This window comes from Polypterus senegalus, chromosome 8 (genome assembly GCF_016835505.1).
Source record: "Polypterus senegalus isolate Bchr_013 chromosome 8, ASM1683550v1, whole genome shotgun sequence".
NCBI lineage: Eukaryota > Metazoa > Chordata > Cladistia > Polypteriformes > Polypteridae > Polypterus > Polypterus senegalus.
In genome coordinates, this window is record NC_053161.1 from 87,428,091 (window position 1) to 87,572,269 (window position 144,179).

At 38.8% G+C, this 144,179-nt stretch overlaps 2 protein-coding genes across 3 annotated transcripts; both read left to right on the plus strand.

The window, feature by feature from the left end:
- Window positions 1-44,476: 44,476 nt before the first annotated feature.
- On the plus strand, window positions 44,477-64,583 carry cav2 (caveolin 2). Its single transcript, XM_039761383.1, has 3 exons — window positions 44,477-44,695; window positions 44,973-45,160; window positions 62,553-64,583. The coding sequence occupies exons 1-3, from the start codon at window positions 44,549-44,551 to the stop codon at window positions 62,701-62,703; spliced, it is 486 nt and encodes a 161-aa protein (XP_039617317.1). The 5' UTR covers window positions 44,477-44,548; the 3' UTR covers window positions 62,704-64,583.
- Window positions 64,584-76,821: 12,238 nt separating this feature from the next.
- cav1 (caveolin 1) lies at window positions 76,822-107,414 on the plus strand. 2 transcript variants are annotated; one of them, XM_039761384.1, is made up of 3 exons: window positions 76,822-76,953; window positions 77,798-77,965; window positions 104,748-107,414. In XM_039761384.1, the coding sequence occupies exons 1-3, from the start codon at window positions 76,921-76,923 to the stop codon at window positions 105,087-105,089; spliced, it is 543 nt and encodes a 180-aa protein (XP_039617318.1). In that variant the 5' UTR covers window positions 76,822-76,920; the 3' UTR covers window positions 105,090-107,414. The 2 variants fall into 2 exon arrangements, with proteins under 2 accessions (XP_039617318.1, XP_039617319.1); XM_039761385.1 differs by having other exon boundaries at window positions 76,875-76,978; window positions 104,748-105,686.
- The last annotated feature ends 36,765 nt before the right edge of the window (window positions 107,415-144,179 follow it).

Sequence of the window (144,179 nt, forward strand, 5' to 3'; positions counted from 1 at the left end):
GAGTGCTAACGGAACTGAACAGAGGAGAAGGAGAAAAGTGACAGTACAGGATGGCATCATTTTTGTGCTATTTACCTTTCTATGGTACTGTGTCATAATTTTCAACTAAAGTAAACTATACTACAATGATATTGTGTTCTGAGTTCACTTCACCATCCCTGGAAAACATTATGTGGAAAATCATAAAGCTTGTGAGCATAGATATAGACATCCGGAATTCTGTCAGACATCCAAGGAAGTAAAGGCGTTGGTGAGCTTTCTTGATGACAGCCAAGATGTGCTGTAACTCTAGGAAGAACAATACCAAAACACTGAGATGTCTGGAGATAGGCAGGTACCCTTCTCTTTCAGATTGTAAAACCACTTCCTAAAAGAGTCACTGCTTAAAATGCCTTTTGGCATAAGGTCACGGAAGAGCTCTGAGTTTTTGAGATGCAACAGCTGGCCATATATAAGCAAATTGCAGTAAACACAAAGAGCATTGCACATTCAACCCGAGAGCTTCGAGTCGCAAGCTGAGTTTTAGTAATGGCTCCGTGATGCAACAGTGCATGGTCAGACGTGGAAGTCAAAAGAAAGTGAGAAAAAGAGAAATGTGACTTTATATACGGGAAAGCAGAGTTCTTTAAAGCAGACAAGTCAATCTAGTGTTACAAGCAGACTGGGCAACTCCACTATTTAGAAAGAAGCCATGAAAGATTTGTTCCATGACCCTGTACAACTTACTTTACCCTTTATAAGCATATGATTTGTTTTTCCTATCTTTGCATTCTGCCTGTTCACACTTAAAAATTAAACAAATAGTGCATTGTCATGAAGCTCCCCTGTCAGCAAATATGAAATAAGGTAGAGGAGTGCTACCATAACATAGTAATGTCTGAAGGGCTCTGCACCCTAAATTAAGGGGGTATTGTTTTAATCCCCCATTCTTTGAGGTATATAAAAGCTCTCAGAATGCTACTGCTGGGAAATGCTAAACATTAGACAAATGCTATTGTCAGGAGGTTTTGGGTGGTCTGGGAGTCTGCACTTTTAACATTTAGGGAGCAGGGTGTCTAGGATTTACCTGCCAGTACTATTCTCAGGAGCTTCACCCATTTTAAACCCCACACCTAACATAATGACTTCTCTTTTGTTTCTAGAATTCAGGGGACTAGGTGAGAGGGGACAACAAATATTTGAAAAGGAAGTATTTTGTGGTCAGAGTTGAGAAGGCATTTCTGAGAAAAGGTTTAGAAGGCAATCAGCTGTTACAAGTTAAAAGTGAGGCAAATGAAGTAGCTGCCCTCACATTTATATACCTGTAGAGTAACTTTTACAAATAGACACAAGAGGTAGCTTTTCCTGGTGTTTATGATAAGCCAAAAAATTTTAGTAGTGTCCTCAACTTCGGCCCCTTTCCTATTACATGTTGAAAAGGCTTTCTCTGTAATATCAATGGCACTACATGGTGGATCAGTGGTCATCTACAACCTCAAATAAGAAAAGGCTGGAAAATGCAAATAAAAAAACAAAAACGCAGTGATTCTTAAATTTACTTTGACTTTTATGTCATTGTAGATTTTATTTCAAACTGTCTGCAATGAAGTAAAATTCAAAGTAAATTTAAAAACCAGTGTTTTTTTTATTTGCATTTTCCATACCTTTCCAACTTTTTCTGATTCTGGAGCTGTATCATAGATCCAGGAAACTGAATGTGAGTAGTGGCCTGGTTTTGGTCTATATGAAATTTGTACATTCTTCTCAAGTAGCATGGCTTTACACATCACAATGGCCTTTACTGGGGTGCATGTGGGAGAAAAGTCTATGAAAGACTGGTGCTCTGCAACTGGTTCATTTGTGCCTTGTTCCCAATCTTACTTTCATTTTATTTAGCTCTATATTAGTAACAAATGGATGGAAATTTCAAATAAAAGTTTTACAATTTATGTAACTGTATCTGTACCATGTACTTATGTTACCAGTGAAGTAAAAGTGAACAGCCAATATTCAAAATGCCAAGGATAAGCAACATTACATTGCATAATAAATACATCAAAAGAAGTAAACAAATCTGTGATCTGGAATTCATCGTTTTATCTTGGTGACTTACTTGCTGACCACATTAATGGCAACCCAATGTTGTGCTTTGGCAAACACACAAGCAAATAAAATAAGGTGATTACCAATACAGGCATCTAGTCATCAACTTCAAGAGAGACATGTGTTACAACGGGCAAGAAATCTGTGTAAACACTGAGGATTTTAAAATCTTCGGAAAGAAAATCCACGATCAGTGAGAGGAACAAATGACTAGCTGGCTTCATGAGTTACTACAGTTACTACAGTGCTAACATTGATGACCTTTTTAGGATTGCCCGGTGCCTCTATGACCTGCTATTTCCAAGCACTGATGTAAAGGAAATCCTTAAAAAAGCAAAGCAAGGCCAGCTGCTCTGTCTCTTGGCTCTAGTATGATCAGACAAGCATTGCAGCACATGAAAGAAGCAGATGACAACCCTAAGGCATCTGTGACTGCATCTGGTCTCACAGTTCAGTAAGTCTATTGTTGAAGGAGACACAAGGGAGATGACTCTAAATTCAGAAGCATTGCAGGTGATTGTCCAGTTAGCATCTCTCTCTCTCTCTGTATATATATAGTAAATGAAGGAAAACAGAAGAGAAGATTTGGGGCTCCCCACCAGGAAAAACCCTGTTTAATTGTCTTAGGCAATGAAGAGAAGACAAGAGAAGCAAATTTGGCCCTAATCTTAGGAGCTGGAATAAAAGCATTTTATCAATTAATTTAGGAAACTACTCTGAACTTCACCAAGATTTAGGAGAACTCATGAGCTGTCATAACTAACTAGGAGCGGCTAGAAGTTGGCATTCAGGCAGAGATCAGCACACACATCCTGCGAATGGTGAAATGTTTTGGAAATGTGGAACAACAGTGAACTCATTAAAAGACATCAATTTGACAGAGATTGAATAATATGCATAACAAATTGAATTGCTCCATCTACGCAAAGAAGCATGCACTATTTGACAAAATGGAAGTGTTTTTAATGTTAAGTGTAAAATGCAGCTTTACAATGGCAATGATTTGGTATATCACAACCAACCATTTCACCAAACTTTAAACTTTCTTACAATACATGAGGTAATACTCAAAATAATGCAGTGGTTCTCAACCATTAGGGGTGCGCGAAGTAACAAAAAGGGGACGAGAAGATGTGGAAAAAAGAAAACAAGAATCAAAAATATGAAAAAAACATCTGTTGAAACCAAAACAAACTTAAACTACATTCTGATACTAGAACAATAAATATAGAGTTAGATAAATGTCGATAAAAGTTAAGTAGGTATAATAAAATATGCATCTACATTTCAAAAAAATGTTAGGGGGGCGCGATTAAAACTGTTATGAAAACTCGGGTCGCAAATACTTAAAGGTTGAGAAACGCTGGATTAATGCATTTCCCCACCACTCAATTTGAGGTAATGTTAAAGCAAGCTCCATTTATACAAATCGGCACACACATGAAGATAACTGCTGCAGCTGTGGATGAGCATGCAATGTGAATCGCAAGCGATATCAAAGTATCAATACACTGGTGATCATGAATGCAAACTGTATTGTAGTAGCCAGCATATTACCTTGAAGATAGACGGAGCATAATGGGTGACTGACAGTGAAATGTCACACAAGTATTTTGAGCCTTGCATTCCACAAACACCTGAAACATTTGTGTTATACTTTACAAGCCCTGCAAGGTATGAGAAGGCAGGCACAGACTCCTGGTACATTGGATTAATAGAGCCTCACATTGCGGAGAGAGGCACAGCACACCACAGTGCGCTAGGAGAGTGAATGGTACTTATAGCTGTGGCTAGTTCCAGTGTAACTGTTACTTTACAAGGTGTTTCCTTAGGCCATAACAGGGGGGAAGGTGATTCTTCCGAATGTACGCCTGTGGATAATCCATTGTTAAGTTATCATGCCCGTTATTGGGCTTTACTCTAATTTGGTTTGTGTGTCTCAGTCTTTCCATTTTGGTGCTCATTACAGTATTACTCTTGATGTTGTTGTGAAGAGCTAACAATTACATTTAGCTTAGTACAATATTCTACCTTATTATGTTTCCCTTTATCTTCCTTTATTATTATCTTTTTGGTGAAGTTGTATCATTACTATCAGAAAATTACACAGTGTCTTCATAATTTCCAAAGAAACTACAAAACATCATCATGAGTTCCACTTTACAGTGACGTCATTCATTCTCAAACTTGGCTTCCTACTCCTGGCTGGGAGTAGGATGATCCATAACTACCTCTTATGTTCTACTCTGAGGTAGGAAAAGCTGAGATGCTTGATAAATAGTGACCCTGGTGTCTTCCTCTTTAGTTATTCAAAGAGGAAGTTAATTGAAGTGGTGCGGTTACTTCACTCATGTTTTTCCATTAAATGACATTCACTTCCATTTATCTTCTCTCCTTTTATTGTGCTACTCCAGGGTAAGTGGAGTCCAGGCTAAAGCAAAAGTAGTTCATGCTTGTTATTCAGGTGGGACTTCCACCTTTCTGGGGATGGAAGTGGAGATAAGGTTAGTGACCTTCCATCTGAGTCTGTTCAGATCATTCTCTACAAGACACTTACCAAACACACACGCTTTAAAATATATGAAATAACATTATCAAAGCTACTTTTCTACACGGGACCTATTATGAATAACTAATTTCCCAACACACCTCTTTCAGATGTAGAAGGAAGACGAGGGAACACAGAATAAAACTCAAGCCAGCACTGTGATAATGTACAATCCACACAAAAACATCAACTGGGCATGGGATACAAACCCTGGGACACTGGTGTCGTTTGGCATCAGTGCAAAGCACTAAAAAACCATGCTGCCCGTAATCTACTATATTTATATATATGTCTATATAGTATATTATGTACAATTATATATACTGTATCCATCCATCCATCCATTATCCAACCCGCTATATCCTAACTACAGGGTCACGGGGGTCTGCTAGAGCCAATCCCAGCCAACACAGGGCGCCAGGCAGGAAACAAACAGGGTGGAGTGGTGGCTCTGAGGCTAAGGATCTATGGTGGTACCCAGAAGGTTGCCAGGTCGAATCCCTGTCACTGCCAAAAGAGATCCTACTCTGCTGTGCCCTTGAACATGACCATTAACCTGTAATTGCTCTAGGGGCGCTGTACAATGGCTGACCCTGCGCTCTGACCCCAAGGGGTATGCGAAAACTAACAAATTCCTAATACAAGAAATTGTATAAGGCGAAATAAAGAGCAAAAAAAAAAAACCCTGGGCAGGGGGTCAGCCCACCGCAGCGATTATATATATATATAGTATATTATGTTGTATATTATTTATCGTTATATATAATTTGATACTATCCGTATGTATGGTGTTCACGTCAATACCCCGTATGTATGGTATTCGCGTCAATACCTCGACTCAATACAAGTTACAACCATACAATGGGACTCTGCCTCTGTAGTTAGAACATCACGTGGCAAACGCGGATGCAGTATTGCATGATTGGCTAAGAATGTTCGAATGCTTCAGTGACGCCACTGGATGGCCAAGTATAGTAAGTCAGTGTTGGTTCGAGCAGATAACAGTAAGTTTGTTTGGTTTTTGGAATGTTGGTTTGGTGGGGAGTACTTTCCAGGACTAACATCGATGACTGACTTAAACCCTTCGACACCTCCGGAACCATAAGTAATTGAGAACGTATCGCCATTAGCTTGATACATCGAAATCTGTCTTTGGGCAGTTCGATTTTGGCATCCATCCTTCTGACCGCTATTGGCAAACTGAGTAATGACGGCTGGGTATCAACAACAGTCATTGTTTAAATTTTAGCCGAACACAGGTCTAAAATTACCATGGCAACATAATTATTACTCCGACTCTGATTAGAGTCGTAAAATATGGTTTGTTTTGAAAATTTGTTTGCCGGAAAAAATCAAATGAGGTGCACTGAAGAGCTGAGTTCATGTCTTGCAGCCCCGTTTAAACAGGAAGCTCTTCATTACATCGGCCGAAAAGGTCTATTTTAAGCAGAAATCAGTGCCATGACAACAAAATCATTTCAAGGACTTAAAAAAACAAATAATTCTTTGCAGAGAAAGTATAGATTTCACAAACGTAGAGTTTGCAGCCCAATTCGATATAAATATATACAATATAAATTATATATAGTATATCAACATATGCGTCAAAATGAAGAGTAGTTTTCTAACAAAAAAAAATAAATTATGTAGAGTAACTTGTACACTTTTACATCTCTCTATATTAAATTGTGATACCCTTTGTCTATCTTTTGAGTTTTTTGGCTTTGTTTCATCCATTTTGCTTGCTAAGAACATCATTTCAATCCACAGTTTGCATCTTGTCTGTTTGCTTGTTTTGACAATCTTGCAAAAATGACTGAATTGTTTTTCACATAATTTTGTAAGTAGGTTGCTGTTGGTACAATTTAAAATATATATTCTGTACAATGTTTCAAAAAGTTATTCCAGCGAGGGAGATTATAATGGAGGGAAAACACAAAAACATTTTTCTTAAATGCTTGAGTTAATCTTAATAAAATGCTGCATATGTAAAAAAGCATAGCATTTCAGAAAACTTCAGTAGGAAGGGTGGTTGTAGTAGGGGAGGGCAAGAAGTGCTTTACTTTAAAGCAATGTTCATGAAAGTCTGTATGCATGTTACTGTCAATACAATTAAAAATCAAGGCCTTTTTAAATGTTAATTGAGAAATGAAGTGGTAATAAGGGATACAGCAAAACCAAAACCATGAAGCCAAAGTTAATCAACATAGCATACTGTTTAGGTTTGGCCCTACTTACAGTGAAGGCTACATTCCACTTCAGTGATTCATGGAAACAATGGTGGACAGGGAGGTTTATGGAATGATAGGGGACCACAACTGCTGAGTGGATGTTCACGACATTTTGCCTGTATATTACTGTGAACCCAATGTAACACAAAATTTATGGAGATTAATCATGAATAGTGGTTCAACAGAGGAAACAACACAAAAGCCAGTAATTGTGCCCAGCTTACATGCCATACCAATGATTTAATCATTCAACAAGCCATCAATGTTATTAATGTGAGACTAACATCTGTTTGTGAAACCACAGATGTTACAGAGAAGTAGCATTCATTGTTCCAGCCCAGCAAGAAGTTACCACAATTATTGTATTCAATCATACAATAAAAAAACTAATTCTTGAGTCATGAAAGCAGAGAAGATGATAAAGAAGTAGTGTAGATGACAGATGGGGCACTTGGATACCAGCCAGCAATGACAAAACAGACATTTAAAAAAACGCATAAATATTTACTTTCTTACCCTAACCTATTATAAAAACATGTGTACCCAACCAATGCCATGTAATCTGGCAAAGGGAGACATAATTATTTTCGCTGTCCAGAAACAGATAGCGGAATAAGATCATTTCATACTTGGACTTTATATTCACAGATTCTTCTGTATCCTCCATCTTTGGAAAAAAAAGAAGCATTGTTGGGCAAGTGGCACCATCATATCAGCACTTGTAAGTTGACTATTTTCCTTGAGTTTTTCTTGCATATCCAGCTGTGATCATGTTATTCTATTCCTGTATACGCAGGAAAGGAAGCTACCCTGTCTCTCTTTCTCTTTACGCTACTGTTGTATCTGTCAGCATATGTTTGTGTCCTAGAATTCATTTTGTTGATTTAGAGATTACTTTTTTCATTACAGGATTTATGCTGCCTGAAATGTTTTTGCTTTGATGCAGATTCATTGCAGGTGATTGTAGATGCTCAATCAGCATCTTCTCTGTGTTCAATGTCCAGTTATTTTTTTGCATTATCTTCTGTGTTTGCTGGCCTACTTGAGAAGAAATGTGCATCTCTCTTAACAGTTCCAGGTCTGTACTTTAAAGTTAAAATATAATGAATCAAACCTTTGACCCAAAGATGTCAAACATCATTGAGTATCACTACGTTTATCACAAAGGTCTATATATTAATGTTACTTCAGACTAGAAAAAATACTAAAATACCAAAAATGAGAAACAGATACTTCCTTAGAAGGCTGGCATCCTTCAACATCTGCAATAAGATGCTGAAGATGTTCTATCAGATGGTTATGGCGAGCACCCTCTTCTACGCGGTGGTGTGCTGGGAAGGCAGCATAAAGAAGAGGGATGCCTCATGCCTGGACAAACTGGTGAGGAAGGCAGGCTCTAATGTAGGCATGGAGCTGAACAGGTTGACATCCGTGGCAGAGCGACGGGAACTGAGGAGGCTCCTGTCAGTCATGGAGAATCCACTGCATCCACTAAACAGGATCACCTCCAGACAGAGGAGCAGCTTCAGCGATGGACTGCTGTCACTGTCCTGCTCCACTACAGACTGAGGAGATCGTTCCTCCCTCACACTATGCGACTCTATAATTCCACCCGGGGGGTAAATGTTAACATTATACAAAGTTAAGGTCTGTTTTACCTGCATTTTTATTACTCTTTAATTTAATTTTTTTTTTTATCAGTATGCTGCTGCTGGAGTATGTGAATTTCCCCTTGGGATTAATAAAGTATCTATCTATCTATCTATCTATCTATCTATCTATCTATCTATCTATCTATCTATCTAATAGACAGATAGTGCTTAGTAGTGGCCTAGCTTCAGGTCAGAAACTCCTGACTTCTTGGACACAATCTTTAATTCTTTTAAGGGGGTGTGTTTGCAACGTTTACCTTCTGAGGTGCAGCACACCACTCTGAGTTTCATATAGAACATCTCCATAAGTATGTAGTAAGTGTAGTGACCTCCTGGGGGGAACTCTTCAAGCCTTTAGAAACCATTTAAACTATTTTGACTGTATGTTAATCTTCTGTATATATATAAAATGCTAAGGGTTATCTGTCTGTCATGCAAAAACTCATGAACAACTGAGCCTTGACCCTTGGTCTTGGTCTTAATAGAGAGCTTATGACATGGCATGCATAACATGACCAGAGAATTGGACATGGAGGTTACCTAACCTACATAATTAGGATTCAGGTCCTCATGGCAAGAATGCATGTGGCTATGCACCCTAGCTGACAGGAAAAGAAAATTTGCATGGACACACAACATTACTGACAAGAAAAGCACGATGGTGACCTTTGCTTACAGTGAAGCACATTGCACAAACTGATCTTTTTCTCAACATAAATGCTAGTAGTTTGCTCCAAACAGAAAATCATACCAAACCAAACAGTTGGGCTTTGGGTCCTTCACACAGTGAGCAGCAGCACATAGTATACCTATAAGGAAAAGAGCTGGGGCGACATTGATTGTCAGTGAAGGATATTGCCGCATCCTTAGTGCATCATCTGGGGTGCTACGTTTCATAAGAAACATATTTTTGAGTGGGGCATCCTGTGACTTGTTTATTATTTTACAATAAATTGTAAGTTTTTTATCTGTTCATCTAAAATGTTTTTTTTTTTTCCTCCTTTGGTGCCTGGATCACCCTCTCAGACAGGTGAACTACCCTCTCCCTTTATTTTTCCATCTTTTACTTCCCTAAGATGGGACATAACTAGAGGGGGTGATCCTTGGACTTAGTACAAATTAAAAAATATTTAATATTTTTTAACATACTGTATATTTAAATATAACATCCTAAATTAATATATAAATCAATGTTTTTAATTGTAGCCAGCAAACGTGAAGGGGTAACCCTTTGCCCTAATATAACAAGAAACATTGGCAGGTAACAGCATATTTAGAAATTGGTTCCTCCTTTTTGATGTTGGATCATATCCTTTGAACATAATTGCAAAGCAACCACAGAAAAGTCCAAGACTCTTGTGCATCTATAAATGCTAAGCTGAATGAGGAAGAAAGAGGTGACAAATATGATGGACTTGTTTTAATGTTTTAATTTGCCTTATTTCTGTTAAACATCAGCAGGTATTTTTTTGCTCTCTTTGTAAAAAATACTAAAAGAAATATCTAAATGTTTTTGTTGTTCTGTTTGGATCATTAACTTTTAAGATATTTACAAAATACATTAAGAGCCCTTTTCCTTAAAGCCACACCTGGCACATTCCACTATGAATGTGGAAAATACAGAGCGCTTCCTTTTGTGCAGATGAGGAAACAAACACTCATTAGCCACTCTGGTTAAGATGCTATCAGTTTGTTTTCTTGGTCTAATTTCCTCTTAAATGCATTCTTTTCTTGGGGATATTAATGATTAGGAAACCTTCCATCCATGGCATTTTAATAATTATTTGTGAAGCACTGAAATTCAAATTGCATTACTCATTTCTGTGCACAAATCTGAAATCACTGACAACTACCTTGTATGAGGCGAATGACCTAAAGGCCCAGTATTTTAATTCACATATCAAGCTTGTATTACTTATGATTATGAAAGCATTTGTGCATGTTTCTTTTAATGTCAAAAATTTCAAAACTTACCTGTCTGCAACACCTTCCTCCAGCAGAACTTCATATGTGGCTGCAGTGCATTGGCTCCCTGATCTTTTAAGCGTCATCTTTAAAGGTTTTACATACTGTTGCATACACTACAAATCCACACTTTGAATTTTTAATTCTGCACTTTTACCATTAAAGCAATTGATTTCTATACTGCTAGACCTTCTTTTCTTGCTTCTGAAACTGTTACTGTTATTTTATATTACTGTGTTTTTGTGCTGTTGCCTCATAGATCTAGCATTCCAGATTTTAATCTGGAATGGTGTCCATGTGACATTTGTCCGTTTTCTTTAAGTTTGCATGAATTTTCCATTGGGTACTCATGTTTCCTTCCATCTTCCAAAAGAAGTGCATTTTAGATTGCTATAATAATTGGCGATTATGAATTGCCCCAGCGTGAGTTAGGGGGTTTGTCAGAGTGGGCCGGTGATGGATTGGTTTTTAGACCAGGGTTGTGTTTATTGCCCTGATTCTTGATATTGCCTGATTTCTGCTCCTAGAAAACTGAATTGAATTAAATAGGTTTGACAGTGTTGTCCTATTCTCTTTTGCTTACTTTAATACTTGAAAATGTGTAGTAATTAAACTATTGTCTTGTCTGTCATATGTTCTTTGCTCTAATATTTTCTTTCATAAGAAGACCTCAATAATCCTCAGCATATACTGTCCTTATGTGCTGGTGGAAGTCTAATGTCCAGGGCCTGCTTGTTTCAAAAGAATTACTAGTGCTCCTTTTAACTACATCAAAATCTGAACATTGTGCTCAACCTTATTATCTTTTCAGTAATCCCTAGTCTACACCTATAAGCTTCTAACCTAAAGTAGGGGAATAAATTTGTCTTTCAAAAATAGCATCCTGCCCTTACCAGTACTATTTATTCAGAGAAGGAGACTAACGTTCCAAATATATCTTTGGACTTTTCACTGAGTGGACATCACAAATATAAGATTTCCAGTGTCCAATGACTAGACATCCTATTATAACTGGGATCGGTTTTAAATGTGCTTTTTTGGGACTCTCCAGGCTGCACCACCTGCTCTATTTAAAACTCTACAAGGTGCTATTACTAATTGGACACCTTTAGCTTTGCAGTAAATGCCCCAAGAATGTATACATGCTTATCTGTTACTAATACCTAATGGTTATGCAACAGTCTCAGTGTCTTTGGAGTGGAAAATCTTCCACCCAGTTCTCTCTTTCTAAAGTAAACAGGGAAGTTCTTTTAGTTGTCCAAGTTTTTATGGCTCAATGAGTTCCACTTTGACTGTAGCAGCTTTAATTTTAAGGTGGTAGAGAATCAGAGAAAAATTCACAGATGGTGTCTTCTTCAAAGTAACCATCTAAAAAGTCCATAAATCAGTAAGTCACATAATTTTGTAGATTTTTTATTTTAAATTATTACATTAGTAAAAAAAAATACTCTATGCACTTATACATTGTGACAGAAAGGGGGATGTATCGCTCCCTTGAACCCCTGTCCAAGACTCCAGACACCAGATAAAAGTCCAAATGATGACTTTATTCGCCACAGTGCACAAAGCACCCTCTCCTCCACTATATTCATAAACCAGACAATAATCACTATAATAACAATCCTCCGACTCCCAGACGCGTTGCCACCCTTCCACCCAGCTCAGCTCACCGTCTGGGAGCTCCCACAGTCCTTTTATCCTTCCTGACCCAGAAGTGTTCCCAATCCCCAGTCCACTTGATTCTCTATCACTTCCGGGTCAGGTACGAGTCCTTCTTCTCACCCCGGAAGCACGTCGCTCTTCCTTTGATGCACTTTTGGGTTATAGGGCACAAATGAGTCATCGGTCCTCCTTGCAGCTCCCTCTTGCAGCCCCTGTGGTATCCAGCAGGGTCTTGTATAAAAACTACATAGTCTATGACTCCCTGCTGGTCTTCGACGCACCTCCATACTGCAAGGAGGGCTCCATCTGGTGGCCTGGGGGTATTAGTTGGGATAATAAGCCGACCAAATACCACAACATACATATTCTTTACACTTAATTTTCTGTAACTTTCTGTACAATGTGTTTGCCACAGCTTAAATGGTTATTGAAAAATAACCATTACAGTGTTATTACTTAGAAAACAATCATGGGATTAATCCCAACTGATTATATGTTTAGATAACGGCACTTGCCATTTTGGAATGAGAGATGCTTGCTTGTATTTTTGTTAGTATTGTTTGGAGGTATGAAAGCCTTTCTACTGATCATTGCTGTCATTTTAGCGGAAGCATATTTTAGTGTAAAATCTAGCAAATACTAATCATCTTTTTCAATTTACTACATTACAATAATTATGCAAATTTAAAGATACATTTATTTAATATATTCAGTATGAAGCAATCTTCTGAGTTGTGTAGTTGAAGCAGACACCTTGACAAATTTAAAGAAGTATCTGGAGGAGATATTGGGACAGCAAACAAGCCTGATGGATACTCTTTGAAATTTATGTTTAAGACTGGACCCAATTAATGCTATGCATGGGGTACCAGTTAAAGCATTTGTAATTTCATTTTTAAAATATTTTAAAATATTTTAAAATATTCTTAAAATTTATTCGTGGTGCATGACCATCATCACAAATGTAGTGTATACAGTATGTGGACCAGAATGGTAAATACATTCAGAATTTCTGTATGCAAAATGCTGAGTTATCAGGACAACATCAGTGCAATATCCATGTTTTCATTTAGTTTAGCGTTTTTTTAATTCCCCTTATCACTGTTCTGTTTGAACTCCATTTTGTCTTTGCTTTTTCTGTCCCTTAACCTCTGTTGTGTGCAGAGTTTGCAAGAGCAAGTCCTCATCCTACACAAGGAGTCTAGGAAGCTAAGGTGCTGTGGTAATAATGTCCAGAATTGCCTGCAAGAACAATATAAGATTAATGCCTGCCACAAAGCTTTATTGTGGCATTCAGTAGCTTTGGATTCTGTGCTTTTGTCCATCTCTGCTTTCAATAGTATTGTGTCAGGTTACTTCACCTTGAGTTTGTGAAGTTTGAGACTTATAGTTTATAGAGTTATTTTTAGAGACCTTTATCTATTTGTTCTCCCAATTTTTCACTCTAGTTTTGGCATTTAGCATTACTCTTTTTCTTTGCATTTGCAAGTTTAATTCACTCTTAGTCTCACAAATCCAAATGTACTGTATAATACATACAGTACGTCTGTAGAAAACCATGAGTGAATCTGCCTTAGATAGATAGATAGATAGATAGATAGATAGATAGATAGATAGATAGATAGATAGATAGATAGATAGATAGATAGATAGATAGATAGATAGATACGTTTTTAATCTCAAGAGGAAATTCACATAATCCAGCAGCAGTATACTGATAAAAAAAATATATTAAATTAAAGAGTAATAAAAATGCATGTAAAAGCAGACAATAACTTTGAATAAGGTTAGCATTTACTCCCTCGGGTGGAATTGAAGAGTCGCATAGTGTGGGGGAGGAACGATCTCCTCAGTCTGTCAGTGGAGCAGGACAGTGACAAATGTCTGTCACTGAAGCTACTCCTCTGCCTGGAGATGACACTGTTAAGTGGATGCAGTGGATTCTTCATGATTGACAGGAGCTTGCTCAGCGCCCGTTGCTCTGCCACGGATGTTAAACTGTCCAGCTTCATTCCTACAATAGAGCCTGCCTTCTTAACAAGTTTGTCCAGGCGTGAGGCGTCCTTCATCTTTATGCTGCCTCCCCAGCACACCACCGCGTAGAAGAGGGCACTTGCCACAATCATCTGGAAGAACATCTGCAGCATCTTACTGAAGGACGCCAACCTTCTAAGAAAATATAGTCGGCACTGACCTTTCTTACACAGAGCATCAGTATTGGCAGTCCGGTCCAATTTGTCATCCAGCTGCACTCCCAGGTATTTATAGGTCTGTACCCTCTGCACACAGTCTCCTCTGATGATCACGGGATCCATGAGGGGCCTGGGCCTTCTAAAATCTACCACCAGTTCCTTGGTCTTGCTGGTGTTCAGGTGTAAGTGGTTTGAGTCGCACCATTTAACAAAGTCTTTGATTAGCTTCCTGTACTCCTCCTCCTGCCCACTCCTGATGCAGCCCATGATTGCAGTGTCATCAGCGAACTTTTGCATGTGGCAGGACTCCGAGTCGTATTGGAAGTCTGATGTATATAGGCTGAACAGGACCGGAGAAAGTACAGTCCCCTGCGGCACTCCTGTGTTACTGACCACAATGTCAGACCTGCAGTTCCCAAGACGCGCATATTGAGGTCTGTCTGTAAGATAGTCTACGATCCATGCCACCAGGTGTGAATCTACTCCCATCTCTGTCAATTTGTCCCTGAGGAGCAGAGGTTAGATGGTGTTGGAGGCACTAGAGAAGTCCAAAAGCATAATTCTTACAGCACCACTGCCTCTGTCCAAGTGGGAGAGGGATCGGTGTAGCATATAAATGATGGCATCCTCCGCTCCTACCTTCTCCTGGTATGTGAACTGCAGAGGGTCGAGGGCATGGTGGACCTGTGGCCTCAGGTGGTGAAGCAGCAGCCGCTCCATGGTCTTCATCACATGTGACATCAAAGCAACAGGCCGGAAGTCATTCAGCTCACTCAAACGTGATACCTTTGGGACTGGGGTGACACAAGATGTTTTCAAAAGCCTCGGGACTCTCCCCTGTTTCAGGCTCAGGTTGAAGATGCTCTGTAGAGGACTCCCCAGTTCCAACGCACAGGCCTTCTCAGCAGAAGGATGGTTGGAGGATGCAGTACTCCGAGGTGAGAGTAGGTTAGGGTGGTCAAACCTATTAAAGAAGTTGTTCATTTGGTTTCCTCTCTCCACGTCTCTCTTGATGGTGGCACCCCGCTTCGAGCTGCAGCCAGTGATAATCTTCATCCCATCCCATACTGCCTTCATGCTGTTATTCTGCAACTTCTGCTCCAGCTTTCTTCTGTACTGCTCTTTCGCCGCCCTAAGTTGGACTCGGAGTTCCTTCTGCATGCGCTTGAGCTCATGCTGATCACTGTCTTTAAAAGCCCTTTTCTTCTGGTTCAAAAGGCCTTTGATGTCACTTGTAATCCATGGCTTGTTGTTAGCATAGCAGCGTACTGTTCTTACTGGAACTACAATGTCCATACAGAAGTTGATGTAATCAGTTGTGCAGTCAACAGCCTCTTCAATGTTCTCACTATGTGATCCAAGCAGTATATCCCAGTCTGTAGTTCCAAAGCAGTCTCTCAGAGCCTGCTCTGCCTCAGGGGACCACTTCCTGAATTAGGGCGTGGTTGTAGGTAGCGCCTTCACTCTTGGTTTGTAGTGAGGCTGAAGCAGAACCAGGTTATGATCTGCTTTCCCAAGCACAGGCAGCGGGGTGGCGCTGTATGCATCTTTAACGTTTGCATCTATCCCTTGGTTGCTGTTACAGTACTATCTATGCTATTTATATTATACTACCATCTGTCTGCCTCCTTGCAGCGGTATATCAGAATTGTTTTTGATTTCGATTTTGAGTTATTTAATCTTTGTTCTCTCTTTATTATTTATTTGAGGTATTGAGGTTTTCCCCAAATAATTATAAAAATGTAAAAAATGACCATTAGTTTTGCTATATGCATAATTACAGTATCTTTTTGAGTTTGTGAAGGTATTATAGCATTGGCAACCCTGGCTTGGGTTAAACCTGTCAAGTATTGCCTAGATTATACTCCAGCTTCTCCTTCCACATGGTACTTACTCTGACTCCATCAACCTTAGCATCATGAATCATGTGGTAGTCATGGTATGAAGTAGCAGGCAAAGTGAAAAAAAAACAACGATTTTAAGCTTGGGTTTTGCCACCTTGTCAATAACTTTTGACAAACAGATCGTACTGCTCTTCTACAAGATACATTTCTACAATATAGGAAGTGGTTAATGAAAGAAATCCCTATTCTCTAAATTTCTAGTAGAAAATTTGGAAATGCCAAAAACTAGCTAGTTTTCCTGTTTAGGGTTGGATCATACTTTGTTCCATTTGATGCTGGGATAGGCTACCAGCCCTGCAACCCTGAACTGGATTATGCAGGTTTGAGATTATCTGTATGTATCTATGTATGTTTCCCGGCTTCCTGAAATAGATTACTTTCAAAGAACCAACTAGTGGCTATGCACATAACATGGATGTGCCTTATTGGCCAGTCAACATGGGAACAAGCTATTTAGTAAAAACATTTCAGATGTTTAAGATAATTTTTAAAATGATATGTTCCTAGTGCTTGCTTCCTACTCAGGCTCATAATGATATTTTGTACTGGGCACTGTCTAGTATTTACTTTGAAAGTCACTCTTTGGTCTTGTATCTGTTTTTTTAGCATCTTAAGAATATGACATATGGTCATTTTCTGTGTTTTCAATTGCTATTCTTAGTGCTTCCTTCTGAAATTAGATTGTTGTTGGCCAGTATGAGTCCAGGCCTATTTTTTTTACAACTGTTTCCTTTATATTTTTTATCCTACTGCACAGGGCTAAATCTGATAATTGTGAATTTGAGTCAGCAACTTCTTCTAAAGAGGAATTGTACAGAATGGCATGTTCCATATAATGCGTAAGATCCAAAGGAGGCAGCATTTTGAGTTAATTAATTCATCTTTACTTAGTACTAAAATCACTGATGGCAGAAGTCAGAATATTATGAAAGAGTGAAATATGTTATAAGTTTATAGTGTAGTATTTGTCTTCAGTTATAAGAAGTTAGAGAACTCAAAGCAGAGTGAATCCGCAAAAGCTAAAACTATTAATTATTGCTACAGCGGCAAATTTTTAACAGATGTGATTGAGTCTTTAAGTAAAATAAAGTAGAATTTAATTCTAAATATGTAGATGGTTGAGAAACTATCGGGTATACTTTAAATTGTACTTACAATACAGAACAATATCTTACACAAAATGATGTGATCTCCACAGTGGATAAATAACAAGATAAGAACTAAATTCATGACAAAACAACAGTGATCTATCATGCAGAGAAAATACATTATCTGTTTTACATATCTGATCTGTGATATTTTTGCATGTAATTCTTTTTATTATTGTTATTAAAAGTTTAATATAAATTACTTAGTCTCTCAGCATTTAAAAATATTTGATTAAACACAGAGTTTTCTATTTTGGCAATGGGACATAGAAAGGAGAAACACAGGAAAAGAAAAGGGAAGAAAAGACTAGAATAAATGCCAAAATACCAAACATAGCAGCCTAAAAACAGATCATAAACAGTGCCCAGATCTTAATATAAAAAAGTAGTGCCAGAGCAAATGGTATCACAGATGACCATATAAAAGAAACATTTAAAAAGGGAATTCAAAAATGCTAAAGGGGGGATAAAGGCCGGAGGATTAGAGCAGCGAATGCATATCATTTCTGGAGACTGCAGTTACTGACCATGTTCACTTTGAAAATTTCTTGGTGTTGTTGCTTTCTTTTTTTTTTAATCAGCGTTTCTGGTTTTCCTTCCTAATTCCTAAGAAGGTCATGTTATGCAGGCTGATTAGGAAATCTTAAATAAGCCCAGTATAAGCAGTAATGCAAAACAAACTGATAGTGTTAAATTAACCATTTTAGCGTTAAAGCAACCCTTTAAAGTACATATATGGAAAGGTAGATGTACAGTCGTAATTTAACACTGCACTGGAAGCTTCTAGGATAGCTCCAGCAACTGTAAAACTGGATTAAGCTTATTCACAAAATAGATGGATGAACTAATAAAAAGTATGTAGAGTACAGACAAATGTTAATTGTATTTAAAAAAATACCTTACTTTAAAAGGTTCAGTCAGTATTTCAACATTAAAAGTAGGGTCAAGGAGGAAGTGGAATACATTAAGTATAGCAACGATGAAATAAAATACACAGAAAATAAAATTTCGAATACTGTGAATTAATATATTTCCTTAAATATTGACCTGTGAAGAGGTCAGTAACATGCTTGTATATTAGCTTAAGGATATACTCAATGTCTTTGTGGTAAAGGAGAAATACTAGGATGTTGTGTCGTGTTAGCCATTATGAATGTAGTGAAAAGTCAAGCAAAATGACACCTATTTGCCCATAATGTTCGTCTACCTAAAAGAGTACTAAAAGTATCTAGTAAATGTGTATTTAAACTCTTAATGTGCATTGTTCAGAAATTACTGCACATCAAGGAAATTCCATAAGACCAGCATCTAATGAACATTATTCCATCATATAGGACCATTATTGTATTATGTACAAACTACAGTGAAATTCCTACTTTCATGTGTTAATGAAAGTGCAATAGTTCACCACCATGATTATTGAGATATCTTCTATATTCCCAACCTGAAAAATATAATATGTATTAATTTTGCAGATTTTAGAAAATAAAAAAGACTAAATGAAAAGCAATTTAATACAACAAGAAAGAAAACAAAACTGTATTTAGTAAAATAAATCAGAAAATAACTGTTAAGGAAAAGTCAAGTGCCTGAAGATTATTGTGAGCTAGAGCTGTAAGGAGAACCAAGAAATGAAAGGATGGTATAAAACGGTAAAAAAAAAAAAAAATGGTTAAAAATACTAGAGATAAAATGAGATCAAGCAACCAGGAACAAGGAACGAAACAAAGTCACAAGTCAAAGTGAGAAACAGTCAAAACCAAAGAAGCAAACCTAGCGCTAGGACCTACTTGAAACAGAAACTAACAATCAAAAAAGAGGATGAAAGTTTTTTTTTTTTTATTCACTGAGGGTTAACCCAGTATGCAAGCGTCATCCTATTTATAGAGAACTTTCTGATCATCAGGAGCACGATGATCAAGATCACATGACTGCAGCAGACACCACTGCAAAAATATAGATCAGCGAACTGTTACTAAAAATAAACTTTTATTATTACACAAAGAAACAAATGACAGATTCAAATGCTAGATACCTCTAAATACCAAAAAATCTAAAATATATGCATATACTGTATTTGCTGGGAGGAAACCCTGTCTAAACTATAACAGAACAGTGCACCACCATCTTATACAGGTGGACAGCAATGACATAATACATTACATGACCCCAATATCACGTAACCAGCAAAAAGTAAAATATATAATGCATAATGCAAGTACATAAGAATATAAGAAATTCAGCAAACAAAAGCAAACAATTCAGCACAGTAATCTCGTTTGTTTAGCAAAATAGCTAAGCTGTCCAAATTTCTCATCCAGATACTTCTAAAGATTGTCAAGGTTTCTGCTACAACTACATGTTTCAGTGTTCTGTTCAAGATTCCCAAAACTATTTGCCGCAGCCAAGTTAAAAACACACAAATGTCAGTACCTATAATAAAAAACCTACAATCCAAGATGGCAATACAGTAATTTAATAAACAAAATGTGAAATGTAGAGATCAAAATGAATAGATTTACTAAAATTTCTACATATGAAAACAAAAACCATTACACATGACTTTGCAGGTAGATGGGCATCCTCCTGCATCATGCTCCGTGTTCAGAAAGAGAAAAAGAGTGAAGCCATGTCCCATCACACATAACAGAGTAAGCAAGCCCATAAGGGGATTCAACTCAGGACAAGCAGGTTGTAGATGAGTCATGGTAGCTGATAATAAACAAAAACATCTAACACATGAATAAATAAATCAGACAAAGCACAAGCAAAAGTATCAAAATTCACCAAAAGTAGATCAGATAAAGGCAGACAGATCAATCAATCAATCAACATTTATTTATATAGCACATATTCATACAAAAAAAATGTAGCTCAAAGTGCTTTACAAAATGAATAGAGAAATAGAAGACACAATAAAAGATAAACATAAGTCAACATTAATTAACATAGAATAAGAGTAAGGTCCGATGGCCAGGGTGGACAGAAAAAACAAAAAAAAACTCCAAAAGGCTGGAGAAAAAAATAAAATCTGTAGGGGTTCCAGACCAAGAGACCGCCCAGTCCCCTCTGGGCATTCTACCCAACATAAGTCAAACAGTCCTCTTTGTATTTAGGGTTTTCATGGAAGGACCTGATGATGATGGTCACGTAGACTTCTGGCTTTCAGTCCATCAATGTTGGTGAGAATCAAAACACAAAATGAAAACAGCATAAATACACTTCAGCTCATTTGAAACAAGGAGATGGGTCCAGCAACAGACCTCCGCAGCTCCACAATTCAGTAGATCTGCTGGACAGCCAGGTTTTTGTCACCTGGTTTACTTGACTACAGTCAGATAACCCTCGCCCAACCCTAATTTTAACCATAGCATAACCTGGTGCTATCATTGACATATAATATAAAGCGACAACCACCTCAACAGAGTACAGCTCCAGAAGTTTGCAGGTACAGTCTATTGGAAATTGGGTCATTTAAAATGACATTAAACTATATAGATAAGACGTTGCCTAGTTTCATATAAATCAGCAGACATGGGTGTGTAAAAAACAGGTTTGAACCGATAACTGGCAAATAAAATAAATATACTATTACACTTTATACATAATTATGCAATAAAGGAATTACACCTGCAGGAAAAAATGCATATAATTACGTGGTATAATAAAATCTGAAGCAAGAAATTGTTGTATAACTTAAGAAAGTGATTTGACAGTACTTCTGATTAAAGCTCACTGTGTGTAGTCTAAGTCTCAAGAAATTATTTATGAGCTGTGTGCACATTTTTCTTCTCTTTGTTACACAGAGGACATAACAGCACTAAAGAAAAAACATAAAACAGTTACTGGACATATTATAGGATTTAAGAGCATGAGCTGTGAAGAAAGATTGCAGGAGTTGCATTTAATCAATGCAGATTAATTATTTAAAATTTCCTGTTTAAAAATATGAATGTAGTTAGTACAATTGATACCATTACTACTTTAAAAGCAGTTCTTTAACAAGAACAGGAGAAATCGTGACACATTTGGGAAATAACAGATAAATAGGAACTGGCCAGCAATTTCATGTTTCAAGACTGACCTGCTCTTCTTACAGATATTTCTTATGTCATTACCAGTGGCATAGCTCAAATTCGTGCCGCCCGGGGCGGGGCGGTGCTTCAATTTGCTGCCTTCCAACATATCTGAATATGTTAACCTATTTAAATAGAAAATTAGGAGAAAAATTAAGATAATTTTTGCATAGATTTATTCATATATAGAGAAACAGCAATAATTTTTCACATTTATAAGCATCAACTAGACAAGAATATAGTATAGACGCACTGATAAGCCTTGTTCTTATTATTAGTTTAATATAATTACACTGCGAAAACCAGAACCAGTGTAGTGTACAAGCGACAGGTAGGGATGTTTTCTGCGCAGAGCAAGAACGAATTCAGATTGATAACAAAACAAAATTATAAATTGTAAAGTAGTTGCTATAGGTGTAATGTTTATGTTTATTTTTGTTATTGCCTCATAAATTTCAACTGCTGTGTCTGATGCCATCACAGAAGGACAGTCTGAAAATTATTTTTGTAGCATTTGTGGATAAAAATGAGAAAATGTAATTTTTGTCATTCATGAGTGATATTTTTTCAAACCCTGCTGCTTACACACAAATCGTACAAAGCCTTTTGGCCAATAATGCTGCCCCCAAAAATGTACTCCCCGGGGCAGACTGCCCCCTCCGTCCGCCACTAGCTACGCCACTGGTCATTACATTACTGTGGATACCACTTTTCAAGTTAGTTTAGCATTTATAAGAGTGCATGTAATGAACATTGCTAAATCTTCAGTATGTTTTTTATTTCTTTATTTGTGGATTCTGTTGCTCATTAACTTGTGTGCTAGGTTTCCTACTTGGCTTGGTCTCCATCTTGCTTAAACTACTCACATCATGGTCACATTCAAAGTGTACAAACAGATGTGTTTAAATTTAGTAAATAATTAACACTGTGCACAAGAAAGGCCTAGTGGTAACCTCACTGGAGATGTAATGGAAACTGCAGGTTATTACTAAAGGAAGGAGAATATGTCTATAAAGGTGGTAAATGAATGATCTCTCTGACACATCTCACACCCCCACAGTGTCTTTGGGCTACATGTGCCATAACCTTAAACCAAAATGAAAAAGTAGATAGATAGATAGATAGATAGATAGATAGATAGATAGATAGATAGATAGATAGATAGATAGATAGATAGATACTTTATTAATCCCAAGGGGAAATTCACATAATCCAGCAGCAGTATACTGATACAAATTAACAATATTAAATTAAATAGTAATTAAAAATGAAAAAAATAAAAATAAAATTAATTTTAGCATTTACTCCCCAAAAAGTTTCCAGGGAGCAATTCCACATAAAAGAAAGTGGTAGAAGTGATCAGTGAGATAAAGTATTCATATTTGTTAAGCCATATGAGAAAACCTTTGAAAGAAAGACTTTAAATTGTGTCATTGAGTCATTAAGCCTTTATGAGAGTTTTATTTTAATAAAATTGGTGAATTTAAAAAAGCATTATTTTTATGAAAAACTGAATAATCCTTGTTTAAGTTCAACATAGAATAAATACATTATATAAAGTACACGACCATATAAAAAGCAGCACAAAGGTCAAAATTAAAGGTTCTGCCATCTGACACACAGTAAGGCTAAAACCAACGTTATACATTATGTAAACCCAAATAAAGTAATCAGAGACATATCAATGCAAGAGGCTGTGCCAGATATTTCTAGAAGACATCTGGAATGAGGGTTTCTAAGACTGCAAGCAAGTTATGATTGCCTAAATTTGTACTGCATTACAACTTCTACTTGGGACTGTAAAAGCTTACATTGAACCACATCACAAACTTTTTGATTACCAAAAAACTTTTTTTTTTCCCGATGGCTAGAATTTCTAGGGAGATCTGTTTACAGTATGTACCACAGGGTTTCTTTACCTTTGTTTTTCTCTTTGGAACAGTTCCCAGTCTTTGGTACTATGAACACACACAAAAAGAATGAATTTATATATAACTACAGTGGTCTATGTCTTGGCAGATATCAGAATCCCACATAAAGATGGCATGACAAAAGCAAAATTGACAAAGTGATCACCACCCTTCCCTTTTTCAATTATGTCTTTACAGCAAAGAAGTAACTGCCATTAGTATGGCTCAAACTTTTTTTATTTGGGAAACCTACTTTTCTGATTACCTTTGAAGCTAAAGTAAAACAAATCAGTTTTCACTTTAAAGTGAGATTTTTCTCCTGAATGTGTCCTTGGCTTAATGCTATGTTCTTTTGAAGACTGTTGGGTTCCTAATGATCATGGAAAACTGGCTGAACTTCTGGAAAAGTCAGAAAGTGATTTATGAACACATGTTAACTGTTTGTCCTGATCACATCCCACATCTCAGTACCACCATGGGACGAGAGGGGGTGCTGTCACTAACGGCCTGTGACAGCCCAGGACACTGACTGACCCTTCCCCCATCACGCCCATAAGTCCTGCCTGTTTTGGGCTGAAGCATAAAAAAGTGCCTGACTCCAGAAGAAGGCATCTCACTCACGACCTGAACTCTCAGCAGGACGGACATCCCGATTAGACTTAGAGAAGAAGAGAAATGCTACTTAAGTGTGTAACTTATACTTTAGCGTCATTGTGCACCTACTTGCTTTTTTTTTCTTTTTGATTACAATCCAAAGTGACAATTAAACAGGGTATACCGGGTGGGACCACGACACTTTATGTGACTTTACACAAGACTCCACAATACACTGTATATACTGTACATATACTATATGCTATATGCTATATACATCTATCTGCAAAAAAATATGTAATCCACTCTCCCAATGTAAGATGTTATTGCCTCACACATGCTAAACATATGTATACTAAACTTGTGTTCTGCAGTTGCCTCAGTTGCTTCCTTTCCTGTTCAGAATCTAAACCTGAATATCTTCCAGTTGTGCTATAGCTAGTGGTATTTTAACTTTGCCAATATGATATGAAGAATAAAGCAAAAAGAAATAGCACTTCATCTACTAACCATAAAGAAAGTAGCCAAAAACAACTGAATGGAACACAGATGAATGAAATCTTCAAGCCATTGTCTATAATGATAGCATGTGGCAGTTCCAACAGCAAAAAACTAAAAATCATGATGACTGCATGGAATATGGTGCAATAGAAATTGTATTTTAATTTAACTTTTTGTAAATATGAAAGCAGAATTGTACCTTCAGCCAGAGAAAGCCTGAAGATGACACTCATACAAGAACCCCTATGTTCTAATCAATACTGGGTCATTAGGTACGTTTTTAGGATCACCTCTTCTCCATTTTTATACTTACATGGCTTTTATGTGCCAATACAACAACTATTCCAGTAGCTAGGCAGGGAAAAAAATATATAACATGATAAAGGAAGCGTAATTTTAGGGAAACTAGGAAAATATATCCAGGTCCGTGGATCCTAGAGATTACCAGCATTCAATAATATAAACTCAGTGAGTCACAGTGAGTGGACTTTTCCCGTTGCTGCTTCTTCACCTTCATATATACAGTGAAGTAGCTGAATTTGCCAGCTTCAAGCCATGTGGGAGCCTTGGAAACATCCTCACATGTAACAAATGTCTAATGATAGTCCACCCATGGTGTAAATGAAGTCAATCTAAAAAGCTATGTTGAGGAAATCAATCATGCTGGTGGAAAACATGCAGGAGATGTTGGCTGTTCAAGGAATGGCCAGAAATATAGCTAGCACTTACTAGTATATGACTCCCCTACAGATGTTCACAAATCTAAATACATGCTAAAATGCTCTAGTCCATTTAGCATTTACTACTATGTCTCTTTTGCATGTTTGAGAAAACAGTTCAGATAGCTGTAGAAAAACATGGATAAAAATGTGTGACTGGCGTGGCTAAAAAGGGGCAGGATTTTAAATATGTAAAATGCTGTGTCAGGGATGCCAGGGGCCATGACCCGGCCGGAACGACATGAAGGACCGGATGTGGGTCTGCACCCACCCTGGATCACCTGGGGGTCGCCTTCCTGGTTGCTCTGGGGGCCACGGGTACAGGGCATGGAAGCCCTACCCTGTAGGGGCCCGTGGTCACCGCCAGGAGGCGCCCCAATGCCTTGGGGACCTGTTACCCCAGCACTTCCGCCACACCAGGAAGTGCTGGGGGGAAGAGTTAGGACGGCGCCCGGAGAGCTGCCGGGAGGACAGCCGGCACTTCCACCACGCTGGGGCGTGGCCAGAGGAGGCATGCTGGGAACACCTGGAGCTCATCCGGGGACTGTTTAAAAGGGGCCGTCTCTATTCATTCGAGGCTAGAGTCGGGTGGAAGAAGGACGAGGAAAGAGAGGAGAGTGGAGGCGGCCCGAGAAGAAGGCATTTGTGGCCAGGACTGTGTTTATTGGGGTATTGTGCACTTTTGGACTGGGTCTTAGTGACCATTTATTGTAAATAGTGTATTTAATAAACGTGTGGTGGTTTGAAGACAACATGTCCGCCTGTCTGTGTCCGGGTCGGGTTCACAGCTGTTTTAGCATACTGTATATATGGCTTTACAGTAAGCTGGTATAAAAGGGCTAGGTTTCTTGGGCAACTGTGTGGTGGTAGTGATGAAGATTAAAACAGGAGTCACAGATAGTTCATCATTCTTAGGAAAAAGCACGAGAAAGTAAAGACACTTTATGAATGACATCAATGTTTGATTACAACATCAACTGGGAAACCACATAGTAACATTTTCAGATAAGTCAATGAACGCTTCTCTGCATTTGCAATGAATGTGCAAAAAGCAAAAGTAATGAAGACAAAAATTAAGATTGTTACCATTTGTTGCATCATCAAGGCCATTAAAGTACTGCATTTGTACAGTACATGACGATATTCAGCACATTTTAGAAATAGGTTTAGAACAGAAGGGAGTTCAGAGAGCATATTATACATATGTAGTGAAACACTCCAGTCAAATCTGTGATATTATAATGCAGAAACATGTAGCTTTAACACTGGCTGTGTGTTGAAAGAGGTCCAAGAAATGTAATAATGAACTCCATCTCTACAAGCACTGGGTATTTATCTGGTGATATGTTTTTGTCACTTGGTTGGAGCTCAACAAAGATTTATATGTCTCTATTTTTTATTTTTTTTGCATGAAAAGGATGTGAAGCTAAATGTAGGACTTCAATTATTTCTGTAATACCAGCCTTCAACATTTTCCAAGGTAAAGGTATCGATGTTACTTGACTACAAAACATTTGATTTTGAAAGTTAATTTATTTGGTGAACTCAATATATTCCAAATGTGAACCCAAATCACCAATGAAAGCAAAAATCAGTTTATACCTTCATTATCAATATCAGCCTCCGTTGAGTGAGTCTGGGGAAAGACCAGATGCTCAGCATCCAGTTAGTGGAGCGTGCTGCATGTTCATGAACAATTGAGAGAGTGTTGCTAAAGATAAACTTCAATTTTGACAAACCCATATCCTTGGCTGGCTCAAATGAAATAGCATTGAAGAACCCTGACATTCTTTCAGATACCACTGCGGGAACCACTAAAGTTTACAAAGAAAACTAAACGAAAGGAAAGGAAAAAGCCTTCCAAGAAGCCACAAACACGTCACTCTTATATATCTGCCAAAACAATCTGCCAAAAATCTTCCTGACAAGCAGTGGAAGTTACAGGAGAGAAGGAGAGGCATTTCTCTAAATAATGGCAACCTAAAATCAAAGGTGACTGAGACACACTTTTGCATGTGCAAGCAATATTATTTACAAATGAAGTGATGGCCTGTAATCAAAAACTTGTAATGTGCAAGATGAGGCAGAGCGAGCAAAGACTTATTTATTACACTTAATTATAAACACAGACTTTCCGTTTCTGCTCGGCCAGAAACCTTTCATCAGAAACATTTCCCTGCATGCTAATACCTTCAGCCAAGGATAAAAACAAGGCACCATCTTTAAAAAAAGCCCTTCAGTTTTAGGGTTTCTATGTCTTCCTTGACATGCTATGAACTTCAGTCAGCCTAAGCTGTTTTTAGGAATGGACTTAATGATGCCACTCTGCCGCCAGATTAAAGGTGAAGCTGTTATCCGTACTGTACTTCTAGAAGTGATTCTACACAGAATATTACTAATTCATAACATAAGATGTATGAGTGCATTTGTATACAAAGAAAAAGTGGGCTGTAATGTTGTTTATGTACGGCAGATGATGGCTGCTACTTCTGCTAACTGTTGTTAAATGAACCATTTAGTTCATATGAAAAGTTTATACAGTTGAACTTTGTTTTGCTCTCAAACCAGCAAATGTTTGCTGAAGTGTAAAAATAATACTAGACAACAAATAGCACTTTCATCTAACATGCATAATGTGCAAAATGAACTGCCAAATAGGAAAAAGGAAAAGTGCATCTCAACTGGAGACTGTCTGAGTGTTGTATGTATAGCCTCTTCTAAAGAACCTAAGCATGCAAAATATTTTCTTCTCTATGGCATGCAGGAGTAACTGCTGCAGAGTATCTTATCATTCACAAATAATAATTAACATCAAAGAGGTGATTTAATAAATTATGACAGGTGACATACAGTAGTGATCATCACTGATGTAGGGTTTCAAAGATATGAAGGAATTCTTAGGCAAAGCATATTTATATTTGTATTACATTTTTCTGATCCCTTTATCTAAGGTCAATAACAACAGGCTAAATCACTTTTTATGTACAGTACTTTTTGCAATTGGAGTACAGACCATTTTTAAGTGATTTGATGAAGATCATAGTGTAACTTGAGTACAAAGGCACAATCTTTTTATATTTATAAGATTTTAGCTTCTGATCTTTTGCATTTAGTCAATATCTTTAATTTATATGAGAATGTTAATTTTTCACTCACAAAAGGGCCATATTCTTGATTTGGTTTGCTCGCCTAATATTTCACCATTTCATTTTTCAGGTTTGGATCTCATAATATCAGTCCAAATGACATTTAATATATTTAATACATCAATTAGTTAATTAGTCAACTCTTATAAATTAACAACATATAAAAATTCCTATTCCTATTGATCCACACTTGTCTAGTGTTAACTCAATGTTTCACTATTATAACAGTGACCAAGATAAGGATGCACCTTCAACATTCTATGTTCTTTCTTTTACACATTGTGGTAGAAATCAACATCTTAATTTATCCTCTAACAGGACAAATCAGTAATCAGGTAAAACAAAAGCTGTTCATTGTATCTTTTAATTACTCCTCACCAAAATGCCTTGGAGGGAGCATTCTTGAAAAAGCAGTCTTTTACAGCATGGTCAGAATGATCAGAGAAACAAAGAATAGAGGTTCATTTTATAAACTATTGAATTTACATACAGTGTCAAGCAATGCAAACATTTTACTTTGGTTGATTTGTTGGATTACACCCAAATGACTTACTGTATATAAAATAAAAGTTTATTATATTAAATTCTGGTTCTTCTTATACCTTTGAGTTGAGCCACCACCTTTGACATTTGTGTGCAAATAACAACTGTCCATTCTGGTTGTTTACAGGACATCTGCTGACTTCTTAGTCATCTCTCAGTCATCTTTCAATACATTTTGTTGTTCACTTGACCTTTATCTGGTTTCATAATATCCCTGAAAAGGTTTCTGACGTTTATTAACCCTTCATGCTATTTATTTAAGAAAAATGCTATGTTACCCTAAACGTATTCTTCTACAACATTCAGCACCTTGGTTCACCCCTGAACTACACATTATGTAAGTATGTCAGGTCAGGTCAGGTTGGGGAGCATGCACTGGTACAGCGTGTTGCCACACCCACCACATTATGAAACAGCTCAGGATCCTGATTGGCAACCCCACAGGCAGATACATAGTCCAGTCCCACCCTCCAGAAATTACCCTCTACCTGCCTCAGCCAGATGTTACATGGGTGTCCCCTTGGCCTGGTCCAGCGACTCGGGTCCTCAACAATGAGGATCCTGCGAGTCAGATCACCCTCGGGGAATTGCACCACATGGCTGTAGTGCCATAGCTGACACTCCCTCACTTTGCAGGTAATGTGTCTCATTTGGGACTCCATGAGCAACTGCTCATTTGACACAAAGTCAAACCAACGCTACTCATGGATTTTCCGGAGAGACACAGTACCAAAGGAGTCCAGTCTTTGTCTCAGGTCTCTGGGTATCGTCCATGTCTCGCAACCATATAGCAAGACAGGAATCACCAGGACTTGGAGCTTTGTCCTTTTGCATAGATCTCAGTAGTACCACACAACCCTTTCCAGTGACCTCATGACCTCCCATGCTCTCCCAATCCGTCTACCAACTTCATATGAAGAGTCACCAGAGACATGAATGTCACTGAAAAGGTAAGTAAACCGCTCAACAAGGTCGACCCTCTCTCCGCAGAGAGACACATCGCTGATGGTTGTGCCTAAGAGGTCATTAAAGGCCTGGATCTTGTTTTTTATCCAGGACACTTGCAAGCCCAGACACTCAAACTTCTTGCTCAGTCTCTCAAGAGCCCTGATCAGAGTTTCAATTGACTCCCCGAAGATTACAGCATTGTCTGCAAAGTGAAGATCCGTGAATTTTTCTTTGGCAACAGATGCCCCACAGCCTCTGGACCCCACGACCTTGCCCAACACCAGTCCATTCAAGTATTGAACAGAGAAGGAGCAAGAACAATCCCTGATGCACAGTGAGTAACCTTACTCCAGAAAAAAATATATTATAAAAAACATAATTAACCAAATACTTCAACTAGTGAAAACACATGCAATATAGTAAATACTAAATTTTACATTGCAAACCACTATCATAGTTGGATTTTATTTAAATTTTTTGTAGCCACTTCTAGGCAAAAAACTATGAAGCCATCATTCTAGATGTTTCTAAATCCAAAGAATTTGGTGGTTTAATTTGTTTTTTGTTTTGATGCATTTTTATGAATGTTTCTTTTTGAATATTTCTCTCACAATGCCATATTTTTTCTGTATAGGTGTTGCTGTATAACGTTTGAAGGTGCAAGTCGCAAGAAGTCTCCAACAATATGGGATAAAAGTTAGCATCATGCATTTCTGAATCATCTGAGTATTCAGATTATTTCAAAGAACTTGGCATCTGAGTTATTATATTTATGTAGGTTTTGACTCATTTTGGTTTCCATCCATCCATCCATCCATTATCCAACCTGCTATATCCTAACTACACTGACTTCAATTTTTGTCTATTGTCTTGATTTTAAATACTGTAGTGCTCCCAACCACCTTGCTATGTCCTTTTTGACTCAGACTTCTGCTTTACACTTTGGGCTCTGTTTAAAACACTACATTTTTACTTATTGGCTTCGAACTTAGCTTGCTTTTCACACTTCATCTCCTGAACATTAATTCTAAACCTCTCATGACTGTTTCATCCTATGTAGTCTGTCCAACCACTCAAAAGAGTATTACAAGAGTATTATAAGTACACTATGCCAAATTTAGAAAATCCAAATTTTGTGCACCAGACGATATTTTAGCTTTCTAAGTAGCCCCCTTTGCCACTTTTAAAAGTGGTCTCGCTCTTTTCTTATGCCTCTGCTATTAAATGATTTATATTGTGTAGTTCTATTGGTCTTATAGAGCATGCTGGTCCTAACAGAGGAGTAACATTTATACCAACAACATTCATATGATTCCACATTACAGTAATTTTTACTGAGGAAATCATGGTTATATCAATTTTTTATTAAACTCAGGTCCACTCCCTAAATGGAAATACAGAGGCAACCTATATCAAAATAGTTTCTCTTTATTGCTATTATCAATAAACATAAATAATAAATACTATTTTGTTCCACAGTATATACGGTATACACACTTTAAATTCATTTATTTTTCATTTATCCATTTTCCTGATTGACTTTTGCCAATGTAGGGTCATGCGGAGGTTTATTTTTACATAATACCCACCATGGAATACAGAATCAAGATTTTCAAGCATTGTTGTAGTAACTAGCACGTCTCATTTTTGCCTCAGTTTCTTTCTAAAGTATAGTTTGGGTCTACCTGAATTGTCCTGATAAAAATGCAATTTAGCCTCACAACTGACTTATTTGCATTTTCATCCTTTTTGCCAAGCTGCTGTTCATTACATGAGTTGCAATAGGTTTTCATTAACTCATCTTCACAACCTAATTATTCCTAATTAAGCTTACATCACAGTGTGCGGTGTGACAATCATAAGACTTCATATGATTCAAAGTAATTATTAAGCGATTCTCGATGCATCTAGATTTTTAACTTACTTTTTTCCTAAATATGACCACTTCCAGTTTTATTGCAAAATTGCAATTTATTTGGAAACTAATATGCTCAATTTAATTCCATTATTTATAATTATTATAATACATTAACAAATAAAAGTGCACCCTGGCAAATTCCATCATGTGTCAGTGTATTTCACTGCATTGTGTAACGTTCTGAAGAAAAGTAAATGGTAGGATTTTTTTTTATTAAATTACCATGAATTTCAGCTTGTCCTCAATCACTACACATACTGTAAAGGTGCGTCCTTTTACTTATTTTTACGTATTTTAGTGCACTGTTCTAACGGATTTTAAACACTTTGCGAGACACGATTAATCAAAAAAAAACAAGAAGTCTTCAAACTTGAACTCTGCTTTTACACCTGTCACTATCATATGTTTTCTATCTGCATTGTTTCAAGGTAGAATTTAGTTATAATTACATGTAAACATTCAAAGGCACTTCCAGGTTCGGCATCAAGACCAGAAGGAGACTGCATTGAGATCTCCATGATGGCCTGGCCTGCGTGCCATAAGAAGAGTGGCTCTGATTATCTGTCACCTTGATAGGCTCAGTAAAGAGCACTGCTGTTTGCTTCTCTTCATCTCCCTATGTGATTTGATCAACCCAATCACAAGTGAATTTACACCTTTTTTTTAAATGTTGGCCATTGCTATTAGATTGTAGCAGGAAGAAAAGCAACTTTGAACCTGAGTGGAGTTTTCGGTTTAATCTCATTGACCTGTACTGATGCGAGCTGTAAAATTGGTTACATTCGTATGTAAGTGAGAATTTATTTAGATAGTTTACTGTGTACATGTCTGTTTTGTGTACTTTGTTACATTAACATTTTTCCAAAAATTATGTTTGTAGATTTTTTTCCTTTGTTCTTGAAGTTTCTCTGAGAAGGCACTGTATTACTTGTTTTATTTATCATTTTTCCAGTATTGTGCCATGATTGTTTCTGAAATATTTTGAGCAGTACAGTACAGGTGTTCCAGTCCATTGATAACCCCTGTCATGTATCTGCAGATCTGCACATGAGTAGTTTGAGAGGTGGCGCTGTTTCTAACATTCTCTTCTCCTTCTCTCCTGAAACCCCAACAAGTGAGGGCAAGTAGCCCCATCCCTTCTAGTTTATCCAGTATAAGAAACCCACAAGGAGGTGTAATTTATGACCAGAGCAGCTAGCCAGGTGGAGCTCCTATGAACAACCCCTAATTCTGTGATTGAGAACTGAACCTCTTTTGTTTCTACTTTGTCTAAAGACTAAAGAATCACACCGGGAGGCGTTTTCTTTGTTGGACCTTTTTTGTTCATTAAACGGGATGACCCATTTGACATCTCAGCTTTTAACTTCGTGAGACCTGTCGTTCCTACACCCGTCCACAGCCCATATAAAAAAAAGATAATGGAGTTTTGTGCATCGAGGCAGAATCGTTCAAGAGAAGAATCGGTGATCCATCTGAGAATTGGTTTTCCGCACCCCTCAAACCGAAAACTGAACAGATGGGTTAATAACATGTAATACTAGCAGACTAGTGTTGTCTTTCCCATAAATTAAGACTTTTTCATCTGAAAAGCAACATAGTGTTTTTAAAAGCACGTAACAGTAGAGTATGATGAATATATGTGGGCTGTGTGGTGTTTTTATGATACAAGTTCTCTAGCCCTAGGGCACCTCATAAATCTGGCACCTATGTGCGCATGTGTGTGTTCAGTTCTTTCTTTTCATCATCCAGCAGATGCTGTCGTGTGGCAAACTGGTTGCACTTACAAATTTCTTTGAGCCTGATTGCATATGCCTCCATGAGTGCATACATGTATTTTTAAATAAATTAATATTTTCAAATTTGGCAAATGAATAAGGCTAGTCCCATGATTAAACAGAGCAGATTTCAAAAATCCCAGATAAATTAAAAAGTCAGCAGTAATCGGAGAACATAGTTCAAGCTGTTTTAGAAGGATATGGAAATACTGAACCAAACTGAACCACAAACTGAAGACAATAGGCCTGGAGCCTGTAACAAGTCAAACACAACACATCGATTTGAAAACAAATGATGTACTGCATTCCAATGAAACTTGTAATTTTCCATCCATCCATTATCCAACCTGCAACATCCCAACTACAGGGCCATGGGGGTCTGATGGAGCCAATCCCAGCCAACACAGGGCAGGAAACAAACCCCGGGCAGGGCGCGCACACACACCCACTCAGGACAATTTAGAATCACCAATGCACCAGACCTGCATGTCTTTGGACTGTGGGAGGAAACCCACACAGACACGGGGAGAACATGCAAACTCCACACAGGGAGGACCCAGGAAGCGAACCCGGGTCTCCTAACTGTGAGGCAGCAGCGTTACTACTGCACCACCGTACCGGCCATTTGTAATTTTGAGACATGAAAATTGATTTGATTTTCCACAGATACCCAAACATAGACACTGTGTTAAAACTGACTTTCCTAAAAGTTTTGTAAATTGTACCTGTACAATCAGAATATAAACTTAACCCAACAGCAAATTTTTGTTTGAACCCATCACCAAACTTCCATTTACAGTTAGGTCCATAAATATTTGGGCAGAGACAACTTTTTTCTCATTTTTGTTTTGCACATTACCACAATGAATTTTAAATGAAACAACTCAGATGCAGTTGAAGTGCAGACTTTCAGCTTTAATTCAGTGGGTTGAGCAAAAAGATTGCATAAAAATGTGAGGCAACTAAAGCATTTTATTAACACAATCCATTCATTTCAGATTTTCCACTGTTTTTCACACTTTTGCTCTTTTACCTTTTATAAACAGAGAACTTGATTAAGCTTCAAATAATTTTCTCTTCTTCATCAGGATTTTTAGTTCATGCCTTATTGTACAATACACAGTGCAGGAAACTGAATGTCAAGAATTTGTTGTTCCATTCTTGGTACCAAGAATAACATTTCAGACTAAAAGAATCTTTTCATTTTCTTACTGATGTAAACACTTGTACTATTTTTACTGTTCATAATATTTTTTTGTTAGTCATGTCATTTCATTTTCTTACCTGCTTAATCCAGACCAGGGTTGTATGGGGCTAGAGCAAATCACAGCTAGCATAAGGGGAAAGGCAGGAACAAACCCTGGATAGGGTGCCAGTCCATCGCAGGGCAAACAGAAACACCCCCACACACTAGGGTCTGTTTAGCATTGCCAGTTCACCTAAGCTGAGAATTGTGGGAGGAAAACAGATCACCCAGAGGAAACCCACACAGACACAGGGAAAACATGCAGACTCCATGCATGGAGTACCCAGGAAGTGAACCTTGGTCTCTTTTCTGCGAGGCAGCAGTGCTACCACTGTGCCACCGTGCCGCCCTTAAAATAATTAATGAAAATGCAAACAAAAACTTACTATACTGTATTTAACAAAACATTTCAAAATGTGTGACTAGATGGATGGAAAACCACACAAATCTCAATGCTGTTGAATTGCATTGTGTTGCTGTATTTATTTTTAGCATTTTCATTCTATAATTGTTATTTGCAGTCCAAGACTGTCAAGGGCCTGGAGACTATCAAGTTAAAGGCAGAAACAAGTCTAATATGGGACTCAGTTCCATCTCAGAGCACACTCTTGCTCACAAACTCCCTTACTGATATGAGGCCAATATACAAATAAAGAGAGGAAGCCCTAGTATCTAAAGAAATCATATCAAAATTGGCCTATTATATAAACTACACAAAGACAAAGCCCAGGCTGGGATGTGAATGCAAGAGCCTGAAGACCGAGGCAGCATTGCCAACCACCATGCCAAAATATGAGGGGCATTGCAGAAGTCCTTAATCTTCAGTTATTATTGAGCTGCCACCATGTTCACATCGATTGGAGATCAAATTTATTCTTTCAAGAGTTTATAACAAAAACGTCTTTCCCACAGGAAGTCATGGAGAGTGATATGAGGAGGAATAGTCAGAAGAGTGAAGGTCGTCCCCACCTGATTCTGAACAGGTCGTTTTTCCACCATGACATTGCGCCGGGGCACACTACAAAGCTGACCATTAAAACTTTAGAGAAATATGGCATCTAACCGGTTCCACCCCCCTCCTTATTCATCCAATTTAGCACCTTGTAATTTCTGGTTCTTCTCAAAAATTACAAAACCTTTGTGTGGAAGTTTTTGAGACACATCATGAATCATTTGATGTGGTGAATGAACAACTGGAGAGCGTAACTCAAAATTTTGAGATTGTTATGACAAACAGATCCAGCACATGAAAATATGCATTGGTGATGTGTTGAAGTCTCCAATAAATGATCTTTCATTTAATGAAAGGCGATGGACTTTTATAACACCCCTCATCTCTAAATATATGTATCCATTTATCATGCAGTATGGAACATGAAATAAATTCTGGTGTGGATGCTGTCATGAACCTCATAGCTCATCCATCTGTTATGATAAATGGTTTGTTATATTTTTTACAATGTGCCACTTTGGTGACAATTTCTTGAGTACAGACAGATGGGTTCCTTGGTTGAACTGAGAGCTTTGCAGAAGCATAGGATAGTGTTACACAAACCCCTCATATGTCACTTTGAATAAGCCTGTACAAACATTCAACTCCGTAATCAAAGTATGCTGTTCCAAGGATTGTGGCATGGAGTTTCTCTGGCAGGCACAAAGGTATCAAAACTAACACAACAAAACAAAATGTACATGGTTTACTTCTGTTTAGCTTTTTCCAGAGTGCATTTGCTGCTACTAAAACCTGCATGGAGCTGCTTACCTACAATTCTGTGAGCCACCCTGTACAAGCCATGCAAATCCAGTCCTGGGACAATTTGTAATGTTAGTGCTGCTGCAGAAGACTTTAGGCTTACCTCAGAAGCATCAGAACTAAGCTAAGAACCATATTTGAAAGAAGCACTAATCCATCTTCGGATACTTACACATACTTACACTCACAATCATTCATATGGGGCTGGTTTAAAGTCACCATTTAACATATCCTACATGTTTGGGAAGTAGGAGGAAAACCAGAATACCCAGTAAAAATACAAAAGCACACAAAAACAATAAGTACTTGCAAACAAGATTCAAACCCAGGAGTATGGTGCTGTGAGGCAGTACGGCTGACTGGGGTTCTAAGGTCCACAGTCCCCTAGCTTCATTTGCTACCTCTGAATATACAGTATTACAAAAACATGGCAACTTTTATTCAAGCCAATTATTCATAAAATGACAACTTCTGTGCATAAAATCCTGCAGTGCTTAGGATACCACCCCCCCAAATAAACTGAGGCATGGTGGTGTATGAGAAGTACAGGTATAATGAAAACACAACCAAAAGCCAATTGGCTTTAATTAGTGCTAAAGCAGAAAAATACAGAAGGGCAACATGTGTTAAAAATGTTTCTCTTTTTATTTTAAATAGTTAATCTTGCTGTAGAACATTTTAACAATAATTCATAAGTGTGCTTATTTAATCTAGAAATAAATTTTACAGTATTTACAGGATAAAAGCCAACAAATTCAAAAAGATAAATATTCAAATGTCTGAAAATTCTAAATGTAAATTTGAAAAGAACAGTTCCCTTTAATTACACGCCATACGCTGACAGATGCCTCGCAGTTAGGAGACCCGGGTTCACTTCCCGGGTCCTCCCTGCGTGGAGTTTGCATGTTCTCCTCGTGTCTGCGTGGGTTTCCTCCGGGCGCTCCGGTTTCCTCCCACAATCCAAAGACATGCCGGTTAGGTGGATTGGCGATTCTAAATTGGCCCTAGTGTGTGCTTGGTGTGTGGGTGTGTTTGTGTGTGTCCTGCGGTGGGTTGGCACCCTGCCCAGGATTGGTTCCTGCCTTGTGCCCTGTGTTGGCTGGGATTGGCTCCAGCAGACCCCCGTGACCCTGTATTCGGATTCAGCGGGTTAGGAAATGGATGGATGGATGGACGCTGACAGAGATAAATTAAAGAAAATTGTAAATTTAAGAGTTCACTATTAGAATTAAAATTTGCATTAACAAGCCTTCCTAAAATAAGATAAAAGTGGATGTTATAATAATCAATGCTATGAATTTGGCCAAACAAAATTATCAGAAATCCCATCCATCCATTATCCCACCCGCAATATCCAAACTACAGGGTCACGGGGGTCTGCTGGAGCCAATCCCAGCCAACACAGGGCGCAAGGCAGGAAACAAAGCCTGGGCAAGGCGCCAGCCCACCACAGTCATCAGAAATGAGTTACACTTTTGACCATTTAAGGGGATGTCACTTTCAGTAATTTGACCACTTCTTGACTTCCACTCGATCATTCTATCATTATGTTTTCATTTTTAAACTTTTTGTTTATTTTGGGTACCAAGCTTTTTCCATCATGAAAAACAGAAATCTAACAACATTCTTAAATTTGTAAAGCAATTCCCCATATCCAAATCACAATGAGTTCTTATTTTGCAGGCATATAAAAATATCCTATTTGTGTTGAACTCAGGCCAGACTATCTGTCTTGCTGCAAATAACTCAGTGAGGTGTGTGTGCATCTGCATGTTTTGTAAGAAATCTATATGGAAAATCTCTTCCAGACTACAGCTGTAGATATACATTTTTCAAGCTTCTGGAATTCTTAAAGTAGACATTGCCTTCAAGAAATGTTTGTTGCCTTCTACACAAGTTAGATCATGCTTTAACAATTTAATGCAGCCACCATCACTTTCCGAGCTGATCACCCTGGCATGTGTATGACTTCTCTCTGTGCATGAATGATCTTGCATGACTGAACAAGTGCATGGCAGGACTTGGGAGAAGGGGTAGGTGGGGGGTCAAAGGTTGGGCTGAATAACACACAGTGATTATATGTGGAATAATCAATGGGCTGTGAATTGAAGCTACAATCGAGCAGCCATAACGGTGGGGCTATTCTGAAATGAAGCCTACCATGGCTTGCTGTCTGCCAATGTCAAAATACAAATGCCAAATTAGATCTGTAATGCAAGGATGTCTACTGAAAAAATACCTCCGTGAATTTGCTGACCTTTTGGTGTTCTTGGTAAAAAATAATATGTTGAAGACCACTACAGTGTAGAAATTTGAAGAAGAATCTGAACAGTTTGATTGTGTCAGGAGTAAGAGGTAATGGTTTATATCCTGAATTCTGAGTATAGTGCCAGGAAGAATTCTGACTGGTTTAACATTTAAAATAGCTCAGTCTTAAACATGTTCCCATTTTAAATGTTTAAATAAAAACAGCCAAATTATTCATTTGAAATCAGTTGAATGAACCAAAGCAAAACAACTGGTACAAAAGGGAATACCATGGAGAAGGTCACCAGATTTATACCGATGTTGCCTTTACTTTATTGCTACCTACAACACTGCATAATCTATCTATCTATCTATCTATCTATCTATCTATCTATCTATCTATCTATCTATCTATCTATCTTTAATCACTTGTCCCTTTTCATCTATCTTTTATTTTCTAATAGCTATAAGAATTATAATCACAATACGCTTTGCTTTAAAATATGCAATGTAAAAACTTTATGTTTTCTGTGTTTCTAAATTTAATTCAGTTTTTTTGAGTCATTGATAATTTTGAGTTTTAAATTCCGACAAAGTAGTATGGTAGTTTAGTGGTCAGTCAGTCAGTGCTTTACTTTATCTAATGTCCTGGATTTGAAACCTGTGTCCATTTGGTGTCCATGTGGCCATTCCGATCATCTGGTATTTATAAATAGAATTGAAATGGAAATTATAACATAAATGAAAATAAATGTAATGGGATAAAAGGCAAAGAGTGCAAAATCTTTGGAATCATGCCAGAATATATAGAATCAAGTTCAAGTACAGCTTATAATCATTTGACATTGACAGCTTGTCATTCACCACAGCAAGAAAAGCATGAGAACAATAAAGTAGGGGCAGTTCCAGGAATTAATTTTAGGGAGAGGGGAGGATGTACATGAATCATGATGCAATCATTTGGATCAATCATTATGATCAATCATTTGGAACTGTCGTAAAATATATTTTAGTGGGTTTCAAGTCCAAAATCTGCACCCCTCCACCCCTCCTCTATTTTTCAGCCTTGATTTGCACACTGCGATTGAAGAAGCCTCATTGACATACCTAGAGAGGTGGGAACAGACAGATCTAGGGAGATGCTTAATAAAAAAGTCACTTTCCATGTTCATCAGACTGAAGGTTAATGATGCTCTGAAGAGATTTTGCTTAAAATTGTAAAGATTGTTTGCATTTAAAGTAACACACTACTCTCAGCTGCCAGTTTATAAGGTACACATACACCCCTACCTTCACATTAATTTTATATTCCAACATTTTAGACACCACATGACAGTGATGTTTGGAATAAATCAGGGTGACCAGACTTACTAGAATCAGTTAGTGTTGAACTGAGTGTTAGAATGGGCAAAACAAATGACCCTGGTGAATTTCAACGTGGCATGACAGTTGGCATTAGGTGTGTCAGTTCTAGCATTTCCAAATAGCTGTCATCATGTGCTTTTCAAGGATTTCTTCTATTCCAAGGATTTATTGAGAATGGTGTGAAAAAACTACCAGTGACAAAAGACCCTCTGGATGAAAACAACCTGTGGATCACTGGGCTCAAATCATAATGGAGGTAATTGCATAAGCAAAGTAGATGTGCCACAATCAAACAAATTACATTGATGTGCTTAAGGTCATCTCAGAATGCATATAGCTTATTGGGCTTTGTCTCAAGTGGACAACAAAAAACAAAGACCATGTTGTCAGCTAAAAACAAGAAACCATGTCTCCAGTGTGATGATGTGGGTTTGTTGCATGCTCCCATCTTCTGACTGGGAGCCTTTGAACCCGTCACTGTCATTAATGTCACCGATGAGCTTAGCAGTGAGGCAACAACATAGAAAGGGGATGGTGAAAAAATGCAAAGTGCTTTTATTAAAACAAACAACAAAAGAAGATGTTCAAATTAATAGTGCAGTGCCTTCCAAACAGTGTTTAAATAAATAATCCAATAAAACCAAAAGTGAAAATGGGGAGGTTAAAAACAATAGAAAAAAGTCTTCTTAAAAACAATGTGGTTAAAATACAGCAGGAAGCATTCTTTTAAAAACAACAAGCCCGGTGCCTTTTTACCTGTGGCTCCCCTGTGGCTTTCCCGTCTGGGCTTCTCAATAGGGGAGTCGCTCTACCTGCAGCTGGCCTTCTCTCTACTCACAAACTGGTTGGTCGCTTTTCTGATCTCTGGCTCCGGTAACCACCACCGAACAACGACTTGAGATTCCCCAACGACCAGGACTCTCAGGCTGGGGACACCACGTCCCAAATCACGACTCTCGCTGCCTTCCGTGGCCCTGCGTGGAGAGTCATCCGCCTTCCGGTCAATCCCACTCCATGATCACTCAGCGGGAGTGACCACTACTACTATTCCCTGGGTGTCAGCCCAACACCCAGGCTCCCTGCTCAGCTGCCGTGAGCCTGCACTTACTCACTCGCTCTCCCGCACTGACGTTCTCTCTCTCCCCACTGCTTCCTGCTTTCCTCCTGCAACCTCCATTCTTTCCTTCCCTTTTTTCCCCCCATTTTAGCTGACTCACACTTCTATTTATCAAGAGGGCATGGCAGCTACGGCAAATCTGCGGCCCCAGGAACAATCACGATGCAGACGGTTTCTCACCTGTGCACTTAGGTGAGAAACGCCCACATCGTGAATCACCCCAAGAACCGCTTCAGCCACACAACCACCATGCCCCCTCACCAAGCCGTGGGTGCGGTGATTATTTATTTAAAAGTGGCCCTTTTTACATGAGCTGTGGACCCACTACACCACATCCAGTGGGCACAGAAGCATTAGGGTTTACACAGATTATACCATTTTCACAAAACTGTAAACACAAATCTAAAACTACATACTGATGTACAAGCACCCCAAACTTAAAGAACGATATCAGACACAACTTCTGTCTAAATCAAACTCAACTTGATGGCACACACCATTTACTAAATGTAAAGACACCATACAGCATAATACCTGTAACACACAGGTCAGATAAAGTCAAAACATAACTGTACTTTTCTTCTGGGTTAATAAAGTTCCTGTCTATTGTCACACACTTGCACACAGGAGGCAGCTAAATGGCTCAAAAGAAGGTAATTCCCAAACAGACCAGGGGGTTGCAGAGTGCATTAATCCTTTTTATTGTCTCCCCACAGACCAAATGCGGAAAATTCTGCCTGACACCCTGTCACTTCTGGTTCCACCTCCCAAGAAGTCACAGCCCAATGGCCTCATTTCCAGTTCTGTTCCCAAGTTCCCCCCTCTTCCTGCCATCCAACTATATATCCACCATATTTACTGACCTATGCAGTATAAAATATACAAGATGCTGCCCTAAACCTATCTATCTATCTATCTATCTATCTATCTATCTATCTCAATGCAAACAATGCCTCATCCAAAGCTAACTTTACTGTATTTTTATATTGAATCTTTGCTGAAAAACTCATCTTTAGTGTATAAGCGGTAATAAAGAAAAATTATAAATGTAGATTATTGAGGAGTGAAGAAAACTGGCTTAGTATGACAAATTAAAGTTCCTTTTGCTTCTTGTTGATGGAATGATCTTAATTGGGCATAAGCAACATAAACCCATGGAGTCAATGCTGTTTGGCATCAATAGTACATGCTGATGGTGGAAGTGTGATGGTGTGATGAATGTTTTCCAATTACTCTTTTGGACCGCTGATACCCAGTAAAGAGTATCTGAATAGCAGCATGCATCTGAACATAACTGCATCCTTTCATGGCTACAGTTCAACCACACTCAGATGAACAAATGATCATGCACTATGTCACAATCCATGTCATTTTAATTGCCTATTGTGCACATTTTACATGAACTGGAAAACACTGAATGCAGTAAGACCGTGCACCCATCCAATTTGCTGCAACTGCTCAATATCATCATTTCCACATGGTACAACATTCCCAAAATAGTACATCTAGTATACCCAAAGGAGTTCACACTGTTCTGAAGTTCAAATGAGGCACAGTGCACTATTAGATCAGTGCCTCAGGCCTCAGTCTGGACGTGGTGTGCACTTTTCCTGTGTCTTTGTGGGGTTCCCAAAAGACATACATGTTAGATTAATGAGCTATGATAAATTATGAGTGTCGAGGGGCATGGGTGGCTTTGGTTTGGTGTCCTGTAATGAGCTAGTCCTTGTTTTGTACCTGATGCTACCATGCTACTCTGTATTAGAATAAAATAGATTGGAAAATTAACTAATGAATGAGTGAATTAAGTGCACATGCAAAGGAAATCAATTAGTGTCTGTTATTGTGACCTTATGTTACAATCGTAGCAAAGGTGGAGAGCAACTCACATCCCTTGAAACAGAAACCATGTCTTACTTTCTCATTCCAACATACTGTACAAAACTGTAATGAATGACTTTTGGAAGATGAGACACAAGAGAGCAGTTAAGCTGCGTTGACAAATATGACATGGCAACAGTAATGGGGATTTTGTAGTGATGACAGCGGAGTGATGGACCCTCTCTGTACCGTTACGAGGAGCTGGGAATAATCGTAGCAGGATTTAAAGAATTGAAAAGTAACCACATAAGGCTTTGGGGTTTTCTTGTAAAACCCTAGCGACACAGATGAGTAGTCAGCCTTGAGACAGACTTGCCAAGTCACAGCTACATCAACAAGCTTTAAAACAGGTGAAAATGTCTTCTTAACATAAATAACAGGTAGGTCGCTTTATATAATCTTTTAACTTAGCCTAGAGCAAAACATTAAGTACTAGTGTGTAAAATTTATATTATCTGCACACCAATCATTTAAGTTATATAGTGTCTTTCACAGTATATCAAATCTGCTTTACCCAAGTGCCAAAGCAACTTCATGTATTTACTCAGCTGATATTTATTTACTAAGCTGGATTGGATTTTTGCATGTCAGTCAGTCCAGATGTGGTGCGCTTCTAAAAGTGAACACTGTAATGTAATAACTTAGATTAATGTGCGAGCGATGGAGCAATGGATTTAATACTCTGACAACATGGGTAGTTATTAATTAAAAGAACTTTTGGTGCCTTCGTGGTTGAACCTGTGGTCTTCCTCTTTGGCCACCCTGCAGCACCATTCAGATGTAATGGCAAAACCATCTGCCTCACTTTTCCCATCTCCATGAGCCAATCCTGCCTGAGGTTTACCGGAGACCACTTAGGCAGGCTGACAGACCTAAGTGGCCATGAACTGCTCTGTCTGGTCCTCAATCACCACATCCCCAAATCTCTTGTTCCACACTCTCCAGGTAGCCCACCTCCATTTGACAGTATTTTCTAAACACAAGCAGGGAAAGCCAACGCACTTTGGTTATTAAGTTTCTGAGGCAAAACTAATGCTGCACTTCATCAAGACGACTGAGCTTTGCAAGTCAATTAGTATAGCGCCATGCCAATGTCTGAAACACAAGTGGAGATGCAGAGGTTTCCTTTTATTTGACTCTGTTGCTGCTGTTGAACCAGTGCACCTCACTTTTTCTTAAGCAAGTGTATTGATGTACATCGATGAGATAGGGACAGTTTAAATACTCAGTGAAATAGCACAGTATCCGCAGTTCACACATTCTTTCGTGCCGCCTTGACTGTTTTGCTTTTTTTTTCACTGGAAAGTTTGTGCTGCTGTAAATGAACCTCCCGGCGGGGCGTGGACCGGGCTGCCAGACTCGCTTGCGACTGACATTCCTTTTGCTCACAACCGATAGCTGCCTTTCCTGGAAGTGTTCACAGTAATGGGTTTAGAAAAGGAGCGATCGGACACGAGGATTATTATGAACGATGACGAATTCAACAGATCGTTCGAGCCAATACTTCCGAAAAAAGAGAAGGAGGTGGCTGCTCCAGACAGAGACCCGCACGATATAAACTCGCATATAAAGGTAAAAGGTGGGCAGGCTGATGGTGGTGGTTTACTGCGTAATATGAACAGTAGCAGATGATAAAATGTAATGTCAAGTAGAGCCGCGGTGAGCGTGGAATCGGCTTGTAGTTTTGGGGAATTCGAACCGAAACTACAGCTTCAGTCAAGTGCGCTACCTGAAACCACGCCATAAATGTAACTGGCAATATATAATCCGAAAATCGTGTTTATTTATCCTGAATCTTTGTCTCTCTCTCTGTCTCTCTTTCTTTCTCCGCCTCTCTCTCTTCTTGCAGGTTAATTTTGAAGATGTGATCGCCGAACCTGCAGGTACTCACAGCTTTGACAAAGTCTGGGTCTGCAGTCACGCAGTCTTTGAGCTGGTCAAGTATTTGTTCTACGCTTTCTTGACGACGGTTTTAGCAATCCCTCTCTCTTTTGTGGCTGGGATTTATTTCGCGGTGATCAGCGCCATTCATATTTGGTAAGATGACTTGTGGTCCTGGGTCCAAAACATGCCATGTGCAGCTTTAACTGAAATATGTATCATTTGGAGAAAACTTTTCCTAATGTGCTTGGAAAATCCATTTGTGTTGGTAGTCAGGGATCCCTAAGTCAGAATTGGAATTGCAAGGAAACTTTACTTCTAAACGTCTTTCAACTGACTGAACATATCAGATAAACTATAGCATTCCCAGCCACACTTAGTACAATCCAGGAATCTTTGTAGCCAGAAGCCTACCTCAGCTGCACTAAGAGCCAGGCAGGAAAGAGCAGGAGATAGGGCTGCAGGACTCATACACACAATCATCTACACTTCTACATTTTTGCATATCAGGTTGGTACTTTGGGTTTTTGAAGAGGTTCCTAATATGTGGACAAAAAGAAATCATTGTTGTCTACACTCTTAAAAATAATGTTTCTTTACTGGCTTGTATGGTTCCTTGCAGAACTATTGGTTGACAAAACACAATTTCATTTTGGGAAGAGTTGTTTGTATATGAAGTTGGTCCTTTGTGATCAGATAAACATCCTAATATGTAGGAAAAACTGAAATCTTTCATGTATGGTAGGCTATAGCAGGACACTAACAGATTAAGAAAAAAATGAAACTAGGCCTGTGTTACTGTATGAAGCAGTGATTCTTTTAACAACATAATCCTCTGGTATTTCACAAATATGTTACTGTATAGTTATGGTTATTTACTGCATGGAGCCAGTTACAAATCTAAAGGTTCTTTCTGGAACCTTCATTTGGATAGGTCTTTTGGGAACCAAAAATCATTTCCCTATGGCATCGTTCTGACGAGCATTGTGGCACCTTTATTGTTAAGAGTGCAGTAGGCTGCCTAACAGAATTGTGATAGATCAAACAATATTCACTTCACTTCGCTTGTGTTATTGTCCTTTTCAATTGCTAGTTCACAAGCCTAAAATACCATCTCTTCGTGGTTGTTAATGGAGCCTGCTACAGATCTAAATAAAAGGTTCTTTCTAGAACTTACATGTGGATGGTTCCCCTGTGGCATCACTCTGAAGAACCACTTTGGAAACTTTGATATTCAGAGTGCAGGGTTGGTTCCTTCCAAGCACCCACTGCTGCCGAGATTAACTCATTGAAAAAAACAGTTTTTATATAATGAATGAATGGAGCAGTACTTATTAAAAGTAACAGCCTTTCTACAGTGAACACTTCACAGTTTCTTAAATAGAAACCCTGGCAAGTTAAAGGGTGTAAAACGAGTCGCAAAGTGAGGTGGTGGTGTGGATTCAATTTTATTTACTCTTCTGCAATGTTAAAAACATTCCATCTATCCATCCAACCCGCTATATCCTAATTACATGTTCACAGGAGCATGCTGGAGCCAATCCCAGCCAACACAGGGTGCAAGGCAGGAAACAAACCCCGGGCAGGGCACCAGCCCACTGCAGGGCACACACACACACACACACACACACACACACTAGGGACAATTTAGGATCGCCAATGCACCTAACCTGCATGTCTTTGGATTGTGGGAGGAATCCGGAGCACCTGGAGGAAACCCACACAGACACGGGGAGAACATGCAAACTCCACGCAGGGAGGACCTGGGAAGCAAACCTGGGTCTCCTAACTGAGCGGTAGCAGTGCTACCCACTGCTCTACTGTGCCGCCCGTTAAAAACACTGCACAGATTTTAAAATTTAGGTTAATGCTATTAATCAACATAATGCAATAACAGTTCAGACATAAAATGTAATGTTACTTATACTGTGCTTTAATAAACCAGTATCTATCTGTATATACAGTATACAGTGTTATCTGTATTTATCTTCATATTGTTCATTCCATTTTCCTTCAAAATGCTTGCAAAGAAAGAGAAGTGAATAAAAAACCTGCATTGAACTTGCAACCCTATGTTTCACAGTGTGGCTCTAACCATCAAATGCTCTTAGTGTATATCATAATTTATTATTTAAGTTTCCTGCACCTGCGGCATATCTTGGTATCACCAGATACATGGGATGGACCAATTCTAGAGGTGGTTTCTTGATAATTTCTTGACAATGCTGTAAATAAAAAGTCATGTATAACATTATTGGAGGATAGTGCAGCAGATGAGGCATCATGGATACAAATCTCTTGCCTTTTTGTTGTCTGCATGGAGTTTTTACATCCCACCCTTGTCTGCATGGTTTTCCTCCCACTTCCCCAATATGAACGTTAGGCTAATTTGTCATTTCGGAATTGGCCGTGTGTGTGTGTAATTGGGCCTGGCGATGGACTAGTGTCCTGCTCATGACTGTGTCCTACATTTTGACTGATTCTGCTTAGATGGGTTCTGGGCTCCTGTGATCCTGAATTTGAGTAAGAAAGTTTTAAGACTATTATGTTACTTTACATTATTATTATTATTTTTATAGACTTAATATTAGTCTACTAAGTGCTGTAATCCAGTGGGGTGACTCTGGCCATTCTACATTGCAAGAATTATCTGGAGCCAACATAGATTTGTTATCAGTTGAAATATTTACAAACTCACTTATCCAATATAGATGTTGGACACCAATTTCTTTCTCATCAGATGTAATGCTGGACCAAGTCTTGGAACTCACACATAGGATGTGTTAACATAAATGCTCACACTCCCTCCAGGGCAATTTAGATTGCTTAGTAAGTGAATTTATTTGAAATGTGGGAAGAAGTTGTTTTATACATGAAATAAACATACAAATAATTTTACATTCAAAGGCATCTATGCTTGGAATCAAGTTGATGCCCAGGTGCTGTATAAAAGAGCATTGCAGTCAGAAACAACACAATGCCAGATTTAACATAATATACGGGATGATATCATTTATCATCATCTAGGACTGGGTGATGCATGTACTATTTTTGTTTTCTTTTAGCACTTACACCCTAAGTGAACTGTTGAGTTTATGAATTGTACAGTAATTGGGAAAACCGCTGTCTTTTATTTTTATAAAGTCTTTAATCCACACTTACAAGACAGTGAGTGAGTCTACAGCTGGTAGAACGAGTGGCAAAGGCATGCTGAATAAGCCAGCTGGCATAGTGTACTCCATTACCAGGAGCTGTTCTTTTGCCGTATCTGTTTTCCATTATTTTGAATATAAAAGAAAATCTGTACCAACAGTGTTTTACATTGGTTTTGTCCTGTTCAGCTTGATTCTTGGAGTTTTCTTTTTCAATGTCATTAGACTCAAAGCATTATATATACAGTAGTATAAATCTCAACTCAATTATCCAAGTATTGTCAGAAGCTAGTAATTCAATATTATATGCAGTCCTACAATATTTGCCACTGTATCCTTAGTCCGAGACACAGCTTTCACTTATGGACTAAAGTAGCACTCTTGACAAGCTTCATTCAGCAATATAACAATTTGAAAAGTAAAAACGGTTTGAGGATAAAATATCTGGGTTGCAGGGTAAACGTCTAAAATGTCTTGAGATTTATCAGTAGCTATTTGCTTTAAATAGAAATCAAATGGAAAATTAGACAAGAGTTTAGATAAGTTAAGATATGATACATGATTTTGTTGCACTGTGCTTGTTACACTGTGTCTCTTTATACAAGAACTGTCCTTCTATGGAAAATCTTCCTTCACCTTAACAAAATATTAAAAAAGCCCATGTCACATTAAACGACTTTTCCAGCAATTTTCGGTCATTTACATAATCTAAGCGAGTTGGAGGCATTTAGCGGTGCGCTCCCGTGAATGTGACATACCTAACGACTGAGATCAACTAGACTGACTGGCTATGATAATATCAAACAGATTTGGTTTTCTCGTTAGTTGGAGGGGCAGGCTATATACACTGGAGAGCTGAAAACCAATAAATACTCATCCAGAAGTACAACGCATAGAATATAGTGAAGTGGAATAAGGAACTCGCATGTTCTGAACCTTACAAATAGATTAGAAGATCGTCTATCTGATGTGTTATATTTTATGTGTTAAAATAGAATGGAAAAAAGTAAAATAAAATGGCAAAGACAGTGGCTGAACGCACCACAGAAACCATCACACAGCACCAGTACAGCACCCACTGTGTTGGGCAGCATGGGGACTGTGGAACTCACAAACAGAAGAAAAGTTTGCCTTCCTGATGTCTTGAATAATGATGGAAAAAATTAATATATAGCAGATAATGGCCGCAGAACTTGCTGCACCTGTTAACCCTTCAGACAGCGCTGACTCCATCAGGCAGCGCGCTATTGGCTCTCAGAAAAAGAGGTGAGCGCAACTGCAGTAGAAGATTAGTTGCTAAATGTCACATAGGCTACGATTTTCAGTCGTGTAATTTGACATGGTACATTGGCAAAATCAGCGACTGCACTGACTGAGATGTTGTTGTGTGATATCTTATAAACATATTTGTTTGGGGAAGGTTTGATGTATTTGGATGAAATATTTATTGGGTGAATAAGTGCAGAGTTGAGATAAACATGGGTTAATTGACTGAGGGTTATCCTTGTCAGGTTGTCCAGCAGCATAAATATATTGTAGTTCTATTTTGGGAATTTTTCTATTTATTTTGCCTCAAAATTAATTTTATTAATTGTTAAAATTTCTGCTAGTTACAACCTTGATGGCATCATCCTGGTTCATGCTGTGCTTCTAATTCAAAAATACTTCCTTGTCCCGAGATTACAATTGCTGTTTAACATTTTTAAATATCTGCCAGATCCTGATATGCTCTTGCTGGTCGCTGTCTTTCTTTGTAAAAGATCTAAACTCCATACCTTTTTGGTTGCTACACAGAAATCAACAGCCACATCATTTAGTGCTTCATAAAGACATCTTGAAAAAAATCATTTATATTTTAATACTTATTTATACCTTTTCTTGTGCCCAAAGCAGCCAGAATAGCCTCAAACTCCCCACGAAAGACAGCACAATTAAAAAATGTAAGATGTGGGGGGTAGAAAATTAAAAAATTGTATGTAATTTAAATTCATTAATACCTTTACCTCACTGTGATTGTGCTCAAGACCATTCCACTTTGTAAAGAGTGCTTTGAGTACTGAGAAAAGCACTATATAAATATAAAGAATTATTATTATAAAGGAGGCTGGCAGTAGTGATCTTATCTCCCATCGCATAGAGTTTTCTGTGTCCATTCTAAACGCTGGAGTGTGTTTCATGATAGCCACATATGTGCACAGATGATTATGTTGATGTTGACAGGAAATGTTGATGCTGATGATATTGACTGGCACAAAGATTCAAGGGGCTTGACTTAACATACTAAGAAGTTCAGGTACAGGCAAATAACATGGATAGTTCAGCCTGTCACACTGTATTTTTAATAGATGGCTGACTGAAAATGCAAAGAAAAAGTGCTAAGAATGTGCTCCTGTTGAAAAGAACTTCTTAAAGTATAGTTTTTCCTTTTTTGTGTAATCTTGTCCATTTTATCACGCATACCACAGAGCACCGCTTTCCTTTAATTTTTTTTTGTTTTTTTTTATTATCTTTATTTACAATTTTCCATATCATTTTAGTCCTGCGGTGGACTGGCGCCCTGCCGGGGATTTGTTTTTACCTTGCACCCTGTGTTGGCTGGGATTGGCTCCAGCAGACCCCCGTGACCCTGTGTTAGGGTATAGTGGGTTGGACGATGACTGACTGACTGACATATCATTTTAACACAGTTTTGTTGCACCGTAATAATGTGTGCAACATTACCCTAACAATATCTGAATCAAAAACTCCTAAACAGCATGATGACCTGACCCAAACTAATATCTCTGAAAATACTTTTCCTTTTCAAATGCAAAATAATAAGTCAATCCCTACTGTCGCCATCCTAACAGCAGGCTTTCACTTTGCCTACTTTCTTGAATAGAGTCAAACTCATGCATTAAAAGGACTACCTTACTTAGATGTACTATTTTCTACCCACAATCCTCACTCAAAACTCAGGAACATTTGTGCATTATTGTGCATTATTGGCACTGACTGTGCGGCAAAGAAATGTGTTTGTTCTCCATTTTACATATTTATTATTCAACTTTAAGAGGTTATCTCTGGAACCAAGGTGATGGGTCCCAGCTACAAGAAAGATCCACAAAATGTAAGCTACGCTTCAGTCCAGTGAAAACTATACTTGTTTGATAAATAAACTAACAACAGTATTGGTGATAGTGGGTACATTATTTAGTGTTACCTCTGTGGCCAGAGTGACGTCTGCTGGTAGCTGAAGTAAGTGTAGAACCACTAAAGTGTGGGTGGATAGATTAAAACGTTTCACTGAACTGAATTTGTCCAGTACTAGCAGTTCAAAAACAAGCAAACAGACATTCAGAATAGGTTTTTGTTCTTCCTTACCCTTGGCTATACCGGGCACCACCCTTGACCTCACCTATTACATGGTACCTGTCTTTTCTGTCACATGTTTGTTAGTCACAATGGAGCTTTTGCTTATTTTCCGCTTTATTTAAACTGCCAGCTGACATTCACTCATAAGTAAACAATTGTGAATTTTCAAGTTCAAGTTTTATAAGTCTCTTTGCTTTTGCATTTCTCTGCTTCTCATGATGACATCCTTATTCTTAGTCATTTTTTTATCTGATTAGTTTAGTGATACTGCCTTGCCGAGCCATATCTGTTGATCCTGTGACTGCCAGTATGACACTTCTGGATTTGTATTTTAACTAAGTCACCACTCACTGTGATTTCTAAATTCTAATCCAAGACCTTTGTACTCATGAATAACACAACAAATGATGGATAATAGAGAATGCTAAAATTACAAATGAAATACCTTATTGAGTTAAGCCAAGAGCCAGGGCACCAAGCTAGTATATAAACAAATAGCAGCATTGAAAAGTTTTTAAGATATGCAATAGCTATGGCATATTTCCTGGGTTGCTTTACATAACCTCGGCTAAATACATTTTTTTTAGCACCAGCAGCTCATATGTCTCCACGCAGACAGAAAAGCAATAAGCAATGCCCCCAAGGGAAAGCTGATAGGGCATGAGGCAGGTGTGTTGCTTCAGGTGCGGTGGCTGTTTAGATGACATGTGTAAATCAAGCAGGAGAGACGCTACGACAAAAAATGTGCTTCCAATACCTAATAAATAACAGCAATAATAACTAACAAATAAAATTAAACTGCCTTAGATAATCCAATGTGTGTTGATACTAATCACATCTCGTACCAGGAAATGTTTGGGACAAGACATAAGCATAGTATAGATAGGTTTTAACATAATTTGTTAAATAATATAATAAAGCAACCACCAACAGTAAGAAAACATAACTTATTATTATGAATTTACAAATCATAACTTATTCCATCTAGCTTGTTACATTTTCTTACAGCTATGCTTTCCCAGCATTTCATCTGGCCATTTATTAGAAAGTTAAATAAAAATGAGAGAAGACTATTAATTCCATCAGGGTCATTTGGTTAAGAAGTAATTAACCTGTTCCAATATCTAATCAAAATACTTTTTAAAAGCTGTTAAGGTATCTGTTTCATTTTCATGACTGCATAGTTTCCAGATTCCCACAGTATTATGACTTTTAAAAGATGGCAACAGGTCACATGGCATGTAAGTCAAAGTTATGATTAGAGCCTAATTAGGAAGGGCAAAACACCTTGCCAACTCAAAACCTTCAATATTTGAAGTAATTTATTAATTTATTTTTTAAATCCAATCCAAAACTCAAAGACCCTAATAAAAAGCCAAATGTAAAAGAACACAAAAATCAATGAAAGATACAAAGACCACTGCCTTACCAAAAAGAGAAATACATAAAAAGGAGCTGCATGCCTCTGCTACTAATAGCACATGTCACAACTGTGCTGGCAGGTTTCTTTAGTGGAACTCTTGGGGGAAATGCTGATTGAATCAAGGCAAGGTGTTATGTTTTAGTAACATTTAACACGTTTTAGTCACCTCTTTTTTAACTTTTTTTTGCCATATAGATTTTGACCGATACTAAAACTGATTCTACTTTAAAAAATACACATTTAAAATGTGCTTAAAGTTCTTTGTATATTTTCAAGTCTTATTTTGAACCATTTTGTTCTATATAGCGCATCATGTTGCCATGTTGTGCATTTATTTACTATGGTTACCAACCAGAAGTGTGCAAGTTTACGCTATCTTTGGGCAAAAACTTATCACCAGCACTCTCAGATTATCCAACATTGTACAGTCACTTAAACTACGGGTGGATCACAGGTTGATACTGTTGGGTCACATTGAGTCATGACTCACTGTTTTATATAATGGGAATGAGTTGTGTACGATTTATGAACCTAATAGGTTGTTTAAACAATTAAAATTGCCCTGCTGTGACTGTCAAAAGTAATTCTTGTAGGTTGAAAGCTATGACTGTTGGCGATGATTCTCCCAATCTGACGGTCATCATGGTCTGGGTCTCGAAGACATTAAGAAGGGTAGATAAGCGTCATGAGAAAAAAACAATCAAGGAACCCTGCAATTTTGAATTGAAGTTATTTGAGTGTGTGCTGTACGTCACTTTATTTGTGACCTCCAATTTTAATAGATTTCTCACTTTGTTTTCTTCGACTTCAACTTTTGGTTTCTGATTTAGACTTTGCCAAAAGAGAGAACTGATTCTTGGCCATGAACATTCAGTCAGTTTTCTTTAGAAAAAAGAGATACATTATAAAAATAACAAAAAAGAAACAATACAAGAAAACAACCAAAATCATGACAATTGCATGTATACCAAATATACAGTATCATATCAACTAAACACATAAATGGTGGTGAACTTTGAATACAAGCACACAAAACATCACAAAATGGGGACAGAAGGATGTTACCAAAATAATGTTAAAATAAATCAACCACAAAAATAACAGTCCATTTTGTACAAAAATAATTCCAGTGAACAGTGAATGGCTAATATAAAGCCTTTCCTACATAGAAGTGCTTCCTGGTTTCCATCATTGTCCTCGAGTACATGATTTACTGTTTAACTGAAAGAATTCTGATGGACATCACATGGATGAGAACCTTGAAGACTTTGACTTTACTTCCCTTATACTCTTAAATTAAAACATGTCCTTTAGTCTAGGGATAGACTTGAAGGCTTTACTCTATGCAGCTTTTAAAGCTACCATGTCTTTTTTATAGCATGGTGTTCAGCACTGTTCATAGTACTCTAAATGAAGCTTCCCTTCTGTCTTAATGTTCTTGAGCGAATTGGTGAGAGTCAGGATCAGGAGGTATAAAGAGACCAGTCATAAAAAGCAAAAACGTGAGACAAAATGTAGTCCCAAAAAATCAAAGCTACCTAAGTATTCTTTCGCTATATAACTTATATGAACAAACATTTTAGATCTTTAAGTATTTTATTTATAAAGTTGAATTTTTTTTTTCTCTGTTTCGCCTTATACACTTTCTTGTATTAGGAATTTGTTAGTTTTTGCATACCCCTTGGGGTCAGAGCGCAGGGACAGCCATTGTACAGCACCCCTGGAGCAATTGAAGGTTAAGGGCCTTGCTCAAGGGCCCAGCAGAGTAGGACCTGTTTTGGCAGTGACGGGGATTCAAACCAGCAACCTTCGGGATACCAGCGCAGATCCTTAGCCTCAGAGCCACCACTCCACCCTAGATATATATATATATATATATATATATATATATATATATATATATATATATATATATATATATATATATATAATATAATAGAATATAAATAGTAATTCACCACAGTCTTAAATAGGGAGCACATAATGATGTAACAACACCTACCCCAGTAACATCACAGATCCATCCAACCATTATCCAGCCCACTATATCCTACCTTCAGGGTCACGGGGGTCTGCTGGAGCCAGTCCCAGCCAACACAGGGAGCAAGGCAGGAAACAAACCCTGGGCAGGGCACCAGCCCACCACAGGGCACACACACACACCAAACACACGCTAGGGACAAGTTAGGAACACCAATGCACCTAACCTGCAAGTCTTTGGACTGTGGGAGGAAACCCACGGAGACACGGGGAGAACATGCAAACTCCACACATGGAGGACCTGGGAACCGAAACTCCTAACTGTGAGGCAGCAGCACTACCCACTGCACCACTGTGCCCCCCAACATCACAGATGAAATAATAAATTAAAATAAAAAGAAATGCGAACCAAAAATAAAGAAAGCTGAATCAAAATATTAGAAAACTAAATTTTGAAGTGCTATGTATTGTATATATCATGTTGAGATCTACTGTGTTTGCTCACTTTGAGGTATTGTCCAAGTCTTTGTTTATTGCCTTCTCATACCTGTTTAATTTGGATTTTTTTTACAAAATGCACAAGTTTAGACTTGCAATTAAGTTTTGCAACACAGTTATTTCTTGCTACTAATTTATTACAGTATTGTTTGAACATATTCATATACTCCTACTTTTTTTATATCATCTCCATCAATCTCCATCAGCTTGACATGGCTGTTAGTAGCAAGAAACAATATCTCGTATATTCTTTTTGAAAACTTTAATAATACAGTTCAGTCTTTTGTTTTCCAATCTGTTGAACAAATTTGTGTTCGAATCAGATTTGTGATCAACATACTGTAGGTTTTGAGGGACTCCATTTGCTCATACTATTTAACATCCTAAGGCATCAATAATGTTTTCAAACTTCCCTAAAATAAACAGAATTTACTTGCACGTGTTTTAGCAGCAGCACTGCTACATACATTGTCATATGTACAATTTATAGTAAGAAATTCAGTAAGTGCCCCCTGTGAATGCACATTATCACATGACGCCACTATGAGGGCCAATTGCTTATGAAACAGATTTTTCTGTAGCACTGCTGTAACTCATTGTAGTTCAGTGTAGTTCACTAGCACACTGTTTCCATCTAACCACTTTTTTTTTTTTTTGCTCATGGGTGCTGTTTTTCAGTTGTCTAAGGGATTTACATTGGCACAGCACAGTATTTGTTTTAGACACAGACATTGACAGTGGGCCAGTTTAAGTCAACCAGTTAACTGACATTAACATGTTTGTAATTGGCATTTGGGAGGAACACTGGACTACCTTGACAAAACACCATTCAGACACTGAGAAAATGTGTAAACCTCACGTGGATGTTGACCAGACCAGGATTTAATCCTTGTCGTGTGGAGCTGTGAGAGAGTAATGCTAACCAACATGCCACTCCTACCTTGAAAACTATTGAATTATAACAGCTCACCTCCATGATTTACTGTTTCTGTCTAACCGTCTGGTAGAGTGAGGTTTTGAGAGCAGGAGCACAGCAGAGGGGGCAACTCCAGGTCTTACTTTACTTAGTCAGCCATGTGCAAGCAGAGTGAGCCGAAACAAACAAAATCAACACAGTGTGGGATGCATGGAGCAGGAACAACAGTTTCTATATTCAGGTCTATGATCTAAGTCTTTATGGCTGTAAGCCACAAAATGCATTTCATATAAAATAAAGTAGTGAGTTGCTTTTCAAGGTAGGCATTAAAATAATGGAGATAGAGCAGGACTGCCACCACATCCACCTGTAGCAGGTTTTCTGAAACAGCTTAATGATAAGTGAATTCTGAAAACAAAAAAGAAGTTTAAGAACACAAAAACATTCTTATTTTATTTTCAGCAAGCTTAAAACTTTAACTGTTTCTTTTTTAATTGTTGATGTTATATATTGTGGTAGTGTTGTCACAAAAGAAATGGCTGTTTTTAATTTCACTTATCATTGGACACCTGATTTAAAAAATAAATATTTTCCATATTTAGGGCATTGAAGACAATTAATGTTTTAACTTATAAGGTCAAGAGTCAGTTAAGAAGATGCTTTTTTTTCTTTTATACATGCTGCAAATGCAATACAATGATTTCCTGTCACTTAGAAATACAGGAATGAAATGTGAACAGTTTTGGTTTTGGACACAATTGTATTTAAAAACATGAAAATACACATTTAATGCACTTTTTAAGTTAACCGTTTCTGCCAGAAAATGAATAAAAAAACGTTTGGCATACCAGGGATCGTAACAGAAACTGGAAAGTAAAACCATATAATTTTAGTTTTTAAATACATACATTACCTTATAGATAATCTTTTGTGGATGACATATGATTGTGATGAATTTTTGTCTTATATACAGTGCCCTGAAAAATGATTCACATTGTATTGTCTCTGATTCTAAACTTACAATATAGTAAGGAAGGTTTTTTTCTAGCTGTTTTACAAAACAGTGTATGTTAGGCCAAATCAAATGAAACACAAAGAATAAAAAAAATCATAACTGTGAGATTTAATCCCTTTGTAAATCCAACGCTATTTTACTTAGAAATTGATGAATCATTAACACGTTCTTGATTAAATGATGTGATAAATCCCGTCTCTCACTGATTTCCAACAGTATGGTAGAGATTTTCAATGAATGAACCCAAAATGAAGACAAAAGAGCACTCAAAACAAGTGAGGAATATAATTGTAGTGAAGGGTACAAGACCATCTCAAAGGCACTGATCATACCTTGACATTCAGTGTAGTCTAAAATAATCCTGCTAAACGTAGTCCAAGAGACCAATGTCACCAATTGAAGTCAGTGACTACTAGAGCAGAGTATGTTCACATCTCCAAGGCATTCCACAAAAAGGACATTTTACAGATGAGTGACACGGAAGAAGCTCAGGTTCAAGTTCAAGTCCTTAACTGTAAAGAATTGGTAAAATGTCTCATATTGCCAAGAGGGGGTAGAAAGTTTTATGGTTTGTGAAGACTAAAGTGGAACTTTTTTGTCTTAAATGCTAAGCAGTATGTGTGGAGTAAATTTAACAATGCACATCAACCAGGTGACACCATCCTCGCTTTAAAATATAGTGATAGCCGCAGTAACAGTAATCTCAAGATCGATGAAAAGATGACTGCTGCACAATGCAGACATATAAAATGGAGGAAAACCTGCTTCTGTCTTCCAGAAAGCTTAAACTGGTGAGGAGCTTTGTCTTTCAACAAGACAATGACCCAAAGCACACTATGTGGCAACAATTGAGGAGCTTAAAATTAAGAAAATTGATGTAATTAGGCCAAATCAGAATCCTGACCTTAAACCAATTGAAAATATGTCTGCGCAACTTTTCAAGGAAGAATGGAAGAATCTTGCTCCATCACTTTTTTATGAAATTAACAGAGACTTATGGAAAAGATTATTTGCTGCAAGAGCTGTGAAAAATGTCTCAACCAAGTACTGCGTGGGGTATAGGAATGCTTACAAATTGTTGACATTTCAGCTTTCGGAACAGAATTTTTGAATGGTTTATAATTTTCTTTGCAATGGAAAATGGATGGATGGATGGATGTGAAAAAATGGGTGCTTGATTTGCAAATAAAACTTCCCAATCTAGTTGATTAAAATCCCAGTTTGTGACATACATTTATATGAATAATAGGTTGAGGACTGAATATTTTTTCATGGCAGTGTACCTTATTAATGCCTGCCATTAGTGTTTACACTGCAATCACAAGGATAAATAATTTAGCACCTTGTATGTATATATACACTCACCTAAAGGATTATTAGGAACACCATACTAATATGGTGTTTGACCCCCTTTCGCCTTCAGAACTGCCTTAATTTACGTGGCATTGATTCAACAAGGTGCTGAAAGCATTCTTTAGAAATGTTGGCCCATATTGATAGGATAGCATCTTGCAGTTGATGGAGATTTGTGGGATGCACATCCAGGGCACAAAGCTCCCGTTCCACCACATCCCAAAGATGCTCTATTGGGTTGAGATCTGGTGACTGTGGGGGCCATTTTAGTACAGTGAACTCATTGTCATGTTCTAGAAACCAACTGAAATGATTTGAGCTTTGTGACATGGTGCATTATCCTGCTGGAAGTAGCCATCAGAGGATGGGTACATGGTGGTCATGAAGGGATGGACATGGTCAGAAACAATGCTCAGGTAGCCCGTGGCATTTAAACGATGCCCGATTGGCACTAAGGGGGCTAAAGTGTACCAAGAATACATCCCCCACACCATTACACCACCACCACCAGCCTGCACAGTGGTAACAAGGCATGATGGATCCATGTTCTCATTCTGTTTACGCCAAATTCTGACTCTACCATTTGAATGTCTCAACAGAAATCGAGACTCATCAGACCAGGCAACATTTTTCTAGTCTTCAACTGTCCAATTTTGGTGAGCTCGTGCAAATTGTAGCCTCTTTTTCCTATTTGTAGTGGAGATGAGTGGTACCCAGTGGGGTCTTCTGCTGTCGTAGCCCATCCGCCTCAAGGTTGTGCGTGTTGTGGCTTCACAAATGCTTTGCTGCCTACCTCGGTTGTAACGAGTGATTATTTCAGTCAAAGTTGCTCTTCTATCAGCTTGAATCAGTCAGCCCATTCTCCTCTGACCTCTAGCATCAACAAGGCATTTTCACCCACAGGACAGCCGATTACTGGATGTTTTTCCCTTTTCACACCATTCTTTGTAAACCCTAGAAATGGTTGTGCATGAAAATCCCAGTAACTGATTGTGAAATACTCAGACCGGCCCGTCTGGCACCAACAACCATGCCACGCTCAAAATTGCATAAATCACCTTTCTTTCCTATTCTGACATTCAGTTTGGAGTTCAGGAGATTGTCTTGACCAGGACCACACCCTAAATGCATTGAAGCAACTGCCATGTGATTGGTTGATTAGATAATTGCATTAATGAGAAATTGAACAGGTGTTCCTAATAATCCTTTAGGTGAGTGTATATATATATATATATATATATATATATATATATATATATATATATATATATATAGGTATATATAGGGGCAGCACAGTGACGCAGTGGGTATTGCTGCTGCCTCGGAATTAGGAGACCTTCGTTCGCTTTCCTGGTCCTCCCTGCATGGGGTTTGCATGTTCTCCCCGTGTCTGCATGGGTTTCCTCCGGGTGCTCCGGTTTCCTCCCACAGTCCAAAGACATGCAGGTTAGGTGCATTGCCGATCCTAAATTGTCTCTACTGTGTGCTTGGTGTGTGGGTGTGTGTGTGCCCTGCAGTGGGCTGGTGCCCTGCCCGGGGTTTGTTTCCTGCCTTCCGCCCTGTGTTGACTGGGATTGGCTCCAGCAGACCCCCGTGACCCTGTACTTAGGGGTTGGATAATGGATGGACATATATATACATATATATATATATATATATATATATATATATACAGTGGAACCTCTAGATACGATCACCTCTGTAAACGAGAAATTCAAGATAAGAGAAAAGTATGAGCGAAAAATTCAGATCTAAATACGAGCATTGGCTCGCATAACGAGCCACGAGCCAGGCTGTGGTTATGCATGACGCGTTTCCCAATCTGCCTCGACTCGGGGATTCACCCAAGCTGACGCTGCCAGCCCGTCAGCTCACTCAGTGTTCCTTTTTCTCCCGTAGCGTGAGGATCTACGCGTTTGTGCGCTTGTGATTTCATTGTTTCGCTCTAGCAGTTCGCCATATAAGCGTATCCAAAAATATTCTGGACATGCAGACAGAGAATAGGAGACGATTGCCCTCAAGAGGAGTACTAGGGTGTTGTACCGTGTTAGCCATTATGAATGTAGAAAAGCCAAGCAAAATGACACCTTTTATTGGCTAACTAAAAAGATTACAATATGGAAGCTTTGACTACATCTTGCCTGAAGAAGGGGCCTGTGTTGCCTCGAAAGCTTGCATATTGTAATCTTTTTAGTTAGCCAATAAAAGGTGTCATTTTGCTTGGCTTTTCTCTACCCTCAAGAGGAGAGAGAGAGAGATGCGCGAGCGAGCGAGCAAGAGAGATAAGGAGAGGGAGACACCCACGAGAGAGAAGAACCATCAGCTCAGTTATGATCACATGACGCTCAGCAGACAAAGTGTATCCACACTTATTTATCAGTGTTATTTGTTAGGAAAATTGATTTTAATGTTGATATTTTTGGGGGTGCGGAATGGATTAACTGGATTTCCATTATTTTCAATGGGGAAATTTTGTTCTAGATACAAGAAATTTGCTATACAAGCTCAGTGCTGGAACGAATTAAACTCGTATTTAGAGGTTCCACTGTATATATATATATATATATATATATATATATATATATATATATATATATATACATATAGTACAGGCCAAAAGTTTGGACACACCTCCTCATTGAATGTGTTTTCTTTATTTTCATGACCATTTACATTGGTAGATTCTCACTGAAGGCATCAAAACTATGAATGAACACATGTGGAGTTATATACTTAACAAAAAAGGTGAAATAACTGAAAACATGTTTTATATTCTAGTTTCTTCAAAATAGCCACCCTTTGCTCTGATTACTGCTGTGCACACTCTTGGCATTCTCTCGATGAGCTTCAACAGGTAGTCACCTGAAATGGTTTTATTAAAATAAAAAAAACACATTGAATGAAGAGGTGTGTCCAAACTTTTGGCCTGTACTGTATATATATATATATATATATATACACACTGCGGTGGGCTGGCACCCTGCCCGGGGTTTGCTTCCTGCCTTGCGTCCTGTGTTGGCTGGGATTGGCTCCAGAAGACCTCTGTGACCCTGTAGTTAGTATATAGCAGGTTGGATAGTGGATGGATGGATATATATAGATATATAGGTTTGCAATTGTTCATATGGAAAACGACATGTAGGTTATTCTTGTTACCATAGTTTTATGAACTCAATAGCTTTATTAACTTAATTAACTAAAAAGAATGTAACAATGGCACAGTGCACTTGGGTTCAATCCCTTAAGTGCTCAAATTATCTAACCCACTTTTGGCCACCCGGTGTATATACATACAAATCTACTCTGATTAACACATTGTTGCCACCATTGTGGGAGATGGAAAATCTGCTGGACTCTGTTCCAGCAATGCATACACAGTAGGATCTTATGGTGCTCTGTTGCCATGTCTCAGATTGTCATGCGTCATAACCTTTAGGGAGCTTATCAGTATTTTGGCATGGTGCATTTCATAACTGGCCACCAAGGACCTGATCAGCAGTGCCTGTGTTCCTGTCTTTAAAGTGCTTTACCCATCATCTGACACTGCTAGGAAATACTCAGGTATCTGCTGAGTAATGCTGAACTTGTGTATAAATATCAGCTACCAAAGATTTTCTTCAGAAGAAGAAATTTAGCCCTAGCATACAGCCAAAAACATGTCTCCCAGCTATTGTGCCCCCAACTATTAACATACATCTTAGGTAAGTTATGTAATTTTTCATTCTGGAAACAAAAGATGTAATTGCTAGTTATGATAGCCACATTCCAGTATTGACAGATATTTCTTGCTAATTCCAGTATGTTCTTTACTTTTGGTACTAAAGCTGTATTTGATCCATTATATTTTCTTTTCACAGGATTGTGATGCCATGTGTCAAGACCTGTCTCATGGCTTTGCCACCTGTCAAAGCCATCTGGAAAACCATTGTGGACATGTTTATTTCTCCATTCTTTGAGAGCATTGGAAAGTGTTTATCTTCATTCAAAATAAATAAAATACAGGACTAATATTCAAAGGATTTTATAATTGATATAGCTTTATATTTTAAACACCAAAGAACTGAGTTTCTTTTCTCCCTTTACATATAGTAAATCTGTATCACACACTGGATAGTGTCCTGTATAATCCTGAACAAATGACATATACAGCTTGCCAAATGCAGCAAATCTGTAAAATATACTGCCTATAATGCTGAGCAGCCTTTTAAGCTCTTACTGTATAAGGCATAGGGTATAGGTAGTGTACACAGAGAGAAGATACAAGCAGCTCTAACATCATGAACATTTGACTTTGCACTACTAAATGGTGCCCTTAATGGGTTTTGATGTTTTTAATCTGCTAAAAATACTGCTGTTTAAACTATTAGAGTGCTAGGTGGCATACTAAATACTATAGTATATAATATCTGTACTATATATAATGTTTATGCTGTATGGTGCACATGTATGCACATATCCCTTGTATTTGTGTTGTTTTATTGAGGGGTTGAAGATGTATAAGGTCTGAACAGTGGTAGAATAAATACTAATTGAATGAAAGCAGAACTTAGAAATTATATTTATACACTCTGCTTTAAACAGTACATATGGAGCAGCATCTGCTGTATAAATTTGTAATGAAAGTTATTTCCATGCCAAAGACTACTAAAAAGATGTTTATTGTGACCTTTGCAAGGTGTATATAGTTACATAGACATTCCCACAATTCAGTTTTTTAACAATAAAGATATTTTATTTGAATTTTTGTTTGAGATTTCAGCAGTTGTCATAATCGCAAAATTAACATGAGAGCACTTTGTAAATCACTTTCGGTTCATCCCTATGTGAGTGCCTCTTTTGTTCCATATTGTATATAAAATGTTCATGCTCTCGATGCAGGTTTGTAAAATCACTGGATGAGTGAATATAATGTGTTCTGTTCTAATACATGATAAGTGTAGGCTACTGTCTCTGATTAATCAGGGTGCACAATACTTTTTCACTATACTTTGATTCCACTCTACAATGACTGCATTTTTGCTTCTAGTTGAAAGACAGTCAAACTTATGTTTTTCCATTGATAGTTTCCATCTGCAAACTCAGAATACACTAAGTTTTATACTGAAATTGGCATGACTTGTGATCTTGAAATAACTGAACATGGGCCATCATTCTACACAAAAAAACTGAAGAAAAATTCAGATGTAACCAGCACTGAAAACATGGTGGCATACAGCATTTGGTTTTTATTTTCTAAACTACAGTACATGATTACTTGATTAGTGCTCAAGGGTTTTACATTCAAATGTACTCCTTTCCCAGCTTATAACTGTAAACAAAGTGATTTTCTTTAAGTTTAAGATATTGTAGTTTGCTTGAAAAGAATGCATTTATTTAAATGAGACGAGAACGAGATGAATGTGTACTCCTGCTAAACAGTTTATGGTGTCGCTGCACGCTGCAGTTGGTAAAGATGGGCAACAAAAAGAGTTAACGAAAGGCTGTGTGTGTTCTACAAAAGGAAGATAATATTCATAAGTGATAAAGCTAATAACAAATTTATTAAAGTATGAGCAGAGGAAGCTAAAATCTGTGTGTTAGTGGTGAGGCATAAACAATGTCCTTTCTGCTCTCTTTCCTGTGTACTGTTTTTATTTTTAAGAAATTAAATCTTATGTGATGCTTATCTTATAAAGTGATGGTACATACAACATAAATGGTGTTAACCTGTTATTTCAAAATATTTTGTATATCTTTGCTAAGTGAGTGATATAAAAGAAAATATTTCAAAAGAGACAAATGTACCTGCATGATGTATATAATTCAGCTGTAACAGAGAAACTTATTTAATAAAAGGCAATAAATTGTTTGTAAAAATAAAAATAAATTATTAAGTTTATGGCATATGAGCATTTGTTTCTGATGTTATGTATACTCTGTTTATCTGTCTTCTACTTGTTGCAGTCTAACGCATTTCTCAAGAGCCCAACAATTACAGTGGCTGATTTTTTCTCCTTTGGACAAGGGCTGACAGTTGTCTTCTAAATTTTGTGACACACAACAGACTTGAGATTTAGTCTGGTGTATTGTCATGTGTACATGGTAGAATGAAATGTGCACTTTCATATCATCTCAGAACAAAATCAATCAATAAACAAAACATTTACTTTAGCATGGAACACATACAGGATATACAATATATAAAATATGGATTTGCAAGTGTTGGACACTAATCATACACACTGTTTACTATGTTACAATATTTATGTTATGTTACAATATTTGAATTCTCACAATTGACTGTTTGGCACCCTTACTGACTCTCTCACACATACACACACACTTACAGGGCCAGTTTATCAACACACATGAATATCCACAGGAAAAGCCACAAAAGCACAGCGAAAAAGTGTAAACACCACATAGACAGCAAATGGATGCAGTAATAGAATCTACAACATCAACTAGTACACCACAGGGTTCACCTGGGAAACCAATGAAAATGTGTATGTAAAGCAGCTGCTAAAGAATGTTACTTTGCATTGTTTCAGTCATAAGGCAGTTCATATGCATATTGTTGGTAGGTATTATCCTGGACCATGGAAAACTACTGCAACTAGGAGGGGCAATGAGGATTGGGTTTGGTGGGTGAGACTGAAGATGAATATGCAGATATTACTGCAGGATTTACTACAGGATTTCTACAGGAAACAACATTGCATGTGGTACTCTGTTATGTTATAAAGATAATTAAAACTCATTAAAAGCCAGTTTAAATTGCAATGTATCAGTACTCTGGATTGGGAACAGAGCATGAAAGCAACATTTCTCTACCAAATTATGGATTTGAGTGAATGTATACTGATAAGTAACAGTAAAAATGAATAATTACTCCTATTCACTAAAATGCGCTGTTCTCAATTGTTTTATTTCTCTCAACCATTCTTGACAAGAGACTTACAGCATGCACTATACAACAAAATTGGTAATTGGCCTGTAGTGCTTTATTCAGTTTCCTTATCATTTATATTGCTATACTGTATCTCATAATCTGGATTTTTCTTTCATTTCCTCTGTATTCTTGCTGTCATGTGTGCACACACCACCCCATAGAAAGTTTATAATGCTGAAGGAAGGGTTGATTGGTATTGTGAACTTAATGACTATATGCAGGTGGCCAAAGCTCCTGGCCCAATAAAAAAATCTGAGGTTTTGATCTAACAAAAATAATCCTTTGTAATTAGTACAGTTCAGATTTTATGTGTACCGAGCACAATTTCTTAATTGCATGCTTGACCAACATAGCATACATGCCACTTTCCGACACCACTATTCTCACTCCATAGATTACTGCTTATCCAAACCCAATTCTGCAGTTCATGTGGATTATATTTCTTTTTTTTGTATCCTTTTGATTATATTTTTAAAAAATGATGATCCTGTATTGAGTAAACATTTGCTCAATATTCACTGCTGATGTCTCTGTATGAAGATCTCACCCAAATAGCTTAAATGCATATGTGGTGTTTTGAAAATCCATTGGATACCCTTATAAGGTATATTGTTTATTACAGAAAGGAAAATAACAACACATTAGGTTACCCATAGGTATTTAAATTATAAATGTAAGCAATTATAATAACAGTTTTGTTTCAGGTGATAAGAAAATGATCCAATTGTAATCTTTGACACTGTGTAAGGTCTTCCCTTTGCCTTAACCGATAGACTCAGTATTGAAAGGCAATCCTGCAAGTAAAGTGTAAGATCAAGAAATAATACCAGAGTTTTTAAACTAAGTTATAAAAAGCAGGCAGACGTCAAACATTGTATTTATATCTGCGCTACTCATCAGGATAGCACACATATGAAGGTACAAGTGTTTGAGATAGTGTGGACCACCGGGGCATGTACAGCTGCCCTAACCCAACACAGACAGGCAGAGACACAAGTGTTGCACAGCACACATTTTTATTTCCTTGGGGAAACGCTTTTCTTTTGCTCCCCACAGTAACACAGTCCAAAGCACCAAGCACAAAACACTTTCTCTCTTTTTCTTCCTTTCTCTCCCCTCCACTCCTCCTCCAGCAAGCTTCATCCTCTTCCACCTGACTTGCTCGCTGAATGGAGTGAGGTGGCTCCTTCTCTTCTGGTCCTGGGAGTGTTCCAGGTGGAGCATTAATCAGACTTGAAATCATTCCCAGGGTTGGTGAAAGCCCAAAGTAGGGTTCTGCAGCTCTCCTTGGCAGCCTCCATGGAACCCAAAAAGGCTGTGCCAAACTCCAACTCCCAGCGTGACCTGCGGGAATCCATGTTGCCACAGTTACCCAGGATGGCTGCTCTCTAAAGTCCCTGAGGAGGTAGGGATGTAGTGCCTCGCTGGTGCACTCTCCCCTGGTCCTTCCATCCAGCTGACATCCCGGCCGGATAATGGCTGTAGCTGCCTGCAACAATTGTTTCAAATGAGGATTTTGTCTTGTTTATGATCACGATCTAATTATGGCATTAATTTAATGGTTTAAGTTAGCAATGAGAAAAACAGCAGAGCTTCTTTTCACACACAGTTTTACAAAATTGTCGCTAAAATTAGTTTCACAATTGTGAAACATGAAAATGATTAAAATGAGGTTTTGTTTTTGAAAGCAAGGATATTACTCCCTAAACGCTATTCCACAGTCAGAAGTCTGTCTCCTTCGTCAACCATTCTCCAGCGCTACCCTAATCTTCCATATCTCCTTCCAGGTAGCTACACACACTCTTATCTGCCTCATACACTGTCTGCCTATACATTTATTTCTTTCCACCTTACATGACTCATGTGGGGTCAGAGAAAACACCACGTGTGCACAGTTTCTCCAGAGCTATAAACTGATACTAGCCAGGATCCTTCCTTCTGGAGGCTTTTCTACAGTCACATATGCAGGCCAAAGGATGTTTAGCAGCAGCTAAGTGCTTCTGATGTGCTTGCAGGTTAAGTGCTTTTTAGCCACGCTCTCTTGTCCCATGCTGTACAACAGACTATATTTTACTATATTTTTGCTCATGGAGAAAAAGGTTGCAGATGAGTTGAAAATATATGTTTAAATTGTGAGATTTGTAACTTTAAAAAAAACACCACTTGTTTTACTGTAATTTTCATAGCAAATTCCATTTTGTTAGTGTGCTGGAGTGGAAAATCTTCAATTTTTGAAACTGCTTATATTAAGTTTTAATTTTTTGCTCAAAATGAATGAGGATAAACTTAATTTACAGGACTCTTGAAAGCTATTTAATTACAGAAGCAATCATTCTCCTATGCATCCTTTCTGCATTGCACCAATAATTTATAACTGTAAGGCAGCTGTTTCAATTACTTTACAACCTGAGAACAGAAACATAACCCGAAAACATAAAATAACTATGGATCAAAAGCTGTTTCAATTAGTTTATAGCCTAGGAAAGGAAAGTGACACAAAGAGTATACATTTTGAGCAGAGTCATGCATCATAAGGACAGTCAGCCAATCAAATGTGTATAATGTACAGAAACCCCACATGTGCAACGACAGAACACAGCAATGACATTGGAAGCGCCATAAGAGATCAAGACACATGTGACCATTTTATCTGGACATCAGAGAATATAACTTATGAATAACACTGACTGCTAAATGAAAATGTCAACCAGGGCAACATCCACTCCTGACATTGCTTATTTTTTACTTAACTTTTCTTATACTATATGCATCCAAACTTTTCCATCTGTTTTATTCTCCATTATATCTTCTTCAATCTTTTTTTTCATATTTCTTATACTTTAATAAATACTACATTGCATTTTCATTTCTATACTTTGTCTTTATTTCTTGAGTTAGTAAATACTAGCCGTGCCCCGCAGCTCTGCCCGAGTATTAGCAAAAAAGGACAGTGAGGAGGGCCCTGTACAGTTCCTCACTCCTGACATCATGCTTCCCCCTACCCTTGGTCCGTAGCCTCTTTCTCGGATTAGCGGAATATATCGCTCCTTCAAGCAAACTATGATTCTTAGTGCGATAAGAGAAGTCATGAAGAATGTTCAAGCAAATTACAGAAAAAAACCCAATCTAAATCCGTTAAGTAGTTCTCTCATTCACTAGCTGAGCAACGGTAAGGAACACCCTGAGGCTAGCGCATGAATGAAGAGGGCCCTCCCTCCCCTCGGCCCGCTGTGTGTCTCTCGGATTTGCTCAAATAAATTGGCACTGCAAGTGAACTATGATACATAGCGCAATGAGAGAAGTTGCAAAATCAACCTTAATATTCAAGGAAATTATAGAAAATAACTCAATCTAAATCTTTTAACTAGTTCTCTCATGAAAAGCGGACAGACAGACAGACAGACAGACAGATGTTGGGTTTTATATATATAGAGAAAGATTAGGGCACCTAGTGTGGGAAGATTGTTGCTTTCTTGCTCACAGGGTAATCAAGGTTGAGGGGTTGCTAAGAAGTATGGTAGAAATAAGACACTGTTGTTTTAGAAGTAGCCCTACAGCCAAAGTGATTGAGCTTTCGTGTGTCCCGATCATTTTCATACGTGTGTTAGTGCTGATGACAGTGAGTGAGTACTAGGAGTTAAAAATAGCTTGCCTTAATGCTTGAAGTATCAAAAATAAGGTAAGCGAGTTGGAGTTGTTTGTAGCAGAGCATAATTATGATATTATATCAATAACGGAAAACCTGGAGAAATAACAAAGATGTGGATGAGTGTAAAATAGAGGGATACACATTTTTTTAGGAAGGATAGACAGAACAGAAAAGGAGGAGGAGTTGCTGTTTATGCCAAACAGAGTTTAAATGTAAGTCCTCTTCAGTTGGATGATGAGCCCCATCTTAGTGAGAACGTGTGGCTTCGCCTGGAAAAATCTAGGGAAAGAGGTCTTGTTTTAGGACTGTATTATAGACCACCCAATTCAGACAGTAATTTCAACACACATCTTTTTAGTAATATCAAAAAGGCAAGTTTACAGGGAGATATTATACTCATGGGGAACTTTAATTATCCAAATATGAACTGGGATAACCTTGCAGATGGAGGAGCACAAGAGCAGGAGTTTTTAGAAGTAATCATGGGCTGTTTTTTAACAAAGCATGTTAAAACACCAACATGGGGTGAAGCTTGTCTGGATTTAGTATTTTGTAATAATCAAGATAGAATTGAGGGTGTAGAGGTGATTGAACCACTAAGGTCAAGTGACCATAATATAATACAATTCTCAGTATTTTGCATGAGTGCAGATGCAAAGACTAAAATTGTGAAGTTGAACTTTGGTAGGGCAAATTTTGACCAGATGCGACAAAATCTGAATAGGATACACTGGGATAAGCTTTTAAGTGTGGAGACAGTCAAGGAGCAGTGTAACGGGTTTAAAAATGTTTTACATGTAATGCAGGACAGATACATACCTAAATTTGGAATTAATAGGACGTTTTTAAAACTCCACAGTGGATTAATAAAGATTTTAAAAAGAAGCTGCAAAGGAAAAAACTGATTTATCTACTCTATATATATAAAATCCTAAGCCTAAAAGTGCAACAATTTTGTGCAACGATTTTATGTGACTTTTTATGTCACATTTTTAGATGGGTGCAGAATTGGCTCAGACACAGGAAGCGGAGGGTGATGGTTCGAGGAACCTCATCAGAATTGGCCGATGTTACGAGTGGTGTTCCATAGAGGTCAGTGCTAGGGCCGCTGCTATTTTTAATATATATAAATGATTTAGATAGGAATATAAGTAACAAGCTGGTTAAGTTTGCAGATGATACCAAGATAGGTGGATTAGCAAATAATGTGGAATCTGTTATATCATTCCAGAAGGACTTGGATAGCATACAGGATTGGGCATAGGAAGTAAAAATGTTAGGTTTGAATACACAATGGGCGGTCGGAAAATCGAGAGTACACCTTATGAGAAGGATTTAGGAGTCATAGTGGACTCTAAGCTATCAACTTCCCAACAGTGTTCAGAAGCCATTAAGAAGGCTAACAGAATGTTAGGTTATATAGCACGATCTGTGGAGTACAAGTCCAAGGAGGTTATGCTCAACCTTTATAATGCACTGGTGAGGCCTCATCTTGAGTACTGTGTGCAGTTTTGGTCTCCAGGCTACAAAAAGGATATATCAGCGCTGGAAAAGGTCCAGAGAAGAATGACTAGGCTGATTCCAGGGCTACAGGGGTTGAATTATGAAGAAAGATTAAAAGAGCTGAGCCTTTACAGTTTAAGCAAAAGAAGATTAAGAGGTGACATGATTGAATTGTTTAAAATTATGAAGGGAATTAGTACAGTGGATTGAGACTGTTATTTTAAAATGAGTTCATCAAAAACATCGGGCCACAGTTGAATACTTGTTGTGCGGAAATTTCACACAAACATTAGGAAGTTTTTCTTTACACAAAGAATGATAGACACTTGGAATAAGCTACCAAGTAGTGTGGTAGACAGTAAGACTTTGGGACTTTCAAAAATCGACTTGATGTTTATTTGGAAGAAATAAGTGGATAGGACTGGCAAGCTTTGTTGGGCTGAATGGCCTGTTCTCTTCTAGAGTGTTCTAATGTTCTAAAGAGTGACAAGCATTTGCCATCTTTCTTACATGTACTTATGTAAAGGGGTCCCTATGTGGAATATTGTGTGGTGACTGACAATTGACATCACCCAAGACTTTGTATGGATAGGATCTCTATGTGTATGTGCGTGTATCTGTGTGTATGTTAGTGTTAAAGTATGGAAGTAGACCATTCTGGTAATGTACCTGGTAAGCCTCAAAAACTGCACAATAATACATCTTATCTCTAGTTACGGTTTATTACTGCTAAAAAAAATCATTTTTAGAAACAAATTTGTCTGATGGAGCTCATTCTGAGCCTGAAAAATGTCCTTAGCACAATAAAGTCAATAAATCTCATAATATCCCTTTAAAGAGAGCAACAGATGCTTTTTGGAAACTTTATTTCATACATTATCAGTCAATTCTTTTGTTTTGGCAGTCTTCAATCAGACTGTGGTTTTCACTGCATAACCAACACTTTCAGGGGTTACATAACCTTAAAAATCAGTCATCAGTGAATTTAGTTTGATACATGAAAAGGAGACAACACTTAACTGAATCTCAACAATGCTCATTTTGGAATAAGACATTATGCAGGGATATTTTATTTTACTCTTTTAAGATATACTATTATGTTCCTTTATAAAAGCTGTATGATAAGCAAAGAATGACTGCAATGTTAGAAACATGTTCTAACTAATTTCTAATTATCTTTTAAGTGGTTGCACAATTAAGAAAAGCTATTTCTGACAAAGGAAGGTGTCTGTGTGCTTTGTTTTATTTTCAAAATGTAATTTTATTTCTAGGCCTTGCCAGCAGGTATTCTTTTGGGTTTTTTACTGGTTGTGGTGAGCCACCACCCTGCTTTTATTCTTAACATGTATGTGTCTGAGGTGTTTAACCATAGTTATTTTTGAGGGCAAACTTTACATTGTCAAGTAACCAAGATTATCATACAGAAATCTTAGATAATGTATGTGAATCTCCAAATGATGATCTTTCAGACCGAAAAGAACCTTGAATTAACAATGTTTACCCTGAAAGACAAGATAACTATGTCATTATATATCCAACCATCATTATACTACAAAGCATCTAGGATTATGGGGATAGAATGTAAGCTGTTTTTGTTCTTTCCAGTGGTTAAAATTCCAGTTTGTGTAAATTGTAAGCTGGGTTAAGTTTAACTGTTCTATAACCCCAGACTAAGATAAGCCAAATACAAAATGAATAATATTGAACAAAAATGTCCTGCACAATTTTGCTCAGTATTGCACTTATACTGCACTGCTTTATCTTCTATTTCAGTTACTCACCCATTGCATGAAGTGATTTAGGTTTATGCAGCCCTCCAAATGAAATGCTGCCATGGGTTTAGTCTACAGTCATAAATAAATGAAGGTGCCAGGGTGGCTCTTCAGAGAGTTGCCATAGGGGAACCATTATTGCCAGGGTCCAGAAAGAATCTTTATTTATTCAGATGCCTAAATCCCTAAGCTTAAGCTTTTTTTTTCTACATATCAGGACATTTTTCAAAGTACAAAAGCAAAAAACTCTTCCCAGAATGAAACAGTGCTTTGTTAAGCAATAGCTCTACAAGGAGCCCCAGAAGCTAGTAAAGAACCAGGATTTTTAAAAATGTATGTGAGAACTCACCTTTTTACTGGAAGAAGAACACGTGATAAAAATGTATTTATGCATGTGTGCGAGAGAGTTAGTCCTGGTGGCATGTCTGAGGCTGGTCCCTGCCTTATGACACTGGGAATTTTATGGTATGGTATATTCAATAAGTATACGACTATTTAAGTAGTGTATGATTTAGATTACAATAAACAGGGTGACACTTCATAATCTTTCACTAAACAGCCAATTTGCATTAATCCATTGTAAAGTGTTGAAAGCTGAAAACTGGTTGAAATGATACAAAAATGATATTGCTTTCCTCAAATAGAAACAACCTCATTTGCTATTTTTTATTTTTGCTTTGTAGTTCTTAAATAGAACCTCTTTATCTATGTATACCAGGCATGTCAAACTCACTACCATTGGTGGGCCGCTACGACTTCCATATGTGCGTCAGTGGGCCGCACTGTAACAAATACTATTATGCAAAGTTACTGTAGCTTTCTTTCCAATACTGAAAACTTTAAAAAATGTAACACTTAAAGTTTAAAGAAAAGCAATTTATTTCCATACAATCTCCGTACAACAGTGTACAATTAGAGTTTTAGCCTCTTAGATAGATCCTTATATAGGAGTCTTACAGTCTGAAACTTATTTCTTTTGTCCCGACACTTGGCATCTCTTGTTAGTAACCAGTTTGTCAATATCAGGCTTGAAATCTTGTGCAGCTGCAACTTTTATGACGGATGAAAGGTGCTCGGCAGTAAGTCTTGAGCGATGTGGGGTTTTGGTAGATTTCATTAACAGAAACAACTGCTCACAAAGGTAAGTGCTTCCAAATATAGACAGTACTGTCAATGCCAACTTACGGATCTGCACATACAAGGGTGGCAGGTAAGCATACAAGCCGGGCACACCAACTTCATTGTATTTTGCCATCAGAATAGAATCTGACTGCATTTCAGTCAATTCCATTTTGATATTCTCAGGTGCATTCTCAACGTTGTAAGAGAACGGCGCAAAGTCCTGTTCATGTGAACTGAAATCACGAAAATGCTCACTGAATTCATTACTCAGTAATTCAAGTTGGAAAGCAAATCCTCCAAAAATCTAATTTTATTTTACGAAGTTTACTTCAAAGTTTATATTGTAAAATAAGCCGATATACAAAAAGCCCCCTGACCTACACTAATTTTATAAACTCAAAATCACAAAAATTTGTTAATAAGCAACTCACCATCCACTTCAGATTTTCAGCTGTAGTCTGCACTAACTGTTCGTAACAATACTAGCACAAAATTACATAAAACTAGAGCAAAAAAATATAAAAATATCCATCCATCCATCCTCTTTCGCTTATCCGAGATTGGATTGCGGGGGCAACAACTTGAGCAGAGATGCCCAGACCTCCCTCTCCCCGGCCACTTCTACTAGCTATTCCGGGGGAATCCCGAGGCGTTCCCAGGCCAGCCGAGAGACATAGTCCCTCCAGCATGTCCTGGGTCTTCCCCTCACCAGGGGAATCAGATGCCCGAGCCACATCATCTGAATCCTCTTGATGCGGAGGAGCAGTTCCTGAATGGTTGACTGAGTTTCTTACCATATCTTTAAGGGAAAGCCCAGACACCCTGCGGACAAAACTCATTTCTGCTGCTTGTATTCGCGATCTTCTTATTTCGGTCACTTCCCACAGCTCATGACCATAGGTGAGGGTAGGAACGTAGATCGACCGGTAAATTGAGAGCTTTGCCTAATGGCTCAGCTCCATTTTCACGACGAAAGACCGATGCACAGCCCGCATCACTGCGTACGCCGCACCGATCCGCCTGACGATCTCCCACTCCATTATGTGAAAATATGCAAGCTATTACTCGTGATGGTCAGTTCTGCCCAGTTGCCAGTCTCAGCAGCCAAGTCAGTAGTGTAGCCTGTCAGGTTGCTGCAGCCTAGCACTTCAGTTGTGACGTCGCGGCTAAATTAACTTTGGTCAAGGGGGGGCAGTGTCATACCTAGGATATCAAGGAGTTGACAGCGCAGCTGCAACTATACTAGCAGATGACGTTTCCGGTACCATAATGCCATGGGAAAATGCGCTTTTGTCAGAAGGCGGAAGTAAGACAAGTCAATAAGTAACGCCGAAGATGCAGAATGATTCAATCATAAATGATAGTAATCATTTTGTACAAGTTTAGTGTTAACTAGGATCTGTCATGCGTGTTTGACATGCCTGATCTATACTGTATCTATCTATTGCAGAAAAAAGACAAAAATGAAAGGATTGGGCCTCTGTTCAGACACCTTGTTTAATGTGTCAAACTGAAAAATCAAAGAAAAATACATTTATAAAGACTACTGACATCTTCCATGTTGGTCCTCTGATCTTAAGTCTATAAGTTACCTTAGAGCTGGAGCTCCATCCTCTTCTTAAGCAAATTCAAAACAGAAAGCCAACTTCCTGTTGAGCACCGATTTAAATATCCTGGTGACCGGAAGAGGCAGGGCGAGTGATAGTGATAACCTAAACCATTGCCTGTGAGACACTCCCCAGGCTTGCAGGTCTGACACTATATGTCTACCTGAGCAACTGCAATTCTCAGTGAAAGGTGGGCAAAAATAAAAATCAAAAATAATATTTGTATGTAATAATATAGTCAACTTTTGAGTCTTGACACCTGTGCTGATATAACGATCTGTTTAACAATACTTTATTGTAGCTCATTTTTATACTAAGCAGTATATTTGTTTGTTTACATTCCTGTTCTTTAGTCATTTATAAATTTTGGTATTTTAATAAAATGCAACTGAATTGGCCAATATTTTAAAACGTAAATGTGGCTTTATATTTTCCTTAACTTATTGGTTATTTCTGCCTCCATGTGAATAAACGTATGTGTTAAATGAATAACCACAGTTATTAATAAAGTCGTTGATATTAGGGAAAAAGAAGACGAATAATTTTGACTGTCAATTTCGATTTTTTTTTTCTTTATTTTTAATTCACATGGTTTGGGACTGCATTCTCATAGCTTTGGTGTCACTGGGTAAAATGCTGGGCACGTTACTGTATTTGTGATAGCAGCGTGTTCTTTTCGTTTCTGGGGAGGTTTTTCTCTCCCGCCCCCTACTTTTAATCCCACATCCCAAATTAAGTATCGTCAATACTGTGGCCCCGTGGTGGTACCCTGTGGTACACTAGCACTCCGTCCGGAGCTGATTCCTATCCTTAAACCCGATGCTGTCTCATCCATAGTAAAACTTCATTTCTTGCACCCCTCAACGCCAAACGTCAATATGAACGAGGACATGGATCTTTGTTGCAGTGTTCCAAATATCGAGCCAAAAATAATTACTACAGTAATTTGGAAAATATACTATATAGAAAAAAGTTTCCATTATGATCTCAGACTGGCTTTTAGTTTAATTCCCCATTTCTGAAGAACTCTGTCACCTAATGTACAGTACTTTTCGTTTGTTTAGTACGCGCTATCACCTTCCGAAATGTGTAACAAATTCACATAAAGCAAATACGCGCCATCAGGAAAGTTTACCATACTAAAATCACGCCTGATAAATGCGTTTTGATCGCGTTCAAACTTTCCGTTTTTTTAAAATTGAAAATAATAAAATAATATTTACTGCTGTTTTTGTTGTGAAGATGCCTGTTAACTCCAAAGTCATCTGTTTGGACGCATGGTTATCACGAAAGTTTTCCCTTTATCACTTTTGCATCGCCATCAGTTCAGTTTAGCGCATCTCGGAGTTGTAACCACGCAGTAGTCACTCTCTCTCACACACACACACACACTCTCTCTCTCCCTCTCTTTCTCTCTCTCTTTTCCTCTCTCAATTGTTCAACTTAAGTGAGCAGGAGAGCCGACTCGCGCGAGCAGCCCAAATCCCAACTTGTCTGAATTGCACAGACCCGTCCTTATGAAGCCCCGCCAGCAGGCTTACTCTCGGCCACCACCCGTCTTGTTGAAAATCTTCCTTCCTCCAAACCTTGATTGTAGCACACTCACATCTACATCTGTCCTCATTTCTGACTCTGATCAGTATGACTGGTGGTCATAAAGTCGGGGAATCCGAGGTATGCGGGGCGCCTGAGATAACAGGTGGGGCTTTAAGCGCGAGCTGATCAGACGATTCGGATTCCAATTATTTCGTTCTGTATTTGATCAATTGATTTTACTTGACTTTACTTACTTTACTTGATCGTATACTTTCCTAGTACTATAGACTTCGGATGACGTTATCAAAGTGAAGTGACAGAGGACGGCGGACTGCTGCATACCTGTCTATTCCGCTGGCACCCTCTTGAACATCTCTGGGATTTTCCGAGGACTTCACTAATTTAAAAAAAAATCGGCGTATTTCAGAAAGCCACTTTTGAGCGTTAATAGTTTAGTTTAAGTTTACTGACACGTGTACATGGCATTGAAGATCGCATTTTACATGTCATTTTGTTATATGTTTTGTATTTCTTCTCTGGATTTTACTTAGTGAATATGTTGGGGATGTTGTATATAAAGTGTGTATAATTCAAAAGAGCGGAAATCCAGATGTGTTAGAAGATGAGCAGTTCGGTTACTAATTCACCAGTGAATGTCCGTTTATTTTAGTTTAGGACGCCCGAGTGTGGACAGCGTGGAGAGTTTGAGCCTGCACGAATGTGCGCGTGTGCCACTCCGCACAGAAATGTGAGGAGTGTTGCTCGCTCAAAGAGTGTGACTGGATGACCCCTTGTGGTGGGAGTCGAGCTTAGTGCAGAGGGGTGTGGTGCTACACGTTTATCCGTTTAAAACCATCCTGAGGGCTGCGGGACGGGTTGCGAGCCGACATTGCGGCGGGCGCACAGTGAGCTCCGTGCAACTGAAACTTTTTCATTTCGTTTGTTGTCTTGTTTTTCTACTTTTCTCCTACGGAACCATCAGGGGCTATTATATCCAGCATTCATTCGGGACCAAGGAAACATTTACAAACCCAATAATAAAGTCATGGACAGCGACAGCCTGAACGAGAAGACTCACCACGATGTCCACACCAAGGAGATCGATTTGGTCAACCGAGATCCCAAGCATCTCAACGACGACGTAGTAAAGGTGTGTAGCAAACTCACTTCTTAACTTGCATGATATCGGGACACCTTTTCAGTCTTGCTCGTAAACTAAGGTGTACGCGTGTCCTTGAGTGTAACCGGTTTCTAATTTCAAGTCTAACTGATACACAACCATATTTTGTTTCATTTCATGGGAACAGGAGTCTTTTGCCCGTCATCACCCTGCTTCAAAGTAAGAAAATTTCGGAGAGGCATAACGTCGTTCAGCTCTCCTAAGAATATACTTCTTCAGGTTTATAGTGCAGGAATACAGATTGTTTTACAGTAACTTTCACTTACCTTCTCTCAGGTATTTACTGCTGGTAAAATCATGCTCGAAAGTGCGCAGCTTGCACCTGCGCTGCTTGAGGATACCACATCTGCTTACACTCATGGAAGTAAGCCAGAGTTAAGGGTGTGCTAATGACAGGCGTGTTGTGTCTTTAATGCCACGAGAAAGTGACAGAGTTTTTTTTTTTAATTAAAACACCGTGATTCCGTAGATGACTTTACAGTTCGATGTTGCAAATTGCTGATCGTGAAATGGTTAAACAGCTATGGACAAATAAACAGGTCATACCAGTACAATTGAATAATGTAGCATTCTAAAATGAAGTTTTCCTGCTGCCAATTTCCCGAGCCCATTAAGTCGAGTTCGCTGGGGGCCGATTCCAGACACGCACATCACTGGGGTAGATACAGTTTGTGATGCTGTAGATTACTGTTTGGGATGAATTGACTGAATAAATTCCGTTACTGGTGAAGTACGATTTAATTCTGTGACTGAATGAATGACTGGATGCGCGAAGATGACTGGTATTTCTGGAGACAATTTTAGACTTTAACGGTGTTATTTCGCAGAATGATATGGTATAGCAGGCTATAAAGAATGGCATGCAATAAAGTAAAACTTTTGTTACACGCATGCAATATTTGTTGCGTCTCTTTTCATTTTTTTTTTAAATAGCGGCTGTCCAGTACGAGAAGGTGCGTCATTTTTGCTAACGTTTCGGAATATCCATAACCACTCGGTGCAGATTCAGTAGGAAAAAATGCACGATGAATGACAGACTGCCAATGTTTTTTTGCATATACTCTATGGTTACACGCCTTATAGTGCTGGACACGGCATGCTACACTCGTATATGAAAAATGCATTTGGCCACAGACGTGAAGCTGTGAGAAACTTGGAGATCTCCGGGGCTACAACAGACCATTCACATTTTACAGGCAATAGGAAGCCACCAGGCTCCTTTGCTAATATTATTTTTAGTTACATTATCATCCTTGTTGGCATCTAGTTTTTGCAACACTTAAACAATTGACAGTTCACAGTACTGTGGTGAAAATGCCTTTGAAAACTGCACTGGGCTTCAGTGGCCATTGTGCTTACATGATGTGCCGCTGATAGTTAAATAAGGTTGATTGTGGAGCTTGTGTGTATTGAAACTTTCTATAATAAGCCCTAATTCAAAGGGTGTGGCTCCTGTCTGAGTTCCTGTTGTTCTCTGACCAGCCTGCCAAAAAAACCTTAAGCGCTCATCTTTTATTATTTGCACGGCAGGTACATAAAATGGATTAATAAGTGCATATGTGAAGACTCATACTGTAATAAGAAGAATAATGGACACATCTGTGGTGGATCAGGGCTCTAACTTTGGTACCGTTTTGCTAAGAAGAGTTTTAAATTGCCATAAACATACCTCACTAAAGCCTTCAACGCGTATTTTTTTTGAGAATGTTACAGGCCTGCTGCAAGTCAAGTGCCTGTGGGCGTGTAGTCTCCAAGTGTCCACATGTAGTCATAACACCAGGGGGCAGAGAAAACTCTCTTTGTTCTTCAATTCAGAGGGATTTCCCATCTGGCAATAACTATAAACAGACATTACATTACCACAGGGATTGCTGCTGTCTGCTGTGAATGTTTTCCATGGTAAATGTGTGTGGCGATTTGGAAGTTTCCTTTGCAAATGAAATATTTGTGGACTTTCATCATACTTGTTTTTAGTTTGTTCAGATAATTTTTCAGCTTCTTTTTTTGCTGCTTTGCCGGCAGCTGCAGGCAGATCTTTGCTGTCATGTTCTCTAGTGTGTTGGGAAGAATCTATCATTTTAAATGAAGTTAATGTTTCAGAATGGACACCGATTTAGAAGACAAAATGAGTGTTAGGCTACTGTGAAAGCTGAAATGGGCCAACTATTTAGTCAGAGAAGTATTTGCTGTTGAAACAAGTTGACTTTCAACACATACATGTTCATAAAGAAAGTTCAAGTGAAAAGACTGGCATACTGTCAATTAACCTTCAGCTTATAAAAGTTGAGGATGTCCTCTCCTCACCCTTTTGCTTATTTTGTATTTCCCCCACTGACCTCTGCACCTCATCCTACGCCCACAGCGGAGAGGGATTTTCTAGAAAGCAATGATGAAATACCCCTACTGCACATAGTCCATGTTAGGTCAGCCGATAATTTTTGACTGGCCCGGCTTCAGTGGGAGTGCATACGAGCCTGCCATTTGATGCACTGTTTATCTTCTCCATGATTAGTTACTGTAACTCTGCTGCTTTTTAATTGCAAAACCTGGATTTGAAAATGGAATGGTACAATATTGTTTCAAAACTGAATATTATTTTGACTTTTTAGAGTTTAATAAGTGATTGGACAAAGTTGGATTATGTGGACGTTGTACAAATGTTTTGAGCAATGTGAACAGGCAGTCCTAAAGATATAGATTATCATGCTCGAGGAGGGTAAAATCTTCAGCCATATAGGAGCTTGTTAACATAATATAATATTCTTGGCACCACTTAATCCAGTTTGGCATTACAAGGGGTTGAAGCTTATTCTGGTAGTTTAAGGAGCAAGACATGAAGTCGCCCCAAACAGGACACTAGTTAATCTCATACACATTCTCATGATGGGCCAGGTTATTGTAGCCAGTTAGCCAAATCCAGAGGTCATTAGTGATTTGGTAGGGAAACTAGAGAATCTAGAGAAAACCCCACAAAGACACAGGGAAGACATGTAAACTTCACCTTACTGCCAGCTGCAGTATTCAAACCCTGGACACCAGATCTCACTCTACATGATACAGAATTATATAGATCCATTAGTTTTGAGTCCAGTTCAGGATTTCAGGATCTGAGAAAATATTCCAGCAGAACTGGGTGCAAGGCAAAAATTCACACCAGATGGGGCACCTGTCTGCCATAAGCCACAGTGACACCAGACCAGTTTAGAGTCACCAGTTAACCTATATGCACACAGAAGAAACCCCACAGACAAAAACTGGGTTAGAAATTAAATACAGAACTTTAGAGCTATAAGGCAGCCATCTTAACCACTTTGCCACCATGCTTCCCTCAGAAGATAGATGTTCATTTTATTTTTAAAAATGATTAATGCACAGAATAAAAATGATTTTGGGCAGTGTATCCACTCAGTGGGTAGAGTTGCTCACTTGAATCAATATTTAGAGGGGAAACTTTCTGTGTGTAAGATATAAGCCCACGCTGCGTATGCATGATGTATTTTCCACATTTCAAAGTAATGCTTCAAGTTAAATACAATCTGAAAGCGTGTACATGTAGTTGCATTGCTGCTGGGATGGGCTGCAACACTTTGTGACTCTATAGGAATAAATGAAGAATCAAATAAATGTGACTTGATGTTTAATTTAAAAGTTCGAGTTTCTTTGCATTGCAGTTGGAAAAATCGTTCTACTAGTATGAAGCAAGTCTCATGTATATATGGTATACTGGGCAATAAAATTTCCAAGGTTCATTCCAGTAAATAAAGGCATCTGGAGATGTCTCATTGAATTCAATCATTTCAAACCAGTATGCCTTATAGGTTTCTTATTCAGAAGGCATTTCTAAACTGATACAGTTAAATGTTGTGGCACACCTGTGGTTTTCTCAGTCTATACAGTAATAATACTCTTTGCAGAATATTATCTTTTCTTAAGTATTTTCACAAGGCCTGTATTCGTTGGTACTTACAGTGATTTTATTGATTCCTTTCATATCAGACTTTATTGGATGTCTTCTGGTCTCCACTTAGCTTCGTCTTAAGTGAGACTGTGACATAAGGGATTATGTAAACATCATAAAGCAGATGTTGATGACCCTCATATCTGGAATTGAACAAAAGTTGTTTGTATCCCTTTAAGATTTTCTGACTTTACTTTGTAGTCTAAATCTATTTTATATTACATTGCCATTTACACAATTTACCACCATTAGAGCCCCTGAGGAACTGAAAAACAGAAAAAACTTACAAGTTGATCAGTTGACTTTTCTTTAGGATGCTATGTTCACTATTTGCGTAGTGTAGCAGATGAGCCCTCTTTGTCCATTTATCTGTTTTCTTAACTTACTTATCCAGAATGGGGTCATAGTGCCCCTGGAGAGGGTGTCAGCCCATCATAGGGACACACAAACACATACACATATATCAAGGATCAATTTAGCATTGACAGTTTACCTAAGCTGCATGTCTACAAGCTGTTCAAGGAAACTGGAGCATCCGAAAGCAAACCACATTGGTAACATGGAGAGAATATGCAAACTTCATGCAGGGATCAACCAGGGAGTAAAATCCAGTCTGCTTTCTGCGAGGCAACAGTGCTACCACTGCGCCACTATTCCACTCCAGGGTCCTTATTTATAAATGGTGCCTACACACAGAAAAGTTGCGTATGAACGTTTCCACGTTCAAACCACGATGTATAAAACCTAAACTTGGTGTAAAGCCATGTACATTTCCACAGTACCTCATACCCTGTTGTACGCAAGTTCTCCTCTCGGTTTAGCAGACTGGCAGCACCCAGCGTCAAAGCAATGCTACTGTTCCTATGTAGTTTATCTTTCTTTTTCAGATCCACATCCCTGACGCGGCTTTATAAATACACTGAAATTAACCGCATATTGTTTATTAGTTTAATGCATCTGATTGTAATTAACCTGTAACAATATAATGGTCCACAGAATGGTCAAACTATTCCAAATACCATAGCTGCTTTAGCGTTGTTACTCTTACTGCACCTTCTTTTTTGTCATTCAGCTGCTCCCGTTAGGGGTTGCCACAGCAGATCATCTTTTTCCATATTACTCTCACTGCACCACTCGGAGCAGCTGATCAGAAAGAGAATTATCGGTATACAGTATCAAGCAGACGCTGCCTCTGCCATGCTTCTTATTTGAACTGCTTCTCACACGGCAAACGCTTCAAAACCTTTACTGTACAGACCTCGCGGTTCAGAAACAGTTTCATCTGAAGAGCTCTAAACGCACTCTATCAGTCCATCAACTGCTCCTTGTAGAACTGTTTGTACTTATAAGTACAATTACCTCACTGTAAACTTGCGATACAGTTACAATATCGCACAACCTGAGCCACTTTATAAAGCGCGTATTTACATATGATGACGATATCATTTTTAAGATGAAATGCAGCAAAATATGTTTATTATATTATACAGATAAAACTTAAACTTTACTTAAATAATCTATATTGTTAATAATTAAACATGTGAGGACATGGTGTTGTTACGCTAGCAAGGATCTTGCGCTCCGTTCATGGATTTTTCCTGTCTCGCCCTGTATGCTTCACTGATACTGGCGTGAAGGATATAATAATTAAACATGTACTACGAAGATATTTCAACGTTTCTTAAAAGTTTTGAAGAATCTGCGTTATAAGCTTAAAGATGGCTTAACGTTTATTACAGAGCTGATTGTGTGGCTTATTCTTATTTGGAGAAAGAAAAGGAAGGACAGGAATTGGAGGTTAGTACGTTTGAAAGAGACAGTACTGCTGCAATAAATTATTTCATTGAAGATCACAATCACTGCACCACCGTGTTCCCATGTTTAATAACATGCTTTAACTCCTATCATCATGAAAATGATATCACGTATACATCTCAGTATTTTAGTTATTCATAGAGCTGTAATATCACAAATGAAATGAATTCTGTGTCCTGTCGGATGAAGAGAAAGCCGGTTTAAGAAGCACGTAGTGATTCACACATATAGAGCACATTGAAGATCAAGTACAAAACAAAGCATTTAACGTACTACTTTAGTTACGATGGGATTTGAGAAACTAGTAAATTAAATGATTTTAAGTTGAAGTTTATGATGTTCTACTTTATTGACAAAATAAACTATGTGATTAAAGTGGAAATTTCGAGATTAAAGTTGACATTTAGTGCTTTTTTCCCCATTGTGTGCCTTTTTTTTCTTTGTAACTTAATAAGGTTTCATATGACACTCAGACGGTGGGCTACGACTCGCATTTTCGGGCACTGTGCAACTTTGTGAACTTGAGCTTTCGAGTTTTTCCGACACGCTATGTCACTTAATCAGCTTCCTTTTCTTGTTTATACCACTGTTTAAACCAACAAATAGTACGTTTTTTTCTTTGCCTCCACTTGGTATTCGCTAAAATTGTTCTATTTTTCCTCATGGTTTTGCCATTGTCTTTTCACAGAATGCTGAGCTTAAGGGTTATTTATATTGATTTACATATTCAAAGAGGCGTAGTTCTGGGAGGAGTTGGAGTGGGACAGCAGGCGCGTACACGAGCGTTACTTTTCACACTGATCGGGATTTATGTAGCAGAAGAATGTGGAAGTTTGCGTACGCACAGATTCTTGCATCTGGATTTTTCTGTGTGTACGCAAATTCCCGCTTCTGTGCTTACGCCATATTATAGTGTGAGTTCTACGCACGACGTTATACTTGAGGCCCCAGGTCTCTTAATGTCATCGAAAATGTTTTTTCCTCAACAGTTTAAAATATAAATTCTTATAATGTGCTTTTATCATTCATGTTTAATCACTGTTTAAATGGCCTTGTATTATAGTATGGGGGGAATTTTATAGCAGAGTATATCATCATGTGTTGCTGATTTAAAAGGAAGAGATGTATTTTTATCTAAATAGGATTGTCTGTTTTGGATATAAAAATTAATTCATACCAACACCATTTTGTTCCAAAAATTTCACTCCATGCTGTAAAAAACATTGTTGCATATTATCTAACAGGAATATTTATACATATTCATCAAAGAAACTTTTTTAATCATGTAATAATAATATTTATGCACATTTATAGAGCACTTTTTTCATTACTCAAAGCACTCTCCACTCATGGAGAACCTGGGATGCAGACTTGTGATCTCCTTACTGTGAGACAGCAGCACTGCCATTGCACCACCTGCATTGAATCACCAAACTGAAATGTAATCAGCTTTGGACAGGATGCCGTACCATAGGGCATACACAGATACACAGGCATAAACCTGGCTAATCTTTGCATTGTCAAAAAAAAATTGTAGAACAAGCAATATGTTTCTGGATCTTATTTTACACATTTTCCCAAATTTAGCTTGCCCTTAGTTTTTTAGTAATATTTTCCCTTTCTAAGCATCTATTTGTCCATTTTCCAAACCTTTTCTTTGCCATTACAGGGCTGTGAGAAGCTGGGACTGAACAAGGTAGCTTTAGGCAAACAACAAAAATAGACACAGTGTACATATGTGTCCCTTGTACTCATTCAGACCTCCTTATCCCAATTTGGGGTCACAGAAATTTGAAACATGTACTGGCAGTATTTGGCATAAGTCAGGTACCAACACCGGATAGGGTGCCAATCCATCACAGGACACTTTCACTTACACATTTATTTTTTAGGTGACAGTAAAGAATTGCCACAATTCTTGCCACAGGAGAAAACAAGAGTACCCAGAATGAAAACCCACACAGACCCAAGGAAGTGATGCAAATGCCACACAGGCAGTGTCCGAACTAGGATTCATACCTTTTACTCCAAAGATGCCTTTTGTTAGTATTGTTCAAATAGTTGGTTTCTTCTTTTTACATTCTTATTCTGAATGTTTTAACTTTAATTAATTTGAACTTACACATCAGTTTACGCATCAGCTTATAAATACCTTATGCATGCTTCAAACCTCATGGAAAAAATAATGTGGTTTTTGACTATGCTAGTATTATAAAAATTAAGTACCAACTAGAGCTGTCTTTCTCAGTCCTGGTCCAGGCTTTATTAACTCTTTCAGGGCTGATGTTGACTTTTGTCAAAATTCAAGAGTAGAGGACAATAATCAACTATAAACTGCAACAAAACTCACCCTTATGTTTTAGTTTGACTCTCTTTGCTAGAAGGAAAGTTACATAGCGTTGATGATTGAATCTCGATTCTCTACGTGTGCATGAGTAGCGAAGAGTATACAACCTCTAAAATGGCATCGACATCTGGTGAGAGACCAAAGTGAATGTGCAAAGCAAAATACTCCATGGAAGTTTTACATAATTTTGTTGAATAGGACTCTGACCTGTTGGACTCCGAGTTTGATGAAAGTGATCTGGAGATGGATATCAAAAATGAAAGTTTGGTACCAGCATCATCTCGATTGGTCCCCAGCTGATCGTGGTGCTGAACACTTTTGTGTAGCTGATGCATCTACAGCAGCAGCCTGGGAGGACCAACACTTATGATGATAAGAGGTGCAAACCATATTGCATCACACTGCAGCCATCACCACCAGACACCTGCTGTGCGAAGACAGCCAGGCAGCAGGCCCACCGTGCATTCCTGTTGACCAACGAGGTGCCACTGCCGCCAGAGATGCCGAACATGCGCCAACAGCAGCCACAGCACATAGCAAGTGACGTTTTAAGTTGACTTATGTGTGAGACCATTGCTTTCTGTGCTTTCCAGAAAAAATATTCAGCCCTCAAAGAGTTAAGATGACCTGCCTTCCTGAACCTCCTTTTTTAATTTGCTGTCTTGTTTCTGTCCTCAGTGTGTGATTTGAGATTTTTATCATAACCTTTAATATGCAAGGTATATAGTTAGGTGTTGCCTTAATTATAATTTTCTGATATTTGCAGACCTCACCCCTTAGATTTTCCTGTTATCAATTATTTCATCAACATTTTTAAAGTAAAGAACATAAGAGGGTTTAAAAATACTCTTTATTGTTGGAAAAAAACAACTAATCAAAAAATATAATTAGCAAAAATGTACAAAAATATCTATTCTTTTGTGTTTGCACCTATGTACTTTTTAACATTATTTTGAAATATAAAGTATATTAAGGTTTGCATTTTTATTTAGATAGAGCAGCCTGTCAAACTTAAAACGTTCCTTTAAAAACAGGTTTCCACATCAGGTTACAAAACTGGTCATCATGACTACTGGCATCCAAAGTAGGACTGAGAAATGTTGCTTTAAAATGTATCCACATTAATAATTCAGCCCTCTGTTGCCCTTACAAGAACCAACAAGTGCAAGACAAGACCCTACCTAACAGGATGCCAGACCCTCAACGGATACACTGATAGACACAGTCAAAGTATAACATTCTCTAACTTGTCAAATTCAGTTTAAGGTCACAGGGAGCCATATATCATCCTAGGCAAAATCATACTCAAGGCAGGAAACAGCCCTAGACAAGGCGCCATTCTATCACAAGGCCCACTTGTGCACACACCTACATGCACACTGGGCCAGCTTAGAGTCATTAGTTAATCTAAAGGAAAATAGGAGTAACCAGAAGTAAAATTACATGCGCACAGTTAGAACAGGCAAACTTGACATGGGCAACAGTGTTTAAACATAGAATACTGAATCTGTAAGACAGTATGAAACCAACTGTGCGCATATTCCTAATAAGCTATTATAAAGTTGGCAACTGTACTGTATTCTTATGACTTCAGAATGCAAGATGAACATTTTTAAAACTAATGAGCAGTTTACATTTTTTTTACCATCCATGCAGTCACTGTGGTCTTGCAAATATAGGATTTAATTGCATACAGAAAAGCAAAAGTAAGAAGATGGAAACCTTAAACCAATTTAGATTTCTGTAATAATCCAAACAGCTGCAAAACAATAAATGTTTCATTTCACACAGTTAAGTGATTCAACATACTTAAACAATGTATCACAGTAAAAGTAATTTGATCAGCCCTTGAAAACAAGTTTGTTAGTACAACCTGTTTAGCTTTATTTGATCTATGCCTGTCATGAAAGTCTGTACAGTCTGTTTGTTCTAAATGCAATATAGGATCATCGCCTCCCCATCCTACCAGGTTTTGAACAAAGAACAAACTTAAACTGCCGGACTATATTTGCATTCAAACAATTTATGTGTGTATATTATATATATACAAAGTATATATATATATATATATATATATATATTGTATAAATGAAACAGTTAAGGATTGCCCTACTAGAAATCAGATGCTTGGTTGGAGTGGCACAGTTGGCACATGGTACGGAAAAGCCCCAGGTAAAGGAACATTGTTAAAAGTAAATATTGCTAGAAGCAGCTTTGCCAATTTATACAAAGCATACATGTTATTTTACCTTCATTTTCGTGGCTACATTAAAGTATTTTAGTAGTTTCGTTTGTTATTATATTTATTATTTTTACTGTAACACCATCTTAATTTCAGACGGACGACTTTGTTTTATGACGGGGATTTCTAGGATGCAAGTATGGGTTGCCTAGGGCACGTACCAGAGGTCATACCTTCATTACCTCATCATTTGCAACGGTGTTTAAACCCTGTCTTCAGAAAGTATGATGACCTTAAAAAAAGAAAGATTTTGACAAATTTCTCAAGCTTTACTGTCTATTTGGTTTTTATTCTCACATATCCTTGGATTTTAATCTTTCAGTTTTTGTATTAGGCTTAGATTCTTCTCTCCGAATGATCTCTCGGTTACGACTTGTCGTATTGTTTTTCTACATCCCGCTCTGTCAATCTGTTCCTGATCCTCTCTTTCTTTATTGTGTCTGTACCACAAGCATACACCCAAGCATCTTCTGCATCAGAAGGATATATCACAAACTTGCAGTGCATTTTATCACAGTCCAGACACTAAAATTAAGTTGACTGTACCCTGTACCTACCAACTCAAAGCCCTAAAATGGTGGGGCAAACTCACACACTGGCAGCTTCAATAAAGGAATAAGCACACAAGATGGTACAGAAATGACATAATTAATATTGTAGTAAACATAAGAAATTAACAAAATTGAACATTATTTTCTTGATTCTATTAACTGAGACACATTTTTCACTCACATGCTCTGGGACTATTCAGATCTCTGACCTTTCATCGTCCCATTTCAGTACATTTATGTGGGTTTCCAGTTGGATATTAGGAGAAACATGTGGTCCATCTTGATTTGTTACTTGGTCTGCAAAAAAAAAAAAAATATAAACAACATCCTTCATGAAAATAAAGACAAAAATAAATATATTAAATGAGTATCAGTTTGCTCCAAATTCAGTTCGATCAAAAAATGCCATTTCTGACTTACCAGGTTATGCATGTTATTTTATACAATTGACTAAGGTGAAAGGTCAGCGCTATGTTACAACTCAGATAATTCATGTACCTTTGTTTTCTTCGAATTGTCCAACGTTTAGCTCGGAGTTTGTAGTGCATTCACATGGAATTTCCAGCTCAGAAACTTGTATTTACCATCTGTCCAAGATAATAAATACCTGAATGCAGCATTATGTTCCCATTGCAAGTGTGATCATTCCTCTGTCCGCTGAATTGTTTTTTGGCCTTATTCCTGTCTTGTGTCCTGTTACTGCCAAATGTAGCCATGGACAGTTAGACCCATACCTCACAGTACATTCAAAATAATACCCTGGGAGACTGAACTCCCTTCACAAAGTTGTTGTTGGTGGTGGCATTTGAAATAATGAGGACAGCAGTACGTTTTCCAGTTCTTCAACCATTTTTTATGAACTCATGTTTATGAACATAATAGCATTAAGCTTTGTAACATAAGGCGCTACATTATGCCCGACCCGGCACAGACTGACACGGAGACGCATGTAAAAACAACAAGACTTTTATTTTTCTTCACCTGAAGACGCGAAACCCATAGGCACAACACAGTCTCAATAAGCACAAGTTCACACAACACTTCCTTCTGGCACCACCACTCCTCCTTATAAGCTTCATCCCCCTCCTCCCAACTCTTGCCAATGAGTGTTGGTGACGTCTCTGCCTCTCTGCAGCGTAGCCCTCAAGCAGACGGGCTTACACTACGCTCTATCCGGAGCTCCCATTTTCTTCGTCCGGGTCCTCCTCTTTCTCTGAGGTGTACTGACGGCCTGGGTCCCCTTATGGGAAGAAGAGGGACCCTGAGCCGTCTGCACCACTTTGGACGGCTGCGAGACCAGCGCCGGCAGTCGGGGCAAGGTTGTTTGGCAGCTGATATCTAGTAGCTGCTTCCCTGCACACTCCTCTGCTGTGCTGTCAGTCATCGCTGCTGCATCTCGTGTAAGAGGCAGGATGGCTTATCAAGCAGAACTGACTCACTACTGCTCCTGTTGCGCTGTGCTCTCCCCTTTCCTGTATGGCACAGGTGTCACTCACCTATACTGCCGCATCCTTCAGGCTGGAGAAACCAGCCCTGCGCCACTTCTCCCACTCGTGGTTGACCCCTAACGGCGCATCAAGCTTCTTCTCCAGCCTTTCCTTGGCCTCTTTTAGGGCTTGAAAAACCTGAAAGAAGGACTGCAGGGCTTGAAGGATGCCCTCCACATCCTGTGCAGCCCGATGCAGGTCAGTTTCCTCTGTCGGCAGTGGATTCGGGCTCCCTTCATCCTCTCCTGCTGACTGCGAGCCATCGAGGACCTGCACTTCACCCGCAAGCCCCTTCGGGTGTCTCTTGGGATCGGGGTGTAGGTTCGCCATCCCTGTCTCTATGCTTTCATTTGCGGTGAACCAACACACACCTCCCACTGACTTACCTGTCACAGGGAGGACTCCCTGCTCCTCTGCAGGGAACAACGTGCCAGGGAGTTTGTCCGAGCTCTCGTCCTCTGCCCGACGTCCGGAGCCAAAGAAAAGACCCAGGTCAGCCTCGCTCTCCCTAGCGCTCGCTCTGCCATCACGCCACAAAAACACGTCCTCAGGCCTCCAACGGGTACTCTGCCCCTCGGCGTCTAGGAGGTAGGCAGACAAAAACACGGAAGGACATGCCTGGGGCCCATCACCCCGGGCCCATCACCTACCTCCTGCTGAAACCCGTGGTGCTGGTCAGCATGACAGCGTCTGGCAGCTGACCTCTGAGTCCGCCCGGACTTTCTCTTCCCCTTCAGCGTGGTTCTTATAGGAGCTGTCAGCGGCCTCCTGTCGCATGTGCACGCTTTGGTGTGTTGCCTCGGGGCGCGCTCTACGCAGTGGGCTGTGCGCTGTCTCCTGCTGCTGTGCTGGGTACACACTCTACTCGCTGTGCGGTGCGTGCTCTCATGCTGCTGTGCTGGGTGGTTACACAAATTAAAATGCAGGTCCTGGCCCAAAAGACGGACCGACCATCCTGCCGACTACGCCAGTGTAACGTAAGACACTATATTAGGCCAGACTCGGCACAGACTGTCACTTCTAGCTTGTAATCCTACCATATGCTCCATGTGTTGTACTCTTGTTACATATCAGTGATAGTTGAAATCATCAGACATGCTGCGCAAGGCAGTGTCCGATCTGAACTTTTCATGAAGTAGGCACCAATTCCAACATTTATTTAATGTGATAAAAAGAATCTAATTATTTAGAACTTGTCTGCCAACATAAATTAAAGAACAATAATATTTCTCATTACAATTGAGAAGGTATAGCATTTAATGTTCCTTTAAAGGATCCCTGTCTTATTTCAGTCCTAAAAGAATGAGTGCCTACATGCTGTAAAGTGCTCACCTTATTAGTATTATGTTTTTATAAACATTTCTGGTTGAAATAAATTTTTATATAACAAAAGCCATAAAGAGGCAGAGCCACTGGCTGACTCATTATACAAAGTGGGGTTTTAAGACTGGCACCATAAGAGTCAGAGATTTACTTTTTTCTGTACTTCAGCTAATGGAAAAAAAAGTTCAGTGGGCTGCCAATTCTAGTAAATAACCAGACCGCCTGAAGACAGCTGATTAAAGTCCTAAGTGAGGAATGTATTCTTTGTTTAGAAAGAGCAATTTTATAAGCAATTATGCACAAGGCTGCAATATTAATGCTGGCAGCAGTTTATACTAGTTGGTGTTGTGCTAGCACACTACCAGCCTAATATGGTGCTCATTTACTCAAGGAGGGGTTTCATCTTGTTGAAAAGAATGCAGTCTCTCTCTCTGCCTCTCTCTTTCTCTGTATCGGCATGCATTACAGAATGGTGTTGCAAAATTTTATTATACTTAGTTTTACCCTCACTAAACAAGAAAGTGCTTGACAATTAGGAAGTATAGTCACTTAATGGTAATCTTATGCTGCTAATGATGTAAAATTAAAATCTAGTTTGACCACCACTTAACTGTAGAAGTTCAAATGCAACATTAAGTTATACCATTATGGCAGTCAGCTCCATTAAAATATTTAAATTGTATATACATTTATCAGATGATCTTAAAGTTCATTGTGATCCTTACTGAAAAATGTTGGGAAGGATCATAATTAGTAATATCTCAGTTTCAGCACTCTTTCCAGAAGTGCTCAATGACAAAGAAGGAGATGGAAAGATAAAGAGAAAATGAGAGTACATACATGATAAAAGAAATAGAGGATGGGCTCTTCTATATTTGGAATATTATATCATTCTTCTTTGAGTTTCTCTCAGCCAGAGCTGATTCCAATTGTTCCAGTGCCGCAAAAGTAAGATGCAGCTCTACAATACTGTCACCACAAGAGGAAAAATCTTCTTCTTTAGCTGCTTCTGTTAGGGGTTGCCTCAGTGGATTATCTTTTTCCATATCTTCCTGTCCTTTGCATCTTGTTCTGTTACACCCAACATCTGCATGTCTTATCTCACCACATCCATAAACCTTCTCTTAGGCCTTCCTCTTTTGCTTTTGCCTGGCAACTCTATCCTTAACATCCTTCTTTCAATATACCCAGCATCTCTCCTCAACGCATGTCCAAATCAACACAATCTCATCTCTCTGAATTTGTCTCCCAACCGTCCACCTTGAGTTGACCCACTAATGTACTCATTTCTAATCCTGTCCATCCTCATCAAAACCAATGGAAATCTTAACATCTTTAACTCTAGCTCTGTCCCTTGCTTTCTGGTCAGTGCCACCATTTCCAGCTCATATAACATAGTTGTTCTCAATACTGTCCTGGAGACTTTCCCTTTCACTCTTGCTAACAACTGTCTGTCACAAATTACTTCTGACACTCTACCCATTCTACCTTGCCTGCACTCTCACTCAGAGCTGATCCCTGATTTAATTCCACCTTTCCGCTGAATGCATTGATCACTCCTACTGCAGACCTCACCATGGTCACACTTCCCTCGTACATATCCTGTACATCTCTTACATACTTCTCTGCCACTCCAGACTTCCTCATACAATACATGTGAGGTGCACTGTCAAATGCTTTCTCCGGGTCCACAAAGATGCAATGCAGCTCCTTCTGGCCTTCCTTATACTTCATCAACACCCTTAGAGCAAATATTGTGTTTGTGGTGCTCATTCCTGGCATGAAAGCATACTGCTGCTCACTAATCATCACCTCCCTTCTTAACCTAGTTTCCACTACTCTTTCCAATAACTTCATGCTGTGGCTCATTGATTTTATCCCCTGTAGTTACTACAGCTCTGCATATCTCCCTTATTCTTAAAAATCTGTGCCAGTACACTTCACCACTTCTCAGGCATCCTCTCACTTTCCACAATTCCATTAAACCATTAAATCTGGTTAAAAACTCCACTGCCATCTCTCCTGAACACCTCCATACTTCCACAGGTATATCATCTGGACCAACGGCCTTTCCATTCTTCATCCTCTTCATAGTTGTCTTACTTCCTCCTTGCTAATCTGTTGCACTTCCTGATTCACTATCGCTACATCATCCAATCTTCTCTATCTCACATTCTGTTCATTCATTAGCCTCTCAAAGTACAGTACTCTTTCCATCTGTTCAACACACTCTCCTCTCTTGTGAGTATGTTTCCATCTTTATCCCTTATCACCCTAACCTGCTGCACATCTTTCCCAGCTCGGTCCCTCTGTCTACCCAATCGGTACAGGTCATTTTCTCCCTCCTTAGTGTTTAACCTCTCATACAACTCATCATATGCTTTTTCTATAGCCTATACCACCTCTCTCTTCACTTTACACCTTATCTCCTTGTACTCTTGTCTACTTTCTAAATCTCTCCAACTATCCCAATTCTTCTTCGCCAAACTCATCCTCTGTATACTCTCATATACTTCCACATTCCACCACCAGGTTTCCTTTTCCTCATTCCTCTGTCCAGATGTCACACCTAGCACCCTTCTTGCTGTCACCCTTACTACTTCTGCTATATTTGCCCAGCTTTCTGGCAGCTCTTCACTGCCACCCAGTGTCTGCCTTGCCTCCTCCGTGAACTCAACCTTGCAGTCTTCTGTTTTCAAATTCTACCATTTGATCTTTGGCTCTGCCCTCACTCACCTCCCTATCCCCTCTGTTCACTTCACCAAAATCTCCATTGAAATCTGCTCCAATCACCACTTTCTGTGCCCTGTCCATCACTTCTTCCAACTCATTCCGGAAATCTTCTTTCTCATCCATTGCACACCCAACTTGCGGGGCATATGCCCTAACAACATTCGTCATCATACCTCCAATTTCCAGCTTCATAATCATCACTCTGTCTGACACGCTTTTCACCTCCAAAACACTCTTGACATACTGTTCCTTCAGAATAACTCCTACTCCATTTCTCCTCCCATCCACACCATGATAGAACAATTTGAATCCACCTCCGATCCACCTGGCCTTACTCCCCTTCCATTTAGTCTCTTGCACACACAATATATCAACCTTCCTTCTTTCCATCACATTAGCTAACTCTCTCCCCTTACCAGTCTTGGGCCAATAGTAGCCCAATTTCCACCAGCACCCTGTTGGCTAACAGTACCGGTGGCAGCTGTTGTTAACCAGGGCCTAAACCTATCCGGTATGAAAATCTTTATTGTTGTCCACATATTGATCTGGCAAAAGTTTACAGATGCCCCTCCTGATGTAATCCTCCCCATTTATCTGGGCTTGAGACCAGCACAGAGAAACACACTGCTTTGTGCATCTCCTGTGGCTGGGTTACGAGAGGAAAAATGGCTGGATGATATAGCAGTGTATTTACTTAACTACTTATAATTCTTAGAAAGTGAATGTAAATTTTTAGTTATAAAGCAAAATGTTTTTATAAATGTAGGATAATCACTGCAAACATGCTCTTGTTCTCAAATTTAGTGTCCTTGATATTAAACCATGTTCTCTCCTTTTACAATTTTAATTCATGTTTATGTACTGTATGTGCATATTATTATTATTATTATTATTATTCAAAGTATTTTTGGGGATAGTCCTGTTGCTACTGCCTATACCAGGCCTAGGCCAAGATATTGGGAAATTTTATGTGGTGTGCATACATATATATTATTAATTTTTTTTAGTAATTTATGGTTACTATATACTATATGTAGAGTCCATTACAAGAACAGAACCATTCCAAAGCATTGTTGACCAGTTAATAGTAGAAAATTACTATACATTTTATATGATGATTAATATTATGCCCTATGGTAACATTAGTAGCTCAGAAGATATCAAATTGATGCTGTTTTTCCAAATGTTCACTTTTTGTCAAATTATGTATATTGATTGCTATAGGTTTACAGTTTACACTTGTAGGTTTATATCTCTGTAAAGAAATCCTGTGTTTTTATATCTTGACTTTTGGACGACTATCTCTATGTTCCACACATAGGTACTATAGTGAATTACTGTTACTAGCTTTTACCAAAATAAAGAAAAAATGTTCTTTGCATTTCCATTGCATTGAACAATTCCTCAGATATGCAAATGAAGATGCAGGATTGTTCCTCATAAAAAACAGCAAAAAAAAACAAACCTTCAGATGGATTTTCTTTTTTACATGAATGCTGCTAGAATAGAATGTTCTTTGACTGTTACTTGATGTATAATTGTTTGATAATTGTATAAAATTTTATGGTATCTGCTATGAAGGATTGAGTGACTAGGAAGCTAGTTATGATTTATACAGCTTGTACATACAGTGACATGCACTCTGAGTTGTGGTGATAAGTGGGAGTTGACCTCATCTTGGCATCTTCCAGTTTGGCCACACTCCCTACATATTAGGGAGGGTGAGAATTTGTTTAGCTGTTCAGATGACTAGGACTGTCTTTTAAGAAAAGAGATTGACAGTGCAGTCAAGATACCATGTTCCTTGAAGAATACCATACGATTTTTTTGAGAGAAATGAGAGTCAGGATCTCAATTTAACATTTGATCAATAAGATATTACATCCTCTAGCTGTACATTCCTTGCCACCGTGTTACAACATTGAGATTGACTATCCTACTAAAGTAACCAGGACCTCATTAGAAGAAAGCAATCATGGGCCATTCCCTTTCCTCTAAAAATGCAAAGTAGAGAGTCATCAGCATTATTATGGCTAAAAAAGAGGAAGAACTGTGGACAATTTAGACAGCATTCCCGTTTCACCAACATTACTACCAACCGCCAAAAAAGCTTTTCTTCTGTCAATCTAATGCAAGTAATTCTTATCCTGCTTCATGTTTCATGACAATAAGTTATGATCCCAAGAAATGTAACTTTGAACAGATTGATGGATACAATCATCTTTGACAAGATGTTCCTAATCCACTTGCCCTGTGTCTAGAAGAATCATATTATAAGTAGAGTAAAAAAGCTTTCCAGCTTTGCAGTTCAGTGATGTAATAGCTTCTTTAAAGACCCTAGCCTAAGTTTTATTTTATAAGGTTCAAAGATGTGCCATCAGGTGTAATTGTTGAAGTAATCATAACAAATATGTAGCAGACTTTGCTTCATTTATTGAAGAGTCCATCTGCCATCAAGATGCCAAGTAATAACAAAAAATAAGCATCAGTCATAATTTTTATGAAAATACTAACACTACATTTATAAACTTTCACAGACTTTTAATATGGATGATGGATGGTTTCAAATTTAGATTTGGTATTGAAGAAGGTCTATAACTAATAAATAAGAAATTTGTAGACATGTAATATGTAAAAAGGCTGCATAAGTTGTTTCTTTTGTAAATAATACATTTTCTTCATGTTTTAGTTATACAGTATACATTACCATAGAAGATTTACAGTGCCATGATTTTTAACAGAGAACCTGGACTGTTCTCAATGCTTCATTAGGAATGTCTAATAATTAGCACAGCTTTTTTGGTGATGTATGGTTATGTAACGTAGCTTTTAACATTACAGAAGTTTTATAGGATATATTTTTTAAGGATATATTTTTTGTAATGTGGTTAAAATGTTAATTATATTAATCGATTTAATTAACTGATCGGAGAGCGTAGTGCTATCACCTCATAGCTTGTTTACATGTACTGTCCACATTAATGCCTATCCAGCCATGTTCCATAGTCCAAATACATAAAAGATGGCTATTTAGCCTTGTTTAGACCAAGCGGAGATGAACCTACGAACAAGATGAATATTGACAGGTGATCAGATTATAATGAGCTCCATGACTAATACTGGCAAGAGAGACAAACTTCCTTGCTCTGAACATTGGCTTCTTTGTCATTATCTCACAAATTAACAACCTAGTCTCTAGATGTGAAGATGTTCACCAATATTGTGCATAGTGTCAGTTTCATAACACCCATGAACACAATGTTGTTGTGCACCATGGAGCTGCACTGGTCAGGGGTTTGTAATCTGACTGGCTGTTTAACAGCATAGCTGAAATATGACAGCAACCTGCTCCTCATTCTCTCATACCTCATCGAAGCATTCCAATGGCTGCGCACCAGGGTTGAAGTGTGCTTCTTCAATGCATTCCTAACCTTATCTTATTTTTTACAGCAAATATATGAATAATTCCATATCTCCTGGAGTCATGAATCAATAACATAGCTGGAATTCTTTTCAAACACAAATATTTTTACAGTGTTCCATAAAGCTCAGTTTAATAACAAGGAACATTATGTGGATGGTTCTCTCTCCATATGTTAGAACAGCTTGTTTAAATACTGCATGTTTATAATACTTGGACCTACATTGGAACATTTTCTTTAACCTTTCTTCACTTAGATTTCATAGTTATTTACTTCACTGGGGAGTGCAATGTAGGTTTAAGGCATTAATTTCCTTTTATGTAGGATTGTTACCCTGGTTTCCTATAGGAACTTCATTTAGGATTTAGTAGCTATGAACTTGTACCTTTCTAGTTAATGGGGATGAGCTCTTACTTTTATAGAAATCATCATGTTAAATCATCCAGTTTGTCACTTAAGGCAATTGGCATTTTTACTCTTCATATAACGACTTTCATAAGTTTCTGAAAATGTTCAATACAAAAATTCTGAAATGAAGGTGCACTTTCCTATAAGAAATAAAAAAATCAGAATGGAGTAAGTTTCAGTGAGTTGTAATTTATTTGCAGTTTTTGAATTTAACCAAAAAGCTCCCTAAATGGCACAGAAAGTGGTGGTAATCACTGATATCGTATAAAGTACTGTGATCTAGCAGCTTAGAAGATAAAAGCTAGAAGGCCAATAACTATAAGTAGTGTGACTCTCCATGCTTCTTCCACTTTTTTATTTTAATCAAAGCTACTGTTGTGCTGCTGCCCTGACATCTCTTTGTCTGACTTTCTCACCTTGCCTGCAAATATGAGTTATCACTGGTTTGCAAGGGAAGCTTGCAGTTGATTAATTGTTATCTGCTATACAAGCATTTTAAACATCATGGTGGCAACCTGCCATGTGACAAGTGATGTTGTGCTACACTCAGTTGACATCCTGGCAGTGAGCCTCAAACATGGCTCCAGCCCATGACCACACAGTCTAAAATGTATTCATCCAAAAATTGTTTTCTGCCTATTGAAAAAGGCAGTACTGTATTTCCTCTATCGCACTATTAAAAAATATATTTATGTATTGTAAATAAATTGAAAAATGCATGTTTGCTTGGCCTTTTAAAGTATTCATGCTAAAATTAAATAATGTTCATGGTTGTGTTGTTCTTTTCATTTTATTTAATGTAGTATTTGTAAATAGCAGATAACTTCTCTATGCTATTCCTAAGCAATACCAGTTACAGCAATCCAACTTAAGTTATTAATAGTTACAAATCAGTGGAAAAGGCAGCTGTTCAAAGCAGAAAACAAGTAGTAAACATTTAACACAAGTAAAAGTTGTTTTTAGGGCAGTCTGATCTAAAACTATTAGAAGTAAGGAGGCTACTGTTGAATTAAAATCTGGAGAAGCCCAGGAATGACGTGAGCAAATAAATGGGTTATGCTAGGAGCAATCAGCATAGCTTTAACAATTACTCAGAGAATTAATAGAGAAGTCATTAAGTAGGATTTTACAGCTTGGAGATGGTGTAAGTGTAATAGAAATGAGGGTTGTCTAGTGTGATTTTTTAGAAACTGTAAAAAAGAATGTAGGAACACAGTGTTTCCCCATCAAATAGTGTTATATACTGCATACGATGAAGTTTAGTTGATTGATTGACTTTTTAAAATAATAAAACATATATCAGATAATGTACTGGTTTATTTTAAAAGATAAAATTTCTAATCTCCAAGAAGTGGTGTCAAGTAGGACATGCTATTTTTTAGTGGTATTCCGTTTTAAACAGAGATGTACATGGGTTAAATGGTTCAATTCCTGGTTGACATAATTCAGCATGAATCTACTGTACATTTTTACGTCTTTTCTTCTTTTAAAATATAATTTCTTGTTTTCAAGGTTGAGTGAGAGGTTTGTGCTTGTTCCTTAGGTGCTGCCTCTAATAACATATCAATCTTTTGAAAACAGTACATAATTGCAAGAACACTACAATACTGCAGTTTACTGGTGTTATTATGTGCCCTTTTCAGAATTTGGGCTGAGTGAAGGGAAGAAAACTTACAGAACTAAAATACAAAACAATTTCACACAGAATAACATGAAAGATGTTGGCAATAGACTGGGTATAATTCCTGGACCCAAGCAATCCAGAGTTCAGGTGCTAGAAGGGAATGTGGACAAAGCTAATATCTTGAAGTAACATTTTAACAGATTGTCCCTCTCACTACCACCTTCTTCCAATGGACAGTCTATTCCTAGTACATCAACAATTCTTAACACTTCAGCTGGTAGGGCCAGTGATGAGTCCATCTCTATCAGTATGGACTGTGCATAACTGATGGACAATTGAGGAGACAACAGAGCTACACACATGAAAAGCCACATGGCTGGAATTAGTCCTCGAGTTTTTAAGACCACAAGGAATAGTATTGTCATCTTTTCAGCTCACCAGGTCATGTCACTTGCAGATGTTCTCTAATGATTCTGCACTAATGGGCATACTGACAAGAGGGATGAAAGAGGAATAAAAAAATGTTTCTTGGTGCAAAAAAAAAATGTCTACAACTCGAACTCAACAAAATCAAGGAAGTTATTGATGTTAATTGCAACAAACAGTGAAAGTGGTATACGCTACAAGTAGTTAGAGGCTCATATCAATGACAGACCGAACTAGTCTAGTATCCTAGAAGAAAGGGAAGTGAAGATTATTTTTTTCTTATGAGACTACACACTTTTAATGTGGATAGTGACATCCTTTATGTGTCCTACAACTCTGTGATGGCCAGTGCAATTTTCTATGCAGTGGAGTGCTGGGTTGATTGCATCACTTCAAGAGAGGCCCACCAAATCAACAAGCTAATAAAAAAGGCATACATAGTTATGGGATGCACTCTGGACCCCCTCGAGGTAGTGGTAAAGGAGAGAATGAAAACCAAACTGAGAGCCATTCCGAACAATGCTGCACATTCTCCCTCTGACACACTAACACCCAGTACTTTCAATTAATACCAATTATTAATAACAGTCAGCAAATACCAGAAAAAACTTCACTATGAAAATAATTCCTTTCATTGTTTTTTAATTACATAAAGATAGAAAAATGAATTAAACCTAACCACTTTATAATGTACACATTATCAATGTAAAAAACAAAGGACACTTCCTACAGTTCACTCACCATCATTAACACTTCTTCTTCTTCTTTCGGCTGCTCCTGTTAGGGGTTGCCACAGCGGATCATCTTCTTCCATATCTTTCTGTCCTCTGCATCTTGTTCTGTTACACCCATCACCTGCATGTTCTCTCTCACCACATCCATAAACCTCCTCTTAGGCCTTCCTCTTTTCTTTTTGCCTGGCAGCTCTATCCTTAATATCCTTCTCCCAATATACTCATCATTTCTCCTCTGCACATGTCCAAACTAACGCAATCTCACCTTTCTGACTTTGTCTCCCAACCGTCCAACCTGAGCTGACCCTCTAATGTCCTCATTTCTAATCCTGCCCATCCTCATCACACCCAATACAAATCTTAGCATCCATAACTCTGCCACCTCCAGCTCTGTCACCTGCTTTCCGGTCAGTGCTACCGTCTCCAACCCATATAACAAAGCTGATCTCACTACTTTCCTGCAGACATTCCCTTTCACTCTTGCTGATAATGGTCTGTCACAAATTACTCCTGACACTCTTCTCCACCCACTCCACCATGCCTGCACTCTCTTCTTCACCTCTCTTCCACAATCCCCATTACTCTGTACTGTTGATCCAAGTATTTAAACTCATCCACCTTCACCAACTCTACTCCCTGCATCCTCATCATTCCACTGACCTCCCTCTCATTTACACACATGTAGTCTGTCTTGTTCCTACTGACCTTCATTCCTCTCCTCTCCAGAGCATATCTCCACATCTCCAGGGTCTCTTCAACCTGCTCCCTACTATCACTACAGATCACAATGTCATCAGCAAACATCATAGTCCATGGGGACTCCTGTCAAATCTCATCTGTCAACCTGTCCATCACCATTGCAAATAAGAAAGGGCTCAGAGCTGATTCTTGATGTAAGCCCATCATTATAAGCGGTCACAATGCCTATAATTTAAAAAACACTGTAGGCATAGTGAACATATCTGAGCTTTGCTACTTTTGATAACTAACCAAATTACTAAACTAGACATACATTAACAAATGAACAAAACAGCATTACCAAGAAAGATTGCTGTAAAATATCATATTTATTTCCATAAAAAGAAAAGTCTAATTGGGGTAGCAGCAGATAAGGATAAAATCTAAAGAACATAGCTAGAACTTTGAAAGTTTTAATACAAATATTGTATGTTTAGAAAGAAAATCATAATTCAAGATGAAACAGTCATTAGGCATAAAGAATATACTAAACTCTGTAAGCTAATACAGTGGTTTCCAAACTCATCCAGGGGACCTCTTGTGGCTGCAGGTTTTTGCTCCCACCAGATTCAAAATCAGTGGTAATAACTGATCTCATTTAATTAGCTGGTCCTTTTTTCTCTTCACTTCAGAAAAGCAGAACAGTATGATTTTTACATTTAAAAAACATTTAGAAAATGTTCTTTAGCTTTAAATACTTAACTCACTTGTTGTCTTCTTATTAATTTTCCCTTTTTCTGTGTAATATGCTTCCTTCATTGTATCCTAATAATGACAAACAGAGCAGACACCCAGGCAAACAACACTGAATGATGAAAGGCTGCAACATGTTCAGCATCAGACCCACTAATTAGTAAATAATGGATTAAATAACCAGAACATCTAGACTAGTACAATTTAAAATCAGCATGAAAATATTGTTAAAAAGTAAAAAAAATATATATATATCCCAATATAAACTTAGTTTTGTAATTTTTACATTGACCCCATAACACAGAAATTGGCAAGTAGCAGTTAATTAAGTTAGGTGTTGGTTAGAACAGAGTCTACGAACCACTGGCCTAGTATATTCATCAATCAAGGATACAACTGTTAACATAAGAGGGGACCTCTGAGCATCACTTCACTTTAGCTCTTGTGTTATTTAATTGATTTGCACATCTCACCCATGTAATTTGCAGCTTCTTTCTCAGAAGTAGGAATGTACAGACACAAAGTGTTTGATGTTTCTGTATGGATTAGTCTGTCTACATAACCTCTTATTTAATTTCTGGGAAACATGTTTAATTAGTGGATAATTGCCATCAGCAGAAAATTGGAACATAGCGCATTATCCATTTGTGTGTAATTGAGCAAATTTAAAACCATCAAGTAATTTTTATGGAAAAGGGAGGAAAACTATATAACATAAAGAGTAACTAAATGAACATTGCACTACACAGTAAGTATAGAAGTGGCAGATTTAAAACTGCAAAGTCAGTTCTGTTATACAGCAGTGGTCTTTTCATCTGAACCAGGCTTTTAGGTGCTTTCTTGCTGTTTTCAATGACATATTTGTTTATTATCCTTTATATTTCCCTTTGACATACTGGATTATCCTTTTCTTGTGGAAGACGTTTTACATAACTTTCTTTCTTTCATTGAAGTGATGCAGGGCCTATTTTAAGACAAATATCCAAGTAATGAACATCATTATTCTATTTGAATAAGCAGGTAATGCCTTTAAAAGCTCATTTAATCCTGCTGCAGGTATCTTGCTTTGACCACTCTTGTGGTCGTTTCCATATAATTTAACTGTAATAAATACCAAAACTGTAATAAAAATATTTCCCTTTTTTATATGCTTTTTCAGTTAAATGAAAAACAATTGCTAATGTTATTTTAATTTTTACTATGTGTGAGAGTCCCTTTGTTCTAAAGAGCAAACTTAGCACCCAAGTTACTGGGGCACCAATAGTGATTTTAAGTCATCATGCCTAACATAATGCAATTTCAATTGAAATTCTTAATTATTGGCTTTTTTAAAACAAAGCAAATGTTGCACCTGCTCCTTTCAGAGAAAATTCAGCCCTGAAATTCTTTCAATTTACTGTACAGCTGTTTATATATTTGTACAGGTGGAGAAGAGCCAAGGCCAGTAAGGTCACACAGTAGGTGTACACAGGGATTTGTACTCTCAGCCAGCTTCATAATCATTAGGTCACACAGTCTTATTGCTTGCCTAAAGATGTAGTAAATATTTCACTTGTTTACAAGAAGTTCAGCAAATGTTAATAAAACAATTGCCTGTTTTGCCCTAGTACTGTAGATTGAAATTTCTGGCACCTTACAACTCCACAAACCATGCTGTACCTGGTCACTTTGAGTGTTTTGTTTGTCCATTCTACTTGTCCCTGTGACTCTTCTCTTGTTCATCACACCCAAAGACGTGTTCATTGAATAAAATGGTGACTTTCCATTATCTAGAATAACAGACTGATCCATGTGCACCATGGGATGGACTGGGCATTCTCTAAAGAAATGAGTTTTGCTTTTTGAATGAGAAAGTACACACATATGATCAATCAGTTGGAACTGTCATAAAATATATATCAGTTGGGGTTCAAATATGAAATCTACCCCCCGGGCTAAACCTCTTTAGTTTGAACATCATACTGGTCTTTTCTAGCAATATTTCTAGTATCCTTTTCTTTTTTTACAGTTAGATCACTAACTACTGTACATTACTGAGTTTAGAAAGGTTGTTCTATGCTGATTAGGAATGGGGACTGAAGTGGAATTCTGATTTTTTTTTTAATGTGTTTAGTACTTTAGGTATAATGACAGAACCTATGTGTAATGATCCAGAAATAAACTTTATTTCTGTAGTATAAGAACACTTGACGTGTTACCCATTTACAGACATTCATTAATATTTTGATCACATTCTTTTTTCTTTCTACAGGTGGATTTTGAAGATGTGATTGCAGAACCTGAAGGTACCCACAGTTTTGATGGCATCTGGAAGGCGAGTTTTACCACCTTCACTGTTTCCAAATATTGGTGCTACCGCCTGCTCACAATACTCGTTGGGATCCCTTTGGCTCTGGTGTGGGGAATATACTTTGCCATCCTGTCCTTCATCCACATATGGGTGGTGGTACCATGTGTGAAGAGCTACCTGATTGATATTCAGTGCATTAGCAGAGTTTACTCCATTTGCATCCACACATTCTGCGACCCTTTCTTTGAAGCCATGGGGAAGGTATTCAGCAGCATCCGTGTCGCCATGAACAAGCAAGTGTAATGAGTCCCTATCCATCCTTGAAGTGGAAAGGACAAGGGCACACTTACCAGCCAACCGGGATTTGAGGATGCAACAAGCTCACTATGGCTTTCCAGTGAGAATTAAATGAACAATGGCACCTGAAATTGGAAAAAAAATAGCTTAATCAGATTGTATTATGTCGTTTATTACTGCCGACCTGTGTTCTCCTGGGCAGTCTGCACTGTGAGACTGTGCTCAGTTTTTATTCACTCATTCCGTCATTTTACAATGTGCAAAAAGCTGTTTGTTGTTTAATAGTTGTTATATCTGACCAAAAATTTTAAAAAATGCTACGTTCACTTTGATAGCTTACTCGTGAGAGTCATTTTGCTGCTGTTAGCAAAAAATTATGTCATGGCAGACTGGCAGCTTTGAGCAGAATGTTCTTCTACCTGTGTTGTGTTGCCAGCTCTGCCGCAAGCTTTTATATCTATTCATTACTGAGTTAGCATGTGCCCCTTTCAGGATTGTTTAAAATCTGTTATGCTGTAAAACTTATATGTGTTACAGATTTATGAAAATGTCTGAAGATATGTGCACAAGTCCTCCAATGATGGTTAAAACACATCTGTGACCTAGTAGAGAAAAATAGGAAATATCAAGCTATAGTAAATAGCTAACATTTATCTAACCCTCCTGTATTTCACTGGTAGCTGTAGTTTACTTTTTAACTATAACACTACTAAAACATACAGTATATAACAAATATGTGCATATATATATATATATATATATATATATATATATATATATATATATATGCCAATATATATATATATATATATATATATATATAGGGTGGCACGGTGGTACAGTGATGAGTACTGCTCCTGAGCTTTGGTTTGAATTTTGGCCTATTCACTACCTATTTAGAGTTTGCAGGTTCTCCCTGTAAGGATTTGGAATGGTTAGGGTTAGGGTTAGGGTTAATTGGGGACTCTAAACTGACCATTGTCAATGACTGTAGAAGTGCATGTGACTGTGTTCTGTAATGGACTTATGTCCCACCCCAGGGCTGGTTCCTGCTTTAGGCCTTCCTGGCTCTGTTAGAAGACACTCAGGCTTTCCCCGATTGTCTAACGGGAGTACTGAAAATGAATGCACAAATAAATATCTAGTGACAGATTGTCCTTATGGCAATGCTAGGTAGGACATGACATACTTTATTTAAAACAATATCAAGCGAACAGCATTTTCAACGGGTGATTCATGTGTGCACGTAATAAAAAGCACAGATAGTAAAGAAAGAAATGAGTACTGCTTACCTCTAGCTATATGAATAAAATCTGCCTGGTATGCTGAGTAGGTTGACAATGATAAATGTCTTTAAATGAACTTTCTCAAATTAACTCATATCCAGGAACTGTACATCCATTACTCTTCTGTAGACCAAATCCAAGTGTGCCTGTTTTCACTGTCTTTGTTTGGGATCACTTGGTTTTGTGTCCTCAAATAATAGGTTATTCTAAAATGTCATCCCTTCAGTTCCACTTATCTTTCACTTTTAAACACTTAGGGACATAACAGAGCCCCTTAGTATCCATCCTGTGCCCATAAGGACAGAAATACCAAAGAAGCTCCTACGTGATTTTATCTGCGTGCATCCATTAACTCAGGACTCCCTCATTAAACCCTTGATGGGTCTTAACATATTATTTGTCTAACTCTCCACAACGGAGATGCTCATACTGGATTTTGGAATGTTCTCCTTTCAAAAGAGAAGCTTTTCATCTATTACTGGTGACATCTGTACCACTAACCAAACTCCTTCCCTCTTGTTGTTCTCTCTGTACCTTTTTCTCAGTGAGACTGTCTTTCAGCAAGTGACACAAGCCTTATATATTTACTACTTAACCTGTAAAACAGTTATCGTTTCTCACAGAAAACCTTTATTTGGTAACTCACAAGGCCTGTTACATATTATCCAGTTTAGAAATTGGACTCCTGCTTGGTCCAATGACAAGAACGTGCCACAACATTAATTCTCTGGTTCTCTCTTGAAGGATTGCACTCTACTGTAAATGAATCTGTAAACTGAATGCAAACTTTAAGATATCTTGTCAGTGACTGCAGATGATCATAAAAACTAACATATAGTTGGACATTAGTGAAAATAAAAATGTGTGAACAGGCCGGGTGGACTTGAAAGTGCACCCTTAGAGTCACAAAGACTCCAAGTCCAAGAACATCATCTGATAGTGTTTAATGGTGGTGCCAGTAAAGATGAGCATACATTTACATTAAGTAAACTGTTGAACCGATACCTATATATGCATATAGAATATAGCTTAATCTTTTGTAATATCTTATTCTAAAAAATAAAACTTTACACTCATCACTAATTCATAGTTTTGAATAAATCTGAGTAATGGGTGAAATGGCAATCTTGAAATATAACCTATAGCTTACAGTGCTTGAACCAATGCACCATTTATATAAAAAATCAATATTTTTGATATCTAATAAACATTTCTTTCTTCCTGCTTTTACTGTAAAACTTTTATAAAGCTGAGCACAATAAAATAAAAAAAATATTGTAAGACATGTTTTTGTAGTGTTTGGTTTCTGTTGTTGTTGTTATTCTGTTGTTAACTTCTTTCACAAAACTAAAGGAACAAATTGTACAAATTGTAACACTCATATGCAAATTTAACACCATTTGATTGAAAGACACCCCAGGGATCGAGTGATAATAGGAGTTCTGAAGTATATAAGCAGTTATTTTATAATGTTTTGTTAGTAAGACTCAGCCTTTTGTATGATCTTCAGCTCTTTGTGTTTATTTTAATATGTTTATTCAATAATTCCACTTATAACATACTGATATTGTGAAAACTGTTAATTGTAGAAGAGGTTATGGTGTTAAGCAAAAGGAAGTGGCATGGCACTGGAGTGCGGAGAACTGCACACCACAGATAATCTGGTGACTATACAAATGTGGCTAGTGGCTTACTGTATAACCAACAGACTAATTACTCAGCATTAACTCAGTTAACGGAGATCAATATGCAGACAATTTAACTATTCTGCAAGGATGTGACATTCCAGATGAAACAGAAGAGTGCATTCCAAATAGACAACAACAAACTGTTTTTGGCACATGAGTGTTGAGGAAAAACAGGCCCCTTAATACATAAATGAAATAAAATGTCTGTCGACTTCTACGTTGTCGATATTTGTGGACCTCTACTGCTAGTCTTGTTTGACATCAGATTCCCTTTAAAGGTGTTATTTACGGAATGTCTATCCCAGTCACAGATCCAATTATGCGATTGTTTTCACAAAAATGTAACTATTTTCTGGATAGTGGTCTGCCTTTGATTTTATTGCAAAGCCAGTAGTTTACCAGGTAAAATTCCCACTGTAGTCCTTTGTAGTTATCTCCAAAAAAAGCTGCAAAAATAGAGCAATCAAGATCAATGTTGTGGAGAAACTATGCAGAATGCAAATTTTAGGATGTCTCACTCTTAAAAAGTGAAAACAAAATTGCACATCCACATGCACACCCTATACACCAATCATTTGAATGTTATAAAGCTAAAGAAATTATGAACACACATGCAGGCTTCAAAGAAGTTTATTCCCAGATTGAGAGCAAGTCTTCAAAAGCTGGAGTCCAGCATTCTACAACATTTTAATATTACTTTACACTTGGCTGACACCTTTACCCAAAGCAGTTTACCAGTTCAGTTTACATTATCACTGTTACAGATTTTTGTTGTACTAGGGTGTTGTACCGTGTTAACCATTATGAATGTAGAGAAAAGCCAAGCAAAATGACATCTTTTATTGGCTAACTAAAAAGATTACAATATGCAAGCTTTCAAGGTTTTCCATCTTGCCTGAAGAAGGGGCCTGAGTTGCATCGAAAGCTTGCATATTGTAATCTTTTTTGTTAGCCAATAAAAGATGTCATTTTGCCCGGCTTTTCTCTACAGATTTTTGTTAAAAAAGGCATACAAGTTAAGTGACTTGTTCAGGATCACACAGTGAATCACAGGTCGAAATGAAACTACAAACTTTGGGGTTTTAAGTCCAACGTCTTAGCCACTACACTAGCTATTTCACATACCAGATCCTAGTACAATGTCTTGGGCTTTGTGAGTCACCCAATCATAATAGACCTGGCAACTAACATGATACTTTCACAGAGGTTTGAGTTTTAATGTTAACTACAGTATGTGAGATATCTGATATCAGGACAGATTCCAAAATGAAGGAACTGCTCTCTATCTATATCAAGGAGAAAGTTGTGGAATTCATTTTCTTCTAGACACGTCTATCCACAGTTTGCTTCACAGTCTCTGTTTTGCGTCAAATTAATCTTTATGATTGATGTACATTATGCAAAAAAAATACATTACTGCAGTAAAGGATTCTGTTGTCTGTAAAAAAATCTTCAGAACTGGTCTTTATTTTTAGAAACAAAAGAGACAACTTTCATTTCATGCTAAAACAGCATACAGTGGGATCTACGCAGAGTGATGAGCATACTCTGTCAAGTCTGAGAGGCAAGTCAGTAACAGCGCCATTGAGCTCTCTTTTACAGACCTCAATCAAAGGTTTGTCTGCATAAATAAAATTGTAAGCTGTTTGTTTGTTTGTCAGTCATGCGAACATGGCTGAACCGATTTCCACAAAATTTTGAAAGCCTGCTGCGGTTGATCCAACTTCAAATACAGACTATATGTGGTATCGGAGAGAAAGATTGTAATGGGTGTGGAAACTCAACAAATCAATGACAATGTAGGCAGCAGGAATTTGCTGGGTTTGGGGTGGGGAGCAACATTACCAATGTGCATAAATTTTAGCACTGGCCAAAGTGGGATCTCACGTTTTAATGAGTTCTGCAGTTTAAAACTTGCATGTGTAAAAAGTTTACAGCCAGTTCCACGAAGCTGCAGAACATAACCTAATCCTCAGTAAAATGGATGAAGCAGAGCAGAGTTTCGATAAAACAAATCAATTAACAGCTTACTATAGTCAAAAGAGGAATTTGTTGTAACGTCATTATAAACTTGAATATTTTTTTGCATGTTTGTGGTCTCTCAAACAGAACAAATACAATAACATAAAAAGACAGTCACAAAAATACATATCCATAGAAAGCTATAAATCAGTTATACCCAAAAATCTCAGCAGATAAGGCTTGAAATAATAGGTCGTTATGATTTGTCGGCATTAGCAGAGACGTTAAAATAATTTGCTAAATGCGTTAAAAACCTTACAGTCTTGGAGCATTACCAGTAGCTACCTACACAGAGAATAACTATGTCTGTTTCCTAGTAATACATATACATTAATAAACACATATCTTTTCTTAAAGTACTTTATACATTATTAAATATTTAACTGAATGCACATGGACCTAAAGGGCTGCCTGGAACATCTTGATAAAACATTGTTACAGTCTTTACTGCAACATAAAAAAAACTTGCCTTGAATTTCTAATGGAACTATCGATAAAATGTATAACTTACATGAGTAAAGATGAACACAAGGCTAACAAATAGTCAAACACATGTGGAAACATGCAGACTTGGGCCAGTGAGGTGTTTCAGGAGGAACATAAGCTAAAATGATGCACATGCTCATGCATAAGCACCATACATGTGTACACAACAGACACTGCGACGGGACTTTTGCACACTTGTGAAAAGAGGGTTAGCGTTAATTTCACCAAACTGCACGAGAAAGGAAACACGGCAAGTTACAGTCACCACTTAATTTGTAAAGTTCTATTTTAAGCAGGTTTAGAAAATGGTTATTAGACATAACCAAGAGAACAAAATTTGGACCACCTGACAAGGACAGTGGCAGCCTGTTGTATTTTGGTAAAACATGCAGATGGGAATTTCACAGCAATGTGGTCCTCCTTTTTAAAATACTAACTTCTCAAATCGACATAATATAATTAGCTGCAATAAGCAAACCAAATTTTTTTACATCACTCATTTATTGTTGATGATTATTCTTTTGCCTATATAGTCATGCCTAATTATTTGTGGGGAACATAGACCTCATGAAAAAATGAAATATTAAATAATACTCAAATGCACAAAATTCTGTTCATAAAGTCAAACATATAACTGTAAAATGCTGTGTGGCGGTTAGCAATGCCCTTCATCCTATAGCCATACTCGTTAAAAGTCATTAAATGCCATAGGTAAGTCAATAAAGACATACCCATTGAAAGTCTAACTTAATAGAAAAATCTCCTTAAAAATCTACAGTCTACAATTTTAGTTGTTTACCATCTAGGCATAAGGATTTAAAACCCTCTGCATTGACACCATGTATTTGAGTTTGCACTCACTATGTGTCTGTATGGAGTTTCTCCAGTTTGATTCACATCCAAGAACAAAGTGCATGATGGGTGAACTGGCAATTCTAAATTAGCTCCGTGTGAGTGCATGTAATATTGCAAACCATGAGCTTGTTCACATTACATTTACAGCCCACAGATGTGAAGGAATGTCTTGTTTTATCTCATCCAGAACTGATACTCTTTCCACTAAAGCCATCACCTTCCTGGTCAGTTTAGCTGCAGATTCACGTGAACTATAAACACATTTACTCATACCTAGTAAAACTTGTAGATAATTAAATTGCAGAAAATGTGAATCTCAAAAAAAACTGCAAAATGCAGAACAGTGCCAAATATAAATTGTATAGAAACATTGTGAAATGCAGTGTGCTGTCAATTGCAAGAATCCATGCATGTAGAGTGTAAACAAGATGCTGAGAATAATGAGCTGGGCTACTTTTGGCTAGTTGTACCCTGTATTGTTGTATTTGATACAACCTATTGAGCCAGATTAACACTGCTACAGAGTGGAGGCGTGTAGATCAAGCATACATATAAGAATGTAATTGTACTTAGTACATGTGAGCATAAGGTCTATCTATCTAAGTCAGACCCAAACTAGTTACACTGCAATATATTTTTTGTCATTTTTTATAGTGCTTACTAAATTCACAAGACAGAACAACACTTGGCATTATGCTCTTTCTGGGATGAGATGTACAGTATGTGCACACTATAAGAAAAAGACAGAGGAAATGATAAACAACCACAGATGGGGCCTTCTCAAAAAATGCAGATTATGCAATGCAGCTAAATTGTGGTTCTTGGGAATATGGAAGAATGATTGAGAATGACATATTTAAATGAGTAGAATAATTTATAGCTTTTAATGTTTCTTTTCACTAGAGATTTATTCAGGTCAATAATACGATAAGGCATTTCTGCTTGTTGGCTTATGCCAGTACAGAGTTGTAATTCACATATATCAGTCATTTAAATTTGCTCTGAATAATTTTTCACTGTCTGTGCAACAATAAGTATCCAATTATGTCACCTGTAGTAGCAAGTCAAATAACAAATTCCATTTAATCCATTAAGTTATGGCAAAATATGTTTTTGTGAGGTCATATTGTTGCCATAGCTATTTATTGCAATGTATTATTGCACTCATTCACTACCATCACAACCTGCCTGGGGACTTTATTATGTTGTATTGGTTGCTGTACTCTGTTAAGCTGTGGATGATGACCTCTGGCTATAACCAGATTTGTTGGAGTAGCCTTGATGTTAATATTAAGTAATAAAAGAAAATCCATATTATAATACATATTCCTCCCATCCTATCAAGCTAGCTCTTCCCTTCCAAATGGCTACAGTTCTCTGTTAGTCTGCAGGAAGCCGTCTCTAGTCAAACTTATCATATGGCAACTTTGTGTTACTTGAGAGAGAGAGACACACCAACTCATTTTCTTATTAAAAAAAGGTCAGAGGTGATCAACATTTTTTGTACTTTCCAGTATCTCCTTCCCTTAACTGGAACTTTATGCATGAACTCAGAAATTGATTCAGAAACCATTCTGGCATCTGACTAGGGAATATATCCAGTACATTTTTGGAATGATTAGGCTTAGAATTTCATGGGTTCAATGTCTGAACAGGGTTATCAACAATGCCAAATAACTCACTAAACTATAAGAAACCACAAAACACTGATGACCAAAGGAGAGGGGAAGCATGCACTTCAGAATATAGGTATATCTTCAAAGTTGAAAAGGTCTTTTTATCCACTTCACCCTAAACAGAATTTTTTGACACAAAGTCCAACCAAGCATTTAACATTTCTCAATTTACACTTTTCCATGCCTGGTCACGTGGATAAGGAAAAATCATGTGATATTTTTGACTTGATTTTACAATCAATAATTGAACATTTTGAGCGGAAAGCATTACAGTTGTTTTGGAAACCTCCACTTCCCTATAAACCACAAGATATTAGACAGGCTATGACAATCATTGGTGACTGCCCTCTTAGGCCAGGTTTATACTTCACGCGACACGACGCATGCTCCAGCGGATGCTTCTGCTATGCAAGCGTTGTACCGTTTATACTTACGACAATAAATCGGAAGAATACACCTGGTGGCAGTGCGAGATATCATCACGGTGAGGACAAGTTCGGCTTCTCTGTGTTGTGAATTGCCTGGAACATCCATTAAATTCCGATGACACCTTGCCGCAATATCTCTGAAAAGGATGTTAATTGATTACATACATCAATCCAGAGATGTGTCCATTCCAGCAAGCAATGGGCACGAGGCAGAAACAATCCCTGGACGGGCCATCAGCTCATCGCAAGGTGAATACAAGCACACACATACACTAGCGTCACTTTAGTGTCACCAAATCTGCATATCTTTGGAAGGAAACTGGAGCACACTGAGGAAACCCAGCAGGAAAACATGCAAACTCCAGGCAGGGAGTCACCCCCATGTGTGTAATTATTAACAGTATTGATTATTTAAACGAAATTGACGATTATCTGTAAAATGTAACATCCATACTTTAATGCATTTCATCATGAAAGTGATATCAATTATAAATGTAAGGATTCTAAATGCGCAGAGAGTTGGAATATCATACATTTAATGTGTTCTGTGTGATAAAGCCATGCACATTTTCACGGTAGCTAAATGCTTGACGTACGGAAGTTGTCGGCTCGGTTTTGCAAACTGGTGCCACCCAGTGGCAAATCAATGCTTTTGTTTCAGTGTGGTTTCCCTTTCTTTTTTAGATCCACATTCCTGACACGGCTTTATCATATACACTGAAATTAACCACATATTGTTTATTAGTTTAAGGCATCGGATTGTATATTAACCTGTAGCAATATAATGGTCCACGGAATGGCCAAACTATTCCAAACACCATAGCTGCTTCAGCGTTGTTCCTCTCAATGCACTACTCAGACTATTTATCCTACTGTATCTGAGTGTGCAATCTGATCGGAAAGAGAATTATCGGTATACAGCATCAAGCAAACGCTGTCTACTGAACTGCTCTCATATGACAAATGCTTCAGAGCCTTTCCTGTACAGACCTGGTGGTTCAGAAACAGTTTCATCCCAAGAACTATAAACGCACTCAATCAGTCCATCAAGTGCTCCTTGTAGAATGCTTTGTACTTATAAGTACAATCACCTCACTGTAAACTTGTACTACAGTTATAATATTGCACAACCTGAGCCACTTTATAAAGCGCGTATTTACATATGATGACGATATCATTTTTAAGATGAACTGCAGCAAAATATGTTTATTACATTATACAGATAAAATGTTAACATAATTTAAATAATCTATATTGTTAATAATTAAACATGTGAGGACACGGTTGCTCAGTGCTAGTGACGATCTGGTGCTCTGTTCAGAGATTGTTCCTGCCTCGAGCTGTATTCTTGCTAGGGCTGGCACGACACTGGATGGATAGATGGATAGAATAATTAAACATGTACTACGAAGATATTTCAACGTTTCTTAAAAGTTTTGAAGAATCTGCATTCTAAGCTTACAGATGGCTTAACGTCTATTACAAAGCTGATTATGTGGTGATTGGTTACTTGGAGAAAGAAAAGGAAGGACAGGAATTGGAGGTTAATATGTTTGAAAGAGACAGTACTGCTGCAATAAATTATTTCATCGAAGGTCACGCATGGCACAGCAAGCATCCTACAGGAGGCAGTCTCTGGACAGGGCACCAGCTTGTCTATATCACTGCGCCACCATGTTCCCATGTTTAATAACATGCTTTTACTCCTATCATCATAAAAATGATATCAAGGATACATCTCAGTAATTAGCTATTCAGAGAGCTGTAATATGACGAATGTAATGGAGTCTGTGTCCTGTCGGAGGAAGAGAAAGCCCGTTTAAGAAGCACATCGTGATTCACACACATAGAGCACAGAGAAGATCAAATACAAAACAAAGCATTTACCGTGCTACTTTAGTTATGATGGGTTTTGAGAATCTAGTACATTAAATGATTTAAAGATGAAATTTATTATGTTCTACTATAATGACAAAATAAACTACATGATTAAAATGGAAATTTCGAGATTAAAGTTGACATTTTGAGCTTTTTTTTCACTGTGACCCTATTTTTTTTTTCTTTTCTCTGTACCCTAATAAGTTTTCATATGACACTCAGACGGTGGGCTACAGCTTGCCTTTTCACGGCGACTTTGATATCTGACAACTTCTTTTTTGTGAACTTGAGCTTTTGAGTTTCTCCGACACGCTATATCAGTCGATCAACTTCCTTTTGTTGTTTATAACACTGTTTAAACCAACAAATAGTACATTTTTCCTTGCCTCCACTTGGTATTCATTGAAATTCTTCTATTTCGCCCCGTGCTTTTGCCATTGTCTTTTCACAGAAAGCTGAGCTTAAGGGCTATTTATATTGATTTGCATATTCAAAGAGGCGTAATTCTGTGAGGAGTTGGGGTGGGGCAGCAGGTGTGTGCACGTGCATTACTTTTCACGCTGACCGGGATTAACGGAGCAGCAGAATGTGGAAGTTGGGGAACGCACAGATTTATGCAGCTGGATTTTTTTGTGTGTACACACATTTCCACTTTTGTTATTATGCCATGTTTTAGTGTGAATTCTACGCACAGCGTTATACATGAGGCCCCTGCTCAGAGAACGCATCAAATTAACACTGGGAACATGTGGCAGCCATGATGCGAGCCCTTAGACTGAATTATACTCACATTCATCTTTCATTCACATCACAAATGCAACAGTGTATTGCAGAAACCCTTGCTACTTCTTGCTCGGCAAAAAAAAGTAGAAGAACTATGAGCACTGACTAAAATAGACAAGAATGCATATCATTGACTTACCGCATCTTATCCTCCAGAACAGCCACATGAAGAAGATTCATAACCTGCCTCTTACTAAATGGGATATGGATGGGATATGAACACATCATGAGCTCAAAATGGTGGAGTGGTGGCTCTGAGGCTAGGGATCTGCACTGGCATTCGGAAGGTTGCTGGTTTGAATCCCGTAAATGTCAGAACAGACTCTGCTCTGTTGGGCTCTTGAGCAAGGCACTGAACCAGCAGTTGCTGAGCACTTTGAGTAGTGAGCAAAGTGCTATATTAATGCAAAGAATTATTATTAAAATAACTCAGGATTGAAAAGTATTTAAGGATATAGGTGGCTCATGTATAGTAGTTAGTAAAGTATATTTATTAACTGAAAACATGTCCTTGTTTTCACTTTGAGAAAGTAGATGTTTAAATTCAAATGTTGCACTGCGTGAACAGATAACACTAGTTTTCAAAATAGACTAAAAGCTGTGGATCATAGGAACAAACATTTTGTAACTATTCAGGCAGTATGTGCCAGTCTTTTATATGAACAATAGTTACTTGTATATAGTCATAATATGTCCAATAAAAATTATTTTTCTAAAATATCAAAATAATTACTCTTTGAACAAAAACAGTGTAACATTAGAAAGAAAATTATGAGGACAGCTAGTGAATTGCTTAAATTTGAAGATTCCTGTGAAAGTAAAACATAAATACTAGTATTGCTGACTTAAGAAAACTTTCAAAAAGGAACATGGACAGTCAGAGAAATACGAACAAAATGAATGAGAGAATGAGTGAGGGAGTCATAAAAGTAGTATGAAGAGTCCAGGAAGAACAGAAATACTATACATATGAGAAGAATTATGAAAACTTGGAGAAGAACGTAGAGTGACTTCATTGTCAATTGTCAGTGACTTCAAATTCATTTTTCTCTCAATGCTCCAGGATAAGTACTCCATTGAAACACCTTTGGTGGCGATTACAGCATGGAGTCTTCCTGGGTATAATGCAACCAGTTTTGCATACATGGCTTTGGAGATCTTCACCGTTCTTTTTCTCTCAATCTCTGTCAGGTTGGATGGAGACCGTCAGTGGACCACCTTTTTAAAGTCTCTCCAGAAATGCTTGATTAGGTTAAAGTCTGAGCTTTGGCCTGGTCACTCAAGAACATCCATAGAGTTGCCACTAAGCCACTATTGTGTTGTCTTTGCTTGGTGCTTACGGTCCTTTTAGAAAACTCCAAACAGAGTTTCATGTGTCATATGGCCACTCGGCCATAATGCCCATGTTACCAGAATGTTGCAGTGATGGTTTTTTTTCAGGACGTTTTTCCTGTCTCCACAATGGTTCCGTAGAGCTCAGCCAGAGCAACCATCATGTTCTTCATCACCTTATTTACCATGGCCCTTCTCCCTTGATTGCTGAGTTTGGCAGCCAGCTCTAGAAAGAGTCATAGTTGCTCTAAATGTAGTTCATTTCAGAATCATGGAGGCCACTGTATATTGTTTTAACTTTTACATAACTTTCTTTTCCTTTTATTTTACTTTCTTGATTTCTTTTTTTATTATTATGTTTTATCAGTATGTGAGAATGTATTTCTACTAAATGAAACACTTAGAAAGAAGGAAGGAAGAGAACATGAAGGTTTAATTTTCATACTGATTGATTTACTGTACCAAAACAATATTATCTTGAAGTGATAAAATGTGTTACCTCACCTTGGCATTTGAGGACTCCACAACCCCTACACCCGAGATACGCTGAAGCACCACAGAGGCAGACTTGTTCAGTTCTGGGCCTTCAGTAATCTTTAACTCTCTGCTAACCCTGACAGCACAGGAAAAAGATAACAACAAGAGCACTAACAGAGGGAGAAAGTGAATGTCTTGTTACAGAAATATTCAGCCTGCTGATACTGTAGGTCACCAGTAGGGGTCGCCAGGCTTAACATAACATGGAAAGCATGCTAAATATTTTTTAATACAAGCTAAGTATAAAATAATGATTTGTTTTGTGTTTTGTATTAATTATTTGTGTCATTTTTTTGCTGTTATGGTTACTTGGTCACTTTGTCACTGTTTGAGTCAGCAGAGTAAGCAGAATGACCTTTCAATAGTTTTTTCCCAGTGCCCATTTGAAGAATACAGAGAAGAACACTAAAACAGAATGAGCGAGTGGATGAATTATTACTGAGTGTGCACAGTCAGGAAATGACTGGAAACAACGGATTAATGAGTGAAAGATATGGAAAAGTTCCAAGAGTCAGGCATAAACAGAAAAATAAAAGAGAAATCATATTGTAACTGTACCTATGCAAACACTTTGTGGAGAAAAGAACACTGGTGGATAAAGCAGATAAAAGACAATTTAAAATAAAAATGAATTATGCAAGTTAGAGCAGTGTATGAACTTGAAGCTAATAAAGTGAGTACAATCATGCAGAAAGCCCCATTGTCCTTTTTCAATGTGGGTCTTTGTGACCCAGACAATGCAATTGCTGTAGATAGATCAGCCACAATCTAAACTTCAAAGGATACCTGAGTGTGTCTTGTTGATTTCCCATTATTTTTCATCATGAAAATGTCAAGGCAGGCTCCAGCGTGGTCCCACAGACATGAGAAAGTTTATCTAGATAAACTTTATCAAGATATGTTAAAAGACTACCAGAACAAAAAAAAAAATCAGTACACATCAGTACAAAACTAAATACAGGTAAGAAAAATATAAATTTGTCAAAATGTATTGAGCTGTGATGTTTAGAACAAATAGGGAGCTAGACTTTTAAAAATGAATACCTTAATTAATCCCCTCAATTAGGTAAATTTTTTGAAAGTCTTTCACTAAGATGTTGCTGGATTGCACAATATAAGGCTCCTAGTTCAAAGTACACCACTAGCTCAAGAATTCCCAAGCACATAAGTCCCACAAACCTTTAAAAAATCCCACTGGGAAGGTCAAACACAGAACATTTATAAATAAAAATATTTATTTTTCTCAGTAATACTCCGAACAAAAAGCAAGTCCCATGGAGCACAAAAGGCAAAAAGGAAGTCACAAAACTAAGTAACTCAGCAGTTCCTAGTGCATTCAAATAAACCATCAGATACTGTTGGTGATGGGCAGGTGACCCCATCTCTTGGGGAACTACCCACAGAACACATGGAATGTAACCAAGGCATACACACCTAGACAAACTGGAATGTAATAATGCAAATAAAGAGAATGAAAACTAATACAAAGAAGAGAATCAAAATGAAAAAAAAAGACTTAAAACAAGGATTTGAACGTCACCCAGTGGAGGAAGCATTGCAGCAAAGGAGAGAATTAAAACAAAACTGAATACCATTATGAACAATGCTGTACACCTTCTTTCTGACACACTAACACTGATGACTTTCAACCAATGAATTATTCAGCAGAAGTGTGTCAAGAAACACTATTGGGGCTTCTTTATACCAACAGCAATACAGTACATCTAAATAAGGCCTCACTGGGACTGTGACAGTCAAGTCAGAAGTTCTCTTTCTTTTTAAATTTCTTCCTTTTTAGTCATTCTGGTGTGCTCACACCATAGTGTGTATATATATATATATATATATATATATATACTGTATATATATACTGTATATATATATATATAAACTGCTCAAAAAAATTAAAGGAACACTTTGAAAACACATCAGATCTCAATGGGAAAAAGAAATCCTCCTGGATATCTATACTGATATAGACTGGGTAATGTGTTAGGAACGAAAGGATGCCACATCGTTTGATGGAAATGAAAATGATCAACCTACAGAGCCCTGAATTCAAAGATGCCCCAAAAATCAGAGTCAAAAAATATGTGGCAGGCTAGTCCATTTTGCCAAAATTTAATTGCAGCAACTCAAAATTGTACGCAGCACTTTGTATGGCCTCTGTGTTCTTGTATACATGCCTGACAACATCAGTGCATGCTTCTAATGAGATGACAGATGGTGTTGTGGGGGATCTCCTCCCAGATCTGGACCAGGGCATCACTGAGCTTCTGGACAGTCTGAGGTGCAACCTGGTGGCATTGGATGGACCAAAACATAATGTCCCAGAGGTGTTCTATTGGATTTAGGTCAGGAAAGTGTGGTGGCCAGTCAATGGTATCAATTCCTTCATCCTCCAGGAACTGCCTGCATACTCTCACCACATGAGGCCAGGAATTGTTGTGCACCAGGAGCCACTGTACCAGCATAGGGTCTGACAATGGGTCCAAGGATTTCATCCTGATACCTAATGGCAGCCAAGGTGCCTTTGTCAAGCCTGTAGCGGTCTGTGTGACCCTCCATGGATATGCCTCCCCAGACAATCATTAACCCACCACCAAACTGCTCATGCTGAATGATGTTACAGGCAGCATAATGTTCTCCATGGCTTCTCCAGACCTTTTCACTTCTGTCACGTGCTCAGGGTGAACCTGCTCTCATCTGTAAAAAGCACAGGGCACCAGTGGTGCATCTGCCAATTCTGGTATTCTATGGCGAATGCCAATCGAGCTGCATGCTGCTGGGCAGTGAGCTCAGGGCCCATTAGAGGACATGGGGCCCTTGGGTCACCTTCATGAAGTCTTTCTGGTGGTTTGGTGAGAGACATTCACACCAGTGGCCTGCTGGAGGTCATTTTGTAGGGCTCTGGCAGTGCTCATCCTGTTCCTCCTTGCCCAAAGGAGCAGATACTGGTCCTGCTGATGGGTTATGGACCTTCTATGGCCCTCTCCAGCTCTCCTAGAGTAACTGCTTGTCTCCTAGAATCTCCTCCATGCTCTTGAGACTGTGCAGGGAGACACAGCAAACCTTCTGGCAATGACACGTATTGATGTGCCATCCTAGAGAAGTTGGACTACCTGTGCAACCTCTGTAGGGTCCAGGTATCGCCTCATGCTACCAGTAGTGACACTGACTGTAGCCAAATGCAAAACTAGTGAATTTAATTAACACCACAACAGCTGAAACTGATTAACAACCCCCTCTGCTACTTAACTGACCAGATTAATATCCCATAAGTTTCATTGACTTTATGCTATACTCTGATTAAAAAGTGTTCCTTTCATTCTTTTGAGCAGTATATATATATATATATATATATATATATATATATATATATATATATATATATATATATATATATATATATGTTTGTGTATTTATTTATTTAAAGGGCTTCTGTAAAAAGGCAAATTTTCCCCTGGGGACAAATAAAGTTCTATCTATTGATCGATCTATCTATTGATCTAATTACTGTACACCAAGCTTTATAAACTAATGCTGTCCCATATTAACTCAGCCTTGTGTAGATGTTGATGGCAGCATTGGCTTAGCTATAGCAGTGGATACTAACTGTCTAATCCTAATGAAAACACAATCATGTATTACTCTAACAGTATTCTGCCTAAAGAGAGACAGAGGCCAAAAATGAAAATGGCTACGAGATGTGAATGCCAAAATAGGGGCCAAGGTCAAGGTCAAGAATTAGAAAGAACCTTTCATCAGACCCCAATATGCAATTAGAATACAGTCAAAAAATGAGCAGTGATTCGAGACCAGGGTTCAAAAGAAGAGGTTTAGTTTGTCGTTAAGTAAAAGGTTACTATCAATCAAGCTCACGTATCCTGTGTCACACACGTGTGCATGGGAAGCAGCTGAAGGGCTTAGGAAATACTGTTTATACATCTGCCCAGGGGCGGTGCGCTGGCGCTCTTTCTGAGTTCTCTGCAGGTCTTACCGGAAATCCCACCAGGAGCCGCCATTTCCAGGAAGGACACACCACCTCGGTTCCGGCCCCAAGAATGAGGTCACTTCGGTTCCGGCCCCAAGGGTGATGTCACTTCCAGTTCGGCCCAGAGGGCGACATCATTTCCGCCCTCTGAGCTATAAAGCTCACTGCCTTTGCTTAGGCAGGCAGTTCTGTCTTGGACTCTGTTGTGTAAACAACTGTTTTGAAAATGCCTCAAATTCTATTGCAGCCGGGAAACCGCATTAAGCGGGTGGCTGCCCCAAACCTTTCCGCCTCTGGTCTCCAGTTATTACAGTGGCGTAGCGGCAGGATGGTGTCCCGAAGAACCGGGACACGGACCTTCAAGGAACCAGGTGGGTGAGTACGGGGCGAGTTTGGGGCAGGGAGTGCGCCGGAGGGTCAGGAAGGACACGGTGCAGGCTCTGCTCCACGAGCATAACCCGGGGCTACCAACCCATCTCGTGGAGAAGGTAGAGGGGACCCACAGGCGTGGGCTGGCTTCTGGGGAAAACACACGAGTGGCTCAGTATGCTCTTCTGGGTAGGAAAGCCGAGCCGCCCATCGGGACCAAGGTCCCTGTTAGCGATGGGCTGTCCCCAGGCCGGCAGGTAAAGAATATAATAGACTGGGAGTTTAACCCAACAAAGGGCTGTCAGAGCAGGCTATGGCTCTCTGGCAACAGGTGGGTGAGTGGCTACGGCCATTTGATTTGACCCCTTGCAAATAGTGCAGCAAGTGGCCTGTTTTTTGCTGCTACAGCGAATACCCCAGGAATTTGCCCAGCCGGCCTGGGGAGAATTCCATTCTGGACGAGCTGCTACAGCTCTTGCAACCCAGAGGCCGGCTGTGAAACCGGGAGGGCAGACCAGCCGCTCTGTGGACTACCGGGAGTTATGTCCTACAAAGCAGTCCCTTCCACGCAATCCAGAGCCTGTTCGAAGTCGCCGGGCCGTCTGGCTTGCGACCTGTCGGGAACAAGGCGGACCGTAGGGGACAATGGCGGGGTTGTTTGTGTGCCCTTAGCAATCCCTGGCGGATAAACATACGGGAGAGCTTATTATTAATGGACATATGGTAACAGCGCTGTTTGATTCCGGCAGTAGCGTGTCTGTCGTTGCTCGCCGTTTTGTTCTACCGCAACAATGGATTAAGAAAAGACCAGTCTAAAATGTATACGGAGATATCCGCTCGTACAATACCGCCCGGTGTTACGTATGTCTCGGAGGAACCCTTGGCGGCTTACGTAGCGGTACACCGGATCCTCCGTTTCCGTAATCCTCGGGCGGACTGGTCTGACAGTAACGGTAGTTTAGAAAGCATTCCCCGAAAAGCTTTTGGCCTCGTTATAGATGATAAAGACTCATCTCAAGCTGCTTCCACACCGTGTAATCAGCCGACAGGGAGTGGGGCGGTAGGCCAAGAGAGTGACGAAGATACTCCCGGACCGTCGCGGGCTACTACGTCATCCACTAGCGCCCGGCAGCGAGGAGGATTCTCCGCCCCTTGAGGTCAGACGGACCCGCTCTCTGAGTTGCACTTTCAGTTTAGAGCGACTCCGGCTTCTTTCAAGAGAACAGTGGAATGGCGACTCTCTGAAGCACATAAAGAATGCAGTGGTTCTCGTTAACGCCAGCGACGCATTTGCCCATGCCACAGGGACCTCACTTTGTCATGGATAATGAATTATTGTATCGGGTTGCTGAACATGAGGGAAGGTCCGGAAGTTGTTGCTAGTCCAGCGGACCTACGGCGGCAGGTTTGCGAGTTAGCCCACTCTCACCTTCTTGGAGGCCATCTCGGCTCCGATAAAACATTAGAGCGCATTAAGCTCCGTTTTTGGCCGGGATTAATGAGGAGGTTCGCGCTTTTGCATTTCCTGCCGGAGTGTCAACTGCGGCAAATTCCTAGGAAGGACCGTGCTCCTCTGATTCCCCTTCCCCTTATTGGCGTTCCTTTGACAGGATTGGGGTGGATATAGTAGGACCCTGGAGCCCTCAGCCGAGGATATAAATATATACTCGTCCTCGTGGATTATGCAACCCGATTCCCTGAAGCCGTTCCATTGCTCGGCTACCACTAAAAATATTGCACGGGAACTAGTAGGAGTCTTTTCACGGGTGGGCATTCCTAGAAGTCCTGACGGACCAAGGAACGCCTTTCACCTCGGAAGCGTTCAAGGAGACTGCCAAGTTACTGAAAATAAAGCATTTAAAACCTCGGTGTATCATCCTCAAACCGATGGGCTAGTGGAGAGATTCAATCAAACTCTCAAGCAAATGCTACGTAAGGTAGTCAGCAAGGATGGGAGGAATTGGGACCAACTCCTCCCCTTGTCCTCTTTGCCTACGGAAGTCCTCAAGCCTCTACGGGTTCTCTCCCTTTGAATTACTATCGGAAGACAGCCCGGGGCTTATTAGATATTTTAAAGAGGGCTGGGAAGGGGAGGCACAGCCCTCCACTAACATTTTGGAGTATATCGCCCAATTGCGCGATAGATTTGATGTAATAAGACCTATACTAAAAGTCATATCGAGGAGGCACAATCAGCACAGGCCGCCTGTATGACCGTGTACGACTCTCCGGGAGTTCCAACCGGGGATCGCGTCATGGTATTGGTTCCTACTTCACACTCTAAACTGCTCGCACATTGGCTAGGCCCCTCTGAAATTAAGGAGAGGAAGGGATTGGTCGACTATTTGGTGAAACAGCCCAATCGCCGACCAGCTGAGCGAATATATCATGTAAACCTGCTGAAACCGTGGAAGGAGAGGGATCGATCCCTCCTCCGGACAGCCCTGCTCTCTCTTGCGGAAGTAAGTGCCCTTAATTTGGAACAGCTATCTCCCAGACAGAGACAGGAGCTCGAAGCAGCTATCCGCTCGGTCCCAGAGGTGGTAAGTGAACAGCCAGGTCGGACCTCTCTGATTGCGCGCGACATAGTGACTGACCGGGGTGATCGTCCGTGGCGACCCTACAGACTCCGGAGGCAAAGAAAGTAGAAGTGGAACTGGAAATCAAGCGAATGCTGGCACTAGGAGTGATCGAGGAAAGTAGTAGTCCCTGGTCCAGCCCCATCGTCTTGATTGCTAAGCCTGGCGGCAGTTGGAGGTTTTGCAATGACTTCCGTCGGCTCAACCAAGTTTCCGATTTGATGCTTATCCCATGCCTCGCGTGGGCGACCTCCTCGAGACTGGGACCAGCCAAATTCTTGACTACACTTGACATGACAAAGGGGTACTGGCAGGTTCCTTTAGCGAGTCCGAAGGAAAACCGCGTTTAGCACTCCTAGCGGACACTGGCAGTATCGTGTCCTTCCATTCGGGTTACGGCGCCTGCGACTTTTCAGCGTCTGGTGGACAAAGTGCTCCGGCCCCATAACTCGTTCTGTGCTGCCTATCTGGATGGCGTTGTCATCTATTCCAGCACCTGGAAGGAGCACATACAGCAGGTCACAGCAGTATTACGGACATTGGGAGAGGCGGGCTCGCATCAACCCCAAGAAATGTTACTTGGGTTGAGAGAAGCCAAATATTTGGGCTACCTAGTGGGCGGGGTACTGTGAGGCCACAGTGTTCCAAGTTGCAAGCCATAATGGCCTGGCCCGTCCCAAACCAAGCGGCAAGTCCAATCCTTTCTCGGTTTGGCGGGTACTACCGCCGGTTTGTGCCTCGTTCTCCGAGAGCGGCGCCCTTGACCGACTTGACAAAGAAAAGAGCTCCTAATACGGTGGTATGGTCTGATAAAGCGGGGGCTGCATTCAGTGACTTAAAAAGGGCTCTGACTTCAGCACCTATCTTAATCTCCCTAACTTCTCTCTCCCTTTTGTCCTCCAGGCGGACGCCGGACACAGGCTTGGGAGCCGTGTTGAGCCAAAGCGTCGGCGGTGTTGAACACCCGTTATGTACCTGAGCGGAAACTGTTGGACGGGAGACCAGGTGCGCGGCGGTGGAGAAGGAGGCTCTGGCGATCAAATGGGCGGTGCGCAGCTGCGGTACTACCTCTTGGGTGCGTGTTCACTCTGGTGACGGATCATGCGCCTTTAAAGTGGATGGCCCTTCACAGGGAGTCGAATCCGCGGGTCACGAGGTGGTTTCTTGACCTGCAGCAGTACAAATATACGCTGCGTTCATCGACAGGGGTCCCTTCATGCCAACGCCGATGCCCTCTCCGGGCCCACGACCTCTCGGTGCAGGTCGCCCGACCCGCGGGTCTGGGCTGAGGGGGGAGTCTTGTCACACTACGTGTGCATGGGAAGCAGCTGAAGGGCTTAGACAATACTGTTTATACATCTGCCCAGGGGGGGGGGGGTACGCTGGCGCTCTTTCTGAGTTCTCTGCAGGTCTTACCCGGGAAATCCCACCAGGAGCCGCCATTTCCAGGAAGGACACACCACCTCCGGTTCCGGCCCCAAGAATGAGGTCACTTCCGGTTCCGGCCCCAAGGGTGATGTCACTTCCAGTTCCGGCCCAGAGGACGACATCATTTCCGCCCTCTGAGCTATAAAGCTCACTGCCTTTGCTTAGGCAGGCAGTTCTGTCTTGGACTCTGTTGTGTAAACAACTGTTTTGAAAATGCCTCAAATTCTATTGCAGCCGGGAAACCGCATTAAACGGGTGGCTGCCCCAAACCTTTTCACGCCTCTGGTCTCCAGTTATTACACCTGGAATTAATGGGACTGATTTTTGTATTGTTACTTTTTGATGTCACTAAAGAGCCCATTCCAATAAATTCCAAAATGGGTTTCCATGGCAAGTCAGTGCGATGCTTGGAGCCTGTGGTGAAAAGAAAATGGTGTTACGGTAGAGTGTCATCAAAACTTTAACTTTGTCAGGAGGCAAAAACACAAAAACAGACCTCAGATTCAAGTTCTCTGAACTTCAAAACCCCATAATAAATGTATAACAGTTCAAAATAATTCCAAGAATGAACACAAAAAAACATAACCAATTGTATCAAAATGTGGTAAGTTGCCATGAATAAAGTCATCAACCAAATTTTTGGCAGTTCAAACTTGGTAAAATATATTTTGTAATTACTATTAATACCTCTATAGCCTTGCAACAAAGGATAACACCTTCAGTACCCCTGTGGGATATTTGGAATACTATATTTTCCCCTTTGTCCTCATGGAGCCAGCCTGGGTGCCATTTTAAGTCAGGTCATTGATGGCACCAAGTATTCTGTAGCTCACCTCAAAACTGGTGGACCAAGACAGACGTTATGGAGCAATGGAGAAAGGAGTCCTCACCATGAAACTGTACATCTCTCAAAATGATGTATTATTTTTCTGGGTCAGGAATGTACTTTGGTCACTGATCATGCCCCAAAACAATGAAAAGTGGCACACAAAGACAATATGAACAGCAAGGTAATCTCTTGACCTGTTACCTTATAAATGTAAGATGACGCATACGAAAGGGTCTCTCCATGCGAACATAGATGGCGGCTCACAAACTCATGACCTCATTGACAAGTACTTACTTCATTTGGAGTGAGGGGTAGGGAGGTGACCATGGTGGATGCCTTATGAGGATCAATTTAAGATTGAAATGGGAAAGGAGATGGTGTGACACTGCTGTTAACAGTTTTTCTTCTTCTTTTCTATACTAGGCCAACCCAGCCACCAATGGTATTACTTCTCCTCTAAACCCAACTCCTTCTTTTCTTGCAAGGACACTTAAAACACAGTGAAAATTGTGGTGGTCAAATTTACGTCATCTTCAGTAGTTTTAAGCCATGCTCTGCTTCTCCTTTTTAATTTACTGACCTCTACCGATTCACCAATATCCTCTGCACCTTGTAAACCACTTTAAATACACTTGTTAGCTATGCTTCCCCAACCTTATTTAGTGACTAAAAGAAATTTCACAGACAATTCTAGATTTACAACTATGGACAACAGAGATAATTTAACCAGCCTAGCCCACAGAAAGCAAACCCGCTCTTATATATTTTGGACACTGTCTGGTTCCCAGATTAAGAATTAAAAGGTAGTCATTACACTTTTATGCAACTACTGCAGAGGTGATTTGTGTTTCCATATCCTAATACCACCTTCCTTTCCTGAATTGTTAACTGCTGTGACTTTTTAAAATTTTATGGCCACATATGAAGACATAAACCCGTATTTGAGTTGTGCCGCCAACACAATTCCCAGTAATGTATGTATTTTATAACACCTGCTTGACCTGTGGGCTTTATTCTAACCTGATTACACACCAACAGCTTGGAGCTTATGGCATCTAAGTCAGCTGGTTGACAAAGTGAAGAAATGAAGAAATAACAGAGTCCATGAGATACCTCACTACAGCTCCTACTAAATGTCCTCTACTTACACACAAGGTCACAAGGTGAAATAGCTCCATAAAATATCTGAGTTATTATATCCAACCTTCCATTTATTGAAGCTGCACAGTCCATTCCATGGTTAAAGTAGTGAGACATACACCAGCTATATGGGTCACTCCAGGACATTCAGGTTTTTGGTTTTAAGCCACTCCAATGTGACCACTGCTATATGCTTCAGGCCATTGTCCTGTCAGAAGGGCATTTATATAACAGCTCATTTTCTTTTTCTTTTTTTCTAATTAAGTTAGGAAAATATCTGGTGTTTGTTCACTTTAACATTATACTTCATGTTAGTAAGTTCCACAAAAACTCAGAAATGTCATGTTCCATTGAGAAAAACTTTAAATTGTCTCAGTTTCCTCCACTTATTCTGAAGGACATGCTGATGGGGTCCGTGTCAGCATGTAACTATGTGTACCACAAAAAGACCGAGTTAGAAACATGAGGTTCCTTTCTGTAACACAACCAATTGCGAATTCATTTCAGTTCAATGATTTTGAATTCTTTTCATAGTAAAGCTTCAAATCCAAGGTACTAGCCTTGGATGGGATGCCAATCTCTGCCAGAGCACAGCTATGCACACCTTTACCAGGCCAGCTTCGAGTCTTCAAACTACCAAAATCTGTTTTTTTTTTTTTTTGTTTTTGGCTTTGCAGGGAAAACTATTTATAAAAGAAATATTTAAATGCTGTAATTACCGGTTCAATTGAAATTATTAATTAATTCATTCATTATGTGAGCCAACATGTGTCAAAACAGGGATGTACTAGGCTGGAACCTTTTCCACTACCACTGGAAGGAAACCTTGATGGTGCACAAAATTTGAAACTTGAAATTTAATAACAGTTTTGAAATGATTTAAGAAGAAGTGCATGGAAGCATGTGGGCCCTGCTTTGAATCCTGGCCAAGGTACTTGATAACTTAAGTAAGTATGTACTTTATACGATTGTCTGGATTTCCTCCACCAATTCTCGAGAATATGATGTGGTTGTCCATGTCGGCATGCAGCTGTGTGTGCTAACACCTCGGGATAGACTAAAAGTAATGGCATTTTTCTTTTGTTCAGTTAGACTCCCACACATGGCCCTTTTGAACTACACATCCCAGAAAAAAATTCATTATTTCACATATAAAAATTGTATCTGTATAGATTTATTATTTTTAAATTTCAAGCTCTGTTTTTGTTGCACAAAAGCTGAAACTGCAAGAAAAAAAAACCTCATAGTTAATTTATACACTACAAACATGAAATGAAAAACCTCTGATTTGTAGTTTGAGATCCAGCATATGGTGCAACTGACCTTCACTATCTATTATTACACATACATACTCAGACAACAAGTGCCAAGCCTTCATTCTTCATTTGTGAAACTGTGCAAATAAGGTTTACTAGAAAAAATATGTACATTCATGTTGTTGATGGCTGTGTCTCTCTGGATTTCAGCTTTATTGATTGTTCAAATATCCAAACATGTATTCTTCTTCTATTACATTTCATCCTAGGTCATAGCATCAATATTGTCACAATATTGTCACATGTATAAAGTACAGTAAAATTCTTCTTTGTATGCAATAATCACCCTGTTAATGCATCAGTGATTGATTGATTAAAAATGAAATTTTTTTGCCCTGTTAATTTGGAAGAGACCAGATATGTTTGCATCTTGTACTTATGTCAGACTGATAAATGATGAATACAAATACAAATTTCTATCATCCATCGATCTTCCTAACCTGCTTATCCAGAGCAGGGTCACAGGGAAACAGGAGCATATCCTAGCAGTTATTGAACACAGAGCAGGAACAACACCAGCACAGAGCTCCAGTCCACTGCAGGGTGAACACAAACACAGACACAAAGCACCACTTTAGAAAGGCCAATCTAGCTAACCTACCTGCTGCACATCCAAAGTAAATGTTGAGGAGTCTGCTGATATGCTATCTCTATTGGGAAGCTGGTGCCCTCTGCTGGCATACTTGTAATAGCACAGGTAATTGAAAATAAAATACAAGGGAATGTTTGTTTCTCAAAAATAACCTGTATTGGTTGACAAATTTTAATATTTATTTAAAAGATTATTAGAAATTGTGGCACAGATGTTCTTCCAGCCTTGCATGCAATGTGTTATGATAGGCTTTGCTTAACCTTTGCTCCTGTTTTGAATATTATTATTATTGTCGCAGCACCACTTTGCAGTTTCCTATACATCTATTACATAGCATCTAACAGCCTTACTCTCTATCTATCTATCTGTCTATCTATCTATCTATCTATCTATCTATCTATCTAAAATTAATAGTTATATTATTGGTAAGTGTATTATTTATGCTTTGCATAATTGTTTCATATTTTTAAGCCTTGTAAGTGCCTTATTAGGAGTTGCTTCTGTGAACATTTTGGTCAAGATGATAAAGGTTGTACTTGTACTGCAGTAACAGTTCTTCTCCTGAAATTCTGCCAGAACAGACTTGATATTACTTCTGCCTTAACACACACCTCCCATTCCAGTCCAAAGACTATAAATCCCTCCTGCACAGGTAGTCCAGGGTGGTGTAGTGGTAGCGCTGCTGCCTCGCAGTTAGGAGACCCAGGTTCGCTTCCAGGGTCCTCCCTGCGTGGAGTTTGCATGTTCTCCCCGTGTCTGCGTGGGTTTCCTCCGGGTGCTCCGATTTCCTCCCACAGTCCAAAGACATGCAGGTTAGGTGGATTTACGATTCTAAATTGGGCTTGGTGTGTTTGTGTGTGTCCTGCGGTGGGTTGGCACCCTGCCTTGTGCCCTGTGTTGGCTGGGATTGGCTCCAGCAGACACCCCGTGACCCTGTGTTTGGATTCAGTGGGTTGGAAAATGGATGGACAGGTAGTCCAGAGCATGCTGAGCATAGCACTCTGACACAATTCCTACACTGAAGGCACAGTCTTTGTGTTTATTTATAAAAGATATATATTCTTCAAATCCAAACTTGCTTCCCAACTGGAACCCCATCACTTCTTACATTTTCCTATTGGGTTTATTCACAATGTGTATGGCGGGTAAACTGCTTTCTCTTCTTCTTTTGGCTGCTCCCATTAGGGGTCGCCACAGCGGATCATCTTCTTCCATATCTTTCTGTCCTCTGCATCTTGTTCTGTTACACCCATCACCTGCATGTCCTCTCTCACCACATCCATAAACCTTCACTTAGGCCTTCCTCTTTTCCTCTTCCCTGACAGCTATATCATTAGCATCCTTCTCCCAATATACTCAGCATCTCTCATCTGGACATGTCCAAACCAATGCAATCTCATCCCTATGACTTTGTGTCCCAACCGTCCAACCTCAGTTGATCCTCAATGTACTCATTTCTAATCTTATCCATCCTTCACACACCATGAAAATCTTTAACTCTGCTACCTCCAGCTCTGTCTCCTGCTTTCTTGTCAGTGCCACCGTCTCCAACCCATATAACTGCTGGTCTCACTAACGTCCTGTAGACCTTTCATTTCACTCTTGCTGATACCCGTCTGTCACAAATTACTCCTGACACTCTTCTGCACCCATTCCACCCTGCCTGCACTCTCTTTTTCACCTCTCTTCCACAATCTCCATTACTCTGTACTGTTGATCCCAAGTACTTAAACTCATCCACCTTCGCCAACTCTACTCCTTGCATCCTCAACATTCCACTGACCTCCCTCTCATTTACACACATGCATTCTGTCTTGTTCCTATTGACCTTCACTCCTCTCTAGAGCATATCTCCACCTCACCACGGTCACACTTCCCTTGTACATATCCTGTACAACTCTTACATACTTCTCTGCCACACCTGACTTCCTCATATAATACCACAACTCCTCTTGAGGCACCCTGTCATATGCTTTCTCCTGGTCCACAAAGACGCAATGCAACTCCTTCTGGCCTTCTCTAAACTTCTCCATCAACATCCTCAGAGCAAACATTGCATCTGTGGTGCTCTTTCATGGCATGAAACCATACTGCTGCTCACTAATCATCACCTCACTTCTTAACCTAGCTTCCACTACTCTTTCCCATAACTTCCTGCTGTGGCTCATCAATTTTATCCCCCTGTGGTTACTACAGTCCTACACATCCCCCTTTTTCTTAAATATCAGCACCAGTACACTTCTTCTCTACTCTTCAGGCATCCTCTCACTTTCCAAGATTCCATTAAAACAATCTAGTTGAAAACTCCAGTGCCATCTCTCCTAAACACCTCCATGCTTCCACAGGTATGTCATCTGGACCAACGGCTTTTCCATTCTTCATCCTCTTCATAGCTGTCCTTACTTCCTCCTTGGTAATCCGTTGCACTTCCTGATTCACTATCTCCACATCATCCAATCTCTTCTCTCTCTTGTTCTTTTCATTCATCAGCCTCTCAAAGTACTCTTTCCATCTGCTCAACACATTGCCCTTGCTTGTGAGCATGTTTCCATCTTTATCCTTGATCATGCTAACCTACTGCACATCTTTCCCAGCTGTCCCTCTGTCTAGCCCATCAGTACAGGTCCTTTTCTCTCTCCTTAGTGTCTGACCTCTCATACAACTCATACGCCTTTTCTTTATCCTTCGCCACCTCTCTCTTCACCTTGTGCCTTATTTCCTTGTACTCTTGTCTACTTTCGGAATCTCTCTGACTATCCCACTTTTTCTTTGCCACCCTCTTCCTCTGTATACTCTCCTGTACTTCCCCATTCCACCACCAGGTTTCCTTTTCCTCCTTCCTCTGTCCAGATGTCATGCCAAGTACCCTTCTTGCTGTCACCCTTACTACATCTGTAGTTTCCCAACTGTCTGGTAATTCTTCACTACCACCCAGTGCCTGTCTCACCTTCTCCCTAAACTCAACCTTGCAGTCTTCCTTTTTCAACTTCCACCATTTGATCCTTGGCTCTGTCCTCACTCTCTTCCTCTTCTTGATCTCCAACGTCATCCTACAGACCACCATCCTATCCTGCTTAACTACACTTTCTTCTGCCACCACTTTACAGTCTTCAATCTTCTTAAAATATGTATTCACCACAGCCATGTCCATCCTTTTGGAAAAATCCACTATCCTCTGACCTTCTTCATTCCTCTCCCTGACATTATACTGTACCTACTCATCACCTCCTCGTCTCCTCTGTTCCCTTCACCAACATGTCCATTGAAATCCGCTCCAATCACCGCTTTCTGTCCCTTGGGTACACTGCTCATCAATTCATCTAACTCACTCCAAAAATCTTCTTTCTCATCCATTGCACACCCAACTTGCGGGGCATATGCACTAACAACATTTATCATCACACCTCCAATTTCCAGCTTTATAATCATTACTCTGTCTGACACTCTTTTCACCTCCAAAACACTCTTGACATACTGTAATGTCAGAATAACCCCTACTCCATTTTTCCTCCTATCTACACCATGATAGAACAATTTGAATCCACCTCCGATCCGCCTGACCTTACTCCCCTTCCATTTAGTTTCATGCACGCATAATATATCAACCTTCCTTCTCTCCATTATATCTGCTAACTCTCTCCCCTTACCAGTAATACTACCAACATTCAAAGTTCCTACCCTCAGTTCCACTCTTTTTACCTTCCTCCTGCCTCCGGACACGTCTACCTCCTCTTCTTCTCCTTCTTCTTCTTCGGCCGACAGTAGCCCAATTTCCACCAGTACCCTGTTGACTGACAGTATTGGTGGCGGTCGTTGTTAACCCAGGGCTCGACCGATCTGGTATAGAAATTTGTCTTGTCCTCCGCAAATAGATTTGGCAAAATTTTACACCAAATGCCCTCCCTGACGTAACCCTCCCCATTTATCCGGGCTTGGGACCGGCATGAAGAAACACACTGGTTTGTGCATCCCCTGTGTCTGAGTTATTGTGTATAGAGGGTAAACAAGCTTAAAAAATTATATTGGCTACTTAGATTTAATACTTGTTGTAAAATTTAAAGTCAAACCAAAAGCAGCCTAATATTGTTTAGCAAAGTTTAGATTATAAAGATCTTTGTGAACTGTTGACTAATGAAAGATACACAAATTAATTAGGTGAGGAGTGCTTGGTGACCACTAATTTAAAGCAAACTTAATTTAGCAACTTACACCAAAGTAGCTAAGTGTGCAAGGAGTTTGGTTCTAAGAATTCTGACAACTCAGTTTCCACGAGAACTGTACATCAATTAGGTGTTGGCCTCTCTAGTGTGTTAGGCAACTCCAATACATAGATGTAGGCAAATATCTGTTATTCCTGGAAATTCTACAGTGAATGTGTTCCTGAACACACAGGTGAGCCCATCCCTATTTAAGGCATAATGCATGACTGCAAAAAAACAGTGGTTTTACATTTTGTAGGATGTAGAAAGGCATTTGAAGAGTAATGGTGAAGCCAGGTAGGAGGCAGTCAGAAAAATATTTGCCACATGCCATATCCTGTATTGGATGCAAGTTATTTTGTGTTTTGTCTATGATTTAGCAAGCTGACAAGAGGTATGTCTTCTGTAAATCAATGGTATAACCTATAGCTCTGGGTAAGATAAGTGCTCTAGGGCATTGGTTCTCAAACTCAGTCCTGAGGATCCACCATGGCTGCAGGTTTTTGTCCGTGCCAAGTTCACAATTAATGATAATGATAAGGCATTTAGAATTTTTTCTACTTTTGCTTTAAACACTTTCCTCTCTTTTGTTGTTGTCCTATTGTTTTGTTATTTTTTTGTGCAGTTTGCACGCTTTATTGTATCCTATAATGAAAATTAATACAAACAGAACTGACAGCCAGGTAAACAATCCTGAATGATGAAAGACTACAATGACTTTAGTGTCAGACGCACTAAATAGTAGATAATAAATTAAACAATCAGAACACCTGGAGAAACAGAATGAAAATCAGGCTGAAAATTGCTAAAAAGTTAACAAAAAAACCTATCCCCTTATAGATGCTTAGTACATCTGGTCAGATAAGTAGCAGAGGGGGTTGTTAATAAGTTTCTGCTGCTTTGCTGTTAATGAAATTAACAACAGGTGCACTAGAGGGGCAACAATGAGATGACCCCCAAAACAGGAATGGTTTAACAGGTGGAGGCCACTGACATTTTTCCCTCCTCATCTTTTCTGACTGTTTCTTCACTAGTTTTGCATTTGGCTACAGTCAGTGACACTACTGGTAGCATGAGGCGATACCTGGACCCTACAGAGGTTGCACAGGTAGTCCAACTTCTCCAGGATGGCACATCAATACGTGTCATTGCCAGAAGGTTTGCTGTGTCTCCCTGCACAGTCTCAAGAGCATGGAGGAGTTTCCAGGAGACAGGCAGTTACTCTAGGAGAGCTGAACAGGGCCATAGAAGGCCCTTAACCTATCAGCAGGACTGGTATCTGCTCCTTTAAGCAAGGAAGAACAGGATGAGCACTGCCAGAGCCCTACAAAATGACCTCCAGCAGGCCACTGGTGTGAATGTCTCTGACCAAACAATCAGAAACAGACTTTATGAGGGTGGCCTGAGGGCCCGACATCCTCTAGTGAGCCCTGTGCTCACTGCCCAGCACCATGGAACTCGATTGGCATTTGCCATAGAATACCAGAATATTCCAGAATTGGCAGGTTCACCATTGTCACCCTGTGCTTTTCACCCATGAGAGCAGGTTCACCCTGAGCACATGTGGCAGACATGAAAGGGTCTGGAGAAGCCATGTAGGACATCATGCTGCCTACAATATCATTCAGCATGACCGGTTTGGGCTGGCGCCCTGCCCAGGGTTTGTTTCCTGCCTTGTGCCCTGTGTTGGCTGGGATTGGCCCCAGCGGACCCCCGTGACCCTGTGTTAGGATATAGCGGGTTGGATGATGGATGGATGGATGACCGGTTTGGTGGTGGGTGAATGATGGTCTGGGGAGGTATATCCATGGAGGGACGCACAGACCTCTACAGGCAAGACAATGGCACCTTGACTGCCATTAGATATTGGGATGAAATCCTTGGACCCATTGTCAGACCCTATGCTCGTGCAGTGGCTCCTGGGTTCCTCTTGGTGCATGACAATGCCTGCCTCACGTGGCGAGAGTATTCAGGCAGTTCGTGGAGAATGGAGGAATTGATACCATTGACTGGCCCCCACGCTCACCTGACCTAAATCCAATAGAACACCTCTGGGATATTATGTGTTGGTCCATCCGACGCTGCCAGGTTGCACCTCAGACTGTCCAAGAGCTCAGTGATGCCCTTGTCCAGATCTGGGAGAAGATCCCCTAGGACACCATCCGTGGTCTCATTAGGAGCATGCCCCGACGTTATCAGGCATGCATACAAGCACATGGGGGCCATACAAACTACTGAGTATGATTTGGAGTTGCTGCAATGAAACTTCGGCAAAATGGACTAGTCTACTGCATCATTTTTTCATTTTGATTTTCAGGGTGTCTTTGAATTCAGCCCTCTGTAGGTTGATAACTTTAATTTCCATCAAACGATGTGGAATCCTTTTGCTTCTAAAACATTACCCAGTCCATATCATTATAGATATCCAGCAGGATTTTTTTCCCATTGAGATCTGATGTGCTTTCAAAGTGTTTCTTTAATTTTTTTGACCAGTTTTTATATTTAAATAAGGTCTTGCACTAATGCCAAATGCAAACTATGAAGCACTCTGTTAACTAATACAGTATGAGCTATTTGAATGCAGCCATTTCATTAGAATATTAGAACAATCTAGACAAGAAGAGGCCATTCAGCCCAACAAAGCTCGCTGTTCTTTTTTACTTAAATCTAAAATAACATCAAGTCGAGTTTTGAAAATACCTAAAGTCCTACTGTCTACCACACTACTTAGTAGCTTATTCTATGTTTTTATAAATCTCTGTGTAAAGAAAAAATTCCTAATGTTTGGGAAAAATTTACTCTTAATGAGTTTCCAACTGTTCCCCCATGTTCTTGATAAACTCATTTTAAAATAAGTCTCGATCCACTGTACTAATTCCCTGAATAATTTGAAACACTTCAATCATGTCACCTCTTAATCTTCTTTTGCTTAAACTATATAGGTTCAGCTCTTTTAATCTTTCCTCATAATTCAACCCCTGTAGCCCTGGAATCAGCCTAGTCATTCTTCTCTGGACCTTTTCTAGTGCTGCTATGTCCTTTTTGTAGCCTGGAGACCAAAACTTCACACAGTACTCAAGATGAGGCCTCACCAGTGCATTATAAAGGTTGAGCAGATCCTCCTTGGACTTGTACTGCACACATCATGCTATATAACCTAACATTCTGTTAGCCTTCTTAATGGCTTCTGAAAACTGTCTGAAAGTTGATAACGTAGAGTCCACTATGACACCTAAATCCTGCTCATAAGGTGTACTTTCGATTTTCAGACCTCCCATTGTGTATTCAAACCTAGCTTCTTTACTTCTTCCATGTAATACTTTATATTTACTTACCTAGCCTGTATGCTGTCTATGTCCATCTGTAAAGATTCAACAGATTCCAGATTAGTTACTTATTTTCCTATCCAACTCATATATATATATATATATATATATATATATATATATATATATATATATATATATATATATATATATATATATATATATATATAGTGCTAACTCTTGTGGAACACCACTCATAATGTCAACCAACTCTGATAAGGTTCCTCACACCATCACCATCAGTTTCCTGTATCTGATCCAATTTTGCACCTATCTGCACACAACACCCTGAACTCGCACCTCTTTTAATTTGATGCCCAACCTCTCATGTGGCACCTTATTAATTGCTTTCTGAAAGTTAAGGTGAATAATATCATATGCTCCACTTTAATTATACTATTTTGTTGCTTCCTCTCAGAACTTCAGCATGTTTGTATAAACATGACCTCCCTCATGTGAACCCATGCTGACTGTTCAGTAAAACTTCTTTTCTTGCCATGTGTTTTCAATATTATTCTTAATAATTTCTTCCATTAATTTACCTGTGAATTTACTTGTAAAATATTAGTGTATCAACAAAACTGTGTTGGTTATATCAATTCTTGACCACATGGTGGTAGTATTTTCTAATCATTTTAACTAAAAAGGTCATTTAATATCTACCCATACATTGATGCTCTAAATTTCCACTCTTTATTTCTGAGCTTTAGGGAGTGGACGCCTATTCTGAGTTTTAAGTTCAATCCATACATCAGTCCATTTATAGTTTACTGATTTCTATTTTTGTACCGTATAATAGCTAAAGTGGTTAAAAAAGAAGAATGAGGGAAGTGAGATTTTGGGTTAAAAGAAATAATCACCACAGTGTACTATTATCCACATTTCACATTCCTAATTTGGCATATTCTTTGTTTTTATAGGCAGACTGATGTTTTGGCTTTGGCCACTTTAAAATCCTGAGCAAGCCATGAACCACAAAAAAGATGGTGTGGAAGTAAAGTGCTTCTTGTGAGGTGGTAATATCTATATTTCAAAAGGTGCCCTCAAAAAGAAAATTCCCTCAGGGTGCCATTTTTTTCTGAAAGGCCATGAAATAATATGATGCTACCTGAAGAATGTAAACCTCATAAGCATTGCTACTCATAGCAGAAGAAGAGCTGTCCAAAAGCAGTCTTGGGGAACAATGCTAATGGGAGCCATCATTAGCACAGAAGAATCTTATGTTCTGCTGCAATTTGAAGTATACATGAAGGACTCTAGTAAGTTAATTACTGGATGTTTTACTTAAATCAAAAAAGTCAGCAATGAATAAAAAAGTGAATGCACAGTACACATTAACACCAATTAGTAATGGTGGGGTGGCAGTAAATTTGTCTCTGATACTTCCTACAGGGGAATAGACCATCATGATTCTTGACTTGTCTCATGTTTTTTCTGTGTTAATTGGGTTATTGTATTTCAGTTGATTCACCATTTTGTTTAGTTTACTTCTGGTCTCTGCTATTTTGTCTTGTGATAACAGGTTGGTAGTAGCAATTGACACTAAAAATCAGTCTGGAAGTTACATGTATCACAATTGTGCGATGGTTCAAAGGTTGATGTGACAATTATTTGATTTTAATAGATTCCAATTAATAACAACTTCATTATTATAATCATTTTCATTACTTTCTTATTTCAGTTAACAGCTGCTGACTTATTGCTTTTGTTTTTTGATTATGGTTCTTAGGTACAAATTGTTTTTCATGATTTTTTGATTACAATCATTTGCCTTTTTAAATGATTTCTCTCCTGGTCATTCCATTCAAATCTGGTTGCTTCCCAATATGGCAAAGGTGCTTGTTTTTTGAATATTACATTGCCTTAATTAACTTTACATTACACACTTTTATATGGAAATAAAATGGAAATTTCCAAGAAAGTAAGAAACATATAACAGGAAATATTAATAGGAAATATTTCTTATGGGTTTCTAATGTCAATCCTTAGGTCTGTAAGGGGCTATCATTTTTCAGCTTCTTCTGATCTTAATCACTTAGAGAATGATAGGCTGTGGCTGTAAAACTAAGAAGTTCAACATGGTTAACTACCTCCATATTTCCAATTCATTTCACTTTCATGTCTGCTCTGTTTTGACAGGTACTGTAGCAGCATGCCAAGCTGGACAGAGCTGGCTTCCTTACCCTTAATAATATGTTCCAACTTATCTTGGCAAATTGCAGTCTGGTTGAGAGAAATAAAAAATGCAGCAGCACTCCTGTGTGTGAAGTGTCTAGTACAGCTCATAGGTAGACCCCCAGGGGGCATCCTAGCTTTTTAACTAAACTATTTCCTCTGCCTCCTCTTGAGCCAGTTGTACTCCAAAGTCTCGCCATTGTTGCTGAACCCTTTACTGAGCACATAAATGTCATTCTTGACACTTGTACTTCCAATCTCATTCTTTTGGTCATGGTGTGAGCTTGTGGCTCTGAATGATGGTGATAATGTAGACTGGTAAATCAATGGCTTCTCCCCTTCACTGTCACAATCTGGTACAACAGCAACAAAATTGATAATTTTGCATAGATTCATTGGCCAATCTTCTTAAATATGAAGAAGACTTTAAGGAACAAACTACAAGCTGCTCTTTTTTATCTGAACAATCTCCCCAGTCTTGACACACTCAGCACTGTTAGTGTTCACAACTTTCCTAGGTGACCAAACTTGATACCCTTGATATCCTGTCAATGAAAATCAAAAACAGGAGAGAAGACACAATGTACTCTTGGTGGAGTCCAATGCTCACATTAACAACAACATTGATTTGTATAGCTTTTTTCTATACAAATGATGTAGTTCAAAGTGCTTTACAAGATGAAGAAAACAAAGAAAAATTAGGCAATACTAATTAGCAAAGAATAAAGTAAGATCCAATAGCCAGGGAGTACAGAAAAAAACAAACAAAAAAAAAAAAAATCCAGAGGGCTGGAGAAAAAAAACAAAATCTTCAGGGGTTCCAAGGCCATGAGACCCAGAGCCCCCAGTAGGCATTCTACCTAACATAACTGATATAAATCAGTCCTCATGGTTTTCTGGCTTCACATGGAAGAATTAGAACGAACTTAGCTTAATGACTTAGTTTAATGAACACAAACGTAGCATAATAGTGTGCAAAACTATACTGCTCAAAAGAATTAAAGGAACACTTTTTAATCAGAGTATAGCATAAAGACAATGAAACTTATGGGATATTAATCTGGTCAGTTAAGTAGCAGAGGGGGTTGTTAATCAGTTTCAGCTGCTGTGGTGTTAATGAAATTAACAACAGATGCACTAGAGGGGCAACAATGAGATGACCCCCAAAACAGGAATGGTTTAACAGGTGGAGGCCACTGACATTTTCCCCTCCTCATCTTTTCTGACTGTTTCTTCACTAGTTTTGCATTTGGCTACAGTCAGTGTCACTACTGGTAGCATGAGGCGATACCTGGACCCTACAGAGGTTGCACAGGTAGTCCAACTTCTCCAGGATGGCACATCAATACGTGTCATTGCCAGAAGGTTTGCTGTGTCTCCCTGCACAGTCTCAAGGGCATGGAGGAGATTGTAGGAGACAAGCAGTTACTCTAGGAGAGCTGGAGAGGGCCATAGAAGGTCCATAACCCATCAGCAGGACCAGTATCTGCTCCTTTGGGCAAGGAGGAACAGGATGAGCACTGCCAGAGCCCTACAAAATGACCTCCAGCAGGCCACTGGTGTGAATGTCTCTGAGCAAACAACCAGAAAAACTTCATGAGGGTGACCCAAGGGCCCCATGTCCTCTAATGGGCCCTGAGCTCACTGCCCAGCAGCATGCAGCTCGATTGGCATTCGCCATAGAATACCAGAATTGGCAGATGCACCACTGGTGCCCTGTGCTTTTACAGATGAGAGCAGGTTCACCCTGAGCACGTGACAGAAGTGAAAGGGTCTGGAGAAGCCATGGAGAACATTATGCTGCCTGTAACATCATTCAGCATGAGCAGTTTGGTGGTGGGTTAATGATTGTCTGGGGAGGCATATCCATGGAGGGTCACACAGACCGCTACAGGCTTGACAAAGGCACCTTGGCTGCCATTAGGTATCAGGATGAAATCCTTGGACCCATTGTCAGACCCTATGCTGGTACAGTGGCTCCTGGTGCACGACAATTCCTGGCCTCATGTGGTGAGAGTATGCAGGCAGTTCCTGGAGGATGAAGGAATTGATACCATTGACTGGCCACCACACTTTCCTGACCTAAATCCAATAGAACACCTCTGGGACATTATGTTTTGGTCCATCCAATGCCACCAGGTTGCACCTCAGACTGTCCAGGAGCTCAGTGATGCCCTGGTCCAGATCTGGGAGGAGATCCCCCACAACACCATCTGTCATCTCATTTGAAGCATGCACCGATGTTGTCAGGCATGTATACAAGAACACAGGGGCCATACAAAGTGCTGCGTACAATTTTGAGTTGCTGCAATTAAATTTTGGCAAAATGGACTAGCCTGCCACATAATTTTTTCACTCTGATTTTTGGGGCATCTTTGAATTCAGGGCTCTGTAGGTTGATCATTTTCATTTCCATCAAACGATGTGGCATCCTTTCGTTCCTAACACATTACCCAGTCTATATCAGTATAGATATCCAGGAGGATTTCTTTTTCCCATGGAGATCTGATGTGTTTTCAAAGTGTTCCTTTAATTTTTTTGAGCAGTTTATATACCCTCCTAAGACTGTCAGCCTGGCCTAGTGCTGAGCTTGTGTGTTTATGATTCCTAGAGTTGTATTATATGTAGATATATGTTCATGATAGGGATACCCAGAACAAACTAATCAATTAATAATCCATAAAAGACTCTCACAATAGCTGTGATTAAATCAAACATAGCCAGGCCTGTGAGGTATGTTTGATAGTGAATGCCTGGAGGCCAGCCAACAACATAGTCCCATCTGGCTTAGTCCAATAAAGACAAATGGAGTTGACATGTGGTCCCCACCCGCAAGGTGAAGGGTGAGGGCTGTGTGCTATGCCATTAAGGTGACAAGTAGGAATGGGACAGGTCCACATTCTCAGTTTCTTTTAAATATGCATCAGCATCAATTTTTCATTAGTGGCACTGTCCAATGGTGACAGTGCTGTTTACAGACATGAAAGAATGTTTTTAAAATCATCATCACACCATCTTACTGAATCTTATAATTCTGTCCTAAATGATCAATTTAAATCTTTCCAGTCTAATATAAGGATCGCTTATATGTCATATAGGTTTAATGTAGCTGCATGCTCATAGGGAGCACAGAAGAGAAGTGCTCCATTTTCCTTAATCTTTAAGAAGGCTTGCTTTAATTAGAAGGTCATTACATAATCACAGACAATAACAAAAAAGACTTAATTTATAGATAGATAGATAGATAGATAGATAGATAGATAGATAGATAGATAGATAGATAGATAGATAGATAGATAGATAGATACTTTATTATTCCCAAGGGGAAATTCACATACTCCAGCAGCAGCATACTGATAAAAAACAATATTAAATTAAAGAGTAATAAAAATGCATGTAAAAACAGACAATAACTCTGTATAATGTTAATGTTTTCCCCCCCACGGGTGGAATTGAAGAGTCGCATAGCGAGGGGGAGGAACGATCTCCTCACTCTGTCAGTGGAGCAGGACATTGACAGCAGTCTGTCGCTGAAGCTGCTCCTCTGTCTGGAGATGATACTGTTCAGGTTTTATTTTAAATCAATTATTCTTTCCTGATATACTGGTTTGCTTTTGTTTCATGGATTTTTGTGTTTTGTTATTAAGGTATATCTATCAGCTTTTTAGATAAGGCGTAAGCCATAGCAAGACATACTTCAGTGCTATCAACCAATATTCTGCCAACTATTTGCAGGTACGTCTTGGTTTATGAATGTATTCATTTCCCAAGGACTTTCATAACCAGATTATTTATGTAGCTCATAACTTACACTGAAAAATTTCTGTTAATGGGAAATCAATAAAAAATACAGAATGCTTCATCACCTACTTTACAGAAAAATGTTTCAAAGTTATTTATAAAACGATGCTGAAGCAAAATTAGTGTAGTATGAATTACAAAACAGAAACTATTTTTACTAGAGTTTGAATGACAGTTCCATAACCTTAGACAGGAAAGAGGCAGTCTATTGTTACTGAGATATGTTTCGCCTCTCATCTTGAGTACTAGACTCACATTTGCAGCTTTATAGACATTGGTATTTTCTCCACCTGCAGTGACTGTTGGAATATGCTTAATAAAGAGTTATCAATATGTATTGTGAAATAAATAGCCTCGACACACAAAAAAAGGTTTGG

Coding starts and splice junctions, on each gene's coding strand:
- cav1 (XM_039761384.1), top strand. CDS start 76,921: ATGACTGGTGGTCATAAAGTCGGGGAATCCGAG. Junction 76,954..77,797: donor ATAAAGTCGGGGAATCCGAG/GTATGCGGGGCG, acceptor CGGAACCATCAG/GGGCTATTATATCCAGCATT. Junction 77,966..104,747: donor TCAACGACGACGTAGTAAAG/GTGTGTAGCAAA, acceptor TTCTTTCTACAG/GTGGATTTTGAAGATGTGAT.
- cav2 (XM_039761383.1), top strand. CDS start 44,549: ATGGGTTTAGAAAAGGAGCGATCGGACACGAGGATTATTATGAACGAT. Junction 44,696..44,972: donor ATATAAACTCGCATATAAAG/GTAAAAGGTGGG, acceptor CTCTTCTTGCAG/GTTAATTTTGAAGATGTGAT. Junction 45,161..62,552: donor ATCAGCGCCATTCATATTTG/GTAAGATGACTT, acceptor TTCTTTTCACAG/GATTGTGATGCCATGTGTCA.